This window comes from Chelonia mydas, chromosome 6, assembly GCF_015237465.2.
Source record: "Chelonia mydas isolate rCheMyd1 chromosome 6, rCheMyd1.pri.v2, whole genome shotgun sequence".
Classification (NCBI taxonomy): domain Eukaryota; kingdom Metazoa; phylum Chordata; order Testudines; family Cheloniidae; genus Chelonia; species Chelonia mydas.
The window spans coordinates 13,782,399-13,923,645 of NC_051246.2; the positions used below are offsets into that span (position 1 = coordinate 13,782,399).

General features: G+C 50.3%; 6 protein-coding genes and 1 long non-coding RNA gene across 9 annotated transcripts in view; 2 read left to right on the forward strand and 5 right to left on the reverse strand.

The window, feature by feature from the left end:
• Positions 1–1,750: 1,750 nt before the first annotated feature.
• On the reverse strand, positions 1,751–29,155 carry LOC102939897 (zinc finger protein 436). The gene is given in 6 exon segments (XM_037899192.2): positions 1,751–1,981; positions 22,118–22,203; positions 22,206–23,458; positions 27,199–27,315; positions 28,338–28,467; positions 28,991–29,155. Coding segments are annotated over 6 exon segments (1,833 nt in total). The 5' UTR covers positions 29,015–29,155; the 3' UTR covers positions 1,751–1,758.
• Positions 29,156–44,442: 15,287 nt separating this feature from the next.
• LOC114018214 lies at positions 44,443–88,305 on the reverse strand. Its single transcript, XM_043548414.1, is given in 12 exon segments — positions 44,443–45,560; positions 45,563–46,815; positions 50,859–50,975; positions 52,045–52,174; positions 52,696–52,883; positions 58,426–58,553; positions 59,755–59,899; positions 78,545–78,753; positions 78,755–79,658; positions 85,880–85,996; positions 87,510–87,639; positions 88,162–88,305. Coding segments are annotated over 12 exon segments (3,789 nt in total). The 5' UTR covers positions 88,186–88,305; the 3' UTR covers positions 44,443–45,116.
• Positions 52,798–54,650, forward strand: LOC122466322 (translational activator of cytochrome c oxidase 1-like). The gene is made up of 2 exons (XM_043549463.1): positions 52,798–53,616; positions 54,351–54,650. Exons 1-2 carry the CDS (start codon positions 53,415–53,417, stop codon positions 54,437–54,439), a joined length of 291 nt encoding a protein of 96 aa, XP_043405398.1. The 5' UTR covers positions 52,798–53,414; the 3' UTR covers positions 54,440–54,650.
• LOC122466319 (syncytin-2-like) lies at positions 71,326–75,851 on the reverse strand. 2 transcript variants are annotated; one of them, XM_043549452.1, is made up of 2 exons: positions 75,425–75,851; positions 71,326–73,414 (listed from the first exon to the last, which is right to left on the reverse strand). In XM_043549452.1, the coding sequence occupies exon 2, from the start codon at positions 72,450–72,452 to the stop codon at positions 71,346–71,348; it is 1,107 nt and encodes a 368-aa protein (XP_043405387.1). In that variant the 5' UTR covers positions 72,453–73,414; positions 75,425–75,851; the 3' UTR covers positions 71,326–71,345. The 2 variants fall into 2 exon arrangements, 1 of the variants encoding a protein (XP_043405387.1); XR_006291734.1 differs by having other exon boundaries at positions 73,395–73,648.
• A 713-nt stretch (positions 88,306–89,018) lies between the features above and the next one.
• Positions 89,019–96,879, forward strand: LOC119566378 (translational activator of cytochrome c oxidase 1-like). 2 transcript variants are annotated; one of them, XM_043549460.1, is made up of 5 exons: positions 89,019–89,351; positions 90,085–90,191; positions 92,770–92,909; positions 95,385–95,527; positions 95,679–96,879. In XM_043549460.1, exons 1-4 carry the CDS (start codon positions 89,150–89,152, stop codon positions 95,491–95,493), a joined length of 558 nt encoding a protein of 185 aa, XP_043405395.1. In that variant the 5' UTR covers positions 89,019–89,149; the 3' UTR covers positions 95,494–95,527; positions 95,679–96,879. The 2 variants fall into 2 exon arrangements, with proteins under 2 accessions (XP_043405395.1, XP_043405396.1); XM_043549461.1 differs by lacking the exons at positions 92,770–92,909; positions 95,385–95,527; positions 95,679–96,879 and adding an exon at positions 90,326–90,463.
• A 15,083-nt stretch (positions 96,880–111,962) lies between these two features.
• On the reverse strand, positions 111,963–115,067 carry LOC122466162 (protein MROH8-like). Its single transcript, XM_043548417.1, has 6 exons — positions 115,014–115,067; positions 114,532–114,654; positions 114,160–114,239; positions 113,628–113,733; positions 113,322–113,417; positions 111,963–112,067 (listed from the first exon to the last, which is right to left on the reverse strand). The coding sequence occupies exons 2-6, from the start codon at positions 114,634–114,636 to the stop codon at positions 111,963–111,965; spliced, it is 492 nt and encodes a 163-aa protein (XP_043404352.1). The 5' UTR covers positions 114,637–114,654; positions 115,014–115,067.
• A 21,653-nt stretch (positions 115,068–136,720) lies between these two features.
• The window catches only part of LOC119566379, an 8,268-nt gene continuing 3,741 nt past the window's right edge, over positions 136,721–141,247 (reverse strand). Inside the window, exons 3-5 of the long non-coding RNA XR_005225382.2 lie at positions 139,486–139,628; positions 138,301–139,334; positions 136,721–137,026 (exon numbers count right to left, since the gene is read on the reverse strand). This is a non-coding gene — a long non-coding RNA (uncharacterized LOC119566379). The remainder of the gene's footprint in view (positions 137,027–138,300; positions 139,335–139,485; positions 139,629–141,247) is intronic.

The window sequence follows — 141,247 nt, forward strand, 5'->3', positions numbered from 1 at the left end:
TAGGCCTTGCAGGTTTCTTTTCACTGCAGAATAATTGATTTTGATGGGGAAGCACTGTAATTACACCTTTTGCCCACTAGGGGCTGCTGTGGCACCAAAAGAGAGGGCAGCTGGCTCACAGCTGGAGAAGAGGGAGGGGGTTAGAGGCTGCTTTCTTCACAGCACCCTGCCCATGGGGCTAGGTGTGGAGGCAATATGAGGGGGATGGACACAGTGAGGCACATGGGGCTGCTGGGGGGTGGTGGTTACAGGAGCTAGAGGGGTGACATTGAGCCAAGTGGGGGTGCAGGGACACATGGGGACAGGATCAGAGGTGTCTGATTGAATGGGTGAGGTCAAGGTCTCCATAAGGGAGGTTCTTCAACTCTCTAACAATTCTCCCCCCCCCCCCCCGCCCAAAAAAAACAAAACCAAACCAAACCCTGTTCCATACTTCTCCCACCCACACCCAACAACTCTCAAAGTTCACTCCAGGCTCCTTCTCAGCAATTACTTCCCTCTCCCTTAGCTTCTCCATTACTCCTGGCTCCCCCAAGGCTTTGCACTGCTTCTGAGGGGTGCAGGAAATACATTTCTATATTGTAGTTTAAATGAATTATTCAAAGTTTGTGTTAATAAGTCTAGTAAGGAATCTATTTGTGAAAAATCACTTCCTGAATTTTTTTTTAGTTCTTTGTATTGTTATAGACACAGTTGCTGACAGGTATTTTGAAATAAATTACCAAAATAATTGAAATTAGCATAATTATATTATATTATTTTGACAAATAAAATATGCAGAATATTAAAATATGGTGTGCAAAATTTGGGGTTTTTTTGGCATAGAATGGGAAACTTTCTTTGTGCACCTGCCAGTCACATGGTTCAGGAGGCCTCATGTTCAGTGAGGCCTTAGAACATTTTGGTTGGTTCATCTTAAAGATTTACACTTCACCCAGGCTTTTCCCCATGACATCTGAAAGCATCAGCTTGTTTAGTAGCAAAGATACACCAGGTTAGACAGACCTTTGTTACACATTAGGTACGTAGTTCATCACATTTCTATTTAAAGTAGACGGCATGAGCAGTTCCTGAGTCTTCTTTCAATCACACGCACTGGCCTGTCCTGCCCGGCCCCTCAGCCCAATCCATGCTGAGACAGGCCTGCAAATCCCTCCCTGTATATGTCACCCAAGAGTCACCCCCAGCTGGAACCAGGGTAGGTGTGGTGAAAAGTTCCTGGCTGGGTCCCATCTAGATGGGGAGGTGGGGTATGTGTCTTGGCTGCATCCTACCTAGATATGTGTGTGTATGTTTATATGTGTATGGGACAGAGAGAGAGAGATTTGGCTGGATCCCAGCTAGATGAGGGGAGGGGATATCCTAGGTGGATCCCAGCTAGATGCAGGGGGTCCCTAATGGAGTAGGCTGTGACCATCTACTCTAAAATCCCCACACCTGTCTGCTCTTCCCCACACTGCTCAGCAAAGTCCTCTTTCCTGCCCCACACAGTCTCTCTGCTGGGCATCATGGGGACAGGACCACTCCCTGATCTGCATCTGCTGGCGCTGGGTCAGGCCTGTCGGCTGCCAGAAGCCCCTTTGGCCCTGCCAGTGATACAAGGGTGTTGGTGTGAGTGACCTGGTGCCGGGTGAGGTTGCCCAAGTGAGAAAAGCGTTTGCCACAGTCAGCACAGCTGTACGGCTGCTCCCCGGTATGAGTGCGCTGGTGTATTTTTAGGTGTGAGCTGTGTGCAAAGCTTTTGCCGCAGAGAGTGCATTAGAATGGCCGCTCCCCGGTGTGCGTGCTCTGATGTTTGGTCACGGCAGTGGCGCTGCTGAAGCTCTTGCCGCAACTGTGACAGCGGTGCGGCCACTCCCTGGTGTGCGTGCGCTGGTGCGCTCTCAGGTTTGAGCTGTATTCAAAGCCCTTGCCGCAGTCAGCACAGCGGTGTGGCCGTTCCCCGGTGTGCATGCGCTGATGTCTTCTCAGGTATGAGATTTGTGCGAACCCCTTCCCGCAGTCAGAGCAGCGGTGCGGACGCTCCCCAGTGTGCGTGCGCTGGTGTGTGTTCAGCGCACTGGCACTGATGAAACTCTTGCCACACTCATCACAGCAGTACGGCCGCTCTCCAGTGTGCGTGCGCTGGTGTATTCTCAGGTGTCCGATCTGTGCAAAGTCCTTGCCGCAGTCCATGCAGTGGTGTGGCCGCTCCCCGGTGTGCGTGCGCTGATGTATTCTCAGCTTTGAGCTCTCTGCAAAGCTCTTGCCGCAGTCAGCACAGCGGTGCGGCCGCTCCCCGGTGTGAGTGCGCTGGTGCATTTTCAGCTGTGAGATCTGTGCAAAGCTCTTGCCACAATCAGCACAGCGGTGCGGCCGCTCCCCGGTGTGAGTGCGCTGGTGCATTCTCAGCTGTGAGATCTGTGCAAAGCTCTTGCCGCAGTCAGCACAGCGGTGCGGACGCTCCCCAGTGTGTGCACGCTGGTGTATGGTGAGCGCACTGGCACTGATGAAACTCTTGCCACAATTATCACAGCAGTGTGGCCGCTCCCCAGTGTGTGTGCGCTGGTGTATTCTCAGGTGTGCAAACTGTACAAAGCTCTTGCCACAGTCGGTGCAGCGGTGTGGCCGCTCCCCGGTGTGCGTGCGCTGATGTACTCTGAGGCTTGAGCTGTGCGCAAAGCTTTTGCCACAGTCAGCACAGCAGTGTGGCCGCTCCCTAGTGTGTGTGCGCTGGTGTGTCCTCAGGTGTGAAATCTGTGCAAAGCCCTTGCCGCACTCAACACAGTGATACGGACGCTCCCCGGTGTGCGTGCGCTGATGTATTCTCAGCTTTGAGTTCTCTGCAAAGCTCTTGCCACAGTCAGCACAGCGATACCGTTGCTCTCTGGGGCGCATGCACCGATGCTGGTTCAGTGCGAGTGGGTTGCTGAACCTCTTACCACAGTCGATGCAGCGGTGGGGGCGCCAGCCCACGGGGAGTCTCTGGTGTGTAGCCACATCTGGTCTCTGGCTGAGTCCACCCCGGGGATGGACTGCGTCCTGTGCATGGATCCCCCTGTGGGCCATGGGATCCTGCGTTCCTGCTGCGCTCTCCCCACATTCAGACTGTGTCCTCGTTCCCCCCAGGATCCCGAGCCCTGCTGGAGAGAGCAGAGGCAATCCCGGTGTTAGCTCACGGTTAAGGCTACAGGTTTGTCAAGGAAGGAAAAATGTCACGAATGGAGCGATTTCCACATTTGTCCATGACTGGTTTTTGGATGGATGCCTCACTCTGCAACGGCAGCTCCTGTCGGGATCAAACACCTCGCTCTGGGAATTGACACCTGGCATGCCAGGTTACAGTGCCACTCAGATATGCCCCTCCTTCCTGTCATTATGGTGGGGGGAGGAAGCCAAACTTCAGTGAATGGCCTTGCCACTCAGATCCAGTCTAGCCCACCCCAACCCCTCTGCACCAGGCAGGGGTCAGGGTTGGAGCGCTGGGGGACCTGCTGGGCGGTTGGTGACCCCTTGGCAGGGCGAGGAGGAGGAGATGTTTTATTAAAAATTATGGAGCTGTCACAGTAAGTTTAGCGACCTGTGGCTTTTACTAAATTTACTGTAACTGCTCTGTAATGTCTGATATGAAATGCCATAACAAATCTGCAGCCTGACTCAGGGTGGTTCTACCCTATGTTGTTTGTGCAGCGCCTGGTGCCTGTTCCCACGTGTGTCATGCACCTTGTGAGTCTTGTTTTGTGCTTGAACTATAGCCTGCCCAGGCAACAGGCAACACCTGGAATAAAGGGGCCCTGATCCAGGACTTGGGCCCCTAAGTGCTAACACAGTTGAAAATGGGTCCACGGTTTATTTTCAATCTGATTTTGGTTTTATTTCTATCAGAGGTTTTTATTTTCATAGAATCATAGAAGATTAGGGTTGGAAGAGACCTCAGGAGGTCATCTAGTCCAATGGGTCTTAAACTTCTCTTTTCGTGGACCTCTTGAAAATTCCTGAGGGTCTCAGCGCACCACTTAATGATCTTTCCAAATGTTGTTTGTGCCATTAGCTAACTATTGTAAAGCACTTTGGATAAAAGCGCTGTATTAAAAAAAAACAAACCTTAATAATCATTAACTATCTCGCTTGCATGCATATTATCTGCACACATAGCTCAGCTTTAAGATGCTAAACAAATCTCGTGTCATCTAGAAATATTCATGCTCTCATTGCAAATATTAATACAATATTTTCTGATACTGAAAAGGAGAGTAAAAGCCATTCACTCAGGCTTATGCAATTTCTCTGAGATGTCAACTGTAAATTTGACTAATACATCACACACACAGAACAGTAAAAATATATAATAAAGTGACACAAACAGCAAAACAAAAGCACAAACAAGTGACAACACTGAAAATACAAAGGGCAGTAAAATATCAAGTGGTTGGTTACGGGTATTTTAAATGAGTGTTTAGGACCCACGCTGTGCAAATGCAACAGAGCCCTGTAGAAACAGGCAAAGTTCTCCTGGTTTCACATCGTGTTGTGTGTGTCACCAGCTCAAAAACTCATAGCATACTCGTTGAGTTTTTATAGGCTCTGGGGCACATTAACACATGGCTTGGAGTTTGCACACAGATCCCTGCCTCAAAGAGCTTGCAAATAAGGTCTTTATCATACAAAACACCAAGCAGTAACCCCACCAAACCTAGTGCTGCTTGCTACTTAAGAGTCAATAATGGGAGTACTGTTAGGCTTAAAGGGAACTATCTACGGACCACCTGAATGGAGCTCGCAGACCACTGATGGTCCATGGACCACAGTTTGAGAACCTCTGATCTAGTCCAACCCCCTATTCAAAGCAGGGCCAACCCCAACTAAATTTTACATGTTGCTGGTTTCTTCACTTTCTTCTCTTTTACAATATGAGGCCTGTTCACCAGTTTTTGTGCTGCTTTAACTATACTGCTTTGAAACTACTTAGTAAAGAGCTACTAAAACTAAACGCAGTGAGACCGGTTTAAAGCTGCTTAGAACATCGTAGTTTATTCCTCTGTAGGGAGTGAGTCCTTTTCTAAGAATTCCTTCTAAAGTCATTCACCTTGGGCCTGATGTTTCATTCTTTTGTACAAAACTAAAACTAAGCTAAAATCCTCAAGAAGGTGGGGGTTTTGGAGTGGTGGGAAAGGGGTTAAGGGCATGACAAGTCACTCAGGATTTGTGTGATGTAACCTGCAAAACATGTCTGTATTGTTTCACAACCCAATCAGTGACACTGCTGAGCTGGAAGGAGTGAACGGCTGCCACCCAGCAGGCCTCTGATCTACAGACAGTCACAGATCATGTTAAGGCTGAGGGGTGTCTAAACATTGACACTGAAGCAATGTAAGTGGCAAAGATTTTGTGCCACTGAGAGAGCACGAGGAGAGGGGATGTGACAAAGGCCATTCCACCACCCTCTCTTTCACACCCAGCCCATACACTATGGTACTCCAAGTGGTGGACCGCAGGACGATTTTGTCTGGCCCCCAAATATGTTCACTGTCCCAACAGCAGCTGTCTGGAACGCGGGACAGTTTTAGAACATTACAGTGAAATGCTCATACCTACTATACGGAAAAACCTACAATACATCACCTTTCCATACCTACTATAGGGAACCCTACTATCAGGTGGTTGCACAACTGGTTGGAAAACTGCACTCAGAGTAATTGTTATGGTTCACAAATGAGCTGAAAGGGCATATCGAGTGGGATCCTGCAGGGATCTGTTCTGGGTCTGGTTCTATTCCATATCTTCAGAAATTATCTGGACAATGACACAGAGAATACACTCAAAGTTACGGAAGATACCAAACTGGGAGGGGTTGCAAGCCCTTTGGAGCACAGGATTAGAATTCAAAATGATCCTGACAAACTGGAAAAATGGTCAGAATGAAATAGGATGAAATTCAATAAGATCATACACAAAGTACTACACTTAGGTAGGAATAGAAAATTACACAAATACAGAATGGGAAGTAACTGCCTAGGAAGGAGTACTGCAGAAAACCATCTGGGGTTATAGTGGATCACAAACTAAATATGGGTCAACAATGGAATATCTATAAGGGGAAAAAAAAGCAAATATCGTTGTTGGATGTATTAGCAGGAGTGTTGCAAGCAATATGCGAGAAGTAATTCTTCCACTCTACTCAGCACTGGTAAGGCCTCAACTGGAGTACTGTGTCCAGTCAGGGCCTCACACTTCGGGAAGGATGTGAATAAATTGGAAATGTTCACAGGAATTATTACACATCTAGAAAACATGACCTATGAGGAAAGGTTGAAAAAAATTGGGTTTGTTTAGTCTGAAGAAGAGAAGATTTGGGGCGGGGGGGGAGGGGGGGTTGCTGATAACCGTCTTCGAGTACGTAAAAGCTTGTTACAAAGAGGAGGGTGATAAATTGTTCTTTATCCACTGAAGTCAGAACAAGCAGCAATGGTCTTAAATTGCAGCAAGGGAGATTTACATTTAGAGATTAAGAATAACTTCCTAAGTGTAAGGGAAGATGTGGAATCTCCATCATTGAAGGTTACTAATAGGTTAGACCAGGGGTGGGCAAACTACAGCCCACAGGCCAGATCCTCCCCCTCGGGGCTTTGGATCGCCGGCCACATGCCACTCCAGGAAACGGCCGGCACCACGTCCCTGCGGCCCGAGGGGTTGGGGGCAGAGGGCTCCGAGCGCCACTCTTGCCCGTGGGTTCCTCCCCCAAAGCTCCCACTGACCGCAGTTCCCGAACCCCTCCTGCACTCCACACCCCAACTCCCTGCCCTGAGGCCTCTGCCTGCACCTCAACCCCCGCCACACCCTGCCCCCCTCCTGCACCCCAACGCCCTGCCCTGAGCCCTGTGCCGCACCCCTCCTGCACCCCAATCCCCTGCCCTGAGCCCCCCTGCTGCACCCCATACCCCTCCTACACCCCAACCCCTTGCCGAGCCCCCTCCTGCACTGTGCACTCCCCTTCCCTGAGCTCCCTCATACACCCCGCACCCCTCCTCTGCCCCCAACCCCTTGCCGAGCCCCTTCCTGCACCCCCTCCCACATCCCGCACTCCCTCCCACACCCCAACCCCCTGCCCCAGCCCTACATTCATGGCCCTGCATGCAATTTCCCCACCCAGATATGGCCCTCAGGCCAAAAAGTTTGCCCACCTCTGGGTTAGACGGACACCTACTAAGGATGATCTGGAAAGATAACACTTACTCCTGCCTCACTTCAGGGGACCAGACTAGATGATTTACCAAGGTCCCTTCTAGGCCTACAGTTTTGTGATTCATAGATATCAAGGCCAGACAAGTTCACTGTGACTCCAAACTCCATCTTGCTGCTGTGATTTTCCACAGTAAGAACAAAGAGGTTTCCTTCCACATGGCAGAGGGTATAAAAGGCCCTGGAAACCCCTCCATTTTGTCTTCATTCCTGCTTCCAGTCCTTATCTCTGGAATAATCTCTCTACAAGTGAAGTTTTGAACAAAGGACTGAATGGCCCATCCATGCGTTGGATGTAATTCCGTCAAGCCTGAAACAAGCCTGAACCAAGAACTTTGCAATTGTTGTATGTATTTGATTCCATTTAACCAGTTTTAACTCTCATTTATATTTTTTTCTTTTTATGAATAAACCTTTAGATTTTAGATTGTAAAGGATTGGTAACAGCGTGATTTGTGGGTGAAATCTGAATTGTATATTGACCTGGGTGTCCTTGGGATCGGGAGAACCTTTTTCTTTAACTGGGGACACTGGTTTTCATAACCATTTGTTCCTATAAGGAGTGCTACGGGTGGTGATACAAGGGAACTGGGTTATCTGAGAGAATTGCTTGTATGACTTCTGGTTAGCCACTGGGGTGAAACCGAAATCCTCTCTGTTTGGCTGGTTTGATGTGCCTTAGTAGTGAGCTCGGTTTGTTGGGCTGTGACTGCCCTGCTTTAAGCAGTTCATCCTGAATTGATACTCTCAGTTGTATCACCCAAGAGCACCCCTTGTTACACTTCTACATTAAGGAGCCCTCTGCTAGCAGCTGTATAAATCAGAAGGGATTGGATTATTATGACTCACCTGAGGAAGGGCTCTCACACCTGGAGCTTTCCCTGGAGTCCTCGGCATCCCAGATCCAGAGCTCTGACTCCCTGAGCTCGATCCGGTGGATTAAGTCTGGTGTGGAATCTGAATAGCCTGTTTGGGGGGAAAGAATCAGTTTTTCACTCAAGTTTGGGGGCAGGGACGCATTTATATGTTTGTGCAGCCCAGCACAACAGGGCCCCGATCTCGATCAGGGTGTGTCTGTGCAGCACTGGGCACGACGAGACCCCAATCTCGGTCAGGGTTTGTTCGCACAGTACCTGCTACAGTGGGACACTGCTCTCAGTCGCTGCTTCAGAGGACAGCCAAAGTGATCCCAAGCAGAAGAATAATGAAATAAACCTTCCTTAGAGGAGATTTCTTCCCATCTCCCAGGAGGCAAGTTTGGTTCGTACTCTGAAGCTATGGAACCTTCTCAATTTGCTTTGGGGGCTGAGTCACATGGCACAAGGTGGCTGCATTACACAGACCTATCAGTTCTTTTGCTTAGGATGCAGCATTGTTCAACTGTACAGTTGTTAAATTTATGATGTTCATTCTTTCTGGAGGAGATGGGGAGCTGTTACAAGCAGCAGGTGAGTTTTCTTCCTGCCTTATTTGTCTAACTAGAATCAGTCCTTGAGGCAGAGTTGCTGCCCTCTGTGTCTGGGCTGGAATTCCTGGAAGAGGCTGTTGTTCGTGTGCTGTTTGCAACCACCTCTGTTGCAGGACTGAGGTACATAATGTTAGACTAAGATTAGATCCAGGCTCTGTAGCTCTGATTTCTCCTTTAACAGGAAGCCAGCCTGAAGGGAGCTGATATTTGCCACCACCTAGCAGGTGAGGCATCAAGGGAACCCGCCAGAAATTATAGCTGTGAGTAAAAGAAGGGAAATTGGTCCTTACCCAAAGAAACAAGGACCCGGTAATTCCTCAGCATCTGGTCCCGGTACAGCTGTTTCTCTGGCTGGGACAAGAGCTCCCACTCCTCCCGGCTGAAATACAGAGCCACGTCCTCAAACGCCACCCGCAGCTGCTGGCACAAGCGTTACACACTCAGCACCCTCCGCTCCAGCCCCAGCCCGGGGCCTCGCCCGGAGGAAGGGGCCGCGCCCGGCTCCGCGTGTCCGCCCGGCCCGGGGCCCCCAGCGCCGCTCCCCGGCCCCAGCGCTCCGGCTGCGGCAGCCCCCAGCCCCGGGGTCACTAGCGCGGGAGGGACCCGGTCCCGGCCCCCCTCGGCCCCAGCCGGGACCAGCCAGTGCCCGGCCGGGGAGTCCCCGCCCCGCGTCCTACCTGCGCCGGCCCCGCTGCAGCCATCGCCGGGCTCGGCTCCGGCCCCGGCCGCTTCCTCCGCCCGGGCAGCGACCTCCCGCCCCGCGGCTGGTGCCTCCCCGGGCCGCCTCCCGCCCGCTCCCCGCCCGGCCCCAGCGCCTGCGCCGCCAGCTCCAGCAGCCGGGGGAGGCCCCAGCGCAGCGACCTTCCGGCCCCTCCCCACCCGGACGCCTGGGTCCCGAGTCCGCCTCCGAGGCGCTCGCTGCACCTGGTCTCCGGGCAGCAGGAGCCCCTAAGGGGGCAGCCCGGTCCCCGCCCCTGAGCTGTGCCGTGGGGAGCTGGGAGCCCGGACTCCTGGGTTCTCTCCCGGCTCTGGGAGCGGAGGGGGAACTAGTGGGGCAGCGCGTGTGACAGAAGGACAAAGGTCGGGCTGTGTCGTGTGTGTTGCTCGGCTGTGCGGTGTTGGTGTGTGTGTCACAGGAGCTCACACCCCAGGCTGTGTGTGGTGGGTGTGTGAGCAGCGCTCGCTCTGCGTCCATGCGCGATACAGGCAAGGGGCGGGACTAGAGCCGTTTGTATTGGGGGGCTGCTGAGAGCCAGTGAGCCAAACCGTAACCCCTGTATGTACTGGAAACCACTTCAAACCAGGGGGTGTCATAGCACCCCTAATTCTAGCCCCTGTGGTTCCAGGAGCTCTCACATGGCTGTATGTGTGTGTGTGTGTTACAGGAGCTTTCACTCAGCTGTGTAATGTGTGTGTGTTTCAGCAGCTCACACCCATGTCCCTGCCCAGCACTCTTGGGAGAGCATCTGCCCCATACAGATGTTGCATTCTGGCCTCAGTGCTCAGGCCCCGGCTGGCTACCCCTGGTCCCCGCCCATCAGGCCAGACCCTGCACACCATGGATGCTACCTAGGCTGGCCACAACAAATGGTCCAAGATCAAATACATCAAGGGCCTTCCGGATGCCCAGGGCAGCTGGTTCTTCCAAAAGTTCGCCCTGCTGTGCTTCACTGTGAAAGCTACAGTGGGGAAAGAAGGGATGGACTCTGTGTGTGACACAGCCCCAGCCAGAGGGGATATTACTGAGCCCTGCCAGCCCCGCTCCAGCTAGAGGGGCTGATGCAGAGACTGCTGGGGCCCCCAGCACCCCATGGACCCAGACCCAGCCAGAGGGGGCACTATAGAGCCCTGCCAGCCCAGCCTTGACCACTAGCACTGACTCTGCTGCCCGTAACCCCAGCACCCCCTAACCTCTGTTAGCCCAAGGCCAGCATCCTCCCTGGCTGCTGGAGCAGAGGATGCTGGTCTGTGGGGTGGTGTTTCCCCTTCTCATCCTTTGTCCACTGGACCTTTCTTCTGTTTCACAGCACCTCCCCTAAAGTGGCTGGGTCTCTGCTTCCCGTAAGAGGGGGCTAGCCCAGTCCCTGTGGTTCAGGGAGCTGGAGGTAACAGCTAACAGTGGCTGAAGAGGGGAAGGGCCTTGGGACAGGTGGTTTGCGATAGGGAGGGTCACCAGGGGCCTCAGGGTTCTATCCCTGACTCTGGGAGGGCAGGGGAGGCTGGTGGGTTATAGCAGTGGGGGCTGGGAGCAAGGACTGCCCTGGAATGGGATCCCAGCTGTGTCTCCCCCGCTCTGTCCTATTTCAAAGGAGGGATCCAACCCTTATCTGAACACCAACCAAGCCAGCATCACTGAGCAGTGCTGGAGCAAGAGCATGCCCAAATAATCAACTGAGGTGGCCATCAAGGGAGGGGTAGCCGGGTTCTGCCAGCCCAACTCATGGGGCAGAGGAGCTCATGGGCTAAAGCCTTGCTGCATTCTCTGGGCCAGGCCAGACCATGCAGATGGGCATTTGGAGGCTTGAATGAGGGAGCGAGGCTGTGCTTGTAATTATGGTGGTGGGCTGGACTACAGGACTCATGGTTTCTATTCCTAGTTCTGCCATTTGGTCCCTCTCTGACCCTGGGCAAATCACTTAGGTAAGTGGTTCTCAACCAGGGGTATATGTACCACTCAGGTATGCAGAGGTCTTCCAGGGGGTACACCATCTCAACTAGAGAGTGGCCTAGTTTACAGGCTACATAAAAAGCACTTGTGAAGTCAGTACAGACTAAACTTTCATACTGACAATGACTTGTTTATACTGCTCTATATATTATCAACTGAACTGTAAGTACAATATTTATATTGCAATTGATTTTATAATTATATGGTAAAAATGAGGAAGTAAACATTTTGTCAGTACTAGTGTGCTGGGACACTTGTATTTTTATGTCTGATTTTGTAAGCAAGTGGTTTTTAAGTAAGGAGAAACTTTGACATACGCAAAAGAAATCAGAGTGCTGAAAGGGGTACAGTAGTCTGGAAAGGTTGAGAGCCACTGATGTAGTCATAGGGAATAGCCAGACTGGAGCAGACCAGAGGCCTGTCCACTCCAGTGTCCTATTTTCAGCATCAGAGACTGCAGAGGAAGTGCAAGACCCCTACAGTAACAGATTTGGGGATAATCATCCTGTGTTACGTCTCATCTTGGTCTGTAATAGTTACAGTCAGCTCAAAATCTTGGAGCAGGAGGTTTAATATTCCTGCCAGAAGTTGTATGCATTAACTATTCCAGCTCTGGAAATTCGAATGGTCCATAGAAATATCCAGTCCCTCTTTGAATCTTGCTAAGTTCTTGCCCACTATGACATCATGTGGCAGTTAGTTCCACGGGATAATCACCTATTGTGTGTGATGTTGCACCCCATAATGCTTTATGGGAATATGCTTATGAATGTTGTGACAAAGCTCTGTCCTTGCCTCTGTGGGTCCCATGTTTCCTGGCAGATTTCACTAGCCTCAGAGGCTCACTGTGACCCTCCACATAACCCTTCTCTCTCTAGAGACAAGGGTCACAGTCTTCTGAGCCATTTTCATCATAAGACAGCGAGGGAGGTGAGGAGAAGTTATCCTTCCTTGCACAGTCTCTGTTGTCTCCCAGTCTCAGTGATTAATCAGGGGGAAAGGTGGGGGGGGGAGAAGGGAACCCCGGGCCCACCCTCTACTCCAAGCTCCAGCCCAGGGACCCTAATAGTATCAGCTATGGTAGCTGACCTTTTAGAAACATGACATGTACAATTGCCTGGGCTACTTCCCCCATAGCAGCCCTCACTTCCTCAAGCTCCACTTCACCCTCACCTCAGGGCCTCCTTCCTTGTGGCTGATATGGTGTGTACTACTCAGTCTCTCCAACAGCGCAACTTCCTCCCACAGCTCCAGACATTCACACCCACCTGACTAACTGGGAGGCTTTTAACTAGTTCAGCCAGCCCCTGATTGGCTTCAGGTGTCCCAATCAACCTAGCCTTCTCCCTGCCTTCTGGAAAGTTCTTAATTGACCTGGAGCAGCTGCCATTTCACTTATCTGGTACCAGGGATTTATTTAGCCTGGAGCTAATATATCTATCTCCCACTACTTTTCTATAGCCATATGGCCTTGCCCCGTCACATATCGCCCCCCGCTCAACACCATAGAGTTGCGCAACTTGGGACGCCAGGCAGTACGCTCATGACAGACCATCAGCGTTGCCATGGTGGCATCCAGCCCTGTGCCGTATGTGGAACTGGAACGGTTGGAGGGATAAGAACCACCTGGTGACTCTTACATTCTTTTCCTTATTCCGCTGCATCCACTGGAGGAGTGCATGGTCCGTCATAGGAGTAAATCACCGGCCTAAGAGGTAATAACGCAGTATCTCCATAGCCCATTTGACAGCAAGGCATTCTCTCTTGACTACTGCATATTTCTGTTCTCTTGGAAGAAGCTTTCTGCTTAGGTAGAGGATCAGGTGTTCCTCTTCTCCCACCATTTGCAACAGAACTGCCCCCAACCCCACCTCGGAAGCGTCTGTTTGTAAAATAAATTCCCTGTTAAAGTCCGGGGCTATGAGTACAGGGTCATTACAGAGGGCTGTCCGAAGGTCTGTGAATGCCCCCTCTGCTGCATCGGTCCACTTTACCATGTCAGAGGAATCTGCCAGTACCCTTTTGTCAGATCCAGTGTAGTCAAGAATCGGGCACTACCCAGTCGGTCAACCAGTTCATCGATGCGTGGTATGGAGTATGCATCAAACTGGGATATTTCATTCAGTCGGCGAAAGTCATTACAGAATCTCGTGGTACCATCAGGTTTAGGCACTAGAACAATTGGACTGGACCACTGACTGTAAGATTCTTCAATAACTCCTAATTCTAACATTTTCTTTACTTCGGCCCTGATTTCTTCTCTTTTGGCTGCTGGGATTCGGTAGGGTCTCAATGTTACCTTGGCTCCAGGGATCGTGTGGATATGGTGATAGGTTTCAGTCGGCCACCCTGGTTTTGTAGAGGACACATCTCGGTTGCGATTAATCATGTCGGCTACCTCGATCTTTTGGATCAGCATTAAGTCGGATGATATCCTCACTTGCTTGTGTAAGTTATCGTCCTGGGGAAGGGTCTCCTGCATGACTAAGCATGCCTCTCGATCGTGCCAAGATTTTAGAAGATTGATGTGGTAAATTTGCTCTGATTTCCGGCAGCCTGGCTGCCGCACCTTATAGTTCACCTCTCCCACAGCTTTCATTACTTCATAGGGTCCCTGCCACTGGGCCAAGTTTACTTTCTGCTGTGGGCACCAGTACCATCACCCGATCCCCTGGTTGGAACCGTCGAAGCTTCGCTTGGTGGTTATAATGGGTTCGTTGGGTCTCCTGTGCTCTCTCCGTACAATGGGCGTAACTCGGGCTATCCAATTTCTCATCTGCAGTACATGCTCAACTATGTTCCTTCCGGGATTTGGCTCCTCTTCCCAGGCTTCTCTGGCTATATCCAATATATCCCGAGGGTGGTTCCCATATAGTAGTTTGAATGGAGAGAAACCCGTGGAGGCTTGCGGAACCTCCCGGATGGCGAACATGAGGTAAGGCAATAGGGTATCCCAATCTTTCCCATCCTTGCTCACCACTTTCCTGATCATGGCCTTGAGGGTCCTATTGAACCTTTCCACAAGGCCATCTGTTTGCGGGTGGTATACAGAGGTCCGTAGGGCTTGTACATGGAGAAATGAACAGAGAGCTTTCTTCAACTTGGACACAAAGTTGACCTGATCAGTCAATATCTCCTTGGGTAGCCCAACCCGGGCAAAGATCTGTACTAGCTCCTTAGCTATGGTCTTGGAAGCTGTGTTGCGCAGGGGAACAGCTTCCGGGTACCGGGTTGCATAGTCTAGTTGAAATCTGCACCTAGATCTGATCTTCCTCGTGTTTCTGTTGGGTGGCGCAGCCTGGTCACTCTGCTGGGCAAAACTGGCATGGACCAATCAGGAAATGACCTGTGGTCATGGCAAAATCTTGCAACATCCCACCAGGATAGGAGTTGTCTCCACTCTCATTGTCCAATGAGGCAATGAGGCTATCACAATCCAGAGTGTAATCCAGGCCAGTGCAGGGCACTGTCAGTTCCACTCCATAGCTGTCTGCAGAAATGTCCATCTGGAAGTTAGAATAGAGTCTCTATGGAAAGTTTCTTCCCACCCCTGGATGGCCCTGCCCTTGGGTAGTAGTTCATCACAGAGTCATGTACAATGATTTGACTCATTTGTGTGGTCCGTGGCTATGGTTGCCAGGTGTCCCATTTTCAACTGCAAAGTCCAGTCAAAAGGGGACCTGTACAGTGTCTTGTCAGATGTACTGACCACACACCAAAAGTCTGATTACCATAGGAAGGGGTAGGGGTAGGTGGAAAAGGGTGAGTAACCTGTGCCAGCATCTGCACAGCCAGGGAGGCCTCCTACCTGCAACTCGTGGGCAGACAGTCTCTGTGTCAGGAGCTGTAACTCCCATCCCCGAAGGAGAGAGAGCCCAGCTGGGGAGGTGGGGGAGGTGGAGAGGATTGAGCAATGAGAAATGCAGTGGGGGGAGGAGGTGAGCAAGCGGGGGGCTATGGGAAGAGATGGAGAAGGGGCAGGGCATCAAGGGAAGAGGCGGAGCAGGGGCAGGATTCCAATGCTCCTGCTGTAGTGTCCTGTTTTCAGAAATTAGAAAGTTGGTTGGCAACCCTATCCATCGCCAACAGGGGAGAACACTTAATGGAAGAACACTAACAGCTCTATGCACCTCTGTACCAGCATTTGATTATTTCCTACACTTCAATGATAATATCAGTACTGACGCGTCACATGCGATACTCCTGGAGGAATTCCATGCTACTGCGCAAGCGCAGAATTCATGTGACCCAGCTTTCTTTCCATTGCAGAATAATTTATTATGATGGGGAAGCCCTGTAATTGCACCTTTTGCCCACAAGGGGCTGCTGTGATACCAGAACAGAGAGATGCTGTCTTATGGCTGCAGCAGCCAGTCACAGGGAGGGAGGGGGTTAGGGGCTGCTTTCTTCATAGCACCCTGCCCGTGGGGCCAGGTCTGGAGGCAATGGATGCGGGGGGATGGACAGAATGGGGCACCCAGGGCTGCTGGTGGGGTCACAGGAGCTAGTGGGGTGACACTGAGCCAGAGGCTGAATGCAGGGGGGGTGCAGGGCACATGGGGATGGGGTGTGTGTGCAGCGAGACACGGGGACAGGGCAGATGCAGAGCAGGGTAAGGCTGGCTCCCAGAGTCAAGGATTGGAGTGGCCTAGCAGATCACCAGTCCAGATAACACCAAGGGGAACATCACAACAGTATCTGCCTGCTCCCCCATCCCATAGGGAGGACCCTGGTGCAGGTCTAACATTTGATGGAGAATTGCAGAGGGGTGGGAGGGAAGATATTGAGGAGTGCCGGATTTCGAGACGGGGGTCTTACAGTGTTGGGGGAGTCCTTATTTAAATTGAATAGCAGTTAATCCGTATTTGTGGGGAAAAAACCATGTGGAGAGATACCGTGCGGAGAACTAATTGCCGCAAGTGTAAGTGAGTAAGAGTGTGTGGGGAGATACCATGGGGTCTTGTTGTAACAATGTTTAAAACACAGTTTAAGGAAAAAAAAAAAAGTGGTGGAGGAAGAGGCACCCCAGTGGAATAAAGTTAAATCCCTTTCTCTGTTAGAGAAGGAGATTATTGCATTTGGGACATCCCCTTGGATGGGAGGTGTGGTTGAACCCGATGTAACAGGTGACACCTTAGAAAACATGTTTGAGAAATATGGACAGTTGTACAACCCTAATGCCAGTAAAAAGCAGACAGCCAGAGTGTGGCTGTTGTGGCAGGCTGTAAAAAAGATAATTGCATGTAAGGGGGAAATCTGTGCGGAGTTCCAGACATTACAAGAGAATTTTAAAACTTGCCAGAAAAATTTGGAGAGGGAAGTGAGGCAGGCACAGATAATGCAAACTCAGTTAGAAGAAATGGAAAAACAAAATAGGGAATAAAAAAAGAAAATGGTGGATTGGGAAGAAAATAAATTAAAAAATCAAGCAGTAGGGATGAAACAATTAATTCAAAAATTAATGACTAAGGAAACAGAAATTGCAAGCGTTTCTCATAGTTGGTACAAGAAAACTATAGCAGCATTATAAAAGCAAGTAAAAATACCGGAGCTGCAGGTTGCAGCTCTTTGTCAAAAAGAGAGATTTGGATTCCAATGATATCTGGTATGGAGGATTCGGAGGATGCATGTGGGGGTCAAGAGAAAAGGGAACTTGATCGGCCTCGAGGGGGGCTTTATACTAAATTGAGAAAAGAAATAAAAAACTGTCCGGAAAAGCCGAAGTCAGGAAAGTCCATAGCAGGAACAGAACATAGATCAACTGTCAAAGATGCAGCCAGAGAGGTACCCTCAGAACAAACAGAAATAATTCCTGCAAGTTCATCAACTTACAGTTGATGACAAAGTCATTATGCCCAGTAAATATAAAAAATCTAGCTACATGGCTAGTACTGTGGGCAGAGTCAGGAGGAACGGAAAATTTAAGTATGGGTAAATGTTACAGGTTGATCAGGACAGCTACCACTGGAGAGATGAGACAGGCCATAGATCGAGCGAAAAATGCTTTGGAGAGGCAGCCAGAAGCACACCGGCCGGTACTGCGATTTATTATGCTGTTAGGAAAAAAAAACAGGTCAAAGACCCATGAAGTTTTATCCAGTGCAAATTACATGAAGCCTGGGGATTCGCCCAGGAATTAGTTGTTAAGAATAACAACATTGGGGTTATTGGCTGGAGAAATACAACTAGCGACAAACCCCAGGGCCAAAGGCGCTGACTTCCCCGCTGCCCAGTGGGTGCTTGATCCCCCCGGCCCCTGGCCTGCCTCTTCCCACCCCTGCACTGCCTTTGCCCCACCCCAATTTCACCCCTTCCCCGAAGTCCCTGCCCCACCCCGCCTTTTCCCACCCCAGTGGGGACGCGGCGCATTGTGGGGGGGAGAAGGAGGCGAAGAGGAGGGACCTTGGCTGCCGGTGGGTGTGGAGCACCAGCTAATTTATCCCCGTGGGTGCTCCAGCCTCCTGCCGGCCTAGGTGAACAGAACCCCAGGCCGGCAACGGGCTGAGTGCGCCGGCAGCGTAAGATCAGAATTTTAATTCAATTTTAAATGAAGCTTCTTAAACATTTTGAAAACCTTGTTTACTTTACATACGACAATAGTTTAGTTATATAATATATAGACTTATAGAGAGAGACCTTCTAAGAAACATTAAAATGTATTACTGTTACGCGAAACCTTAAATTGAAGTGAATCAATGAAGACTTGGCACACCACTGCTGAAAGGTTGCCGACCCCTGACATTACTGAAGTATGCTTTATGCTAAATGCCCCATGTGACATATCATTAGAAAGGTTATAATCTACTAAGCCTGTTCATTCTATTTGTTTGCACGTATTATTTGTATGTCTGGAGTTAGGAAAACGAGGTATAAACTTGTGCTACGGATGTAGTCATATTAAGTGGAGACTATAAGGGTGCTTCAGAAACAATGAGTTGTGAATGGCTTTGTTTACCTGCAAGCCTTCCTGTGCAGTGTGGGCTAACCCAGGAAGAATGGAGATTGGGGTCTTACAGAGACATGTGACCCCATCACCTGATACTGAAATCCATCTTGAAGCTGGTACTTTTCCAGAGGGGGGTGGGATTTCAAACAAAGGTTTCCTGCCTTAGGGACACTCTATATAAGGCGGGGGAAGTAAACAATGAGGGTCTTCAGCTGGCTTAAGAGATGGCCTATCCTCCCCAAAGAGATACCTGAAAGCACCTGGAAACAAAAGGATTGTAACCACATAGGTGGGAGAGAACAGGCTGGACCCAAGTCAGAAAAGGCAACTGACTTGAGAAAGACTGTACCTGAAATAACATCGAGGGTGAGAAGTTAGCATTTGTAACCAGTTTCTTAGTGTATTAAGCTTAGCCTTGCGTTTTTTGTTTTATTTTGCTTTGTGACTTACTTTGTTCTGTCTGTTATTACTTGAAACTACTTAAATCCTACTTTTTATACTTAATAAAATCACTTTTGTTTATTAATAAACCTAGTGTAAGTAATTGTTACCTGGGGGGAGCAAACATTCTGTGCACATCTCTCTATCAGTGATATAGAGGGCGAATACTAATGAGTTTACCCTGTATAAGCTTTATACAGAGTAAAACAGATTTATCTGGGGTCAGGCTCCCAGAAAGGCTGTACACTGGGTGCTGGGGGCAAGTCCCTTTTAACTGAGAAGCTCCAGGACTGAGTGAATCTCAGTGTCTGAACTGCAGAGGGGTGTGGCCCTAACTCTGGGTCTGTGCTGGAGCTGGAGTGTCTAGCTCAGCAAGACAGAGGTGACAGATGCCCGTTCTGGCAGAGGAGTCATTCTCAGTGGTATCCCAGCATAGGAAGTGGCAGTCTCAAGGGTGTCTCTTTGACCGAACCCATCACACCCCTGTCCCCAGGATTGGATGTTAGTGGCCAAATTACAGCCCCACGTAACTGGTAGATCTGAGGGGGAAGTGGGGAGAGAAGGAAACATATAATGGTTGCTGGCATTAATTAGTACAGGAGCGGAGGAAACTTTAATTAAGCCAGTGCAGGAGAACGTGCAGAGAGGGTAAATCATTCCTTTGTTTCAATTTCACAACAAAGAAGTAAAAGGAACTTTATTGGAACATCTGCCATAGGTAGTAGCTCAACCTCAATTGTAAACAGGTGCAGTGATGTGTCACAGCATGACTGAGGAAGCTATCTTGGAAGTAGTTGTGGATCCACAGGAAAAGCGGATAATTGATTTGGCAGGAGGCTGGTTGCGGGGAAAAAAAGAGAGAGGGACTGTGAATGAGCAGGTTATTTCAGAAGGATTAAGAAAGCGGGACTATAAGGCTACGGCGGCTGTGGGACTGCCAGACAATAAGTGGATAGGGGAATTTCCCATGATTTGGGAAATGTGAAGGCATGGAAGCTGTAAGGCATAGTCTTACCAGTTAACGGCCTTAAATGTTAACCCCCGTGCCAGTTGGAGCGGGCCCAGCTGTGCCGCCCGGCTGCAGCAGTGCCCCCAGCTGGAGCAGCCCCGGACACGGCACCCGGCCGGAGCAGCGCTGCCCAGCTGGAGCAGGCCCAGCCGGAACAGCACCATCCAGACAGACCTGGCCCCAGCCCGTCAGATGGACCCCAACCGCTTAAACAGTTAACTGTTTAAATGACATATTTTACTTGCTTAAACGGTTAACTTTTAAAACAGTATTTACATCCCTAGCAGAAATTTCCATCTAGAAGTTTGAACAATCTCTATGGAAAGTCTCTTTCCACTCCTGGATGGCTCCGTCCTTGAAGAGTAGTTCATCCCAGAGACATATACAGGGATTTGACTCATTTGCGTAGTCTGTGGGCATGGCTAACAGGAGAGAACAGTTGAGGAAAGAACACTAACAGCTCTACGCACCTCTGTGCCAGGGCTTGATTTTTCCCTGCACATCAATGATTACATCAGATATGTCACTTCATATGCGATACTCACGGAGGAATTCTGCACCACCTGCGCAAGCACAAACTTCATGTGCTCCACATATTATTTTTCACCCCAGAATAATTGATTTTGATGGAGCAGCACTGCAATTACACCTTTTCCCCCCTCTGGGGGCTGCTGTGGCACCAGAAGAGAGGGCAGCTGGCTTACGGCTGGAGCAGCCAGCCACAGAGGGAGGGGGTCAGAGGATACTTCACAGTTCTCTGCCCATGGGGTCAGGTATGGAGGCAAGGAATATGGGGGAGATGGACAAAATGGGGCATATAGGGGTTCTTGGAAGGGTCACAGGAGCTAGTGAGGTAACATTGAGCCAGGGGTGGAATGCAAGTGGGGATGCAGGGACACATGGGGGAAAAAGGAGGGCAGGAATACACAGGGATGGGGGGGATGCAGGGACACATGGGGACAGAGGGCAGATGTGCCTGACTGAATGGGAGAGACCAAGGGTGAGCCAGGGTTTCATATGGGAGGCTCCCCAAGTCTCTAACAATCACTCTTCCCCTCCCCCCACAAAACCCCCTCTTGCATACGTCTCCCACCCACACCCAACAATTCTCAAAGTTCACTCCAGGCTCCTTCCCAGGAATTACTTCCCTCTCCCTCAGCTTCTCCATTACCCCTGGCTCCCCCAAGTCTTTGCACTACTTCTGAGGGGTGCAGGAAATACGTTTCTATATTGTAGTTTAAATGAATTATTACTCAAAGTTCTGTGTTAAAATGACTAGTAAGGAATCTATCTGTGAAAAATCACTTCCTGAATCTTTTTTGTTTGTAGTGTTACAAACATAGTTGCTGATATTTTGATAGTTTGAAATAAATTAACTGAAACTAGTGTGATTCTATTGTGTTATTTTGACAAGAAAAATATGCAGAATTTTAAAATATGGTGTGCAGAATTTTTATTTTGGCATAGAATTCCCCAAGGAGTAATGCAAAACTCTCTGTGCGCACCCGCCAGTCACACAGTTCATCAGGCCTCATGGTCAGTTAGGCCTTAGGACATTTGGACTGGTTTCTTAAAGATTTACATGTCATATTGGTTTCTCCACACACCATTCGAATGCATCAACTTCTTTAATAGCAAAGAAAGAACTGGTTAGACCTTTGCTACACATTAGGCACGTAGTTTTTCTTCATCACATTTCTATTTAGAATAGACGGTTTGAGCAGTTCCTGAGTCTTCTTTCAATCTGACACACCGTGCTGTCCTGCCCCCCCGCCCTCCTTGGACCAATCCATGCTGAGACAGGACTGCAAATCCCACCTCTAGATGTCACCTAAGAGTCACCCCCTGGCTGAAATCAAGGTGGCTCTGGGGGAGGGATGCAGGGGGAGGAAGGGGGATTGTCCTGGCTGCCTGACAGCTATATGTGTTGGGGGGAGTTTGACAGAAAGAGAGAGACCTGGCTGGACCCCACCTAGATGGAGGGAGTCCCAAATGGAGAAGGTTGTGACCATCTGCTCTAAAATCTCCTCGCCTGTCTCCTCTTCCCCACACTGCTCAGCCAAGTCCCATTCGCTGCCCCACACATCTCTGCTGGGCATCATGGGGACAGGACCACTCCCTGGTCTGATTCTGCTGGCACTGTGCCAGGCCCGACAGCTGCCAGAAGCCCCTTGGGCCCTGGCGTTGGCAGAAGGGCGAGTCAACTGGTGCCAGGTGAGGTTGCCCAAGTGAGCAAAGCATTTGCCACAGTCAGCACACCTGTACAGCCGCTCCCCGCTGTGAATGCGTTGGTGTATTCTCAGGTATTAGCTCTGTGCAAAGTTCTTTCTGCAGACAGCGCAGTGGTCCGGCTGCTCTCTGGTGCGCATGCGCTGAAGCTGGGTCAACTTGTTGGCATTGCTGAACCTCTTACCACAGTTGGCACAGCGGTAGAGCTGCTCCCCGGTGTGTGTGTGCGCTGATGTCTGGTCAGCGTACTGGCATTGCTGAAGCTTTTCTTGCAATCGTCACAGTGGTAGGGCCGCTCCCCGGTGTGCGTGCGCTGGTGTATTCTCAGGGTTGAGCTCTGTGCAAAACCCTTGCCGCAGTCGGTGCAGCGGTGAGGCCGCTCCCCGGTGTGTGTGCGCTGGTGTGTTCTCAGCCTTGAGCTCTGGGCAAAGCCCTTGCCGCAGTCGGTACAGTTGTATGGCTGTTCCCCAGTGTGCGTGCGCTGGTGTCTTTGCAGGTGTGCAAACTGTGCAAAGCCCTTGCCACAGTCAGCACAGCGATATGGCCGCTCCCCCGTGTGTGTGCGCCGGTGTACTCTCAGCTTTGAGCTCTCTGCAAAGCTCTTGCCACAGTCAGTGCAGCGATATGGCCGCTCCCCAGTGTGTGCGCGCTGGTGTATTCTCAGCTTTGAGTTCTCTGCAAAGCTCTTGCCACAGTCACTGCAGTGGTAAGGCTGCTCCCCGGTGTGCGTGCGCTGATGTTTTCTCAGAGTTGAGCTATGTGCAAAGCCCTTGCCGCAGTCAGTGCAGCGATAAGGCCGCTCCCCGGTGTGCATACGCTGGTGTATTCTCAGCGTTGAGCTCTCTGCAAAGGTCTTGCCGCAGTCAGCGCAGCAGTACGGCCGCTCCCCGGTGTGTGCGCACTGATGTGTTCTCAGGCTTGAGCTCTGGGCAAAGCCCTTGCCGCAGATGGTACAGTTGTATGGCAGTTCCCCAGTGTGCGTGCGCCGGTGTCTTTTCAGGTGTGCAAACTGTGCAAACCCCTTTCCGCAGTCAGCACAGCGGTGCGGCCGCTCCCCAGTGTGTGTGCGCTGATGTATCCTCAGATTTGAGCTCTCTGCAAAGCTCTTGCCACAGTGTGTGCAGCGATACGGCCGTTCCCCGGTGTGCCTGCGCTGGTGTGTTCTCAGGGCTGAGCTCTTTGCAAAGCTCTTGCCACAGTCAGTGCAGCAGTACGGCCGCTCCCCAGTGTGCGTGCGCCGGTGCTGTGTCAGTGCGAAGGGGTTCCTGAACCTCTTGCTGCAGTCGATGCACTGATGGAGACACCAGCCCATGGGGAGTCTCTGGTGTGTAGTCAGATTTGGTCTCTGGCTGAGTTTATCCCGGGGATGGACTGCGTCCTGTGCATGGATCCCTCTGTGGGATGTGGGATCCCGTGTTCCTACCGTGCTCTCCCCACATTCAGACTGTGTCCGCGTTCCCCCCAGGATCCCGTACCCTGCTGGAGAGAGCAGAGGCAATCCTGGAGTTAGCTCATGCTTAGGGCTGCAGGTTTGTCAAGGACGGAAAATGTCACGGATGGAGTGATTGGCCCATTTGTCTGTGACTGTTTTTGGGATGGGTGTCTCACCCTGCAATGGCAACTCCTGTCTGGGCATTGAGACCTGGCCTGCAGGGTTACAGTTCCACTCAGATTTGCCCCCGCCCACGCTCATGATGGTGAGGGAAGCAGGTCAAATTTCAGTGAATGGCCTTAACACCCACATGTTCTACACCCCTGGGGTTCTCAACCTTTTTCTTTCCGAGACCCCCCACAACATGCTATAAAAACACCATAGCCCACCTGTGCCACAATAATTGGTTTTCTGCATATCAAAGCTGGGGATGGCGTTAGGCGGTAGCAAGCAGGGCACCCATGCTACAGGGACCCCCATGAAGCTACATGGCTCAGGCTTCAGCTTCAGCCCTGAGTGGCAGGGCTTGGGGACCTGGGCTTCAGCCCGATGTCGGGGGGGCTTCGGCTTTTTACCCTGAGCCCAGCAAGTCTAATGCTGGCCCTGCTTGGAGGCCCCCCCAAAACCTGCTCAAGGCCCCTACTAGGGGTCCCCAGACCCCTGGTTGAGAACCACTGCTGTACCCCACACCAACCCCTCTGCACCAGGCTGGGGTTAGGGTTGCAGTGCTGGGAGAAGAGTACTTCTTTGGGCAGAAAGTTCCCCCTGGGCAGGGCAAGGAGGAGGGCAGGTGTTGTAAATGGGGGGCAGGGCGGGGTAGTACACCAAGCCAGGCACAGGTTCTACCCTATGGTGTTTCCGCAGCACCCAGTGCCTGCTCCCACAGGGGCTATGCATGTCTTGGGTCTCGTTTTAAGCTGAAATTGAAGCCTGCCCAGGATACAGGCAGCACCTGTCAGAGCAGAGCCTGGTTTTGTTTTCAAACTGATTTTGTCTTTATTTCAATCAGAGGGGTTTATTTATGTGGTATTGGTTCTTCACTTTCTCCTGTTTTATAGCATGAAGCCTGTTCCTCAGCATTTTTGCTGTTGTAGTTATATTAGTTTGAAACTAGTTTAGTTGAGGGGCTACAATCCCTTCATGTGGGTGCAGTGAGACCAGTTTAAAGCTGTTTAGAACAATGTAGCTTATTTCTGGGGGGGGGGGGGGGGTGAGTCCTTTTCTAGGAATTCCTTTTGAAGAAATCATTTACTCTCGGCCTGAGGTTTCAGTCTTTGTGCGAAACTAAAACTAAACTAAAATCCTCAAGAAGGTGAGGGTTTTGAGAGGTAGGGAGTGTGGGTCTGTGTGTGGGCTTTGAGGGGATGACCAGTCACTCAGGGTTTGTTTGATGTAACCTGGAAAACATGTCTGTATTGTGTCACAACCCGCTCCCTGGCACTGCTGAGCTGGAAGGGGTGAATGGCTGCCACCCAGCCTTTGGTCTACAGACAGTCACAGACACGTTAGGGCTGAGGGCTGTGCTAAGCACTGACACTGAAGCAATGTAAGTGACAACAATTTCATGCCACAAAGAGCAGGAGAAGAAGGGATGGGACAAAGGCCATACCACCACCCTCTCTCTCACAGCCAGCCCATACACCAGGGTACTCCAAGTCATGGTCTGCAGGTCGATTTAATCTGGCCCCCAAATTTGTCCACTCCCCCCACAGCAGCCGCCTGGCCGTGGGGCAGTTTTAGAGCATTACAGCGAAGTGCTGCAGGTGCTAGAGATCTGTTCTACACAATGGCGCCTCTGCATGGCGTCACCTTACACTAGTCGTATGTGACTGACCCTGCCCGGCGTCATTCCCAGCTTTCTCCTTGCTCGCTGGGGACAGGTTTCTCCAGTCTGAGAGGTCACATGCGAAGTGAAGCAGCAGAGAGGGGGTGGGGTGGGAACCTGGAGAGGACAGCGCCTTCTCTGCCAAGGACCAGTGACTCTGGGATGCTCTTGCAGGGGGCAGAGGCATGAAAAGCCTTTTGAAAAATCTCTAGGGCACCCCTTACCTTGGTATGACTTTCTGAGGTGTGGGAAGCCTAGGTGTTTTGGTGCATGGCCAGACAGGCTTGTCTTTCTACCCAGGTGCTTGTTTACCCCCAGCAGCCAGCTCACACAGTCTCTCTATCTCCCCTCCTCCCCACCACCCATGTACCCATCTCCTCAGAGTGAGGGCAGGGGAGACAGGGCTCAGGAGAGCTTTCAGTGAATGTCTTAGAGGCAGCACCCAGCATCTCTCAGAAACTTCCCCAGCTCACACACTGACTCTGTGTGGTACAAACCCACACGGTCTCTGGCTCTTTCACACTCACCTCCGAACACATAGTTGTAGTACTGTTGCTACTTCTTGGTACTTCCTATAATGCACATATCATCTCTGCAATTTTATGCCTCCTAAGTGTGTTACTTTAGTGTTTTGACTGGTCTATGCATTTCATGATTTTTATTTCTCTTCTACTTAAATTTAATTTAGTGAGTTCTGAAATACCTAATGTCTCCTGGCTGGAGTAATTATTCCTATGGTAACTTTAAAAAATATTATATCAAGGTTTTTTGTTTCTATTGGTGGCGCACAGACCTCAGTGCACATAACAAAATTTATTCTGCAGATGGATTGAAAAAAAATGAGAGGGAACATTGCTCACAGCCCCAGTGCCCTTTTCATTAAACAGCTGGGGAAGCTGAGGCATGGTGGAGCTGTAGTGACTCTTGAAAAAAGAGTCGTACGAGAAACGGAAAGCAGGTCAAATTAAAAAATGAGTCTTAAAAAACAACACAAGCATGTAGGGGGAAAATTAGAAAGGCAAAAAGCAAAACTAAACTAGCATTATAAAGGGAAAAAACAAAGCATTTTACAAATGCATGGGAAAGCAGAGGAAAACGAGGACAGGCTAGGCCCACTACTGTGTCCACTTCTGGGCCCCATACTTCAGGAAGTATGTGGACAAATTGGGGAAGGTCAGAGGAGAACAACAATACTGATTACATGTCTCGAAAACATGACTTATGAAGTAAGTGAAAAAACTGGGTTTGTTTAGTCAGAAGAAGGGAGGTGGCGGGGATAACCCCTGATAACAGTCCTCCTGGACATAAAAGGTTGTTACAAAGTGGAGAGTGATAAATTGTTCTCTTTATTGACTGAGAATAGGTCAAGATTTTATGGGCTTCAATTGCAGCAAGAGAGATAGAGGTTAGATATTTGGAAAAACTTCCAACCTCTGAGGGTAGGTAAGCACTGGAACAAAATGATCTTGCCAGGTTGTGGAATCTCCACCATGGGAGGTTTCTAAGAACAGGTTAGACAGACACCTGTCACGGATGGACTAGGTAATACTTAGAAATCATCTCTGCACTGAGACAGGACTAAGATTCATAGATATCAAGGCCAGACAGGCTGATTGTGCCCATCCAGCCTGGCTTCCTGCCTATCCCAGCCAGAGAAGCTCCCCCAGTCATTCCTGACTCTGGCCCAGTAACTGCTGGTGGAACAAGAGTGACGCTTTGAGAGAGAGCCACCCCATCTCCACGGACAGACTCCCAGTGAGGGAGAATCCATCACGTCCTAAGGGGAGCTCTCCCAATGGTTTATTCCCCCTCCCAGATAAACATTGGCCCCTAATTCCCAGCTTCAATTTGTCTCTCTTCAGCTCCCAGCCTGTGAATCTCGCTCTGCCTTTGCCTTCTATATCAAGGAGTTCTCTACTAGCAGGTGTGTAAATCAGAAAGGACTGGATTATTAGGACTCACCTGAGGAGGGGCTCTCAGGCCTAGAGTGTACCCTGGAGCCCTCGGCATCCCGGATCCAGAGCTCTGCCTCCCCTAGCTCGATCCGGTGGATTAAGTCCGGTTTGGAACCTGAAGAGCCTGTTTGGGGGAAGTTTTATTACTAAATTTTTGGAGGCAGGGACTCGTTTATATGTTTGTGCAGCACCTGGCACAACAGGACATCAGTCTCACAGGCTGCTTCAGAGGAAAGCGCAAGAGATCCAAAGCAGGCGAATATAGAAATAAACCTTCCTTAGCAATAAGCCTTCTTCCCGTCTCCCACCAGGCAAGTTCAGTTCGTACCCGGCAACATCTACAACCCTTCTCTCTTTGCAGTGGGGCCGAGTTTAAAGCCTTGCTGGGGTAACTTTAGATGTTCCCTTGAACTATCCCATTCTGCTAACATCTTGGCCTCTATGCTATCTTGTGGCACTACGTTCCATAGGACAAGTGTGTGACATGGATTTCTTTTAACCCACAAAAAGACCAGTGAACACCCATTAGTTTCAGATTAAGAGACAGGGCGAATAGAAAATCTGCAACCACCTTCTTTCTGGTCATTATTTCACTTACCCAACTGTCTCCTGAAACATGGATCATGGTGAAGACTTTGGAAGAAGGGAACTTTGTTCCTTGCCGACTTATAGCTGTTGAAACGTTTCAGGCATGTCACTAAGGCAAATCGGCCACAATGTGTCATGGCAGATGTCACCCGGTGTCACCGTTACACAGACATTCCAGTTCTTTTGCACTGTTCAGTTGTACAGTTGTTAAATTTACGATGTTCATTCTTTTGGGGAAGGTGGGGAGCTGTTGCAGCAGCAGTGTTTTCCCCCTGCCTTATTTGTCTGACTAGAATGAGTTCCTGAGGCAGAGTTGCTGCCCTTAACCTCTGGCTGGGATTCCGGGAAGAGATGGTTGCTCATGGGCTCTTTGCTACCATCAGGGATGTGCCACGACTGAGGCAGGTAATGCAAATAAACCAGTTACACCAAGATTAGCCCCAGGCTCTGTAGCCCTGAGTTCTCCTCCAACAGCGAGCTGACCTGAAAGGGGCTGGCATTTGCCACCACTCAGTGACAGGGTGGCACATGGGGAACCCAAATTAAATTGGTCCTTACCCAAAGAAACGAGAGCCTGGTAATTCCTCAGCATCTGGTCCCGGTACAGCTGCTTCTCTGGCCGGGATAAGAGCTCCCACTCCTCCCGGCTGAAATACAGAGCCACGTCCTCAAACGCCACCCGCAGCTGCTGGCACAAGCGTTACACACTCAGCACCCTCCGCTCCAGCCCCAGCCCGGGCTCTCAGCAGGGGACGCGGGTTCTAGGGCAGCGGCTCCCGGGGAACCCCCAGCCCAGCAGCTGTGACCCAGAGAGACCCCCCCCGCACAGCCCCCCGGGGACTCGGGCCCTGCTGGCCGGGGACAGGAGTCGCCCTCGGCTCCCCACGGGGCTCTGGGGCGGGGCGCTGGGAAGGGCCCGAATCCCAGGGCAGGGACCAGGCTCCTTCCCCGGCCGGAGTCCCCGCCTCCGCCCCAGGCCTGTGCTCGGCCCCGCTCCCGGCCCCGGCTCGGCCGCCTCGGGGCTCCTCGGCCCGGCTCCGCGTGTCCGCCCGGCCCGGGGCCCCCAGCGCCGCTCCCCGGCCCCAGCGCTCCGGCTGCGGCAGCCCCCAGCCCCGGGGTCACTAGCGCGGGAGGGACCCGGCCCCGGCCCCCCTCGGCCCCAGCCGGGACCAGCCAGTGCCCGGCCGGGGAGTCCCCGCCCCGCGTCCTACCTGCGCCGGCCCCGCTGCAGCCATCGCCGGGCTCGGCTCCGGCCGCTTCCTCCGCCCGGGCGGCGACTTCCCGCCCCGCGGCTGGTGCCTCCCCGGGGCCGCCTCCCTGCGCACGGGCTGGGTTGGGACCCAGGTGTCCGGGACGGCCCCGCCCTGCTGCGCTCCCCACCCGCCCCCGACTCAAGGACCCCCCGCCTGCGCCGCCATCTTTAGCTGCCGGGGGAAGCCCAAGCGCAGGGACCTTCCGGCCCCGCCCCGCCCCTCCCGGACGCCTGGGTCCCGAGTCCGGCCGCTAGGGGCGCTCGCGGCACCTGTTCCCCGGGCGGCAGAGCCCGTAACGGGGCAGCCCGGTCCCTGCCCCTGGGCTGTGCTGTGGGGAGCTGGGAGCCCGGACTCCTGGGTTCTCTTCCGGCTCTGGGAGCGGAGGGGGAACTAGTGGGGCAGCGCGTGTGACAGAAGGACAAAGGTCGGGCTGTGTCGTGTGTGTTGCTCGGCTGTGCGGTGTTGGTGTGTGTGTCACAGGAGCTCACACCCCAGGCTGTGTGTGGTGGGTGTGTGAGCAGCGCTCGCTCTGTGTCCACGCGCGATACAGGCAAGGGGCGGGACTGGAGCCGTTTGTATTGGGGGGCTGCTGAGAGCCAGTGAACCAAACCGTAACCCCTGTATGTACTGGAAACCACTTCAATTAGGGGTGCTATGACGCATAGCACCTCTAATTCTAGCCCCTGTGGTTCCAGGAGCTCTCACATGGCTCTGTGTGTGTGTGTGTGTTTGTTTCAAGAGGGTTGTGCTGTGCTCTGTGTGTGTGTGTTACAGGAGCTTTCACTCAGCTGTGTAATGTGTGTGTGTTTCAGGAGCTCACACCCATGTCCCTGCCCAGCACCCTTGGGAGGGCATCTGCCCCATACAGATGTTGCATTCTGGCCTCAGTGCTCAGGCCCCGGCTGGCTACCCCTGGTCCCCGCCCATCAGGCCAGACCCTGCACACCATGGATGCTACCTAGGCTGGCCACAACAAATGGTCCAAGATCAAATACATCAAGGGCCTTCCGGATGCCCAGGGCAGCTGGTTCTTCCAAAAGTTCGCCCTGCTGTGCTTCACTGTGAAAGCTACAGTGGGGAAAGAAGGGATGGACTCTGTGGGTGACACAGCCCCAGCCAGAGGGGATATTACTGAGCCCTGCCAGCCCCGCTCCAGCTAGAGGGGCTGATGCAGAGACTGCTGGGGGCCCCCAGCACCCCATGGACCCAGACCCAGCCAGAGGGGGCACTATAGAGCCCTGCCAGCCCAGCCTTGACCACTAGCACTGACTCTGCTGCCCCTAACCCCAGCACCCCCTAACCTCTGTTAGCCCAAGGCCAGCATCCTCCCTGGCTGCTGGAGCACTAGACAGAGTTTTATCTTTATTATTCTTGTAACCATTTCTGACTGTTATGCCTCGTTGCTCGTACTCAAAATCTATCTTTGTTATTAATAAACTTGATTCATCGTTTCATCTAACCCAGTGTGTTTAAGTAAAGTGTCGGAGTAACTTTGTCTATGGAAATAAGCTGCTGTATATATTTCTTTAAAGGAATAACAAATTTAGTATTTCTGGACTCTCTCGGTAGGGTTGGACTTGGCAGAACGTACATTTCTGAGGGAAAATCTGGGACTGGGAGTGCATTAGGGTCACCCTGAGATAATCCAGGCTGGTGAGAAAAGCAAGGTGTGCCTGGCTGACTGCAGAAGGAAGCTCAGGGCAATTCAGGAAGCGGGGGTTAGCAGAGGGACTCAGAGGGACTCAGGGAAGCTGGACAGGCCAGGGGCAATGGGATGATGGCTGGGAAGCCTGGGGGAGTCATTGGAGGTCAGGGGGATGGCTGGGTAGACTGGGGGAGACAGCAGGGAACCAGGATGATGGGGATGTGCATGACGAGCCTGGGGAACACAGAAGGCTAAGAGGGGATGGCCAGGGCTGTGGGAAGGCAGCAGGGCCAAGGCAATGGGGAGGTGGGTGAGGAGCCTGGGGAGGCAGCGGGAACCTGGGGAAATGGAAAGGTGAGGGGAATATAAGTGCAGGTCCCCTGAAACTGACAATATTTTATTTCATTTTTTTCTTAAGGCCCTCACACGACAGAGTACTTCAGTGTGCTTAAGTCCAAGCACTTTGAGCAGTTCCATTGATTTCAGTGCGACTACTTACATGCTTATCGTTGAGCATAAGTTTAAGATTTTTCTGGATTGGGACCTTAAAGTCGGAATACATTATAATGAGTAATAACTAAGAACTGGAAAGTCACACTATTAACTCTGTAACACTAATAGCAAAAATGGGTCAGTTGTGAAGCTTTGATCTAAATTCAAGTTCCTAAACTTCAGCTCCAAACCCAAGTCACTTCACAAGAGTGTTGGATTTGAGTTCTGAAGTGGGCCCATCATAAAAATAAACATGAGCTGTTCAGTTGAAATCTGCACCTAGATCTGATCTTCCTCGTGTTTGTGCTGGGTGGCGCAGCCTGGTCACTCTGCTGGGCAAAACTGGTGTGGACCAATGAGGAAATGACCCGTGGTCATGGCAAAATCTTGGAACATCCAACCAGGATATGAGTTGTCTCCACTCTCATTGTCCAATGAGGCAATCACAATCCAGAGCGTAATCCAGACCAGTGCAGGGCAGTGTCACCACCTGCCCTGTAACCAGGGGGACCCAGTAACGCTTTGCTGCTGTCACTCCCAACCCGGCCCACTCACAAACAGCCTCCAGCATTCCGGTCGTACCCCGAGTGTCTGTGTCTAGCTGCTGCCTGCCCGCCACACTCAGCTCACACTCTGGCTTTCACAGCCTTGGTTATTACTGCAGGGTGATCCCAATACATACACAGTCCCAGATTTCCCCCCAGAAATGTTTGGCCTGAATTGTCCAGCCCTCTCCTGGACAGTCCTGATAGAATAGGTCCATTGCCCCGCTAAGGGGATCAATATGCAACAGTTTGTCACCCCAAAGGGAGTTACCCACACATCACAACACTGGCTTTGTTTCAATTAAGGAAGAAAACAAATTTATTTAACCACAAAGGTAGATTTCAAGTGACTACAAGTGATGAGACATCAAAGTGAGAAATGGTTACAAGAAAAAGAAATATAAAAACACTTCCTAGTATTAAACTGAACAAATTAGACTTAGTTCAAAGTGAAACCCTTACGACAGGTTTCCAGGAGCATTGCTGACCAAGTTGTTAGCTCAGGATCAGTTCCTGAGGTCCAAGACCTGTTTTTCTTTTCTTTATTGTGCTCTTAGATGTAGAGGGAGAGATAACAAGGTGTGTGTTTGGCCCTTTCTTTTATAGTTCAATCACCTGTGAAATGGATTTTTCTCAGAGTGACTCCTAGATAAAGGTCTCCTCAGCTGAGTGGGGAGACATGAACTTTTTGGTGGGAAAGGGGTTTCATGCTGCTGTTTGCATCTCTTTGTTCCTGCCCACCTTCCTTTTCAAAGAATGGCGACTTGACAATTGATGGCCCATCAGCTTTGATGGCACCATGGCTAGAGGCACTAACTTCTCCTTTGTTTTTGAAAAAGTTTTACTCACTCCCCAGGTGTGTCTGGTAAACACACTTCAGTCGTGATTTCAGCTTATGTTCATAATTGTATATACAAAGTTGCTGCATACGTTTCACTATGATAATACTGGCCAGCAAGATTGAAATTATACCTTATAAGGCATATTTTGTACAAATATTAGAGTAGTGTGTAGGGTGTGAATAGTGGTGTATTCCATCACAGCAACCTCTTGCAACTTTGGAAAACTCTGGTATCCCTGTGTAAAACACTTTGTACTGTCCCAGTTGGTGTCAAACCTGTGGGGTCATGCACTGAAGATCCAGATCCAGTCAGTAACCTACCTCCACAAGTTGCGTTCCTTGGACTCTCTGCCATGTGCTCGTTTGTCCAGCTGTGCATGACTCCATGCTCTTTCCATAGCTGTCTTTCCATAGCTGTCACTTCCACTCCATAGCTGTCTGCAGAAATGTCCATCTGGAAGTTAGAATAGAGTCTCTCTGGAAAGTCTCTTCCCACACCTGGATGGCCCTGCCCTTGGGTAGTAGTTCATCACAGAGTCATGTAGAATGATTTGACTCATTTGTGTGGTCCGTGGCTATGGTTGCCAGGTGTCCCATTTTCAACTGCAACGTCCAGTCAAAAGGGGACCTGTACAGTGTCTTGTCAGATGTACTGACCACACACCAAAAGTACGATTACCGTAGGAGGGGGTGGGGGTAGATGGAAAAGGGTCAGCAACCTGCGCCAGCATCTGCACAGCCGGGGAGGCCTCCTACCTGCAACTCGTGGGCAGACAGTCTCTGTGTCAGGAGCTGCAGCTCCCCTCCCCGAAGGAGAGGGAGCCCAGCTGGGGAGGTGGGGGAGGTGGAGAGGACTGAGCGATGAGAAATGCAGTGGGGGGAGGAGGTGAGCAAGCGGGGGCTATGGGAAGAGATGGAGAAGGGGCAGGGCCTCAGGGGGAAGAGGTGGGGCAGGGGCAGGATTCCAATGCTCCTGCTGTAATGTCCTGTTTTCAGAAATTAGGAAGTTGGTTGGCAACCCTATCCGTCGCCAACAGGGGAGAACAGTTAATGGAAGAACACTAACAGCTCTATGCACCTCTGTATGGAAGGTATGGTTGAACCCAATGTAACAGCTGACACTTTAGAAAACATGTTTGAGAAATATGGACAGTTGTACAACCCTAATGCCAGTAAAAAGCAGACAGAGTGTGGCTGTTGTGGCAGGCTGTAAAGCAGGCAATCACATGTAAGGGGGAAATCTGTGCGGAGTTCCAGACATTACAAGAGAATTTTAAAACTTGCCAGAAAAATTTGGAGAGGGAAGTGAGGCAGGCACAGATAATGCAAACTCAGTTAGAAGAAATGGAAAAACAAAATAGGGAATAAAAAAAGAAAATGGTGGATCAGGAAAAAATTAAGGCAGAGAAAAATAAGCAGTAGGGATGAAACAATTAATTCAAAAACTGACTAAGGAAACAGAAATTGCAAGAGTTTCTCATAGTTGGTGCAAGAAAACTATAGCAGCATTATAAAAGCAAGTAAAAATACCGGAGCTGCAGGTTGCAGCTGTTTGTCAAAAAGAGAGAGATTTGGATTCCAATGATATCTGGTGTGGAGGATTTGGAGGACGCATGTGGGGGTCAAGAGAAAAGGGAACTTGATCGGCCTCGAGAGGAGCTTTATACTAAATTGAGAAAAGAAATAAAAAACTGTCCGGAAAAGCCGAAGTCAGGAAAGTCCATAGCAGGAATAGAACATAGATCAACTGTCAAAGATGCAGCCAGAGAGGTACCCTCAGAACAAACAGAAATAATTCCTGCAAGTTCATCAACTTACAGTTGATGACAAAGTCATTATGCCCAGTAAATATAAAAAAATCTAGCTACATGGCTAGTACTGTGGGCAGAGTCAGGAGGAACGGAAAATTTAAGTATGGGTAAATGTTACAGGTTGATCAGGACAGCTACCACTGGAGAGATGAGACAGGCCGTAGATCGAGCAAAAAATGCTTTGGAGAGGCAGCCAGAAGCACACCGGCCGGTACTGCGATTTATTATGCTGTTAGGAAAAAAAAAACAGGTCAAAGACCCATGAAGTTTTATCCAGTGCAAATTACATGAAGCCTGGGGATTCGCCCAGGAATTAGTTGTTAAGAATAACAACATTGGGGTTATTGGCTGGAGAAATACAACTAGTGACAAACCCCAGGGCCAAAGGCGCTGACTTCCCCGCTGCCCAGTGGGTGCTTGATCCCCCCGGCCCCTGGCCTGCCTCTTCCCACCCCTGCACTGCCCTTGTCCCACCCCAATTCCACCCTTTCCCCAAAGTCCCTGCCCCACCCTGCCTTTTCCCACCCCAGCGGGAATGCGGCGCACTGGGTGGGGGAGAAGGAGGTATTTGAAATTGAGGAAGTAAATATGAATATGTAGAATGGGAGACACACGGATAAATTAATTAAAAAATGCAAAGGATGAAAGAGGAAATGTCTAGGGAGCAGAAAAGAGTTGCCGCTGTGCAAGCTGAGGGTTCAAAAAATTCTGCTTACCAGGGAAGCCCTGATAACAAGTTGCTCCCACTGGAAATGGGTCCCCAGGAGTGGGAGACAATAACTAAATTAAGATGGGACTCGAATGGAAGACCTACGATAACCGTCATTGTGGAAAATAATGGACCCAAAAATTCCCTATTGGATAGTGGGGCTGGTGTCAATATTGTAAACAGAAGTTGTAATTTGACTCCATATGTGTCTGAAGTCATTACAGCAGCCTCCTCTATTGGGGAAGGAGTGACAGAAAAAAATGTATCATTCAGTAAAAATAGCTATACCCAGAGAGAAAATGAGGGATTTTTGTTGTAAAGAACAAATGCTTCCAATAGATCAGGTGACTGAGCCAGTGATATTAGGGACTCCTTTTTTAAAGAGAAATCGGTTGGTTCTGAATTTAACGGAGTTCTGGGGCGTGTGCCGGACTGGACAGAAGACACCCCGACAGCAGGGTACATTCCTGAATATGTACTGCAAAAGCAGTGAAGGAAATTACACTAAATCAACAAGATACGTGGGTAAAAGAGTGTCCCAATGTCTGGACAAAGAACAAAGCAGACTGTGGTAAAATCAAAGCACATGTTAAAATCGTGAGGAATAAAGCGCCACCACGGAGACAATATAAATATCCTGTGCAGGCAGAGGCAGGAATTAAGAAAACAATCAAATCACTGGAACAGGGAGTGATTAAAAAGGGAAAATCTGCATACCATAGACAATTTGACCAGTACTAAAAGCTTCAAAAGATTAGAAATTAACAGTGAATTTAAAACAAATTAATAAAGCTACCCCTGCCATGGCACCAATAGTAACAGATTTGCCTCAAGTGATCGCAAGAATACAGGGGGCCCCTAAATGGGTCTCTGTCATAGATTTGGCAAATTGTTTTTTCGCCATCCCGTTGCATCCGGATTCTTGGGCCCGCTTTGCATTTACTTTTAAGAAACAATGGTACTGCTGGATCAATTATCCAAATAAAATTGGAAAAATGTCACCTCCTATGTAGATAAGGGAGAATCCGTATTTATTAGTAATAGTAAATTATTTTCCTGGATGGATGGAGGCAATTCCCACCAGAAATCATACTGCAAAGACCACCGCCAAAAGTGTTCAGTAAATATGAAACCCCAAAAGTAATTAATTCAAATAATGGACCATATTTTGTAAAAAAAAAAAAAAAAAGTAGTTAAAAATTATTAAAAGCTTTAGAAGTAAAGCAACAACTACATATTCCCTATCATCCTCAATTGTCAGAAATAATTAAAAAAAACCCTATGAAATATGCCCTACGCAAAGAAGTGCAAAAAAATGGCAAAACCGCATTCTGCCCCGAGAGACACACCCAGGCCAGGAGAACTCCCTCGCCACCTTCCCCGGCCGCAGCCAGCCCGGGAGAGGAGGGAGAAGCAGGCGCTCATAGTGGGAAGCAGCAGCTGGCGCTTCACCTGGGGAGGCGGCGGTGGCTGGGTTGGGTGTCTCTCCCTCATGGAGTCCTTGGACACTAATCAGACATCAAGAATTGTAAGATTCAAAAACCAGTAGGAGAACACTTCAATCTCCCTGGACACTCAATAACAGACTTAAACGTGGCAATTCTTCAACAAAAACACTTCAAAAACAGACTTCAGTGAGAAACCACAGATCTGGAATTAATTTGCAAACTGGACACCATCAAATTAGGCCTGAATAAAGACTGGCTGGGTCACTACAAAAACTGATTTCCCTCTGCTGATACTCACACCTTTTTGTCAACTGTTTGAAATGGGCCACATTGATTGCATTGGCCTCATTAGCACTTCAAAAGTGATTTTCCCTCCCTTGGTATTCACCCGTTCTTGTCAACTGTTGAGAATAGGTCACTTCCACCTTAATTGAATTGGCTCGTTAGCACTGACCCCCCACTTGGTAAGGCAACTCCCATCTTTTCATGTGCTGTGTATTTATACCCGCTACTGTATTTTCCACTCCATGCATCTGATGAAGTGGATTTTAGCCAACAAAAGCTTATGCCCAAATAAATTTGTTAGTCTCTAAGGTGCCACAAGGACTCCTTGTTGTTTTTGCTGATACAGACTAACATGGCTACCCCTCTGAAACCTCTCGCCCATGGGGTGTTCCCCTCCTTGTGACGCCAGTGGACACAGCTGCTCAGGCAGGAGCGGGGGCTGGTTGCTGCACATTCAGGTTAGAAGCCCAGCTTTGGATGTCAGTGCTTCACTGCTAGAGCAACAGAGCTAAAGAATGAGCACCTGGGATCTTTCCCTGCTCTCAAGAAACAAACATGAGGTGTCACACCACAAACCTTGCTTCCATTCATAGGCGTGCGTACGGGGTGTTCCCAGGCACACCCTAATGCAGGGGACGGCACGCAAGCCAATTTTTAATGGCACGCTGCTACCTGCCGGGTCCCAGCTGCCGGCCCCGCTCAGCCCGCTGCCAAACCCAGGCCGGCAGCGGGCTGAGCGGGGCCAGCAGCCGGGACCCGGCAGGCAGCAGCGTGCTATTAAAAATCCCACCCGCCCCGGCCTGCTCTTCTCCACACGCCGCCCCCCCCGCCCCCCCCATGGGGGGGGCAGGGTGAAGAAGCTTGATCCTGCTGGCTGCTGCTGCAGGACAGGCAAGTTCTCCCTCCCCTGCCTCTTCCCGCAGCGCGCTGGGTTCCTGCCCCTCCCCCTCTCCCCTCCCTGACACCGATCAGCTGATAGCCCTTGCGGGGGAGGAGGGAAAGTGGAGCCACAGCGCGCTCGCGGCTCGGGGAAGGAGGTGGAGAAGAGGTGGGGACGGGACCATGGGGACAGGGGGTGGAATCAGGGCATATCCCCTCCAGCCCCCTGCTGTGAGCCGCTCTGGGCAAGGGGCTGGGAGCACCCCCACGACCCCAGCCCACCCCCCAAGCCCTGACTCCTGCACCCCCCTCACACACCTCCAGCCCTCTGCCCTGACTCCTGCACCCCCCACCCGAGCCCTGTCCCCTGCACCCCCCTCACACACCTCCAACCCTCTGCCCTGACCCCTGCACCCCCCTCACACACCTCCAGCCCTCTGCCCTGACCCCTGCACCCCCCACCCCAGCCCTGACCCCTGCACCCCCCTCACACACCTCCAGCCCTCTGCCCTGACTCCTGCACCCCCCACCCGAGCCCTGACCCCTGCACCCCCCTCACACACCTCCAGCCCTCTGCCCTGACCCCTGCACCCCCCTCACACACCTCCAGCCCTCTGCCCTGACCCCTGCACCCCCCACCCCAGCCCTGACCCCTGCACTCCCCTCACACACCTCCAGCCCTCTGCCCTGACTCCTGCACCCCCCACCCGAGCCCTGTCCCCTGCACCCCCCTCACACACCTCCAACCCTCTGCCCTGACCCCTGCACCCCCTCACACACCTCCAGCCCTCTGCCCTGACCCCTGCACCCCCCACCCCAGCCCTGACCCCTGCACCCCCCTCACACACCTCCAGCCCTCTGCCCTGACTCCTGCACCCCCCACCCGAGCCCTGACCCCTGCACCCCCCTCACACACCTCCAGCCCTCTGCCCTGACCCCTGCACCCCCCATGACCCCAGCCCTGACTCCAGTCCCCCCACACCCCAACTGTGTCTACATATCTATTCAGGGGACACCATCATAGGACCTAATCACATCAGCCACACTATCAGAGGCTCGTTCACCTGCACATCTACCAATGTGATATATGCCATCATGTGCCAGCAATGCCCCTCTGCCATGTACATTGGTCAAACTGGACAGTCTCTACGTAAAAGAATAAATGGACTCAAATCAGATGTCAAGAATTATAACATTCATAAACCAGTCAGAGAACACTTCAATCTCTCTGGTCACTCGATTACAGACCTAAAAGTCGCAATATTACAACAAAAAGACTTCAAAAAACAGACTCCAACGAGACACTGCTGAATTGGAATTAATTTGCATACAATTAATTTAGGCTTGAATAGAGACTGGGAGTGGATGGGTCATTACACAAAGTAAAACTATTTCCCCATGTTTATTCCCCGACCCACCCACCCCCCCCCCGACACACTGTTCCTCAGACATTCTTGTTAACTGCTGGAAATGGCCCACCTTGATTATCACTAAAAAAGGTTTTCTCTCCCCCCCCCCCGGTTCTCCTGCTGGTATTAGCTCATCTTAAGTGATCACTCTCCTTACAGTATGTACGATAACACCCATTGTTTCATGTTCTCTGTGTATATAAATCTCCCCGCTGTATTTTCCACTGAATGCATCCGATGAAGTGAGCTGTAGCTCACAAAAGCTTATGCTCAAATAAATTTGTTAGTCTCTAAGGTGCCACAAGTCCTCCTTTTCTTTTTAATTAAGCCAGTGCAGGAGAACGTGCAGAGAGGGTAAATCATTCCTTTGTTTCAATTTCACAGCAAAGAAGTAAAAGGAACCTTATTGGAACATCTGCCATAGGTAGTAGCTCAACCTCAATTGTAAACAGGTGCAGTGATGTGTCACAGCATGACTGAGGAAGCTATCTTGGAGGTAGTTGTGGATCCACAGGAAAAGCGGATAATTGATTTGGCAGGAGGCTGGTTGTGGGGAAAAAAAGAGAGAGGGACTGTGAATGAGCAGGTTATTTCAGAAGGATTAAGAAAGCGGGACTGTAAGGCTATGGCGGCTGTGGCACTGCCAGACAATAAGTGGATAGGGGAATTTCCCATGAGTTGGGTTAAAAAAAACATCGGAATGTGAAGGCATGGAAGCCAATTCCTCAGTATTCCTTCCCAGCACAAGCTGTTCCCCACATGAGAAATCTTTACAACAACGACACAAGCCTTGGGAATTAAACAAAAGCTCCACATACTATACTGGCCTCAGTCCTCAGGCCAAGCAGAGCACATGAACCACACTATTGAGGAAGCGCCCCAGAAGGTACTAAATGACACAGGGAGAGACTGGCCGGATAAACTGCCTCTGATTTTGGCTGCCATCCGCAGCAGTAATAGACTAAAGACAAAAAATTCAACCCTTCCAAATCCTCTTTGGACATCCAATGCGCCTAATGATTGATCCTACTTACCTGGTACAGGGTCAAGAAGAGAGCTCTAATATAACCCAGCATGATTACTTTCAATGGCTCAAACAGTTACAAGAAGATAAAACCACTCTCCAGTATAGGGTTAATCAGGCCATCGAACACATGAGCAACAAAATTCAGAAACAAAGGCCCACAAAGGCAGCCCTGTGGGAAACAGGGGACCAAGTCCTGTACCTTAAAATGGAAAAAAGGGACCACTCATTGGAATCAAAATGGATAGGCCCTTATCCATAGTGGACGGCTTTAGCCCATTGGTATACTGTATTGAAAAAGATGGAAAACTGAAATTGGTACATGCTTTCAGGTTTCCCAGACCTATTTGTACCAAATCCACAGTAGTATCTGCCTGCTTGTGAATGAGACTATCTTGCAGTTGTGACAAAAAACTCAACTTATTCTTAATTACCTCCAGGTCTATAATATTCATAATTCCTGCTCCAAATCCACCTCCTCCTAATATGGTGTCTACTACCTCTCGTTTTGCTTGGCCATTGGAGTGTTGATGTGTTTTTATCCAGGCCGTTATAATAGGAAGGGAATAGAGTGAACATTTGGGTTCCAATTTAGACACGTTCAACTGAGTCCAATCCATACCAATTTTTATTTTTACTAATAGTGGGTTTAACAAAACTTTTACTGGATCGCTTTGAGTCACAAACAATTTTGGTTTCTTCATCTTAATTGGGCTACTTCTTTTGAATGCATAGTCTCTGATCCTGGTTCTGGTTCATGTGTCCGGGAACCATAGATTCAATTTACTATGGGGTATGGGACAGTAACCTACAATCACTGTTAATATTGTTCCTGTCTTAACAGGCTCATCCCACTGGTATGGTAATTGTGGGCAGCTGGAACTCCAGGTGGTAGCCCCATAGGGACCTTCTATTTTAACCCCTATTTCCCAGTGGTTTGGTATTCCTGTGGTGTTTATAAGGTGAACCTTAAGTCCCACTTCCCCTTCCCAGGCATACATACTGGTATTTCCTAAGAGTTTTAAGAGTTGGCTAATATTTTTATCATACCATTCCATGAAGATTACTGGATCACGGGTAGGAATCCATGATTGGCTGGTGGGGAATGAATTATTCCTTAAATATTGGCTTATAAAGAGGGCTGCAACTTCTCCCATGATTGCTCTAATTATCTGGGCACTAAAAGTTCCCAGAAGCAGGTAAAGCCAGACCTTATACTGGAACCTCATTTTCTGTGGATTAAAATTGTGGAGGTTAAGCAGCGCTTCGTGCTCACGTTCCGGGATGTCCTTTTCTGCAAAGAATTCAAACATCGTTATTTATGTAAACAATCCAGGATGTAATCCAGACACGGGGGGGCAGTGTCACTGCCTGCCCTGTAACCTGGGGGGCCCAGTAATGCTTTGCTGCTGTAGCTCCCAACCCAGACCACCCACAAACAGCCTCCAGCATCCGGTCTTACCCCAAATGTCTGTGTGTAGCTGCTGCCTGCCAGCCACGCTCAGCTCACACTCTGGCTTTCACAGCCTTGGTTATTACTGCAGGGTGACCCCAATACACACAAAGTCCCAGATTTCCCCCCAGAAATGTGTGGCCTGAACTGTCCAGCCCTCTTCTGGACAGTCCTGATAGAATAGGTCCATTGCCCCTCTAAGGGGATCAATATACAGACATTTTTCCCATCCCAAATGGAGTTACCCACACAGTTCACTTCATTTCAATTAAAGAAGAAAACAAATGTATTTAATCACAAAGGTAGATTTCAAGTGAGTACAAGTGATGAGGCATCAAAGTCAGAAATGGTTTCAAGAAAAAAAAAGATAAAAACACTTCCTAGTACTAAACCAAACAGTTCAGGATCAGTTCCTTAGGTCCAAGGGCTGCTTTTCTTTTTCTTTTCGGTCCTCTTAGGTGATAAGGAGAGATGAACAGGGAGAAATAACAAGAGGTGTTTTTGCCCCTCTCTTTTATAATTCAGTCACCCTTTGAAATGCAGAATTTTCGCAAAGCGACCCCTAGATAAAGTTCTCAGCTGAGTGGGGAGACATGAACTTTGGTGGGGAAGAAGTTTCATGCTGTTGTTTGCTAAAATGCAGATCAGTTTGTTCCTGATTGCCTTCCTTTCCAAAGAATGGCTACTTGATAGGTGATGGCTCATCAGCTCTGAGGACACCTTGGCTAGAGGGGTTAACTTCTCCTTTGTTTCTGAGAAACAGTTTTACCCACTCCCAAGACGTGTCTGGTCAACATGCTTCAGTTGCAATTTCAGCTTCTGTTCATAAGTTTTTATACAAAGTTGCTGCATACATTTCACTATGATCATACTGGCCAGTAAGATATTAGTTTTCAAATGATACCTACCTTATAAGGCATAATTTGTACAAAGATTATGATAGCAGTGTGTAGGGTTTGAATACAGGGGTATATTCCATCCCAGAGACCTCTTGAGACTTTGGAAAACTCCAGTTTCCCCGTGTAAAACACTTTGTGCCGTCCCAGTTGGTGTCAGACCTGTGGGGTCGTGGAGTGAACCTCAGCTCCAGTCAGTAACCTACCTCCACAAGCTACTTTCCACGGGCTCCCTGCCCTGTGCTCCTTTGGCCAGCTTTGCGTGACTCCATGCTCCTTCCATCAGCACTCTGAGCTGTGTGCGGAAATTAGGGATGTAAAAGGTAAATAGTTAACCGGTAAGCATAGTCTTACCAGTTAACCGCCTTAACTGTTAACCCCCGCGCCAGTTGGAGCGGGCCCAGCTATGCTGCCTGGCTGCAGCAGTGCCCCCAGCTGGAGCAGGCCCGGACACGGCACCCGGCCGGAGCAGCGCTGCCCAGCTGGAGCAGGCCCAGCCGGAACAGCACCATCCAGACAGACCCGGCCCCAGCCCCAGTCAGATGGGCCCCAACCGCTTAAACAGTTAACTTTTTAAATGACATATTTTACTTTAAACGGTTAACTTTTAAAACAGTATTTACATCCCTAGCAGAAATTTCCATCTAGAAGTTCGAACAATCTCTATGGAAAGTCTCTTTCCACTCCTGGATGGCTCCGTCCTTGGAGAGTAGTTCATCCCAGAGACATATACAGGGATTTGACTCATTTGCGTAGTCTGTGGGCGTGGCTAACAGGAGAGAACAGTTGAGGAAAGAACAGTAACAGCTCTACGCACCTCCGTGCCAGGGCTTGATTTTTCCCTACCCGTCAATGATTACATCAGATATGTCACTTCATATGCGATACTCACGGAGGAATTCTGCGCCACCTGCGAAAGCACAAACTTCATGTGCTCCACATATTATTTTTCACCCCAGATTAATTGATTTTGATGGAGCAGCACTGCAATTACACCTTTTCCCCCCTCTGGGGGCTGCTGTGGCACCAGAAGAGAGGGCAGCTGGCTTACGGCTGGAGCAGCCAGCCACTGAGGGAGGGGGTCAGAGGATACTTCACAGTTCTCTGCCCATGGGGTCAGGTGTGGAGGCAAGGAATATGGGGGAGATGGACAAAATGGGGCATATAGGGGTCCTTGGGAGGGTCACAGGAGCTAGTAAGGTAACATTGAGCCAGGGGTGGAATGCAAGTGGGGATGCAGGGACACATGGGGGTGAAAGGGGGCAGGAATACACGGGGATGGGGGGGATGCAGGGACACATGGGGATAGAGGGCAGATGTGCCTGACTGAATGGGAGAGACCAAGGGTGAGCCAGGGTTTCATATGGGAGGCTCCCCAAGTCTCTAACAATCACTCTTCCCCTCCCCCCACAAAACCCCCTCTTGCATACGTCTCCCACCAACACCCAACAATTCTCAAAGTTCACTCCAGGCTCCCTCCCAGCAATTACTTCCCTCTCCCTCAGCTTCTCCATTACCCCTGGCTCCCCCAAGCCTTTGCACTACTTCTGAGGGGTGCAGGAAATACATTTCTATATTGCAGTTTAAATGAATTATTACTCAAAGTTCTGTGTTAAAATGACTAGTAAGGAATCTATTTGTGAAAAATCCCTTCCTGAATCTTTTTTGTTTGTAGTGCTACAAACATAGTTGCTGATAATTTATTTCAAACTACCTATCAAAATAATTGAAACTTATTGGGTGAGAAGGGATAGCTCAGTGGTTTGAGCTTTGGCCTGCTAAACCCAGGGTCATGAGGTCAATCCTTGAGGGGGTCATTTAGGGATATGGGGCAAAAATTGAGGATTGGTCCTGCTTTGAGCAGGGGGTTGGACAAGATGACCTCCTGAGGTCCCTTCCAACCCTGATATTCTATGAAACTACTGTGATTATATTGTGTTATTTTGACAAATAAAATATACAGAATTTTAAAATATGGTGTGCAGAATTTTTATTTTTTTTGGCATAGAATTCCCCAAGGAGTAATGCAAAACTCTCTGTGCGCACCCGCCAGTCACACAGTTCATCAGGCCTCATGGTCAGTTAGGCCTTAGGACATTTGGACTGGTTTATCTTAAAGATTTACACTTCATATTGGTTTCTCCATACACCATTTGAATGCATCAGCTTCTTTAATAGCAAAGAAACAACTGGTTAGATCTTTGCTACACATTAGGCACGTAGTTTTTCTTCATCACATTTCTATTTAGAATAGACGGTTTGAGCAGTTCCTGAATCTTCTTTCAATCTGACACACCGCACTGTCCTCCTTCCCCCCCCCGCCCTCCTTGGACCAATCCATGCTGAGACAGGACTGCAAATCCCACCTCTAGATGTCACCTAAGAGTCACCCCCTGGCTGAAATCAAGGTAGCTCTGGGGGAGGGATGCAGGGGGAGGAAGGGGGATTGTCCTGGCTGCCTGACAGCTATATGTGTTGGGGGGAGTTTGACAGAAAGAGAGAGACCTGGCTGGACCCCACCTAGATGGAAGGGGTCCCAAATGGAGAAGGTTGTGACCATCTGATCTAAAATCCCCTCACCTGTCTCCTCTTCCCCACACTGCTCAGCCAAGTCCCATTCTCTGCCCCACACAGTCTCTGCTGGGCATCATGGGGACAGGACCACTCCCTGGTCTGAATCTGCTGGCACTGTGCCAGGCCCACCAGAAGCCCTTTGGGCCCTGGTGGTGGCAGAAGGGCGAGTCAACTGGTGAGTCAACTGGTGCCAGGTGAGGTTGCCCAAGTGAGCAAAGCATTTGCCACAGTCAGCACACCTGTACAGCCGCTCCCCGCTGTGAATGCGTTGGTGTATTCTCAGGTATTAGCTCTGTGCAAAGTTCTTTCTGCAGACAGTGCATTGGAATGGCCGTTCCCTGGTGTGTGTGTGCTGATGTATTCAGAGGTTTGAGCTGTGTGCAAAGCCCTTGCCGCAGACAGCGCAGTGGTCCGGCTGTTTTCTGGTGTGCATGCGCTGAAGCTGGGTCAACTTGTTGGCATTGCTGAACCTCTTACCACAGTTGGCACAGCGGTACAGCTGCTCCCCGGTGTGTGTGTGCGCTGATGTCTGGTCAGCGTACTGGCATTGCTGAAGCTTTTCTTGCAATCGTCACAGTGGTAGGGCCGCTCCCCGGTGTGCGTGCGCTGGTGTATTCTCAGGGTTGAGCTCTGTGCAAAACCCTTGCCGCAGTCGGTGCAGCGGTGAGGCCGCTCCCCGGTGTGTGTGCGCTGGTGTGTTCTCAGCCTTGAGCTCTGGGCAAAGCCCTTGCCGCAGTCGGTACAGTTGTATGGCTGTTCCCCAGTGTGCGTGCGCTGGTGTCTTTGCAGGTGTGCAAACTGTGCAAAGCCCTTGCCACAGTCAGCACAGCAATATGGCCGCTCCCCCGTGTGTGTGCGCCGGTGTACTCTCAGCTTTGAGCTCTCTGCAAAGCTCTTGCCACAGTCAGTGCAGCGATATGGCCGCTCCCCAGTGTGTGCGCGCTGGTGTATTCTCAGCTTTGAGCTCTCTGCAAAGCTCTTGCCACAGTCACTGCAGTGGTAAGGCTGCTCCCCGGTGTGCGTGCGCTGATGTTTTCTCAGAGTTGAGCTATGTGCAAAGCCCTTGCCGCAGTCGCTGCAGAGATAAGGCCGCTCCCCGGTGTGCATACGCTTGTGTATTCTCAGCGTTGAGCTCTCTGCAAAGGTCTTGCCGCAGTCAGCGCAGCAGTACGGCCGCTCCCCGGTGTGTGCGCACTGATGTGTTCTCAGGCTTGAGCTCTGGGCAAAGCCCTTGCCGCAGATGGTACAGTTGTATGGCAGTTCCCCAGTGTGCGTGCGCCGGTGTCTTTTCAGGTGTGCAAACTGTGCAAACCCCTTTCCGCAGTCAGCACAGCGGTGCGGCCGCTCCCCAGTGTGTGTGCGCTGATGTATTCTCAGCTTTGAGCTCTCTGCAAAGCTCTTGCCACAGTGTGTGCAGCGATACGGCCGTTCCCCGGTGTGCCTGCGCTGGTGTGTTCTCAGGGCTGAGCTCTTTGCAAAGCTCTTGCCACAGTCAGTGCAGCAGTACGGCCGCTCCCCAGTGTGCGTGCGCCGGTGCTGTGTCAGTGCGAAGGGGTTCCTGAACCTCTTGCTGCAGTCGATGCACTGATGGGGACACCAGCCCATGGGGAGTCTCTGGTGTGTAGTCAGATTTGGTCTCTGGCTGAGTTTACCCCGGGGATGGACTGCGTCCTGTGCATGGATCCCTCTGTGGGATGTGGGATCCTGTGTTCCTACCGTGCTCTCCCCACATTCAGACTGTGTCCGCGTTCCCCCCACGATCCCGATCCCTGCTGGAGAGAGCAGAGGCAATCCTGGCATTAGCTCACGCTTAGGGCTGCAGGTTTGTCAAGGATGGAAAATGTCACGGATGGAGTGATTGGCCCATTTGTCTGTGACTGTTTTTGGGATGGGTGTCTCACCCTGCAGTGGCAACTCCTGTCTGGGCATTGAGACCTGGCCTGCAGGGTTACAGTTCCACTCAGATTTGCCCCCGCCCACGCTCATGATGGTGAGGGAAGCAGGTCAAATTTCAGTGAATGGCCTTAACACCCACATGTTCTACACCCCAAGGGTTCTCAACCTTTTTCTTTCCAAGACCCCCCACAACATGCTATAAAAACACCATAGCCCACCTGTGCCACAATAATTGGTTTTCTGCATATCAAAGCCAGGGATGGCGTTAGGCGGTAGGCACCCATGCTACAGGGACCCCCATGAAGCTACATGGCTCACGCTTCAGCTTCAGCCCTGAGTGGCAGGGCTTGGGGACCTGGGCTTCAGCCCCATGTAGGGGGGGCTTCGGCTTTCTGCCCTGGGCCCCAGCAAGTCTAATGCTGGCCCTGCTTGGAGGCCCCCCCGAAACCTGCTCAAGGCCCCTCTAGGGGCCCCCAGACCCCTGGTTGAGAACCACTGCTGTACCCCACACCAACCCCTCTGCACCAGGCTGGGGTTAGGGTTGCAGTGCTGGGAGAAGAGTGCTTCCTTGGGTAGCAAGTTCCCCCTGGGCAGGGCAAGGAGGAGGGCAGGTGTTGTAAATGGTGGTGGTGGTGGGAGGGGGGGAGTAGTACACCCAGCCAGTCAGCTATGAAAATTCTTAGTAGCTGTTCCCTTTGCTTTACCTGTAAAGGGTTAAGGAGTCTCACCGCTATGCTTAGGTAAGAGGAAGTGAGTGGGCACCTGGCCAAAAGAGCCAATGGGAAGGCTAGAACTTTTTAAAATAGAGAAAAACCTTCCCCTTTGTCTCTCTGTTGTTCTCTGGCTGGAGAGACAGGGCAGCAGCTGGGCTGTAAGAAGCTTGGGGCCAGGTATGAAAATCATCTGTAGCCATACCGAGACTCTCTCATTTGGAACTACGGCTACGTACGTAGAACAGGAATGTTTAGACAGACGTGATCAGGTTTCTCTCTTTACTTTCGGCTTGTGGATTCGACTGTGCTAACACAGGTGCTTTCGTTTTGTTTTTGTAACCTTTAAGCTGGACCCCAAGAAAGCCAGTCCTGGTGTTTAATCCTTGCAGTTACTTTTTTATTTAATATCTAACAGCAGCCTAATTTTCCAGATGTGTTTTCTTGCCCCCCCCCCCTTTTTTTTTTTTAAAGAAGAGGATGGGATTTCTGTGTCTTAAGAGGTCCATGCCCATGTTTTTCAATTAGCTGGTGGCAACAGCTGATTTCTTTTTCTTTTCCTTTTCTCAGCTCTTCCCCATAGGGAGGCTGAAAGAATCTGGGGGTGCCCCAGAGGAAGGAATTCCCAAGTGCGCCATCCTGGGCTCTCAGAGGGGTTCTGCACTTGGGGGGTGGCAGCATTTACCAACTTAACACAAGGAGGATCTCTAACCTTGGGAGTTTAACACAAGCCTGGAGTGGCAAGTATTACGTTTTAAAGTCCTTGCGGGCCCCCACGTTCTGCACTCGAAGTACCAGAGCAGGGAATCAGCCTTGACAGCAGGGTTTATTAAAAATCCTGGAGTAGTCACAGTAAATTTACAGACCTGTGATTTTACTAAAGTTACTGTAACCACTCCGTAATTTCTGATACAAAACGCTGTGACAAATCTGCAACCTGACTCAGGGTGGTTCTACCCTATGGTGTTTCCGCAGCACCTAGCGCCTGCTCCCACAGGGGCTATGCATGTCTTGGGTCTTGGTTTAAGCTTAAATTGTAGCCTGCCCAGGATACAGGCAGCGCCTGGCACAGCAGGGCCTGGTTTTGTTTTCAAACTGATTTTGTCTTTATTTCAATCAGAGGGGTTTATTTATGTGGTATTGGTTCTTCACTTTCTCCTGTTTTATAGCATGAGGCCTGTTCCTCAGTATTTTTGCTGTTGTAAATATATTGGTTTGAAACAAGCTTAGTTGAGGGGCTACAATCCCTTCATGTGGATGCAGTGAGACCAGTTTAAAACTGCTTCGAACAATGTAGCTTATTCTTGCGGGGCAGTGAGTCCTTTTCTAGGAATTCCTTTTGAAGAAATCATTTACTCTCGGCCTGAGGTTTCAGTCTTTGTGCAAAACTAAAAAGAAACTAAAAGGCACGAAAGCCTTTTGAAAAATCTCTAGGGCGCCCCTTACCTTGGTATGACTTTCTGAGGTGTGGGAAGCCTAGAAGATGTTGTGGTGTATGGCCAGACAGGCTTGTCTTTCTACCCAGGTGCTTGTTTCCCCCCAGCAGCCAGCTCACACAGTCTCTCTCTCTCCTCCTCCCCACCACTAGTCCATGTACCCATCTCCTCAGAGTGAGGGCAGGGGAGACAGGGCTCAGGAGAGCTTTCCGTGAATGTCTTAGAGACAGCACACAGCATCTCTCAGAAACTTCCCCAGCACACACACTGACTCTGTGTGGTACAAACCCACACGGTCTCTGGCTCTTTCACACTCACCTCCGAACACATAGCTGTAGTATTGTTGCTACTTCTTGGTACTTCCTACAATGCAGATATCATCTCAGCAATTTTATGCCTCCTAAGTGTGTTACTTTAGTGTGTTGACTGGTCTATGCATTTCATGATTTTTATTTCTCTTCTACTTAAATTTAATTTAATTAGTGAGTTCTGAAATACCTAATGTCTCCTGGCTGGAGTAATTATTCCTATGGTAACTTTAAAAAATATTATATCAAGGTTTTTTGTTTCTATTGGTGGTGCACAGACCTCAGTGCACATAACAAAATTTATTCTGCAGATGGATTGAAAAAAAATGAGAGGGAACATTGCTCACAGCCCCAGTGCCCTTTTCATTAAACAGCTGGGGAAGCTGAGGCATGGTGGAGCTGTAGCGACTCTTGAAAAAAGAGTCGTACGAGAAACGGAAAGCAGGTCAAATTACAAAAATGAGTCTTAAAAAACAACACAAGCACGTAGGGGGAAAATTAGAAAGGCAAAAAGCAAAACTAAACTAGCATTATAAAGGGAAAAAACAAAGCATTTTACAAATACACGGGAAAGCAGAGGAAAACAAGGACAGGCTAGGCCCACTACTGTGTCCACTTCTGGGCCCCACACTTCAGGAAGTATGTGGACCAATTGGGGAGGGTCAGAGGAGAACAACAATACTGATTAAATGTCTCGAAAACATGACTTATGAAGTAAGTGAAAAAACTGGGTTTGTTTAGTCTGGAGAAGCGAAGGTGGAGAAGGGGGGGGGCAGGGGATAAGCCCTGATAACAGTCCTCATGGACATAAAAGGTTGTTACAAAGTGGAGGGTGATAAATTGTTCTTTTTATTGACTGAGAATAGGTCAAGATTTTTTGGGCTTCAATTGCAGCAAGAGAGATAGAGGTTAGATATTTGGAAAAACTTCCAACCTCTGAGGGTAGGTAAGCACTGGAACAAAATGATCTTGGCAGGTTGTGGAATCTCCACCATGGGAGGTTTCTAAAAACAGGTTAGACAGACACCTCTCAGGGATGGACTAGGTAATACTTAGAAATCATCTCTGCACTGAGACAGGACTAAGATTCATAGATATCAAGACCAGACAGGCTGACTGTGCCCATCCAGCCTGGCTTCCTGCCGATCCCAGCCAGAGAAGCTCCCCCAGTCATTCCTGACTCTGGCCCAGTAACTGCTGGTGGAACAAGAGTGAAGCTTTGAGAGAGAGCCACCCCATCTCTACGGACAGACTCCCAGTGAGGGAGAATCCATTGCGTCCTAAGGGGAGCTCTCCCAATGGTTTATTCCCCCTCCCAGATAAACACTGGCCCCTAATTCCCAGCTTCAATTTGTCTCTCTTCAGCTCCCAGCCAGTGAATCTCGCTCTGCCTTTGCCTTCTATATCAAGGAGTTATCTACTAGCAGGTGTGTAAATCAGAAAGGACTGGATTATTAGGACTCACCTGAGGAGGGGCTCTCAGGCCTAGAGTGTACCCTGGAGCCCTCGGCATCCCGGATCCAGAGCTCTGCCTCCCCTAGCTCGATCCGGTGGATTAAGTCTGGTTTGGAACCTGAAGAGCCTGTTTGGGGGAAGGTTTATTACTAAATTTTTGGAGGCAGGGACTCGTTTATATGTTTGTGCAGCACCTGGCACAATAGGACACCAATCTCACAGGCTGTTCAGAGGAAAGCACAAGAGATCCAAAGCAGACGAATATAGAAATAAACCTTCCTTAGCAATAAGCCTTCTTCCCGTCTCCCACCAGGCAAGTTCAGTTCGTACCCTGAATCAGCAACATCTGCAACCCTTCTCTCTTTGCAGTGGGGGTCGAGTTTAAAGCCTTGGTGGGGTAACTTTAGATGTTCCCCTGAAATATCCCATTCTGCTAACACCTTGGCCTCTATGCTATCTTGTGGCACTACGTTCCATAGGACAAGTGTGTGACATGGATTTCTTTTAACCCACAAAAAGACCAGTGAACACGCATTAGTTTCAGATTAAGAGACAGGGTGAATAGAAAATCTGCAACCACCTTCTTTCTGGTCATTATTTCACTTACCCAACTGTCTCCTGAAACATGGATCATGGGGAAGACTTTGGAAGAAGGGAACTTTGCTCCTTGCCGACTAAAAGCTGTTGAAATGTTTCAGGCATGTAATTAAGGCAAATCAGCCACAACGTGTCATGGCAGGTGTGACCCAGTGTCACTGTTACACAGACATTCCAGTTCTTTTGCATTGTTCAGTTGTACGGTTGTTAAGTTTACGATGCTCATTCTTTTGGGGGAGTTGGGGAGCTGCTGCAGAAGCAGTGTTTTCCCCCGCCTTATTTGTCTGACTAGAGTCAGTTCTTGAGGCAGAGTTGCTGCCCTCAGCCTCTGGCTGGGATTCCGGGAAGAGATGGTTGCTCATGGGCTCTTTGCTACCATCAGGGATGTGCCACGACTGAGGCAGGTAATGCAAATAAACCAGTTACACCAAGATTAGCCCCAGGCTCTGTAGCCCTGAGTTCTCCTCCAACAGCGAGCTGACCTGAAAGGGGCTGGCATTTGCCACCACTCAGTGACAGGGTGCCACATGGCAGCCAAAGGCTCGAGGGAACCCAAATGTTTTACAGATGTGAATAAATGAAGGGAAACTGGTCCTTACCCAAGGAAACAAGGGTCCGGTAATTCCTCAGCATCTGGTCCCGGTACAGCTGCTTCTCTGGCCGGGATAAGAGCTCCCACTCCTCCCGGCTGAAATACAGAGCCACGTCCTCAAACGCCACCCGCAGCTGCTGGCACAAGCGTTACACACTCAGCACCCTCCGCTCCAGCCCCAGCCCGGGCTCTCAGCAGGGGACGCGGGTTCTAGGGCAGCGGCCCCCGGGGAACCCCCAGCCCAGCAGCTGTGACCCAGGGAGACCCCCCCGCACAGCCCCCCGGGGACTCGGGCCCTGCTGGCCGGGGACAGGAGTCGCCCTCGGCTCCCCACCGGGCTCTGGGGCGGGGCGCTGGGAAGGGCCCGAATCCCAGGGCAGGGACCAGGCTCCTCCCCCGGCCGGAGTCCCCGCCTCCGCCCCAGGCCTGTGCTCGGCCCCGCTCCCGGCCCCAGCTCGGCCGCCTCGGGGCTCCTCGGCCCGGCTCCGCGTGTCCGTCCGGCCCGGGGCCCCCAGCGCCGCTCCCCGGCCCCAGCGCTCCGGCTGCGGCAGCCCCCAGCCCCGGGGTCACAAGCGCGGGAGGGACCCGGTCCCGGCCCCCTCGGCCCCAGCCGGGACCAGCCAGTGCCCGGCCGGGGAGCCCCCGCCCCGCGTCCTACCTGCGCCGGCCCCGCTGCAGCCATCGCCGGGCTCGGCTCCGGCTCCGGCTCCGGCCCCGGCCGCTTCCTCCGCCCGGGCAGCGACCTCCCGCCCAGGCCGCCTCCTTGCGCACGGGCTGGGCTGGGCTGGGCTGGGACCCAGGTGTCCGGGACGGCCCCGCCCCGCTGCGCTCCCCACCCGCCCCCGACTCAAGAGCCCCGCACCGGCGCCGCCATCTTCAGCAGCCGGGGGAAGGCCCAGCGCAGGGACCTTCCGACCCCGCCCCTCCCCTCCCCTCCCGGACGCCTGGGTCCCGAGTCCGGCCTCTGGGGGCGCTCGCTGCACCTGGTCCCCGGCCGGCAGGAGCCCGTAAGGGGGCAGCCCGGTCCCCGCCCCTGGGCTGTGCGTGGGGATCCGCTGTGCCGTGGGGAGCTGGGAGCAGGGCAGGTGGGTGGTGACTGTTGCTAGGCTGTGTGAGGTTGGTGTGTGTATTTGAGGAGATCCCCCCCAGGCTGGGTCTGGGGTGTGGGTCTGAGTGGTACAGGAAGGCTGTGTGATGTGAGTGGTTTACAGATCACAACGTGACTGTGGAGTGTGTGTGTGTCACAGTAAGACAAGGGTCTGGCTGTGTGATGTTGGTGTGTGTGTTACTTCCAGGGGATCACAGCCTGGGGTGTGTTTCAGGCGCTCACACCCATGTCCCTTCCCAGCGCCCCGGGGAGGGCAGGTGCCCCATAAGATGCCATGTTCTGGCCTCGGTGCTGGCACTGAAGCAGCTGCCCCTGCCCCCCGTTCATTGGGCCGGGCCCTGCACACCTCAGGTGCCCCCCCAGCCGGTCACAACAAATGGTCCAAGGAGAAGCACATCAAGGGCCTGCGGGACGCCGAGCGCAGCCGGCTCTTCCAGAAGCTCGCCATGCTGCTGCACTTTACCCGCAAAGGTATCGCGTGGGGGAGGAAGGGATGGATCTTGTGCGTGACACAGCCCCAGCCAGAGGGAGTGCTACGGAGCCCTGCCAGCTTCCCTGTGCCCCACAGGCCCCGCTGCAGCCAGAGGGGGCATTACAGAGACTTCCCAGCCTCCCAGGACTTGACAGGGCCCAGCCAGAGGCTGTGGCTACAGAGCCCTGCCAGCCCAGCCTTGCCCACTAGCACTGACCCTGTTGCCCCTAACCACAGCACCCCCTAACCTCTGTTAACCCAAGGCCAGCATCCTTCTTGGCTGCTGGAGGAGAGGATGCTGGTCTGAGGGGTAGAGTCTCCCCTTCTCATCCTTTCTCCACTGGACCTTTCTTCTGTTTCACAGCATCTCCCCTACGGTGGCTGAGTCTCTCCCCATCTCTCGCAGATGTTTCGCATAAGAGGGGGCAGCCCAGTCTCTGTGGTTCAGGCGGCCTAAGATAACAGCTAACGGTGGCTGAAGAGGGGAAGGGCCCTGGAACAGGTAGTTTGGGGCAGGGAGGGTCACCAGGAGCCCCAGGACTCCTGGGTCTCATCGCCACCTCTGCAATTGGATAGTGGGTTACAGCAGGGGGGGCACCTTATTTCTATTCCTGGCTCTGGGAGGGTAGTGGATCGTGGTGGGTTAAAGCAGTGGGGGCTGGGAGTCAGGACTGCTCTCAAGTGGGGTCCCAGCTGTGCCTCCCTTGTGACGCTCCATCTCTGTCCACTGCAGCAGGGGGACCCAACCCTGATTTCAACACCAACCTGGCCAACCTCACTGAGCAGTGCCGGAGCATGGGCTCATGGCTGCAGCCTTTTTGAATTCTCTGGGTCAGACCAGACCATGCCGAGGTGTTACAGGGAAAAATGAAAACCATCGTAAACCTATATGTTCCCCCTTCACAGGACGCAGGATCTTGTACCTGGTATCAGCGTCTATCGCTGTGGAAGCAGCTGGTGATGTTGGTCTCATCCTCCTTCCAGTGTAGTGCAAGGAAAGAGGACAGAGACAGATAGGTGTTCCAAAACAATATAATAACATTTAACATTCCTGTGATGGGAAGAACACGTCAACAGCCCAACACTATAGCATTTAATTTCAGAAAGGGGAACTATACAAAAATGAGGGAGTTAGTTAAACAGAAATTAAAAGGTACAGTGAATAGAGTGAAATCCCCGCAAGCTGCATGGACACTTTTCAAACACACCATAATAGAGGCCCAACTTAAATGTATACCCCAAATTAAAAAACACAGTAAAAGAACGAAAAAAGAGCATTAAGAAGCAGTGAGAGATAAAAAGGCATCTTTTAAAAAGCAGAAGTCAAATCCTTTTGTGGTAAATAGAAGGGAGCATAAACATTGCCAAATTAAGTGTAAAAATGTAATAAGGAAAGCCAAAAAGGAGTTTGAAGAGAAGCCAGCCAAAAACTCAATAGGTAATAACAAAATGTTTTGTAAGTCCATCTGTCATAAATATAAAGGGAAGGGTAAACCCCTTTAAAATCCCTCCTGGCCAGAGGAAATCTCCTCTCACCTGTAAAGGGTTAAGAAGCTAAAGATAACCTCGCTAGCACCTGACCAAAATGACCAATGGGGAGACAAGATACTTTCAAAAGCTGGGAGGAGGGAGAGAAACAAAAGGGGTATGTGTGTCTGTCTATATTCTGTCTTTGCCGGGGATAGACCAGGGACGGAGTCTTAGAACTTTTAGTAAGTAATCTAGCTAGGTACGTGTTAGATTATGATTTCTTTAAATGGCTGAGAAAAGAATTGTGCTGAATAGAATAACTATTTCTGTCTGTGTATCTTTTTGTAACTTAAGGTTTTGCCTAGAGGGGTTCTCTATGTTTTGAGTCTAATTACCCTGTAAGGTATCTACCATCCTGATTTTACAGGGGGGATTTCTTATTTCTAATTACTTCTATTTTTATTAAAAGTCTTCTTGTAAGAAAACTGAATGCTTTTTCATTGTTCTCAGATCCAAGGGTTTGGGTCTGTAGTCACCTAGGCAAATTGGTGAGGCTTTTTTACCAAACCTTGTCCAGGAAGTGGGGTGCAGGGTTTTGGGAAGTATTTTGGGGGGAAAGACGTGTCCAAACAGCTCTTCCCCAGTAACCAGTATTTGTTTGGTGGTGGTAGCGGCCAATCCAAGGACAAGAGGGTGGAATATTTTGTACCTCGGGGAAGTTTTGACCTAAGCTGGTAAAGATAAGCTTAGGAGGTTTTTTCATGCAGGTCCCCACATCTGTACCCTAGAGTTCAGAGTGGGGGAGGAACCTTGACACCATCAGAAGCAGGAAGCCTGCTAAACAACCAGTGGGGCCCCTTGGACGATCGAGATACAAAAGGAGCACTTAAAGACGATAAAGTCATTGAGGAGAAACTAAATGAATTCTTTGCTTCAGTCTTCACGGCTGAGGACATTAGGGAGATTCCCAAACCTGATCCGTCTTTTGTAGGTGACAAATCTGAGGAATTGTCACAGATTGAAGTGTCACTAGAGGAGTTTTTGGAATTAATTGTGTCAAAGTTTGACTCAGACTCACAATTTATCAGACCACTCTGTTTTAGTAGCAAAGCTGCTCTGCTAATACATTTAGAAGTGAGCCCCCCGAGTGGGGCTTGTGTCTCTTAATTTATACAGCTTGCTGGAGAACAAGGTACAGAGAAGTTACAGACAAAAGAAGAAAAAGATTTTAGTCACCACCCTTCGAGATCCCTGAGACCAGTCACGTATCTTCAATTACCTGCCACCCTTAACAATCTCCTTTAACAACTTCCAGTTAACTTAACTAATTGCCCTTCACACCTTCCATTCTGATGCCTGCTTCTTAGACGTGCTGGCTCTATCTTAATTGCGTCTCCATTCAAAAGCTAACTGTCCCTACGTGTGCTCCCTCAGATACTTTGTAACATGTTTTGGCATGCCCTCTCATATACAATGTATCCAGCATGTCCCCTTATACAACGTTATACTTATACAATGTTATACTTCCACAATCCCCCCTTTTGGTCAAGGCTACGCCCATAACCAATGACTTACTGGATTCCATACATCAATCGTTCTTTTTCATTACTTTCACTGGTGACATTTAACAACATTAGATTAGCACTCTGGTTAGGGGTAACCTGATGGATGGTGTGTCTTGTGCAGTTTTGGATACAACAAGAAATCAATTGAAAACACACAAAGATTATTAGAATTCCAAATAGGATAGTCAGGATTCCTTGAAACAACCAGTTTCCCAGACTAGAGAAATTGAATAAGTTACTTATCCATTTCCACAAGGAACTTGGTTCTTCGTGGGGAAGGTATGCAATTTGCTCCAGATGGCTAGCACGATTTATTACCTCATTAGTATTATCAGGTATGTATACACAGCATTCTGTTCCAATTAGAGCACAGGTCTCTCCTTTGGCTGCCAGTATTATATCTAATGCCCGACGGTTTTGGAGGGCCACTTGTCGGACCGCTCTTGCTTCTTTGGCTAGAGCTTTTAAGCTCTCTCCTGTTTCATTGGCCATGATCTCAACCACCGCTTGTAACCTTAAAAGCCTTTTTGCATGGTGGATTACCCCCCCTACTGGGACTAAAGAAATACCAACAGCTTCTTCCCAAGTTAGGGGGCTTATGTTATCCACATACCATTTAGCATCTGGCAAGTCCCTCCTTTTTCGCCTGAAATTACGGAGGCGATTTCGTGGGAGGGATTGAAGCACCCGGAATTGTGGGAAAAGCTGAGCAGGATAACAGATACCTGACCAATTTGCTGGTAACACAGTGTAAGCATTTTCCCCACAAACCCAATGATGTCCCATTAAAGCTGGGAAGGGTTGACTGCAACCCTTTGACATGTAAGAATTTACAAAGGAGGAATAGTATCCCCCAAAGGGCACAGGATGATTTTCACTGGGAGAAGAGGTAGCATTCACATGACATTTGTAGATGGTGCTGTTTTTCTCAGGGAGGCTGTAGGGGGAGCAAGAGATTGAATCTTTGGTTTGGTCCCAGGTTGAGAGGAAGTTTATCTTTCCATACCCGGTTCGCCATTCTCCAACCTTGTTTGAATAGTCCCATACACCATGGGACACGATGTATTGGAGACAGCTGCTCCTCCCTAGATTCAGCCCTGTCCCATTACACACCCAGCACCAGTGGCCCTTTCCTTTCACCACACTTATAAGTTTAGGAACATATGTTTTTCCCAGCCCCCAAGTGTCATTTTCCTTCCATGTCCTTTTAAGTGGATAGGGTTCTCCAGCAAGCTCTGAGGAATTCAAAGGGATTGCCATGGTGGGGATACTAGCTTGTGAGTGAGCTGGGATGTGGCTGCAGACCCAGCAACTAGAAATATTCAGGATCTGGGCTATCTGCTCCTGTTGTTGGATGAAAGAATTGTCACTGTCACTCTGGATTCCCCAGACCCTCAGCACACAGTAGCTGAGGATTAAGCTTCTCAAAGGACACATGTTGGAAGTAGGACCCTTTCTGGTTCCGACAACCCCTTTCGAGGGAACCACAGTCACGGTTTTACGTCCACCAGGCAGCAGGCGCTAGGCTCACTACTGCTTCTTGTTTGTTGGGTCCTGCTGTCTGCTTACCCTCTGCTTCTGGCAACCCTTACGAGAGCGCAGATTGTAAGGTATTGCAGGCTGTTCCTCTTTGTCTTCTGGGGTTGGAGCTGGTTCTGCGTGGTCTTGCAGAGGTGCTTGGTCCCCTTGAGGTGGCGCTGGCTTACACTGTGAGGCGTGGATCCATGCAGCGATGCCGGATAATTTCACTGCCGTCTGGGTGGTGAGCAGTACCTGGTATGGACCCTTCCACCGGGGTTCCAGGCATGCTTCCGAAGGTGGTGCCGCAGGTAGACCCAATCACCAGGCTCAAGAGTGTGACAGGCAGCAGAGGTGGGCTCCGTCGGCCAAGCTGCTCGCACCTGCGAATGGAAGGAGCTCACAGCTTGCATTAGCCCTTTGCAGTACTGGAGGAGCGTGCTGTGAGTTAGGTTTAGGTCTGCGGCTGGGGTAATAGTAGCCATTGTTCACATAGGGCGGCCCATGATGATTTCAAATGGACTCAATTTGTGTCTCTGGGATGGGGATGACCGAATTTCCATAAGGGCCAGTGGTAAAGCAGCTGGCCAGTTTAACCCTGTGGAACTACAGATTTTTGCCAGCTTATTTTTAAGCACGCCATTTCGCCTTTCAACTGCCCCTGCACTCTGTGGATGGTAAGGGCAGTGCAACAGGTGGGTGACATGTAATACCTGGTTTAGATGTTGAACAATTTTTCCAGTAAAATGTGTTCCCCGGTCACTAGACAAAGTGGCAGGAATTCCCTTGGTAGGGATAATGTGGTTTAACAGACATTTTGCAACGGACAATGAATCAGCTTTGCGACAGGGAAAGGCTTCAATCCAACCCGAAAACAGACATATTATAACTAAAATGAATTAATATTTCTGACATTTTGGCATTTGTACAAAATCAAGTTGTCAGTGTAGGAAAGGTGCTTGAGGCAAACCCCGGAACCCTTGTGTTACTTTTACAGATTTGCCTACATTGTGGCTTTGACAAGTAACACAAGCGGCACAGTAGCGGGTTGCAAAGGAGCTGAAATGGGGAGCCCACCACCCCACCTTACTCATAGCAGAGACCATCCCCTCCTTGCCGACATGCGAAACACCATGTAGCAGGACGGCTAGAGACGGGTAGAGTGAGAGGGGGGCTACAAAGGTACCGGTGGGCGATCGCCAAAGGGAATCAGAATGCAAAGAGCAACCCAAAGCACTCCAGGAGTCTTTCTCTGTTTCTGGGGCAGAATCCTGGAGCTGAGCGAGATGAGACAGGGATGGTGGCGTTACAGAGACAGAGAGGGGACCAAGAAACGCTTTTGGTGAAGGTTTTATAGTGGTGGCATGTTTTGCAGCAGCATCAGCAAGTGCATTACCTTTTGCCACCTCGGTGTCTGCCGCTGAGTGGCCAGTACACTTAACAATTGCCAAGGCAGACGGTAGTAAAACTGCATACAGGAGGGCGGCAATGTAGGGGCCATTCTTGATAGGGGTACCAGCAGAGGTAAGAAAACCTCGAGCCTGCCAGAGGGTGCCAAAGTCATGCACAACCCCAAAGGCATACCGAGAATCAGTAAAAATAGTGGCAGAGAGCCCCTCGGCTGGAAAGCAGGCACGGGTTAGAGCAATCAGTTCAGCCACCTGGGCAGAGGTCACAGAGGGTAAGGGCGCAGCTTCTGTGGTCTCAGAGAGAGAGACCACAGTGTACCCTGCAAGAAGCAAAAAGAAAAGGAGGACTTGTGGCACCTTAGAGACTAACCAATTTATTTGAGCATGAGCATGAGCTTTCATGAGCTACAGCTCACTTCATCGGATGCAAGAAGGTGGCCTTGGTCATTTCTATAACAGGACCCATCAGTGAATAATACCAGGTCAGAGTTAGGGAGAGGTACATCTGAAAGGTGATAGCGGAGACAGTTGCAAGGCAGTCATGGGGTTCACCATCACTAGGTAAAGGAAGGAGGGTAGCAGGGTTTAACCGGGAGCAGCGCTTAATAGTGATATGTGAGGCTGAAAGCAGCAAAAGTTCATACCTAGTGAGGCGAGCAGAGGAGAGGTGAGCAGTGTTGCGTTGCAGAAGGAGAGTTTCCACAGAATGGGGAACCATGAGAGTGAGAGGAGAGCGGAGGACAAGGAACTCAGACAGCTTGACCAGGCGCGCTGCAGCAGGGGGGGTAAACCCTGGGCTACAGGGTCCAAGGTTGCAGAAAAATAAGCCACCGGGCGATTTCTGTCACCGTGCTCCTGAGTAAGAACCCCGAGGGCACAAGCAGATTGTTCGTGACAGAAAAGGGTCAAAGGCTTGTCATAGTTAGGTAACCCTAAGGCAGGGGCAGAGGCTAAATTCTGGTTAAGGGAGATGAAAGCAGCATTTGCTTCAAGTGGCCATGGCATGGCGTTAGGTACAGAGGATCGAGTGAGTTCTTGGAGTGGTTTAGCCAGAGAAGCGTATTGGGGAATCCATTGCCTACAGAACCCTGTCATGCCTAAGAATTTTCTGACCTGGCGTGGAGAGCAAGGCTGGGGAAAGCTAAGGATGGCTTGTACCCGGGCTGGAGAGAGTGTACGGGAGCCCTGGGAGAGAAGGAAGCCTAGGTATGTGACAGAGGTTTGGCAGAGCTGCAATTTTGTGCGAGAAGCCTTATGACCCTTGTTCACTAAAGCTGTGAGAAGTGTTAGTGAATCAGTTTCTGAGGCAGACAGAGAGGGGGAGCACAGGAGTAAGTCGTCCACATATTGGATCAGTGTGGATCCTGATGGGAAAACCAGATCAGCGAGATCCCTGTCTAGGGCTTGAGAAAAATAGGATGGACTCTCTGTATACCCCTGGGGAAGGGTAGTCCATGTATATTGCTGACCCTTGTAGGAGAAGGCAAAGAGATACTGGGATTCAGAGTGAACTGGGACAGAGAAGAAAGCGGAGCACAAATCTACAACAGTAAAGTGGGTTGCATTTGGAGGAATAGACGCTAGTATTGTAGCAGGGTTAGGAACCACTGGAAAAGAAGGTATGACAATACGGTTAACAGCTGGAAGGTCTTGAACAAATCGCCACGATTTGCCATCAGCCTTTTGAACTGGGAGGATAGGGGTGTTACAGGGGCTGGAACAAGGGACAATAATTCCTTGTTCTTTTAATGCAGATATAACTGGGGCAATCCCAGCCTCTGCCTCAGGATTCAAAGGATACTGAGACAGGCGAGGCAGAGGTTTGGAATTGTCTACAGTAATCCGAACTGGGTCAGTATTTAATCGGCCCACTTCAGATGGGTGAGATGGCCATAGGGAGGAAGGAACCTGAGAGATTAGGTGCTCTAGGGACGGAGTTAAGGGACAGCAAGGGACCGGAGTGGAGAGGGAAGTTTCAGACAGCAGGGAGGCTACAGAATCACATAAGGAAGACTGAGGGATTTGCAGATAGACACCATCTGGGGAGCAGTAAATAGAACAGCCAAGTTTGCATAGCAAGTCCCGTCCCAGAAGGTTTGCAGGGGTGGAATCAGAGAGGAGGAATGCATGCTCCTCAGAGAGGGGACCGACCTGAACAGACAAAGGTTTTGAGAGGGGAAAAGAGGTAGGGATCCCTGTAATGCCAACAGCAGACACAGATTTTCCAGATCGGGGAACCTCAGGCAAGTCAGTGGTGCGGACTGTAGAAAGAGAAGCTCCAGTATCATCAAGGAAAGGGAGAGAGAGATCATTTACAGTCAGGACACATTCTCCAGTAGGGGACAGAGGTAATAAGGGAGCTAAAACTTTGTGGGGTTCCCCAGCATCCCGTCATTGTTGGGGTGAAAAATAGGGTTGGGGATCAGCTGGAGGAACCAGCGGGGGGTTCACTTGATTTCCCATACAATTATTAGGTCATCTTGGACACTCTTTTTTCCAGTGTCCAGGCTGTTTACAGTAGTTACAAACCCCAGTTAATCCAGCCCCCCGCCCCCTTCCGCAACCCCGTCCCTGTCCCCGATGTGGTCTGCTTAGTCCTGAATAATGCTGTATCTGCAGAGCCATTAACTTTTGGGAGGACTGTTCCTCCTTTCCTTTTAAAGTGCGGTGGCAATGCTCTGCTACTGCCAGCAATTTGTCCATGGTTTCAGTCTCCCATCCCACACTTATTTGTTTTAACATGCTGCCTGTGGCAGGGAGAAGACCATCAAAAAATGCATGTGCCAAGGCCCCCTGCCCATTTACATCGGGCTCTTGTATTCCTGAATGTTGTAGGAAAATATCAGTTAGCCGGGACCTATAGTCGCCTGGGCTTTCTCCTTGCCCTTGCTTACAGCAACGTATTGCTGTCCAGTTTGTTTTAGGAGACCACACTTTGGGAATGGCTTGATGCAGGCGCTTCCAAAGAGCCATACACCGGTCTCTGTATGTCCAATCTGGGCCGGTACTTTTTATGGTTGAGTGGCTTGCCTCAGCTGGCCAGTCTGCGGCAGCCAACCATTTTTCATAATTGGCAGGAGCTAACAATTTACACAGTTGGAGGAGATCTGTCTCAGAGGGTTCATAGGTTTCACAGATTAACAGAAACTCCTCAGCAAATTTGACAGCTTTTTCCTGTGGTTTGGGAAAACTTTTAACTATAGATAAAAGTTCCGTACGAGTCCAGGGCTTATAATCCCATATGGACTCACTTTCTCCCATCTTAAGGACTCGTAAGGGTGCCACAACAGTTTGATCAGAGTCTCTCATTAACCTCCCATCAGGTTCTCTTTTCCAAGAAGAGATGTCAAGAGAATCTTTGCAGTCTGCTTTGGATTTCTTCTTCATAATATTTTGCAGAGCTGCGAGGCCAATGAGGGTATCTTCTTCACTTTCATTATCTGTAGTCACTGAAGATTTTTCCTTTTCTGATTTCTTATTTGCGCAGGAGTATGGTGGGGGTCGGGTTTGATCCGGATCATTGCACAGGACTGGGCAAAGGGGAGCGCTCGGACTAGTGGTGGGAGAGACTGCATCCAATTGAACTGTTAGTTTTTTGATAGAATTTTTAAGAGAGGTGAGTTTTGACTCAGTCCATCTACGATTTGCCTCTTCCCACCACTGCATGAAGCAGTCTACTTCTCCTCTCTCCAATTTGGTTTTTGGGAGGACGAGTTTGCTTTTTAAAGCGTCCACTCGATCCTTGTCCCAAGAACCTAACAGTGGCCACTGTAATTTGGGGTTCTCTAGAGCTAATTTGGACCATTTTTCAAGAAACCTACAAGAGTCCGGACCCCTCCTAAAATACATAAAATAAGCTGGAGTTCCCTTAGGGAACTGTTCTACCTTAGACTTCTGATTACCCATCCAGGAGGACTTCACACAGCACTCACACAAGAAGGAAATTCGGGCTCAGCAGAGCGGTACCTGGTGCAACACACAGAAAGGAGCCCACAGGCTACTGCCTCAACTGCCCCTGCTTTCACACCAGGGGTTATACCCAAGGTGTGGTGTGGCTGCAGCTGTGCAGATTCCACTTATTCAGACCGTGGGGATGGGGACCCCTTGTTCAGCCAGTCTCCGGACAGAGATGGCTCCCAGATTCACACACACACCACGGGGAAGACAGATAGACACAAAGAAAAGACAGTCCTCAAACCGGTTAAAGCACAAAAATAATAATTACCTGAGACATCTGATTCCAGAAGCTGGATCCAAAGACCCCTACCCGAACAGAGTGGGAACCAACAAGTTCAATGGCGTAGACTGCGCTGCTGCTGTGTACCTTTCTGTCTTGTGGAGGATCGCTTGGATTAAGCGTCCAGGCGCCGGCTGCCACGATCGTCCTGCAAGGCAGTCAGGGATCACACAGCCTCAGTGAAGCCGCTTGCCATCTCGGTGGGACCTCCAAATTGTCAAAGTTTGACTCAGACTCACAATTTATCAGACCACTCTGTTTTAGTAGCAAAGCTGCTCTGCTAATACATTTAGAAGTGAGCCCCCCGAGTGAGGCTTGTGTCTCTTAATTTATACAGCTTGCTGGAGAACAAGTTACAGAGAAGTTACAGACAAAAGAAGAAAAAGATTTTAGTCACCACCCTTCGAGATCCCTCAGACCAGTCACGTATCTTCAATTACCTGCCACCCTTGACAATCTCCTTTAACAACTTCCAGTTAACTTAACTAATTGTCCTTCACACCTTCCATTCTGATGCCTGCTTCTTAGACGTGCTGGCTCTATCTTAATTGCTTCTCCATTCAAAAGCTAACTGTCCCTACGTGTGCTCCCTCAGATACTTTGTAACATGTTTTGGCATGCCCTCTCATATACAATGTATCCAGCATGTCCCCTTATACAACGTTATACTTATACAATGTTATACTTCCACAATTGATAAACTGAACAGTAACAAGTCACCGGGACCAAATGTCATTCACCCAAGAGTTCTGAAAGGACTCAAATGTGAAATTGGGGAACTATTAACTATGGTTTGTAACCTGTCCTTTAAATGAGATTCTGTACCCAATGACTGGAAGATAGCTAATGTAATACCAATATTTAAAAAGGGCTCTAGAGGTGATTCCGGCAATTACAGACCGGTAAGTCTAACGTCAGTACTGGGCAAATTAGTTGAAACAATAATAAAAAGAAAATTGTCAGACATGTAGAAGAACATAAATTGTTGGGCAAAAGTCAACATGGTTTCTGTAAAGGGAAATCAGGTCTTACTAATCTATTAGAGTTCTTGGAAGGGGTCAACAAACATGTGGACAAGGGCGATCCAGTGGACATAGTGACTTTAGGTTTCCAGAAAGCCTTTGACAAGGTCCCTCACCAAAGGCTCTTGTGTAAATTAAGTTGCCATGGGATAAGAGGGAAGATCCTTTCATGGACTGAGAACTGGTTAAAAGACAGGGAACAAAGGATAGGAATTAAAGGTAAATTTTCAGAATGGAGAGGGGTAACTAGTGGTGTTCCCCAAGGATCAGTCCTAGGACCAATCCTATTCAACTTATTCATAAATGATCTGGAGAAAGGGGTAAACAGTGAGGGGGCAAAGTTTACAGATGATACTAAGCCGCTCAAGACAGTTAAGACTAAAGCAGACTGTGAAGAACTTCAAAAAGATCTCACAAAACTAAGTGATTGGGCAACAAAATGGCAAATGGAATTTCATGTGGATAAATGTAAAGTAATGCACACTGGAATAAATAACCCCAACTATACATATGATACGATGGGGGCTAATTTCTTTACAACTAAGCAGGAAAAAGATCTTGGAGTCATCGTGGATAGTTCTCTGAAGACGTCCACGTAGTGTGTAGCGACAGTCAAAAAAGCACACAGGATGTTAGGAATCATTACAAAAGGGACAGAGAATAAGACGGAGAATATCTTATTGCCCTTATATAAATCCATGGTACGCCCACATCTTCAATACTGCGTACAGATGTGGTCTCCTCATCTCAAAAAAGATATACTGGCATTAGAAAAGTTCAGAGAAGGTCAACTAAGACGGAGACTAAGGGGGTATATGCTTGAGGTATATAAAATTATGAATGGTGTAGAGAAAGTGAATAAGAAAAAGTTATTCACTTCTTCCCATAATATAAAAACTAGGGGCAACCAAGTGAAATTAATGGGCAGCAAGTTTAAAACAAAGAAAAGTAAGTTTTTCACACAGCGCGCAGTCAACCTGTGGAACTCCTTGCCCGAGGAGATTATGAAGGCTAGGACTATAACAGGATTTAAAAGAGAACTGGATACATTCATGGAAATTAAGTCCATTAATGGCTATTAGCCAGGATGGATAAGGAATGGTCTCCCTAGCCTCTGTTTGTCAGAGGGTGGAGATGGATGGCCAGAGAGAGATCACTTGATCACCTGTTAGGTTCACTCCCTCTGGGGCACCTGGCATTGGCCACTGTCGGTAGACGGGATACTGGGCTGGATGGACCTTTGGTCTGACCCAGTATGGCCATACTTATGTTAACAAAAGGTAAGTATATGAAGGTTGGTTTACAATAACTGGGGAAAAGGGGAAAAGGAAACACAACTGTCATAAAACCTAAGCAAACTGGGATCACAATACAAGGAGCTTGAAGCAAACGAAAATGATAAAATCCCCTAAAGTCCTGCTGCTGTCAGATGCTTTCTCTGGACAGGCTGGGTGTTGGAGTGCGTCGGACCCAGGACCTACTGCCCCCAGACCTGGTGATGGCCCGAAGGGAGGAACGCTGGATCGTGCTGTAGCTGGACTTGGAGCCAACGGCAGGGGTCCGGCAGGAACCCTGGATGCAGCAGGTACGTGGATGGGATGGATGAGGATGAGTTGTCTCTCAGGATTCGCTGATCCGTGATCTGAGGACCGTGCGAACGCCACTGCGCTTGGCTGCCTCTGTGACAGAGAGCATTGTGGTGATGTCACACAGTTCCTTTTAACGGTTCTGTGACAGGAAAACCTGAGGTAGACTGTCAGTTACAGAACCAATTCATTGTGGCCTGTTAGCTGCCCTTTCCCACCAAAGTTCAAAAAGGTGCAAAACCACCACCACCCAGCTGAAACAAGATGGAGTCGTTTGTGGCAAAGAGACACCATATTAAGTGTCCGACTTCATATTGGATAATCACCATTTTAGTGATTATGAGGGTATAACATCATAAAACCTCATTAAAAACGCTATAAAATCACAAGATACAAATATATTAAAACGGGGCGTTCGCAGCCTTGAATGAGGGAGCGAGGCTGGGCTTGTAATTATGGTGCTGGCCTGGACTACAGGACTCATGGTTTCTATTCCTAGTTCTGCCACTTGGTCCCTCTCTGACCTTGGGCATATCACTCAGTCAGTGGTTCTCAACCAGGGGTACAGATACCCCTGGGGGTATGCTGAGGGGGTACAACAGGGGGTACACCATCTCATCTAGAGAGTGGCCTAGTTTTACAACAGCTAACAAAAAACACTCGCAAAGTCAGTACAAAGTAAACTTTCATACTGACAATGACTTGTTTATACCACTCTATATACTATACACTGAAATACAAGTACAATATTTATATTGCAATTGATTTATTTTATAATTATATGGAAAAAAGGAGGAAGTCAGCATTTTGTCCGTACTAGTGTGCTGGGAGACTTTGGTATTTTTATGTCTGATTTTGTAAGCAAGTGGTTTTTAAGTAGGGAGAAACTTTGGCATACGCAAAAGAAATCAGAGTGCTGAAAGGGGTACAGTATTCCGGAAAGGTGGAGAGCTACTGATTTACGTCATAGGGAATAGCCAGACTGGATCAGAGCGGAGGCCTAATTTGTTTGGTCAGTAATCTAATCTAAGAGTACTTGTGGCACCTTAGAGACTAACAAATTTGTTAGAGCATAAGTTTTCTTGAGCTACAGCTCACTTCATCGGCTGCATCCGATGAAGTGAGCTGTAGCTCACGAAAGCTTATGCTCTAATAAATTTGTTAGTCTCTAAGGTGCCACAAGTCCTCCTTTTCTTTTTGCGACTATTCAACTTTGTAACGTTAATAGCACAAGTGGGTCAGTTGTGAAGCTTTGATCCAAATTCAAACTCCTAATCTTCAGATCCAAACTCAAGTCACTTCACAAGAGTGTTGGGATTTGAGTTCTGAAATGAGCCATCATAAAAAGAAACCTGAGCTGTGAAGTTGAAATCTGCACCTAGATCTGATTTTCCTCATGTTTCTGAGCGGTCTGGATTCTGTGTCCTAGTTTGGGGTCTATCTCTAGTTAAAAGTGAACTGTAAAGAGAAAATGGAATTGAAGGCAAGCTCAGATAGGTGACTGGAACGTCCCTGCACACTGGACTGGGCACAGGAGATTGAGCACAGAAATCTGTTTTAATTAACGTTCCAAAAATTCTTTCAAACCCTTCTCCTCCTAGCACGATACCTCTTTTTCCAGCTTTGCTACTGACGCCCCACGTTCAGCATTCTGTGATACTATAGATACCAGGAGAGAGACGTCATAGTCCCCAGAAGGGTTAGCATGAGATTTCTGATACTTGTGATGCCCAGGAGAGCCAAGCTTTCCTTGTAAATACAGCAGAGAGAGCGGATTCAAATGCAGAGGGGAAATAATTGTATATGGTTAAATTAGAACTGATTCCTGACATAATTATTGGGTGCTGATATTATCACAAGAGCCCCAAAAGATCATATCAAAAGTTCAGTTTGCAAATATCTCTGTTCTTCAAATTGATACAGTACATTAGTGCAACCCAGAGCTGCTTCATGTGTGCTATGGCATAGTTTCGTAAAACATGACTGTGACACTGCGCTCCGTATTCTTCATAGCATAACTGAGATGTATTTTATGCAAGATGGGTTATGTGAGGTCTCACTGGAAAGGTTATGATTACTGGATGTGATTATCCTATTTGTAACCATGTTTCATTTTGGTATCTGTAGTTAGGAGTATTGATTATGAATCAATTACAAGTGGGTTTTCACCGGGGAACGCCCACCAGACAATGCAATCAGTCTGGATGGGCTACGAGGAAAAACAATACGTCTTTTAAGATTCCAATATCCCACCTTCCGGGAAAGCCTTCCAGTGGACCCAGCAAACAGACTTTGAGTTGTGGCTGCAGGGTCATATGATCACGTCGCCAGATACTGAACTCCATGATAAAATTAATACTTTTCCACTGACTGGGGATAGAATCACCCTGGAAAACAAGGGATTCTGGCCATATGTGAAACCTATTTAAGGCAGGGGAGCGACATAATCAGTGTTTGGTTTTCAGTGAATCCCTGCCCAAGATGCTGTGAGAAATTGATGCTGATAACTGGTTTCTTTAGCGTATTGAGTTTATCTTGCATGTTTGTTTTAGTTGATCGGTAATCTGTTTTGATCTCTTTGCTCTCTCTTATAGTCACTAACATCGATCTTTTGTAGTTAATAAACTTGGGTTCGTTTTCGCTAAAACCACACTTCTTCCTCCACGCTGAGGAAGGGGACGAATTTCATGAGCTTATGCCGTAGAGTTCTCTATGCAGTGCACGACGATGTAAGTTTGGGTTTACACTCCAGAGGGGTTGTGCACTTGAGTGCTGAGCAATTCCTTAGTTGAAGCCTTCCCCTCCAGTGCTGATTTCAGTGTCGGTGTCTCTCTGCAGCTGGGTGCGGCCCTACCTGTGTGCGTGCTGAAAGAGGCTGGAGGGCCTGGCTCAGCAGGACAGGGTAAGGGAGCCCAGGCTGGTGGAGCAGGCAGGCTCAGTGGTACCCAAAGTGTATCAGGTGGCATCCTGAAGGGTGGGGGCGGCAACCCGACCCAATGACATCAAAAGTAGGTCTAGAAATGAAAACTCCTTTGTCGCTTGAGTACCTGCCCTGAACCTGCAGCACACCACCAGAGCCTTTATATTGTCCTCCCCGCACTGCCAGCCGTTACCAGTCACCTCTGCACATCAGACATTTTAGGCGCCCAGAGGGTGTTAACTCAGATATGAAGCAGTTCACTTAACACAACCACGCTGTCAATTCATTAACCAGTGTGTAAATATGGTTCATTAACCAATATACAGCAAAATGACTTTTTTTTTTTTTTTTTCTACATATCCATTGGAGCTGGCATGGAGGTGACTTCTCTAGCTCAGCTTCACCGTTGCAGTGGCTGGTTCTAGAGACGGAGAGGGAGTTCATTCCGGCGATTCACTCAATGTGCTGTGCCAGCCAGACGCCTGTTCTCTGGGTGGATTTCTCAGCGGTTGCCCAAGATCAGACTTTACAGGAGGGAGTTAGTAGGGTGCTTGTCAGCAACCAGAATAAAATTGTTACCCAGCAGGCGGTGTCCTCTATGGCCAGGCGATGCTGGTCCCACTCACGTCTCCTTCGTACAGACATTTTGACTTGAGGAAGCGACGTGCTGAACAACATGGGACACTTTATACCATTTCTGTTGGATGGTGCAGCCTGGTCACGCTGCTGGGCAAAGCTGGCCTGGGCCAATCAGGAAATGACCCATACTCATGGCAGAATCCTGGAACATCCAACCAGGATATGAGCTGTGTCCATTCTCACTGTCCAATGAGACAATCACAATCCAGGGTGTAATCCAAACTAGTAAGGAGAGGTGGGGGGGCATGTCACCGCCTGCCCGGTAACCTGGGGTGCCCAGTAATGATGTGCTGCTGTAGCTCCCAATGAGAGCCCTCGGCATCCCGGATCCGGAGTTCTGCCTCCCCTAGCTCGATCCAGTGGATTAAGTCCGGTTTGGAACCTGAAGAGCCTGTTTGGGGGGAAAGCTTTATTACTAAAGTTTTGGGCGCAGGGACTCATTAATGTGTTGGCACAGCATCTGGAATGACAGGACACCAATCTGTCCAATCTGAAACTGTTACGAATTACACCTGATAGGACACGCACACATGTGCTACGAATTACACCTGGTAGGACACGCACACAAGTGCTACGAATTACACCTGGTAGGACACGCACACAAGTGCTACGAATTACACCTGATAGGACACGCACACATGTGCTACGAATTACACCTGGTAGGACACGCACACAAGTGCTACGAATTACACCTGATAGGACACGCACACATGTGCTACGAATTACACCTGATAGGACACGCACACGTGCTACGAATTACACCTGGTAGGACACGCACAGTTCGAATCTAGGCTGAGGCACAGAAATAAAGTCCACAACTGCAGAGTTCCCAAAAGACACTAAGTTTATTACGCTCGAGCGTGGTGCCCCCCTGCTAGCCAGGAGGGGACCCTGAATACAGATTATACAAAGGTTATATACTTTTTAGCAAAGCATGTTGCCCTCGTGCATCGGAAACCTTAGCCAATAAACAAACCCTTGTCTTATCTACCACCTATCCCTGCTTGGTGCATTCCTCGTGCTATACCAGTATGTTAATTACACAGCATGGTCCTAAAGCCATGCATCAGTAACTTTTATTATCAGGATGGGAGGCCTCACATCAAGGCCAAGAGACAGGGAGTTAGAGACTGACAAAAACCAGATACTGCAAATCAAGGCAGGCTGGAGACAAGGAGGAGGATTTTCACACGGATTCGGTATCTAAGGATTACTCCTCCTGGTGTATGATGTGCTGGCATTTAGACAATGGTGGGCCCCAAACCAAAATGGAGTCACATGTGCTAACTTTTCCTTAACAGTCCTCCCTTTCTTTTTGTACGTCAGTAAGCTATATCGGGGCTGAGTAACCGCGCTGCAGGGTTAGCAACTGCCGACAGCACATATTGCAGGCATACAAAAAATAACACAAAAACAATAACAGTCAAAAAAAAGTAAATACAAAATACGCCGTCCCCAAGTCCCCACATCCGGGAGCCATGCGGTGAGCCAGTCCCAGACCTCCTGGAATCCGGCGCTCGTAGTGTCGAGGTTGATGCGGTGGAATAGGGCTGCCTGTTGCTTGAGGATGTGGATGTCAGTTTCCACCCTATGGTGCTGATTTACAAATACACAACAGCTTGAGTTGACCAGAGCACAAACCCCACCCTGATTTGCAAGGAGATAATCCAGGGCTAGGCGGTTTTGCAATGTAGTTTGGGATAGCTGGGTGACTTCAATTTGAAGGGCAGATAGAGCATCTGCAGTAGCATTTGCCATTAGTTCCAAAGCAGCTGAAATATTAACTATAGCTTTTTCCAGCTCGCTTACTTTCAACCATGGCAGAAACCAACGCACAAAGGAGTGAAAGCCTTTGGACTGTTGAGGAAGGGGGTTTAAAGGAATACTTCGTCGGTCCCTCCATACTAGATTGCGGATCTCTCCCCGGGTCAGGTTCTGGTGTACTGTCACGGTGGGTACTATAGCCCCTAAGGTACATGTACCACACCATCCTGCTGGGAGAACCTTATAGGCTGTGTGATTGCATAACCAATACCAGCCAGACCCCTCGGGGACTGGCCACGGGGCTCTGGAGTAGGTAGAGGGGCCTCCTGCACCAGAGCTGATTTGGGTGGTGTCCTTGCACCCCACAAAATTCCCTACAAAAACTGTATTTTCTATGCCCTTACGTCGTGACACACATAAAGCATAATTACCCTGAGCCACCATATTAATAGACCATATTTGGATTGTAACATTCCAGTTAAATGTAGTGTTTGCCCATAGCTTAGCTTGGAGTGTTCGATTAAGGGGGATAGGTACCCCTACCAACAGGACCCCCTGACCTAAATATGTGGGGGTATGAATACCAATCCAACACTGCATTTGATTTACACCCTGTTTGATAGCACGGGTTAAATTCAAGAAGCTATTGCCCTCCCATCCTTGTACTGGACTTGGGAATAGGGAGAGGACCCCCAGGCAAACCATACCAATGTCGACATCCTCCCCTGTACCATACAAAAAACACTACCCCCAATGTAAGTCCAATAAACAGGAACACAAAAAGTCCTGGTGGGCTGTGAAGGTCCCAGTAGCTGGAAAGCTCAGTCCATGGGTTGGTTGTAGTGTTCATTTGTGAAGTGGCTCGTCCAATGGCTTGTCAGGGTCAGGTGGGGGTCCCAGTGCCAACTTAACGTAGCTATGATGGATTCAGGAACCTTTACCTGCAAAGGAGTGGTGGCAGATGGTGGGAGTAATGTTTGTGGCTGTAAGGCTTTTTTGGTATTTATACTTGCCTACAAGCACAGGTTCCAGCCTCTGGAATAAACCCACCCCCCCACTTCACTTCACATTCCCAAAAATACATTCCACAACTTCCTCCCTGCCAATGTACAATGCTCCGTTTTTGCCATTAAGGCCAATTTTCAGTGTCTCTTGCAGTCAGGAATCCTTGGATTTTGGTGGTTTTAGCAGAGCAGGTGTTTTTTCTTTTTTCTTGGAACAGTCATGGTTTTGCATTATACAGGGGAGAGGTTACTAGCACGTCACCCTGTAGTGCTTTGGTTTCTTTAGCAAATACTGAATGCAGGTTAGCTTTGTCAGTGGACAAGGGAGAGGTTACTAGCACTTCACCTTGTGTTTTTTTTTTTTTTTTTTTTGCTGTTTAAAAGGAGGAAAGAAAAAAAAACCCAGAAGGAGGGACAGGCTGATCAGTAGTCGAAGTGAAGTCATCTCGAGATGGAGGGGTCTTTTTGCAGTAAGAAGCATGGGTCCAGGAAGTCAGTCTTTGGCACTTCACAGCGGTGTTGTTAGTTAGCAGGACTTAATAAGGGCCTTTCCAGCATGGGGCCAGAGTAGTCTTTTGTTGATGGACCTTTATTTAGACCCAGTCACCTGGTTTTAACAAATGGCAGGTTTGCTCAGGATTCTTGAAGCAGGACTTCTTTTACCTGTAAATACAGAGACCTAACACATTTCATTAATGTCTGGCAGTGTGTTGCAGATCTCACAGCTGCTTGGGCACATTCAAGCCCCCCTCTTTCTTGGCTATTAGCCAAATCCTAGCTGTGAGTAGTGTCCTTGGGCAGGCTAGTGTCTTATCTTTGTACCGAGCCTGCCAGCTGCAGCGTTGAATTAGCTCGTCCTCCGTTTTATTTCTTTTCCCCTTCTTGGCTTTTATTAACCTGCAAAGGAAACTTTCACTTTTTACTTATACACCTTTGTTTAAAAAGGAACACATGTACATTGCCCATTATACAGCACTTTAGTTCTTATTGTTTAATGTATGCCACATACACCCTTCTAGGAAAATGACTTTTTTACAGAGCTTTGGAGCAACAAGCCAGGACAAGCACACCCACTTTTGAGGAGTCCACTTGGTACAACCTCTGGTGTCCAATAGCTTTTCTCCCTCTCCAGCCCTCTGGCTAGAAATGTGAGGTAGCCAGAAGGATCTCATGTATAATATGGGGAGTGGGTTAACCTTTCATGTCCTTGCTTCCAAAGACTGTTGGTGTGCAAATTTTAACAACAATTTTTTTTAATTAAAAGATCTGGCCAATGAATTTTTTTTTTTTTTTTTTTAACTTAAGCAAATGTATTAAACTTTAGTATATCACATTTTTTTGATATTATCCAAACACTTTGTATTCCAAGTTGAATAAAACAAGTATCTGCATTTTGATTTAACCCTTTTATTTAGTTTTAAACTAAACTGTCCTATGAAAAATTAAACACAGCAATTCTGGCCACAAGACAAACACCACAAGACAGGACATAGAACACAGAACAGAATTCCTATTGTGCCAGTAAATTCATGAGATGTTGAATTGCTTTTCAGCTGGCATTAGTTTTTTTCTGATTTTCTGAAAGACAAAAATAAAACACAGATCTACCCCTTTTGGGCAGTCAGTCATTGCTTAAAATATTTTCTTTTTATACAAATACCCTTGTTAATTGCAGGCAAAACAGAGGAATTACCCATATTTTCTTGTATTTGTTTTATAGGCAGCCCAGGTTTCAGTGGCCTCTACCTTATTAGTTAGGTAATTTACATTAAAACAAATGCTTTCCGGCTTGCTTTTGGATCCACAGGTTAAAGATTCTTACTTTAAAAAGGGCACAATAAACTTTACCAGACTTTTGATTGCCTTTTACTTTTAACTCCTGCTGTCAAACACACAGAGACCTGAAAAGGAAGACATCGCCTATTGTAGCCCCTTGGAGCCTAATAAGATATTAATTAAGTAGCACTGTATAATTGCATTTCTTTGGAAAAGGGCCCATTTTTTTTCAAAATGGCTGCAAAGAAACCAAGAATTTTGTTCTTTCCAGTATTTCACAAAGTTCAACTGCTTAATTCTTTCCAGCAACTAAAGAGTTAACTTTTTTACTTTCCTTTCTTAAATCACTTGCTTATTTCCCAAAACGACACCTAATTAACTTAGATTTTACCATTTCAAGTATTATTCCGGGATTTACGTTTTCCATTCCTGTAATTCTTTACTCCTCTTTTTTCACTATGACCTTCAAGTTTTCAACCTGTTTTCCAATCTCTCTATCTGTTGCCTGCCCGCTTGGGCCCGATCCTGTTTTGTTTTTTTTTTTTCCTCTGAACTGTTTTTTCCGTGAGCAGCAGCTTTGTTTCACTACCAAATTAACAAGGAGGGTGGGCTTCTTAACCAGCCCCCAGCCCTCCTGGTCTCTTTTCTTAAATATTTTTACTTACAAGGGCTACCCGAGTCCTCCCCCCATGAGGCTTGTCACCTGGACAGAAAGCACGGCTAATTGGCAAGCAAGGAGGTGACGGGCATAAGTCAGAAAGCCGAGGGTAAGCCGGAGGAGGGGCAGAAGCAGGCACAGCACAGAGCGGGTCTGAAGACCCCTGAGATGAATAAGAAAAGGAGGAGGAAAGAGGACGTCCTTTCGGATGCGCATAAGCCCAGTTGTTCCATACACACCAATAATCCATCTGGGCTGGAGCTTTGTTTTCCAGCCTCTTCCTAAGCGCTGTTAATTTTCCCCAGCAAAGGAACCATCCGGTGGCCAGTCAAAAGGTGTTTGAGTTGTTAGTGCTGGCCACTCAACCTTACATAAAATAACAGCTTTTTTCCTACCTAACCCATGGGTGCCAGAAATATTTCCCCAATTCTCGAGAATTTTAGCCAAAGGGGTCCCCTTACTTACACTCTGCCCAGAACCCATAATGGGCTACCAAAAGAACACAAAATGTGCCACCTTATCGCCTAAGCGACGGCTCGCACCCCCCCTCCTCGGAGTTCTCAAAGGTGAACTCACCCTGTGCCGGCTGGAGCTGTCCGAGAGGAGGAGTGTAGTCTCGCTTGTTGGGGCGAGCCTAGAGTCCCTTCGTGGTCGCCAAAACTGTTACGAATTACACCTGATAGGACACGCACACATGTGCTACGAATTACACCTGGTAGGACACGCACACAAGTGCTACGAATTACACCTGATAGGACACGCACACATGTGCAACGAATTACACCTGATAGGACACGCACACATGTGCTACGAATTACACCTGGTAGGACACGCACACAAGTGCTACGAATTACACCTGATAGGACACGCACACATGTGCTACGAATTACACCTGATAGGACACGCACACGTGCTACGAATTACACCTGGTAGGACACGCACAGTTCGAATCTAGGCTGAGGCACAGAAATAAAGTCCACAACTGCAGAGTTCCCAAAAGACACTAAGTTTATTACGCTCGAGCGTGGTGCCCCCCTGCTAGCCAGGAGGGGACCCTGAATACAGATTATACAAAGGTTATATACTTTTTAGCAAAGCATGTTGCCCTCGTGCATCGGAAACCTTAGCCAATAAACAAACCCTTGTCTTATCTACCACCTATCCCTGCTTGGTGCATTCCTCGTGCTATACCAGTATGTTAATTACACAGCATGGTCCTAAAGCCATGCATCAGTAACTTTTATTATCAGGATGGGAGGCCTCACATCAAGGCCAAGAGACAGGGAGTTAGAGACTGACAAAAACCAGATACTGCAAATCAAGGCAGGCTGGAGACAAGGAGGAGGATTTTCACACGGATTCGGTATCTAAGGATTACTCCTCCTGGTGTATGATGTGCTGGCATTTAGACAATGGTGGGCCCCAAACCAAAATGGAGTCACATGTGCTAACTTTTCCTTAACAAAACAGAGGAAAGTACAAGCGATCCCAAGAAGGAGAGTAATGAAATTAATTTTCCTTATTGGAGATTTCTTCCTGTCTCTCACTTGTACTCTGAATCGGCAGCTTTTACAACCCTTCTCACTTTGCAGTGGGGGCCGAGTTTAAAGCCTTGCTGAGGTTAACTCTAGATGTTCCATAAAAATATCCCATTCTGCTGACACAGGGCTGGGCAAACTTTTTGGCCAGAGGGCCACATTGGGGTTGCAAAATTGTATGGAGAATCATGGGGAAGACTTTGGAAGAAGGGAACTTTGCTCCTTTGCCATCTTACAATGGTTGAAATGTTTCAGGTATGTCATTAAGGCAAATCAGCCACAACGTATCATGGCAGGTGTCACCGTGACACAGACATTCCAGTTCTTTTGCATTGTTCAGTTGTACAGTTGTTAAATTTACGATGTTCATTCTTTTGGGGGAGCTGTTGCAGCAGCAGTGTTTTCCCCCTGCCTTATTTGTCTGACTAGAGTCAGTTTTTGGGGCAGAGTTGCCTCAAGAACTGACTCTAGTCAGACAAATAAGGCAGGGGGAAAACAAATAAATGGGAAACTCTCTCTGTGCACCTGCCAGTCACACAGTTCATCAGGCCTCATGGGCAGTTGGGCCCGAGAACATTTTGATTGGTTACACTGTTTACATTGACTTCTCCACATGCTGTGTGAATGCATCAGCTTCTTTAATAGGAAAGAAACACTGGGTTAGACAGACCTCTGTTACAGATTAGGTACATAATTCTTCTTTGTTTCTTTCTATTTAGAATAGACGGCATGAGCAGTTCCTGAGTCTTTTTTCAATCACACACACTCGGTCAGAAGTGGGCAAACTACAGCCTGTGGGCCACATCTGGCCCGCGGGACCGTCCTGCCCGGCCCTTGAGCCCCCGGTCAGGGAAGCTAGCCCCCGGCCCCTCCCCCGCTGTCCCCCTTCCCCCGCAGCTGCATGGGCAGCATGGCTGGCTCCGGCGGGGCGGGGCGGCTGCTAGTCCTGCTGCTCTGAGCGGCATGGTAAGGGGGCAGGGAGCAGGGGGGTTGGATGGGGCAGAGGTTCTGGGAGCGGTCAGGGGACGGGGAACGGGGAGGGGGGGTTGGACAGGCATGGGAGTCCTGGGGAGCCTGTGAGGGACTGGGGGAGTGGATGGGGTCAGTGCAGTCAGGGGAAAGGGAGCAGCTGGGGTTGGATGGGGGTGGAGTCCCGGGGAGGGCGGTTGGGGTGGGGGGTCCTGGGAGGAGGCGGTCAAGGGACAAGAAGCAGGGGGCACTGGATGGGCTGGGGGTTCTGAGAGGGGCCCTCAGGGACGGGGGCCCGGATGTTTAGGGAGGCACAGACTTCCCTACCCAGCCCTCCATACAGCTTTGCACCCCGATGTGGCCCTCGGGCCAAAAAGTTTGCCCACCCCTGCACTAGGTTGTCCTGCCCCTCAGCCCAATCCATGCTGAGACAGGACTGCAAATCCCACCTCTAGATGTCATCCAAGAGTAATCTTCTGGCTGGAACCAAGGTAGACGTGTGGGGGAAGTTCCTAGCTTTGTCCCATTGAGACGGGGGGAGGGGGAGAGGGTGAGTGAGTGTGGGATGGAAAGAGAGAGACCGGGTTAGATCCCATCTAATGCAGAAGGCTGTGACCATCTGCTCTAAATACACTCCACCTGTCTGCTCTTCCACACACTGCTAAGCCAAGTCCCCTTCCCTGTCCCCCTCCCCCCCATCTCTCTGCTGGGCATCCTGGGGACAGGACTATGTCCTGACCTGCATCTGCTGGAGCTGTGTCAGGCCCACTGACTGCCAGAAGCCCTTGAGGCCCTGCAGGTGGCAGAAGGGCATTGGGGTGCATGACCGGGTGCTGAGAGGTTGGCCAATCTAGCAAAGTGCTTGCCCCAGCCAGCACAGCTGTATGGCCGCTCTCGGCTGTGAATGAACCGATGTGATAGCAAGGAGGAGGCCCGTGCAAAGTTCCTGCTTCAGCCAATGCATCGGAATGTCCTCCCCGGCAGTGTGCGTGCACTGGTGCTTGATCAGTGCATTGGTTCTGTTGAAGTTCTTACTAGACTCGTTACAATGGTGCGGCTGCTCCCTGATGCGTGCGCTGGTGTATTCTCAGGCTTGAGCTCTCTGCAAAGCCCTTCCCGCAGTCAGCGCAGCGGTGCGGTCGCTCCCCGGTGTGCGTGCTCTGGTGTCTTCTCAGGTGTGAGCTCCGTGAAAACCTCTTCCCGCAGTCAGCACAGCGGTGCGGTCGCTCCCCGGTGTGCGTGCTCTGGTGTCTTCTCAGGTGTGAGCTCCGTGAAAACCTCTTCCCGCAGTCAGCACAGCGGTACGGTCGCTCCCTGGTGTGCGTGCACTGGTGTGCTCTCAGGCTCGAATTCCGTGCAAAGCCCTTCCCGCAGTCAGCACAGCAGTGCGGTCGCTCCCCGGTGTGCGTGCGCTGGTGTGTTCTCAGGTTTGAGCTCCGGAAAAACCTCTTCCCACAGTCAGCACAGTGGTGCGGTCGCTCCCCGGTGTGCGTGCGCTGGTGTCTTCTCAGGTGTGAGCTCCAGAAAAACCTCTTCCCGCAGTCAGTACAGCGGTACGGTCGCTCCCCGGTGTGCGTGCGCTGGTGTGCTCTCAGGGTTGAGCTCTCTGCAAAGCTCTTCCCGCAGTCAGCACAGCGGTGCGGTCGCTCCCCAGTGTGCGTGCGCTGGTGCGTTCTCAGGTGTGAGCTCTGTGCAAAGCTCTTCCCGCAGTCAGAGCAGTGGTGCGGCCGCTCCCCAGTGTGCGTAAACCAGTGTAGTCTCAGGATTGAGGGATGTCTGAAGCTCTTGCCACAGTCAGAGCAGCGATAGGGACACCGGCCCATGGGGAGTCTCTGGCTGAGTTTATTCGGGGGACGGACTGCGTCCTGTGCATGGATCCTTTTGTGGGCTGTGGGATCCTGCGTTCCTGCCGCGCTCTCCCCACACTCAGACGGTGTCCTCAGTACCCCCAGTATCCCGAGCCCTGCTGGAGAGAGCAGAGGCAATCCCAGTGTTAGCTCATAGTTAAGGCTACAGGTTTGTCAAGGAAGGAAAAATTTCAAGGATGGAGCGATTTCCCCATTTGTCTGTGACTGTTTTTCGGATGGGTGCCTCACCCAGCAATGGTGGCTCCTCTCCCACAGGGCTGGACCCAAAGCCTCGCTCTGGGTACTGAGACCTGGCCTGCAGGCTTACAGTGCCGCTCAGATTTGCCCCCGCCCCCAGTCATGATGGTGGGGGAGGTGGGGCAAACTTCAGTGAATGGACTTGCCACTCATATCTTCTCCAGCCTGCCTCAACGCCTCTGCATCAGCCTGCGGTTAGGGTTGCAGTATTGGAGGGTTCCTGGGCAGGGCGAGGAGGAGGGCAGGTTTTGTGAAAAATCATGGAGCGGTCACAGTAAATTTAGTGACCTAAATTTTACTAAATTTACTACAACTGCTCCGTAACTTCTGATAGGAAATGCTGACACAAATCTGCAGCCTGACTCAGGGTGGTTCTACCCTATGCTGTTTGTGCAGCACCTAGCACCTGCTCCCACGTGCGCCATGCACCTCTTGGGTCTTGTTCGATGCTTAAATTGTGGCCTGCCCAGGATACAGGCAGCGTCTGGCACAACGGAGCCCTCATCCAGAACTAAGTGCTAACACACAGGATCCGGGTTTTGTTTTCACTGATTTTGGTTTTATTTCCATCAGAGGGGTTTATTTACATGTTGCTGGTTCTGTACTGTCTCCTGTTTTACAGTACGTCTCTCGTTCCCCAGTATTTGCTCTGTTTAAACTATATTAGTTTGAAACCAGTTTAGGATCTACAATCCCCTCGTGGACACATTGAGACTGGTATAAAGCTGCTTACATCAGCGTAGCTTATTCCTGTGCAGGAGTGAGTCCTTTTCAAGGAATTTCTTCTAAAGATGTCATCTACCCTGAGCCTGTTTCACTCTTTGTGCAAAACTAAACTAAAACCTCAAGAGGGTTGGGGGGAGGTTTGAGGGGATGACCACTCAGTCAGGGTTTGTGTGATGTAACCTGAAAAACAGGTCTGTATTGTGTCACAAGACAATCAGTGACACTGCTGAGCTGGAAGGGGTGAATGGCTGCCACCCAGCAGGCCTTTGATCTACAGACTGTCACAGACCATGTTAAGGCTGAGGGCTGTGCTAAGCATTGACACTGAAGCAATGTAAGTGACAATGATTTTGTGCCACTGAGAGAGCAGGAGGAAAGGGGGATGTGACAAAGGCCATCCCACCCCCTCTCCCTCACACCCAGCCCATACACCAGGATACTCCAAGTCGTGCTACACAGGATAATTTCCTCTGGCTCCCATGTGCGTTCGTGCCCCCAGCAGCAGCTGCCTGGCACGTGGGGCAGTTTTAGAGCATTACAGTGAAACGCTGCAAATACTGGAGACCTGCTCTACAAAATGGCGTCCTCCGCACTCATCGTACATGACTGATCCTGCCCTGAGTCATTCCCAGCTTTCTCCTTGCTCGCCGGGGACATGTTTCTCCAGTCTGAGAGGTCACGTGTGATGTGAAGTGGCAGAGAGGGGGTGGGGTGGGAACCTGGAGAGGACAGCGCCTTCTCTGCCAAGGGCCAGTGACTCGGGGATGTTCTCCCAGGCTGCAAGCAGGTTTTTGCCTGTCTGAGCTATGTCTGGATCCAGGTGCCCAGAGAACACCAGCGCATACAACTTGAGTCAGGAGGGGCAGAGGCACGAAGCCCATCTGAAAAATGTCTAGGATGCCCCCGGCTCGGTATGATTTTCTGAGGTGCGGAAAGCCTAGAAGAAGGTGTTGTGGTCTATGGACCAGTAGGAGTGTCTTTCTACCCAGGTGCTTGTCTGCCCCCCAGTGCCAGATCCACTGACACACACATATTTTATCCTCACAGCCCCAGTGCCCTCTCCATTACACAGGTGGGGTAACTGAGGCATGTGGGAGTTACAGTGACTCACTTCTAGAACCGAAACAAGATGTTTTGAATCCTGCTGCAAAGTCCTACCCACTAGGGAAATGCAGTCCCCATATGCTCCCCCACCACAGAGACCTCTCTCTTTCCCTCAGCATCTCTCAAATCCACTGTGACATTGCACTCTATATGATTTTATAAAAATATGCTAATGAGTGTGACTATAATGTAACTGAGGCATGCTTCATGCAAAAGGTCTCATTACAAAGCTTATAATCTACTGAATGTGTTTATCCTATTTGTATGAATGTCTCATTCTTGCATCTGAAACTAGAAATATAATATATAACTCTGAGGGCCTATTGTAATTATGCAAAGTGTGGACCATTAATGGTGGTATGGACTCTTGACAGGAACACTTCTTAAGCTGCTTTCAGTTTAAGCCTAGAGCTGTTAGGGGGCGTGGTTCAGACCTGGGTCTGGGTTTGCAGCAGGCTAGCGGGTCTGGCTCAAACCAGGCAGGGCACTGAAGTCCCAAGCTGCCAGGGCAGGGAAAGCAGGTTCAGAAGTAGCCTTGGCACATCAGTTGGCAACCCCAAGGGGGTTTCTGTGATCCAACCCATCACATCCACCACCCCACATCTCTTCCAAGTTCATCACTGTTAGGATATAGATATTCAGGCCTGTCTGTAAAGGCCTATACTCTAAGAATTTAGGTGTATTTTTACCACTTGGCTAGTTAGAGGTATAAAAGAAAGAATCAAAATCACTGTCTGTCAGTGTAAGGGCCTTCTCTTACAGTGACAGTCTGAGGCCCTGTTCTTAGGCTAAGGCCTTTGGCTAAGCAGCAGAGGCAGCCATAAGCTGGGAAGCGACCGGTCACATCCTCCCATTCCAAACTAGTCACATTGAAAGAAGGTGTTATTGGGCTGTTAGGAATACAATCCTGTCCTGATAATGCCTGTCACCTCCAGAGAAAGGGAAGTGCCTAGAAGATGTAAAAGGAAACTTAGTTTGGTAGCATCCTGTCTGGCAAGAACTCACTTATCAATAGCTGGGATGTGAAATCCTCACTTCTGTATTGTTTTGTCATTATAGTTCCCACTTTGCTATTGTTTGTCTGTATAATCTCTGTCTGGTTCTGTGATTGTTCCTGTCTGCTGTATAAGGAATTTTGCTGGGTGTAAACTAATTAAGGTGGTGGGATATAATTGGTTACATAATCATGTTACAATATGTTAGGATTGGTGAGTTAAATTTCAGGAAAATGATTGGTTTAGGTATAGCTAAGCAGAACTCAAGTTTTACTGTATAGTCTGCAGTCAATCAGGAAGTGGGTGGGGGGAAACGGGAACAGGGAATGGGGGTAAGAAATTGAAATAATGTTTTGCTAAAGGGGGAAATGGGAACAAGGAATGGGGATGGGGAAACTGGAATCATGTTTGGCTAAGGGCAGGAATGGGAACAGGGACACAGGTGTAAGGCTCTGTGGTGTCAGAGCTGGGAAGGGGGACACTAAGGAAGGAAACTGGAATCATGCTTGCTGGAAGTTCACCCCAATAAACATCGAATTGTTTGCACCTTTGGACTTCGGGTATTGCTGCTCTCTGTTCATGCGAGAAGGACCAGGAAAGTAAGTGGGTGAAGGAATAAGCCCCCTAATAATCACCTCCCCATCTCTGATCCATTTCTGTCACAGCTTTGAGGCCCCATCATTTTTAGGTCCCATCGTAGGTCACAGATATCCAATGAGTAGGAAAGATGGGAAGTATGATAGTAAGACCCCCTGGCTGAACCAGGAGATCTTCAATGACCGGAAACTCAAAAAAAGAGTCATACAAGAAGTGGAAACTAGGTCAAATTACAAAGGGTGAATATTAAAAAAAAAAAAAAACAAAAAAAACCCAAACAAACCCACAAGCATGTAGGAACAAAATTAGAAAGGCCAAGGCAAAAAGGCGAATTAAACTAGGCAGTAATATAAAGGGAAAAAACAAAGCATTTTACAAATACATGGGAAGGCAGAGGAAAACAAGGACAGCCTAGGCCCATTCCTAAATGGAGGGAAAGAGAATAAGAGAAAACGCAGCAATGGCCGAACAGTTAAATGCCTCTTTTGTTTCAGTTTTCACCAAAAAAGTTAGCTGTGATCAGCTGACTAACATAGTCAACATCAGTGTCAATGGGGTAGGATCTGCGCCTAAAATAGGCAAGGAAAATAGTTATGAATTACTTAGACAAGTTAGAGGTCTTCAAGTTGGCAGGGACTGATGAAATACATCCTAGAATACTTAAGGAACTGGATGAAGAGATCTCTGAGCCATTAGTGATTATCTCTAAGAATGTGTGGAGGATGGTTGAGAGACCTGAGGATGGGAAAAGGGCAAATATAGTACCTAGGTACAGAAACGGGATAAGGACAACTCAGGGAGTTATAGACCAAGTAATCAAACATTCTATTTGTGAGCACCTAGAAGGACATAAAGTAATAACTAGCAGTCAGCATGGATTTGTCAATAACAAATTATGTCAAACTAACCTAACATCCTTCTTTGACGGGTAACAAGCTTTGGACTGGGCGGACGCAGTAGATGTCACATCTCAAATTTAGTGAGGCTTTTGATACTGTCTTACATGACCTTCCCATAAATAAACTAGAGAAATATAGCCGAGGCAAAGCTACTGTAAGGTGGGTTCGCAACTGGTTGGAAAACTGCACTGAGAGAGTGGTTCTTATCGTTCTCTTATGAGCTGAAAGGGTATCTTGAGTGGGATCCCAAAGGGATCTGTCCTGGGTCCGGTTCTATTCCGTATCTTCATTAATGATTTAGACAATGGCATGGAAAGTGCACTCATAAAGTTTATGGATGATTCAAAGCTGGGGAGGGGTTGCAAGCCTTTTAGAGGACAGGACTAGAATTTAAAATGATCTTGACAAAATGGAGAAATGGTCGGATTTGAAATGATTGCCTAGGAAGGAGTACTGCAGAAAACCATCGGAGGTTATAGTGGATCACAAACTAAGTGAGTCAACAAAGTGAATCCTCAACTGGAATACTGTGTCCAGTTCTGGGCCTCACACTTCAGAAACGATGTAGATAAGCTGGACAGGATCAGAGGAGAGCAACAAGAATTACTAAAGGTCTAGAAAACATGACCTACGAGGTAAGATTGAAAAAAATTGGGTTTGTTTAGTCTGGAGAAGGGAAGACGGCCGGGGGCGGGGGAGGGGGAGAAAGGGTTTGATAACAATCTTCAAGAACGTAAAAGGTTGTTACAAAGAGGAGGGTGATAAATTGTTGTTCTTATCCACTGTGGCCAGGACAAGAAGTAATGGGCTTAAACTGCAGCAAGGGAGATTTAGGTTGGACATTAGGAAAAACTTCCAAACTGTAAGGGTAGTTAAGCACTGGAACAAATTACCTGGAGAGGTTGTGAAATCTCCATCATGGGAAGTTTTTAAGACCATGTCAGGCATGGACTCGATAATACTTAGTCCTGCTTCAGTGCAGGGGACTGACTGGACTAGATGACTTACTGAGGTGCCTTCTAATTCTATGTTTCTAAGATTTCCAGGATTCAGATATCAAGGCCAGACAGGCTCATTGTGCCCATCCAGCCTGGCTTCCTGCCTATCCCAGCCAAAGAATCTCCTCCCTGTGATTCCTACCTCCTGGCTCAACAAGAACAAAGCTTTGAGAAAGTCACACCCCATTTCCACTGACAGACTTCCAGTGAGGAGCTCTCCCAGTGGTTCATTCCCCTCCCAGATAAACACTGGCCCCTAATTCCCAGTCTCCATTTGTTCCCTTCTGCTCCCAGCCAGTGCATCTCACTTGGCCTTTGCCTTCTACATGAAGGAGCCCTCCACTAGCAGGTATGTAAATCAGAAGGGACTGGGTATAGGATACATACAAGGTTCATATGCTTGGCAACATTCAGGGCACACCCGGAGTGTTGTGCTGGACCTGTGCACACACAGCTCCTCTCAAGGGCATCAACCTTGGAATCTCGCCCAAATGACATGAACCGTGGGAAGCCTCTCAGGACTGGGCTCAAGGCCCGAGAGCAAGGAATGCGGTAGATAGAAATTGGTAAATAAGAATGTTAAACAAAGCCAGTGTATTCCTTTTATCTGTTGGAGAATGTAATGCGCGGGGGGAGAGAGAGAATAAAGGGGAAGGTGGAAAGCTGACAGGCAGAAGCCTGTTAGCAGACCAGCCGCTTGCTTGCTAAAAGCTGTGTCCCGTCTTGTCATTGAACCGCCACAGACTGGGTTATGATGACTCACCTTGGGAGGGGCTCTCAGGCCCCGAGATTTCCCTGGAGTCCTCGGCATCCCGGATCCAGAGCTCTGCCTCCTCTACCTCAATTCTGTGGATTAAATCTGGTGTGGAACCTGAATAGCCTGTTTGGGGGGAAAGAATCAGTTTTATTACTGAAGTTTTGGGGACAGGGACTCATTTATATGTTGGTGCAGACCAAACAATGGCCCTACTGGGTCAGACCAAAGGTCCATCTAGCCCAGTATCCTGGCTTCTGACAGTGGCCAGTGCCAGGTGCCCCAGAAGGAATGAACAGAACAGGTAATCATCAAGTGATCCATTTCCTGGATTCACATTCACAGCTTCTGGCAAACAGAGGCGAGGGACACCATCCCTGCCCATCCTGGCTAATAGCCATTGATGGACCTATCCTCCATGAATGTATCTGCTTCTTTTTTGAACCCCATTATAGTCTTGGCCTCCACAACAGTCTCTGACAAGGACTTCCACAGGTTGACTGTGCATTGTGTGAAGAAATACTTCCTTTTATTTGTTTTAAACCTGCTGCCTACTCATTTGATTTCGTGACCCCTAGTTCTTGTGTTATGAGAAGTAGTAAACAACACTTCCTTACCTACTTTCTCTACCAGTCATGATTTTATAGACCTCAGTCTCCCCTTAGCTGTCTCTTTTCCAAGCTGAAAAGTCCCAGTCTTATTAATCTCTGCTCATACGGAAGCCGTTCCATACCCCTAATCATTTTTGTTGCCTTTTTCTGATCCTTTTCCAATACTAATATATCTTTTTTGAGATGGGGCGACCACATCTGCATATAGTATTGAAGATATGGGCGTCCCATGGATTTATAGAGCGGTAAAATGATATTTTCTGTCTTATTATCTATCCCTTTCTTAATGATTCCCAACATTCTGTTTGCTTTTTTGACTGCCACTGCACATTGAGTGGATGTTTTCAGAGAACTATCCACCATGACTCCGAGTTCTCTTTCTTGAGTGCTAACAGCTAAACAGCACAACAGGACCCCGATCTCAGTCAAGGTGTGTCTGCACAGCACCTGGCATGATGGGGCCCCAATCTCGGATGCTGCTTGAGAGGAAAGCGCAGGAGATCCCAAGCAGGAGAGTAATGAAATAAACCTTCCTTAGAGGAAATTTCTTCCTGTCTCCCAACAGGCAAGTTCAGTTCATACTCTGAAGCAGCAATATCTATGACCCGTCTCAATTTGCTTTGGGGACTTAGACATGGGAGGTGTCACCGTTACACAGACTTATCAGTTCTTTTGCTTAGGATGCAAGTATTGGTCAACTGCACGGTTGTTAAGTTTATGATGTTCATTCTTTTTGGGGAGGTAGGGAGCTGTAACAAGCAGAAGAAGAGTTTTCTTCCTCCCTTATTTGCTCATGTGCTGTGTGGAACCAGCCCTGTACCACGACTGAGGTGTGGTAGGTAATGCAAGTAAACAAGTTACAACTAAGATTAGCCCCAGGCTCTGTAGCCCTGAGTTCTTCAACAGGAAGCCGAACTGAAAGAGGCTGTCATTTGACACTTCTCAGCCATCGGGTGGCACATGCCAGGGGTGGCATCAAGGGAACACAGACATTTGACAGCTATGAGTAGAGATAAATTGGTCCTTACCCAAGGAAACGAGGGCCTGGTAATTCCTCAGCATCTGGTCCCGGTACAGCTGCTTCTCTGGCCGGGATAAGAGCTCCCACTCCTCCCGGCTGAAATACAGAGCCACGTCCTCAAACGCCACCCGCAGCTGCTGGCACAAGCGTTACACACTCAGCTCCCTCCGCTCCAGCCCCAGCCCGGGCTCTCAGCAGGGGACGCGGGTTCTAGGGCAGCGGCTCCCGGGGAACCCCCAGCCCAGCAGCTGTGACCCAGGGAGACCCCCCCGCACAGCCCCCCGGGGACTCGGGCCCTGCTGGCCGGGGACAGGAGTCGCCCTCGGCTCCCCACGGGGCTCTGGGGCGGGGCGCTGGGAAGGGCCCGAATCCCAGGGCAGGGACCAGGCTCCTCCCCCGGCCGGAGTCCCCGCCTCCGCCCCAGGCCTGTGCTCGGCCCCGCTCCCGGCCCCGGCTCGGCCGCCTCGGGGCTCCTCGGCCCGGCTCCGCGTGTCCGCCCGGCCCGGGGCCCCCAGCGCCGCTCCCCGGCCCCAGCGCTCCGGCTGCGGCAGCCCCCAGCCCCGGGGTCACTAGCGCGGGAGGGACCCGGCCCCGGCCCCCCTCGGCCCCAGCCGGGACCAGCCAGTGCCCGGCCGGGGAGTCCCCGCCCCGCGTCCTACCTGCGCCGGCCCCGCTGCAGCCATCGCCGGGCTCGGCTCCAGCCCCGGCCGCTTCCTCCGCCCGGGGAGCGACCTCCTGCCCCGCGGCTGATGCCTCCCCGGGGCCGCCTCCCGCCCGCTCCCCGCCCGGCCCCAGCGCCTGCGCCGCCAGGTCCAGCAGCCGGGGGAGGCCCCAGCGCAGCGACCCTCCGGCCCAGCCCCCCGCCCCCGGACGCCTGGGTCCCGAGTCCCGCCGCTGGGGGCGCTCGCGGCACCTGGTCCCCGGGCGGCAGGAGCCCGTAACGGGGCAGCCCGGTCCGCGCCCCTGGGCTGTGCGCGGGGCCCCGCTGTGCCGTGAGGAGCTGGGAGCAGGGCAGGTGGGTGGTGGTTGTTGCTAGATTTCCGAGTAACAGCCCTGTTAGTCTGTATTCGCAAAAAGAAAAGGAGGACTTGTGACACCTTAGAGACTAACCGATTTATTTCAGCATAAGCTTTCCTGAGCTACAGCTCACTTCATCGGATGCATACTGTGGAAAGTGTAGAACATCTTTTAAAACACAGAAAGCATAAAAAATACCTCCCCCCACCCCACTCTCCTGCTGGTAATAGCTTATCTAAAGTGATCACTCTCCTTACAATGTGTATGATAATCAAGTTAGGCCATTTCCAGCACAAATCCAGGTTTTCTCTTCACCTCCCCTCCGCCCCCCGCAAACCCACTCTCCTGTTGCTAGGCTGTGTGAGGTTGGTGTGTGTATTTGAGGAGATCCCCCCCCCCCAGGCTGGGTCTGGGGTGTGGGTCTGAGTGGTACAGGAAGGCTGTGTGATGTGAGTGGTTTACAGATCACAATGTGACTGTGGAGTGTGTGTGTGTCACAGTAAGACAAGGGTCTGGCTGTGTGATGTTGGTGTGTGTGTTAATTCCAGGGGATCACAGCCTGGGGTGTGTTTCAGGCGCTCACACCCATGTCCCTTCCCAGCGCCCCGGGGCGGGCAGGTGCCCCATAAGATGCCGTGTTCTGGCCTCGGTGCTGGCACTGAAGCAGCTGCCCCTGCCCCCGTTCATTGGGCCGGGCCCTGCACACCTCAGGTGCCCCCCCCCGCTGGTCACAACAAATGGTCCAAGGAGAAGCACATCAAGGGCCTGCGGGACGCCGAGCGCAGCCGGCTCTTCCAGAAGCTCGCCATGCTGCTGCGCTTTGCCCGCAAAGGTATCGTGGGGGGGAGGAAGGGAAGGATCTTGTGCGTGACACAGCCCCAGCCAGAGGGAGTGCTACGGAGCCCTGCCAGCTTCCCCGTGCCCCACAGGCCCCGCTGCAGCCAGAGGGGGCATTACAGAGACTTCCCAGCCTCCCAGGACTTGACAGGGCCCAGCCAGAGGCTGTGGCTACAGAGCCCTGCCAGCCCAGCCTTGACCACTAGCACTGACCCTGTTGCCCCTAACCACAGCACCCCCTAACCTCTGTTAACCCAAGGCCAGCATCCTTCTTGGCTGCTGGAGGAGAAGATGCTGGTCTGAGGGGTAGAGTCTCCCCTTCTCATCCTTTCTCCACTGGACCTTTCTTCTGTTTCACAGCACCTCCCCTACGGTGGCTGAGTCTCTCCCCATCTCTCGCAGATGTTTCGCATAAGAGGGGGCAGCCCAGTCTCTGCGGTTCAGGCGGCCTAAGATAACAGCTAACGGTGGCTGAAGAGGGGAAGGGCCCTGGAACAGGTAATTTGGGGCAGGGAGGGTCACCAGGAGCCCCAGGACTCCTGGGTCTCATCGCTACCTCTGCAATTGGATAGTGGGTTACAGCAGGGGGGCACCTTGTTTCTATTCCTGGCTGTAGGAGGGTAGTGGATCGTGGTGGGTTAAAGCAGTGGGGGCTGGGAGTCAGGACTGCCCTCAAGTGGGGTCCCAGCTGTGCCTCCCTTGTGACGCTCCATCTCTGTCCTTTGCAGCAGGGGGACCCAACCCTGATTTCAACACCAACCTGGCCAACCTCACTGAGCAGTGCCGGAGCATGGTCTTGACCAAAGCATCCACTGAGGTGGCCATCAAGGGAAGGGTACGTAGCTGCGTCCTGCCAGCTGGGCTCATGGGCTGCAGCCTTTTTGAATTCTCTGGGTCAGACCAGACCATGCCGAGGTGTTACAGGGAAAAATGAAAACCATCGTAAACCTATATGTTCCCCCTTCACAGGACGCAGGATCTTGTACCTGGTATCAGCGTCTATCGCTGTGGAAGCAGCTGGTGATGTTGGTCTCATCCTCCTTCCAGTGTAGTGCAAGGAAAGAGGACAGAGACAGATAGGTGTTCCAAAATAATATAACAACATTTAACAATCCTGTGATGGGAAGAACACGTCAACAGCCCAACACTATAGCATTTAATTTCAGAAAGGGGAACTATACAAAAATGAGGGGGTTAGTTAATTAGAAATTAAAAGGTACAGTGAATAGAGTGAAATCCCCGCAAGCTGCATGGACACTTTTCAAAGACACCATAATAGAGGCCCAACTTAAATGTATACCCCAAATTAAAAAACACAGTAAAAGAACTAAAAAAGAGCCTTAAGAAACAGTGAGAGATAAAAAGGCATCTTTTAAAAAGCGGACGTCAAATCCTTGTGTGGTAAATAGAAGGGAGCATAAACACTGCCAAATTAAGTGTAAAAATGTAATAGGAAAAGCCAAAAACTCAATAGGTAATAACAAAATGTTTTTTAAGTCCATCAGAAGCAGGAAGCCTGCTAAACAACCAGTGGGACCCCTTGGACGATCGAGATACAAAAGGAGCACTTAAAGACGATAAAGTCATTGAGGAGAAACTAAATGGATTCTTTGCTTCAGTCTTCACGGCTGAGGACGTTAGGGAGATTCCCAAACCTGAGCTGTCTTTTGTAGGTGACAAATCTGAGGAATTGTCACAGATTGAAGTGTCACTAGAGGAGGTTTTGGAATTAATTGATAAACTGAACAGTAACAAGTCACCGGGACCAAATGCCATTCACCCAAGAGTTCTGAAAGAACTCAAATGTGAAATTGCGGAACTATTAACTATGGTTTGTAACCTGTCCTTTAAATGAGCTTCTGTACCCAATGACTGGAAGATAGCTAATGTAACACCAATATTTAAAAAGGGCTCTAGAGGTGATCCCGGCAATTACAGACCGGTAAGTCTAACGTCAGTACTGGGCAAATTAGTTGAAACAATAATAAAAAGAAAATTGTCAGACATGTAGAAGAACATAAATTGTTGGGCAAAAGTCAACATGGTTTCTGTAAAGGGAAATCAGGCCTTACTAATCTATTAGAGTTCTTGGAAGGGGTCAACAAACATGTGGACAAGGGCGATCCAGTGGACATAGTGACCTTAGATTTCCAGAAAGCCTTTGACAAGGTCCCTCACCAAAGGCTCTTATGTAAATTAAGTTGCCATGGGATAAGAGGTGAAGATCCTTTCATAGATTGAGAACTGGTTAAAAGACAGGGAACAAAGGATAGGAATTAATGGTAAATTTTCAGAATGGAGAGGGGTAACTAGTGGTGTTCCCCAAGGATCAGTCCTAGGACCAATCCTATTCAACTTATTCATAAATCATCTGGAGAAAGGGGTAAACAGTGAGGGGGCAACAAAATGGCAAATGGAATTTCATGTGGATAAATGTAAAGTAACGCACACTGGAATAAATAACCCCAACTATACATATGATACGATGGGGGCTAATTTCTTTACAACTAAGGAGGAAAAAGATCTTGGAGTCATCGTGGATAGTTCTCTGAAGACGTCCATGTAGTGTGTAGCGACAGTCAAAAAAGCACACAGGATGTTAGGAATCATTACAAAAGGGATAGAGAATAAGACAGAGAATATCTTATTGCCCTTATATAAATCCATGGTATGCCCACATCTTCAATACTGCGTACAGATGTGGTCTCGTCATCTCAAAAAAGATATACTGGCATTAGAAAAGTTCAGAGAAGGTCAACTAAGACTGAGACTAAGGGGGTATATGCTCGAGGTGTATAAAATTATGAGTGGTGTAGAGAAAGTGAATAAGGAAAAGCTATTTACTTCTTCCCATAATATAAAAACTAGGGGCAACCAAGTGAAATTAATGGGCAGCAAGTTTAAAACAAAGAAAAGTAAGTTTTTCACACAGCGCGCAGTCAACCTGTGGAACTCCTTGCCTGAGGAGATTATGAAGGCTAGGACTATAACAGGGTTTAAAAGAGAACTGGATACGTTCATGGAAATTAAGTCCATTAATGGCTATTAGCCAGGAAGGATAAGGAATGGTCTCCCTAGCCTCTGTTTGTCAGAGGGTGGAGATGGATGGCCGGAGAGAGATCACTTGATCACCTGTTAGGTTCACTCCCTCTGGGGCACCTGGCATTGGCCACTGTCGGTAGACGGGATACTGGGCTGGATGGACCTTTGGTCTGACCCAGTATGGCCATTCTTATGTTAAAAAAAGGTAAGTGTATGAAGGTTGGTTTACAATAACTGGGGAAAAGGGGAAAAGGAAACACAACTGTCATAAAACCTAAGCAAGCTGGGATCACAATACAAGGAGCTTGAAGCAAACGAAAATGATAAAATCCCCTAAAGTCCTGCTGCTGTCAGATGCTTTCTCTGGACAGGCTGGGTGTTGGAGTGCGTCGGACCCAGGACCTACTGCCCCCAGACCTGGTGATGGCCCGAAGGGAGGAACGCTGGATCGTGCTGTAGCTGGACTTGGAGCCAACGGCAGGGGTACGGCCAGGAACCCTGGATGCGACAGGTACGCGGATGGGATGGATGAGGATGAGTTGTCTCTCAGGATTCGCTGATCCGTGATCTGAGGACCACGCGAACGCCACTGTGCTTGGCTGCCTCTGTGATGGACAGCATTGTGGTGACGTCACGCAGTTCCTTTTAACGGTTCTGTGACAGGAAAACCTGAGGTAGACTGAGGTAGTCAGTTACAGAACCAGTTCATTGTGGCCTGTTAGCTGCCCCTTCCCACCAAAGTTCAAAACGGCGCAAAACCACCACCACCCAGCTGAAACAAGATGGAGTCTTGTTGTTCGTGGCAAAGAGACACCATATTAAGTGTCCGACTCCATATTGGATAATTGCCATTTTAGTGATTATGAGGGGATAACATCATAAAACCTCATTAAAAACGCTATAAAATCACAAGATACAAATATATTAAAATGGGGCGTTTGGAGCCTTGAATGAGGGAGCGAGGCTGGGCTTGTAATTATGGTGCTGGGCTGGACTACAGGACTCATGGTTTCTATTCCTAGTTCTGCCACTTGGTCCCTCTCTGACCTTGGGCAAATCACTCAGTCAGTGGTTCTCAACCAGGGGTAGAGATACCCCTGGCGGTATGCTTAGGGGGTACACCAGGCAGTACACCATCTCATCTAGATAGTGGTCTAGTTTTACAACAGGATACAAAAAAAGCACTCGCAAAGTCAGTACAAACTAAACTTTCATACTGACAATGACTTGTTTATACCACTCTATATACTATACACTGAAATATAAGTACAATATTTATATTGCAATTGATTTATTTTATAATTATGTGGAAAAAAGGAGTAAGTCAGCATTTTGTCAGTACTAGTGTGCTGGGCGACTGGTATTTTTATGTCTTATTTTGTAAGCAATGGGGAGGTGGGTGAGGAGGCAGCGGGGGCCAGGGCAATGGGAAGATGAGGGGAATACAAGTGCAGTTCCCCTGAAACTGACAATATTTTATTTCATTTTTTCTTAAGACCCTCATCCGGCAGAGTACATGAATGAACTTAAATCCAAGCACTTGAGCAGTTCCATTGATTTCAGTGGGACTACTCACATGCTTATAGTTGACCATATGCTTAAGAGCTTGCTGGATTAGGCCTTAATGCTAGAATATATTATAAGAATATATTATTAAGAACTGGAAAGTCACACAATTCAACTTTGTAAGGTTAATAGCATAAGTGGGTCAGTTGTGAAGCTTTGATCCAAATTCAAGCTCCTAATCTTCAGATCCAAACCCAAGTCACTTCACAAGAGTGTTGGGATTTGAGTTCTGAAATGGGCCACCATAAAAAGAAACCTGAGCTGTGAAGTTGAAATCTGTACCTGGATCTGACTTTCCTCATGTTTCTGAGCGGTCTGGATTCTGTGTCCTAGTTTGGGGCCCATCTCTAGTTAAAAGTGAACTGTAAAGAGAAAATGGAATTGTAGGCAGGCTCAGATAGGTGACTGGAACGTCTCTGCTCACTGGGCTGGGCACAGGAGATTGAGCACAGAAATCTGTTTTAATTTACGTTCCAAAAATTCTTTCAAACCACTCCCCTCCTGCCACGATACCTGTTTTTCCAGCTTTGCTATTGATGCCCCATGTTCAGAATTCTGTGATACTCTTTACAGTGTGTATGGTAACACCCATTCACGTTCTCTATGTACATAAATCTCCCCACTGTATTTTCCACTGAATGCATCCGATGAAGTGAGCTGTAGCTCACGAAAGCTTCTGCTTAAATAAATTTGTTAGTCTCTAAGGTGCCACAAGTCCTCCTTTTCTTTTTGTGATGCTATAGATACCAGGAGAGAGACATCATAGTCCTCAGGAGGGTTAGCATGAGATTTCTGATACTTATGATGCCCAAGAGTACCAAGCTTTCCTTGTAAATCCAGCAGAGAGAGCGGGTTCAAATGCAGAGGGGAAATAATTGTATATGGTTAAATTAGAACTGATTCCTGACATAATGATTGGGTGCTGATATTATCACAAGAGCCCCAAAACACCATATTAAAGGTTTAGTTTGCAAATATCTCTGTTCTTCAAATCGATACAGTACATCAGTGCAACCCAGAGCTGCTTCATGTGTAGCTCTCCTTTAGAACAGTCTCCGTTCTGCTATTGCATAGCTTCGTAAAACATGACATGGGGAGGGCCAACACTCACATCCAGGTAGATCATCAACCTACTCCTCTGTGCCAGGAGCAGGAAGGCCTCTGGTTCTTGCTCTCTTGGTAGCTGGAGCTGCTAAGTTGGGGGTGCAGTGGGCCCTTGGGCCACCCGTGGTCAGGGCAGTCAGTGCAGAGCAGTGTTTACCAGTTACCAATCCATGAGAGGACCGTATGATGTACCTGTATGGCACAATAATTCTTCAATGAATCAGTTGATTCAAATGCTTATTCTCTGGGGTTCAGACCCTCTGTTCTCCCCCTGAGTTGAGAGAACCCTACCCTGATTGTCACATCTGTCTTTCAGGCTCTGTCCCAGTCTCTCACACAGATATATCCCTCAGCCAGCCCAGCTCAGGGAGCAGTGGGAACAGGTCATCTCATCCTGTCAAACCAAGCAACATGGGTCCCATTGAGGCTCAGATGGAAGATCCCATGCACCTCCTGGAGGTAAGAACCGTTCACTTGTCCTGCCACTTGGGGCCCTTGCAACAAACGGAGCTCCTGCTACATAACCTGGTTGGGAGCTTTCCCTGTCCCTGGATCCTGGCCCTGGTACAGAGACCTATTTCTTATCATGATATCCTCATTTGATTCTCAGAGGATGTGTCCAGGATCCTGGAGACTGTTTCCTGCTGCTGGAGGTTTGAGCAGGGAGAGATCACTCACTGTCACGACCCAGGGGCCTTCAACCCGGGTCTGCAGGGTTCATGGGAGCAGCCACACTCCAACCCTCCACCCAGAAGCCTGCTGAAAATTGCTTACCTAGGACCCATGAAGTTCAGCCCCAGTTTGAGGCTCCACTCCTGAGGTCATATTGGGGAGTCCCAGAAAAGCTAATTGGCCCCCTGGCCCTGCTTAAGACAGCAGCGGGAACAGGAAGCTGACTGAACACCAGGGCTGCTCCCTGTTCTGGACCGTGTGGTGCCTGTTTCTGCTGCCGCTCCCCTGGCTTGGTTTCCTGGCATCTGATTTGTGGTTGTGATCGCAAGTTTGTCTTTTGCTGCTGATCTTCCAGTACCCTGACCCAGCTGACTCTTGACTCCTGTCATGGGAGTTTGGACCCTGGCTCTGACCAGTAGACCTGGCTGCCCTTGACCCAGCTGTGACCTTGACCTTTGTACAATTTCTCCAATGCCCTTTTCTGCTCTCCAGCAAGATACACCAGTCCCTTGGCTCCCAAAGTCCTAGTTGCCCGCTATTCAAGGGCTGAGGAGTAGTGCTTGTATTACCCCCACCCCCACCTCAGCTACTTTTCCGATGGGAATCTCCCTAGAGCAGAGGAGAAATCTGCCCTTCTCCTAGGATCAGTCCCAGCAGTAATTCCACCCACCCTGGCCTCAGCTCAGCTACTTTGTTCACCTGGGGTCAGGGACCACTTTTGAAGCCCTTAGCGTGTGGGTGGAGGTGGGAGCAGAGGTTGAAGCTCGAGCAGTTTCCACCAAAGAGCACCACCCTCTCTTTCTATGGTCTGGCTTGGGCTCACCATCCATCTTGGAGCTGAACACCAGATGGGAGCTGATAGATTGTCCTTGGCGGGCAGTGTTCTGTGTGTGATGGAGCTGTGTGCCAGAGAGGGCCAGGAGCAGATGCACCACGCCTGGCAGGACCGGGCTAAACAGCCTGTAATGCTAGGTGAGTCAAACCACGGCCACAATACAGACACCCTGGGCATCCATGGAATCTGGGCCCTTCACTACCAAGAGCACAACTCATTCCAACTTGAGTCACGACAGGGGTGACCCCTGCCAGCCCCTCTGAGGTGGGTCAGTATTATCCCTGTTAGCTGGGGCATAGGGATAGAAAGCAACTGGCTGCAAGGCAGAGGTGAAAGTAAGCCGGTATGCCACGGTACGGCGTACCGGCAAGAGCCGGTGCACCGTAATGGGGCAGCCCGGCTTCCCCAGGGGGCAGTTTAATGGGCCTGGAGCTCCCAGCAGTGGCTGGAGCCCCAGGCCCTTTAAATTGCCTCCAGAGCCCCACTGCTGGAGCCCTGGGACAGTGGCTGCAGGGCTCCGGGAGCTATTTAAAGGGCCTGGGGCTCCTCTGCTTCCACCGCCCAGGCCCTTTAAATAGCCACTGGAGCCCCGCCATCGCTACTCCAGGGCTCCGGCGGCTATTTAAAGGACTGGGGCAGTAGAAGCAGGGGAGCCGTGGGCCCTTTAAATAGCTCCCGGAGCCCTGGGGTAGCGGGGGCTCCAAGGGCTATTTAAAGGGCCGGGGCTCCAGCTGCCTCTGCCGCCCCGGTCCTTTAAATAGCCGCTGGAGCCCCGCCGCTTCCCCAGGGCTCTGGCGGCTATTTAAAGGGCCAGGGCGGTAGAAGAGGGGAGCCCCGGGCCCTTTAAATAGCCCCCGGAGCCCCGGGCTGCTGCTGCTACCCCGGTGGAGGGGGCACTTACCTTACAGGGTGGGCTGTGGCTGGCTCTGACCCCCTCAACCCCGCTCCTTCTGCCCTAGGCCCCGCCCCTTCCAGGGGACAGAGCTGGACCCAAAGTACCGGTAAGTCACTCAACTTACTTTCACCCCTGCTGCAAGGTCACACACAGCGTCACTGACAGAGGCAGGAAGGAAGCGTGGTTCTGATACCAGTCCAGCTCCAACCACTAGACTCCTCCACCCACTTCCAAAGTCAGAGAACCCAGGAGCCCTGACTCTGACAGCTAGGCCTTAAATGACAAGACCAACCTCCCTCCCACTCAGGAAGCCGTAGAAGGGATCATCTGCTGAGCTCCCCTTTGCAATGCCACTGTGAGAGACCATTGCTAGTGGGTGCCAAGTGACTGAGCAGGGAACTCCTTGAGAGCCTCCTAGAGACTCGCAGGGGTTTCATTGGGACCCTCTGGGAGCCGTGGAAAGAGTGCTGCATTGAAGAGACTCTCCTGCTCTAATGAAGGATTTCTGTTCTCCTAGACAGTCAGCCAGTGAGGCCAGTTTGCAGAATGTGGAAGAGCCCTTTGGCGATGGGTTGGGGGATTCACCATGGAGGTGTCAGCAGCTGCAGTGCCTGGGGTCCCCATGGGCCAAGCCTCCACTCCTGACACTCCAGGCTAATCTCCCACTGCTCTCAGTGGGGCTTGGCTTTCGCTGCTGGGCCTGCGTGCCTAGACAGAGGACTCAGGTATTTCCATCAGGCTGCTCAATGGCACTCACTCTCCTCCTGGTAATAGCTCACCTTAAGTGATCACTTTCCTTACAGTGTGTACGATAACACCCATTGTTTCATGTTCTCTGTGTATATAAATCTCCCCACTGTATTTTCCACTGAATGCATCCGATGAAGTGAGCTGTAGCTCACGAAAGCTTATGCTCAAATACATTTGTTAGTCTCTAAGGTGCCACAAGTCCTCCTTTTCTTTTCTGGACTAGCCACCAGAAAAAGGACACGGTACATGTGGCCAAGGAAATAGAGAGGCAGTGTTGCCTGTTAATATGGCTCTTGTGGGGGAGCACGGCAGGTTACTTTGGACTAGGTAGGAGCCACATGTCTCCAAACCTGCACATCTCGAGGCTCCAGAGACCTCTCTCCAGATCCCAGAGCTCCCTCAGAGTCCTAAAGAGCCAGATGGAATCTGGCCTCTCTCCCCCCACCTTAGCAGTCCAGAAAAAATTATTTGTAGACATATTATGTGTCCTCTCCTGCCACACTCACCTGTTGGTGACTAATGCAGTCACAGAGTCCAGGATCGGTGTCATGCATTTCTCTGGGCTGTGACAAGCTGGAGGACGTGAGCTGCAATGGATCCTCCTGTGCGTGGGCTGAGTGGGCAACCTCTCTACTGCCATATCTGGTTTCCAGCCCACACGCACTAAGGAGGAGGTGATGGACTTACCCCAAAGGTGGGGATGGGAAGAAGCAGAGTGAAGAGGTGATCAGAGAGCCATCCCCTAGCATTCCTCCTGGAGTCACTCCAACAACCACCTGGCTCCTTCCTGCCGTAGGCCACAGACCCTAGGTTCCACAGGGAATTTCTGAATTAACGCTCTAGAAAGCTGCCTCTGGCTTTCTACAAGCTCTCATGCAGCCCTGTCACGAGAGGTAAGGAATAAGGTCCTGCCTCCCCCAACTGCTCAGGGGGAATTCTCTCAGAGAATCAGTGCAGGGCTTTATGCATCTCTACAAACAGATCACTTTGCGTGGTGGCAGCGGAATCTGGGCAATAAGGAAGAGGAGTTGGAAATTCTCCATGGGGAGGGGAAATGGGGAAACCCGGTGGGACGACGCCTCTGACTGGAATGTTCGTGTCGCTGGTTACAACCCATTGAGGTAGGGGAGAGAGGGTAAAAAAAGTGGTGGGCAGGGAGGCACTTTCCATTAGACCAGCAGTTCTCCAACTGTGGGTCAGGACCCCAAAGTGGGTTGCAACCCCATTTTAATGGGGTCCCCAGGGCTGGCTTAGACTTGCTGGGGCCTGGGGCCAAAGCTGAAGCCCAGGCCCCACTGCCTGAGGCCGAAGCCAAAGCCTGAGGGCCTCAGCCCTGGGCAGTCAGGCTCAGGTTGCAGGCCCCTTGTCTGGGGCTGAAGCCCTTGGGCTTCGATTTTGGCCTCCCCACGCAGGGTGGGGGGGACTCAGGCTTTGGCTTTCCCCCAGACCCGGAGCAGTGGGGCTCGGGAGGGCTCAGGCTTCTGTTCCCCCTCCTGGGGTCGTGTAGTAAGTGTTGTGAGAAGGGGGTGGGAGTGCAGTGAAGTTTGAGAACCCCTGCATTAGACACATCATTACCTGTTTTCCGTTCTTGGTTCTTGAGAACCCCAGGACCTCGAATGGATAGGGATCAATCTGCTAACTAACACAGCCCAGCAGATGAACCGTTGCAGGGCTGGCACAGTTCACTGAATCCAAACCAGAGAGCAGGAAATGTTTCTCCTTTTGCAACTGTCTGTGACTTGTGGGAAGAAATTAGGTTAGCACGGGGGACTTCCTACTGGGAGACAAGACGGTGGAGGTCTCAAGTAGCCAGGAGTAAATCGTCCTTGGAGATTTTGAAAAATTATAGATACTTTTCTAATACGAAGTTTTGTACCCAACTAAGGGTGACTCTTGTGGGCCTGCTTGTGGAGGATAAAGAGGAACTGATCACTGGACTGGATGTCCATGGTTGTTCTGGGGCCAGTGATCATGACTTGACTATTCAGTAAGGACCAGTAAGAAGGTTTTGGAACAAATCGTTAAATTAAACAGCAATAAGTCACCAGAATCAGATGGTATTCACCCAAGAGATCTGAAGAAACTCAAATGTGAAATTGCAGTACTAATAAATAACTGTGGTATGTAACCTGTTGTCAGGGTTCCCTCCCCACTCTGAACTCTAGGATACAGATGTGGCAACCCGCATGAAAGCCCCCCTAAGCTTATTTCTACCAGCTTAGGTTAAAAACTTCCCCAAGGCACAAATCCTTTGTCCTTGGACAGTAAGCTGCCACCACCAAGTGATTTAGACAAAGAATCAGGGAAAGGACTACTTGGAGTTCCTATTGCCCCAAAATATCCCCCCAAGCCCTTACACCCCCTTTCCTGGGGAGGCTTGAGAATAATATCCTAACCAATTGGTTACAAAGTGAGCACAGATCAACCCCCGTGGGTCTTAGAACACTAAAAATCAATTAGGTTCTTAAAAGAAAAATTTTATTTAAAAAGAAAAAAAAGGTAAAAGAATCACCTGTGCAAAATCAGGATGGAAAATAACTTTACAGGGTAACAAAAGATTCAGAAACACAGCAGAACTCCCTCTAGGCTTTGTTTCAAAGTTACAAAACCCAGGAATAAACCTCCTTCTAGCAAAGGGAAAATTCACAAGCTAAAACAAAAGATAATCTAACACGCCTTGCCTTATTTACTTACTCTTTTTGCAATATTGAGACTCATTTTAGGATGGTTTATAGGAGAAGGAGTTTTCTGACTTGATGCTTCTCTGCTTCCCAAGAAAACACTCAAACAAAGCCTCCCCCTCCCACCCCCCCACGATTTGAAAGTATCTTCTTTCCCATTGGTCCTTTTGGTCAGGTGCCAACCAGGTTATTTGAGCTTCTTAACCGCTTACAGGTAAGGAGGAATTCTAGGCTACCCTTAGCTGTATGGTTAGGACACTTGTCCTTTAAATCAGCTTCTGTACCAGCTGCCTGGAGGATAGCTAATATGATACCAATGTAGAAAAAGGGCTCCAGAGACGCTCCCGGCAATTACAGGCCACTAAGGCTAATTTCAGTACCAGGCAAATTGGGTAAAATTATAGTAAAGAGCACAATTATTAGACACAAAGATAAACACAATTTGTTGTGGAAGAGTGAACATGGTTTTTGTAAAGGGAAATCATGCCTCACGAATCTACTAGAATTCTTTGCGGGAGTCAACAAGCATGTGGATAAAGGTCATCCCGTGGATATCGTGTACTTAGATTTTCAGAAAACCTTTGACAAGCTCCCTCCCCAAAGGCTCTGAAGCAAAATGGGATAAGAGGGAAGGTCCTCTCTGGGATAGGGAACTGGTTCAAAGGCAAGAAAGAAAGGGTCTGACTAAGCGGTCAGTTTTCAGAATGGAGAGAGGTAAATAGCGGTGTCCCCCTGGGGTCTGTCCTGCGGGGACCAGTTCTGTTCAACATACTCCTAAGTGATCTGGAAAAAGGGGTAAACAGTGAGGTGGCAACATCTGCAGATGATACAAACCAACTCAAGTTAGTTAAGTCCAAAAGAGAGTGCAAAGTGAGAGTGTAAAGGGATCTCACCAAACGGAGTGACTGGGCAACAAAAAGGCAGATGAAATTCATTGTTGATAAATGCAAAGTAATGCACATTGAAAAACATGATCCCAACTCTACATCTAAAATGATGGGGTCTAAGTGAGCTCTTACAACTTAAGAAAGGGATCTTGGTGTCATTGTGGATAGTTGTCTGAAAACGTCCACCCAATGTGCATCGGCAGTCAAAAAAGCGAACAAAATGTTGGGAAGTGATTAGGAAAGGGATAGATAGCAAGACAGAAATGTAATATTGCCTCTCTATAAATCCATGGCATGCCCACATCTTGAATACTGGAGCTGGTCCCCGCATCTCAAAAAGATATATTGGAATTGGAAAAGGTACAGAAAAGGGCAACCAAAATGATTAGGGGTATAGAACAGCTGCCGTATGAGGTGAAATTAATAAGACTGGGGGGAGTTTTCAGCTTGGAAAAGAGATGACTAAGGGGGATAGGATAGAGGTCTATAAAATGATGACGGGTATGGAGAAAGTAAATCAGGAAGTGTTATTTACTCCTTCTCATAACACAGGAACTAGGGGTCACCAAATGAAATGAATAGGCAGCAGTCTTAAAACAAACAAAAGGAAGTATTTCTTCACACAACGCACAGTCAACCTGGGGAAACTCTTTGCCAGAGGATGTTGTGAGGGCCAAGACTATAACAGAGTTCAACAAAGAACTAGATAAGTTCATGGAGAATAGGTCCATCATTGGCTATTAGCCAGGATGGGCAGGGATAAAAAACCATGCTCTTAAAGTGTCCCTAGCCTCTGTTTGCCGGAAGCTGGTAATGGGCGACAGGGGATGGATCGCTTGATTTTTACCTGTTCTGACGATTCCCTCTGGGGCACCTGGCATTGGCCACTGTGGGAGGATAGGATTCTGGGCTGGCTGGACCATTGGTCTGATCCAGTATGGCTGTTCTTATGACCAATAGAGGGCAGTCCCAACCAGCAATATTTATATTGGGTGCACTGAAAGGGCTAACTTTCCAAAGCTGACCAAAATGATTAGTGAAAGTGGAGAAAAAAACTAAACAGAACAATGTGAATTAAAATTGGGAGCTATTCTTTAAGGAGCTTGTTAGATTGGGCATAAGCCACATTGTATAATTAGCTGAGCTTGCAATGGCCTTCCACTCAACTCGCTGACGTTTCTCCGTGTGCAAATGTGGTAACCATTTTAAAATCTAGACCCAATCAATTACAAAACGTCAGGGAAGATTCTAGGCATCAATGGTCTGATCATTGTGTTGATGGCAGTAAACAAGAGATTCCCATAGGGCTCCCTCCCTCCCTCTTCCCAAGAGCCACCCTCATCCTCTCTCCCCTTTCTGCTCCCGCATCCTCTGCGAACTTTCAAAGATGGATGCCTCGTCATGGCCTTCGCTCATAGGGATGTTGCCTAGTGGTCAGGGTTTCGGCCCTTCAGGGGGGAAGGGTGCGGCAGATGGTGGGGGAGCCCAGGGCCTCCCACTGGGCTCTGACCCAGGCCACTCTGAGGGCAACACAAGGGGGTGACACTTCCTAACACCCCGCTATTGTCCAAGTTCACAGTTTATCACAGGAAGCTCTGAAGGGTGTCAATTCACTGCTTGGCACCTCTTCACGGCCAGGCGTGGCATGGCAGCTCTCTCCTTGGGGTGACAGTTGCCTCTGTTACGCTGACAGACCCCGGTCGTCGGTGGGCGGGATCGAACCGGGGACCTCTGGAGCTTAGTGAATGGGCCTCTACAGCATGAACTAAAAGCCCCCTGGCTGTTAGCGAAGGCTGTAGAGAAGATTCGTTTTATCTCTCCCTCTAAGTGGTCTTGGTGCCACTAGCTGGGACACACCACCGCACCCAGAAGGTGTGTGGGATACATACTTCCCCTAGCTGAGGAAGCGCGTCCTGACCTTCAGAGACTTCCCAGTTGTAATCCCGGACGACCCCTGTAACAATGCGGCCTCTGGCGGGACACTACTGAGAGTCTCAATTCAGGACAAATTGCTTGGAGCAGGGCAGTCACAGCCCAAGGCTGGGGTTTTTCTACCTCTAAGACAAACCAAACCGGCCAAACAGAGGAGACTTCAGTTTTACCCCACTAGCCCACCACAAGTCACACAAGCAATTTCCCTTGGGCACTGCAGTTTCCCAGAATCACTGCCAGTGCCACTCGTTTTGGGGATGAATAATTATGAAAACCAATACCCCAATAAAAGAAAAAGGGTTCTCTCAAAGGACCAAGCCCCAGACCCAGGTCAATATACTGTGACGGGGCAAGGCCAGAGGGCTATAGAAAAGTAGTGGGAGATAGATATATTAGCTCCAGGCTAAACAAATCCCTGGTACCAGGTTAAGTGAACTGGCAGCTGCTCCAGGTCAATTAAGACACCGGGGACCAATTAAGAACTTTCCAGAAGGCAGGGAGAATGCTAGGTTGATTGGGACACCTGAAGCCAATGTTAAAAGCCTCCCAGTTAGTCAGGTGGGTGTGCATGTCAGGAGCTGTGGGAGGAAGTTGCGCTGTTGGAGAGACTGAGTAGTACACACCATATCAGCCACAAGGAAGGAGGCCCTGAGGTGAGGGTGAAGTGGAGCTTGAGGAAGTGAGGGCTGCTGTGGGGGAAGTAGCCCAGGGAATTGTACACGTCATGTTTCTAAAAGGTCAGCTACCATAGCTGATACTATTAGGGTCCCTGGGCTGGAGCCTGGAGTAGAGGGTGGGCCCGGGCTCCCCCCCACCTTTTCCCCCTGATCAATCACTGAGACTGGGAGACAACAGAGACTATGCAAGGAAGGATAACTTCTCCTCACCTCCCTTGCTGGCTTATGATGAAAATGGCTCAGTAGACAGTGACCCTTGTCTCTAGAGAAAGAAGGGTTATGTGGAGGGTCACAGTGGGCCTCTGAGGCTAGCGAAATCCGCCAGGAAACGCGGGACCCACGGAGGCAAGGACACAGCTTTGTCACAATACAAATCAGATCTTACCCACAAATCACGCTGTTGCCAATCCTTTAGAATCTAAAATCTAAAGGTTTAGTCATGAAGGGAAAAAGATATAGATGAGAGCTAGAATTGGTTAAATGGAATCAATTACAGACAGTAATGGCAAAGTTCTTGGTTCAGGCTTGTAGCAGTGATAGAATAAACTGCAGGTTCAAATCAAGTCTCTGGAGAACATCCACAGCTGGGATGGGTCATTCAGTCCTTTGTATAGAGCTTCAGTTTCTAGCAAAGTACTTCCAGAGGTCTGAAGCAGGACTGAAGAAAAGATGGAGGCGAGGCAGCAGCCTTTTCTAGTCTTTTGCCATGTGGTCTTTGCTTTCTTTGTCCCAAGGACACTCTATCCAGCACGTGGCATAGAAAAACCTTAGAGTTCTGTCCAGAGGCAGATCCCTGCATACCTTGCTGAGTCACAAGGTGTATCTGCCTTCTCTCAATGGGTCGATTGTATAGCTGATGGTCCTTAGTGGGCCATCAAGCAGGCTAGGCAGAGCTGACACCAAATTGTCTGGGGTGTTCCCCGGAAGCAGAGCACAAGTTTGAAATACAGACAGTATAGAGCCAATAGTCATAACTTCAACTACAAAAATGATACATATACACAGATAGCATAATTATAATCAGCCCATCATAACCGCTCCATAGACCCCTTACACGACAACCTTTATACAATATTGCCTGCAAATATATAACAGTGGTCGCAACAGTGATCTATAGAGTTACAGATTATGTCAATAATGTCACGGGAGGTGACACGGCATCAGTGGACTGACATTGGAATACGGCCTCCAGCTTTGGTGTCCTCATTTGAAAAAGATGTTGTGAAATTGGAGCTGGGGCAGCAAAGAGCCACCAAATGTTCTGCGGGCTGGAGAAAAACGCCTTCTCGGGAGCGACTGAAAGAGCTCGACCTGGTCAGCTTATCAAAAGGAGATTGAAAGGGGACTTCATTGAAGTGTTGAAGTGTCTCAATGGAGAGAAGCTATTGGGTATGAAAGGGCTCTTTAATCTAGCAGAGAAAGGCATAACAAGACCCAATGGCTGGACGGTGAAAAGAGACAAATTCATATGCCAAATAAGGCACAAATATTCAACAGCGAGGATGATTCACCACAGGAACAAGCTACCAAGGAAAGTGGTGGATTCGCCATCTCTTGATGTCATTTAATGAAGACTAGATCCTTTCTGGAATGTGTTTGCCCCAAAAGTAGCTGTTGTGTCATACAGGAGGCCTGTGATACGCAGGGGGTCAGATTAGATGCTCTAATGGTCTCTTCTGGCCACAAAGTCTACCAATTTCTGAAAAACTGAGTGGAGCATTGGGAGCAGCGTCTGATGTTTTACGGTCTAGCCGGCTTGCTTCCAAGAATGAACACTCCTTGAGTGGGGTGATCCACAGGGAGTAGCTCAAACCTCCAAAGTGCCTGGCCAGCGGCAGGACATTAGCACAGCAAGGGAGGGGTGTGGCAGTGACATCACAAAGGCCTTTTGCAGGACCTCAGACTATTGGTCCAAGGTGATGGGGAGGTGGTGACCTCACAGAGAGATGCTGACATCAGCCAGGCAGGACAGGGGCGAGGGGCCAGGGAAACCTCGCAGACCCCTGTGGCTTTGCTTCAGCAAGTCTTCTTCTCGAGGTCTCTCTTTGAGAGAGTATTAGGGTTCACGTACGTGAGCGCGAGGAGGAACCTCTTTCAAGTTTTCTCCTTTCCTTTTACTGATTTGAGTAGAAAACAGTCGTCCCCTGTTAAGAAGGTAAGAGCCTCCTAGAGGTTTGAAACTTGTTCAGTCTGATCCATCTGGTGACAGCTGAATTCTAGGTGTGGAAAACACGAGCTTAAGGAGGCAGAATTTTATTCCGCACCTAGAATTTTGTCCCTTAGAATCACTGGGGACATTAGGGTTTGTCCTTTTTGTTTCACCTTTTCCTCCATCCCTCCCTCCTTTCTCTTCTTCTCTTGCTTCTTTTGTCCTTTTTCCTGTTCCCCTCCCAACACCAGGAGGGGTGTGTGTGTGTGTGTGTGTGTGTGTGTGTGAGTGAGTGTCTGTGTCACGGGGGAGAGCTCTGCAGCTCCCACTGTGAGAGGTCCCCCCAAAAATGTGGGTCTGAAATTGCGCTCGGGCAGTGATCCCCACCAGGCCATCCTTTGGGCTCTCTGGTGAGAACCCTCAGCCTCCCAGCCTCAGTCTCTACCCTGATTGCCTGAGCAGGGGGTTATTGACAGGGAGGAGACTCAGGTCCTTGTTGTTCTCTTTTAAGACCAAGTAAATAAGTCATAACCAGTCATATGTTTGACGAATTTTGCTGCTTCTCTGCATTAATTGTCTCTGAGCAGTTCATGATTCTCTCTAACATTCCAGTTCTCCTAAAATACTTGCTGAATAATTCCTGTGCGCTGTTGTTGGTCTGGAGCTCATTTGAGAGCACTTTATTCAGGTCATTCAATGTATGAAATTCAAGATCCGATGGTAAGTTTGAAAATCAGGGCTCTTGGGTCCTATTCCCCACTCTGCCACTGACTGGCTGTGTGACCTAGGACAAGTCAATTCTCCTTTCTCAGCCTTAGCTTCTCCATCTTTCAAGTAGGGATAATAATGATCCGCTCCTACCTACCTCTCGGTGGGTGGAGGATGGGGATCCATTGGAGAGTGTCACTAGGAGTAGTGCATAATATGAGGTGTCCTATCACATGTACTCAGATCAGATTATGACATCATAGAATAGCTGAAATATTCTATTTTATTGGTATGTTTTTATTTTGAAATTGTTAAGAGCAGCAACTACTTAGCTCAGACTGAAGCATCTCATCTAATTTTCGAGATCTAAGTGCTTCCTCTTTGCATGCGATGAGACAATTTAACACACTGTGACAAACAGGAGATGCTTTTGTTTTGCAACAAAATATTTGTGCAAAGAACTTTCATCCCACTTGTTATGATTTCAAGAAACAAACTGGTGTAGTCTGAATGGGATTTTCTGACAGAAACGGGGGTTTCAATGAAATTCCCCACCATCTCAATTCCTGGGCTCTATCCCTGCCCCGGGGGGGGGGTTGTGGTCTGTTAGAACGGGAGTCAGGACTGATGGCTTTTCTTTCTGGCTCTGCCACCGCCTTGCTGTGTAGGCCCTTGGGTAGGTCACTTCCCTTCTCTGTACCTCAGGCTCCTCCCCATCTGTCCAATGGGAACAGGGACAATTCTCAAACTCTGGGCAGTCGTGAGCCTGAGTGAGAGAAGGGGCGCTAAAGCCCTCTGTGAAGGAGACAGGGGAATTTCACAGTGTTTAGCACCAAGGAATTTTAAAGTTTGCTAAAACGTCTAGTCTGCGGAAACAAGAAATGGTTGGGGCCAAATTTTGTAACCACTGCCTTTTTTAAAGCCCATTCAGGGATGTGAGTCCCTGTCTTTTAGGTACCTGGGGTTCTTTACCAGCAGGAGAGAAGAGGTTCCTGCCTCCATTTTTGTGGCCTTAACAAACCAGGTGCTGTGCCCCAGTTCTCGTCTGAGATCCCTGAAAAAGAACATCTTCCCATCCATTCCCAAGACAGGACCTATCTTTAAAAGGGGAACAAGGAGAACCCTGGGACTTTCAGACGAGCTAGCCTCACTTCCATAGCTGGAAAGATACTGGAATATATTCTTAAACAATCAGTTTGTCAGCACCTGCAGGATAATTTGCTTCTTAAGACTAGTGAGCATGGATTTGTCAAGAACAAATCATTCCAAACCAATCCTATTTCCTTCTTTGGCAGGGTTAGGTCTTTGGCCTCATGGACGGTCAGGCCTGGGAAAGAGAGAATGACATTTGTCATTCTGGCTGCAGTGCTTGTGTCCTTCCAATCCCATTGGTGGCTGCAGAGTGGGCAGAGTCCTCGCTGTGTGCCTGGTCCAACCCAATTGCAGGGGGTGGTGTAGAAGACAGAAAGAGAGAGAGAGAGACTCATCCTCCAGCCGGGGTCAGTCTGAGAGAAATTGGCTGGTGTCCCAGTCACACTCTTCTCTCAGGTGCCATTTCCCAGCTGTCCCCGATAATGTCACGGCTAACCAGGTGGCTGAACTTTGTGACTTTGTCCTTACCCATAACTATTTTACATTTGGGGACAATGTATACCTTCAAATCAGCGGCACTGCTGTGGGTACCCGCATGGCCCCACAGTATGCCAACATTTTTATGGCTGACTTAGAACAACGCTTCCTCAGCTCTCATCCCCTAACGCCCCTACTCTACTTGCGCTATATTGATGACATCTTCATCATCTGGACCCATGGAAAAGAAGCCCTTGAGGAATTCCACCATGATTTCAACAATTTCCATCCCACCATCAACCTCAGCCTGGTCCAGTCCACACAAGAGATCCACTTCCTGGACACTACAGTGCTAATAAACGATGGTCACATAAACACCACCCTATACCGGAAACCTACTGACCGCTTTTCCTACCTACATGCCTCCAGCTTTCACCCTGACCACGATCCATTGTCTACAGCCGAGCTCAGCGATACAACCGCATTTGCTCCAACCCCTCAGACAGAGACAAACACCTACAAAATCTCTATCAAGCATTCTTACAACTACAATATCCACCTGTGGAAGTGAAGAAACAGATTGATAGAGTCAGAAGAGTTCCCAGAAGTCACCTACTACAGGACAGGCCTAACAAATGTAACCCTTCTGCCCATCAGAGTTGGCAGCAACAAGGGCCGCATTCAATATCTAGGGGATTCATTCCAATAACACAAGGCAAACCGGCTCGAGCCTCCACCCAGTGACCTGGGACAAATATATACCACCCCCGCTGGGTGCCTCCAAGAGGCAATACTTCCCCTCTCGCAAGCACAGAGTCTGAGTGTAGCAAAAGCCTTTTAATAACAGAGAGAAACAATGTGGCATTATGTTGGGAAACACCACGAACGGGATTCGTAACACAACCTATGAGTAAAAACCCACCCCAAGCAAATTGGGGCATGCCCTTTCCCTTTGGTTCTTGAGTCCAACAACCCCAAATCACCCAAAGTCTCTTTTCCTGGTCAGGGCAGCCCCAGAGTTCGAAAGTTTATCTGCAGAGCTTTACCTCCCAACCTGGGTGGAGATGTGGGGGGTGGGGAAGAGAGGTAAGGGGCACCTTACATGACCTGAAGCTGACCACCCCACAGCTCCATAGGCCTTCACTCCGCTCCACCAGCCGCCCCACGAACTGCTTCACTCGGCTTCGCTCCGCTCCACTGCCCACAAGCAGCTCCTGCCGTCCCACAAACTGCTCCACCAGCCGGTCCACGAACTGCTCCGCTCCACGTCCCACAAGCAGCTCCTGCCGTCCCACAAACTGCTCCACCAGCTGGTCCACGAACTGCTCCACTCCACGTCCCACAAGCAGCTCCCGCCATCCCGCAAACTGCTCCACAATATATCTTCAGGCTCCCCCCACTACTTAACACAACACTCAGTGATTTCAGCTCTTAGGTGAATTCAGCTTGTAGTAGGGGAGTCTCAGGGCTGGTGCACCATTAGCCCAAAGTGAGCTCAGCAGCCTGTAACTAGACTCCTAATGGAATCAAAATTAGCTCTGATATTCCACAGTGGAGAGAGGAGGAAGTACAATTAACATATAAGGCCCTCACCCAGGGGCCCATGCCACCATTAATACTTGTCCCCAGCCTCTCTCAATTCACAGAGTTTTGGAACCCATGACCCTTGCCTAGCGAGTGCTACTTAGTTCATGGTGAATCCCTCCATCATAACAAAAAGCCAAGTACAGTTCCAAGCACAGTTCCCATAATCAGGGTAATAACAATTTATTCTTCCTGCCCCAAAAACAGAGACACTGGGGATCCCACAGCAGCCAAAGTGACCATTTGGGCAGCTATGGCCTCATTCTAGGTGGCACCGCCTCATTCTAGGTGGGGTGGGTGTGCCTATGCAAATGAGATCAGCCCCTGAAGTTCTTTTCCACGACTTGCCACACCTCATCACCAGATGTCAGGGTGGAGCTCATCCTGACACTGCTTACACAAAGAAAATAACAGAACACCACTAGCCGTCACCTTCAGCCCCCAACTAAAACCCCTCCAACGCATTATTAAGGATCTACAACCTATCCTGAAGGATGACCCAACACTCTCACAAATCTTGGGAGACAGGCCAGTCCTTGCCTACAGACAGGCCCCCAACCTGAAGCAAATACTCACCAGCAATCACATACCACATAACAGAACCACTAACCCTGGAACCTATCCTTGCAACAAAGCCCGTTGCCAACTGTGTCCACATATCTATTCAGGGGACACCATCACAGGGCCTAATAACATCAGCCACACTATCAGAGGCTCGTTCACCTGCACATCCACCAATGTGATATATGCCATCATGCGCCAGCAATGCCCCTCTGCCATGTACATTGGTCAAATGGACAGTCTCTACGTAAAAGAATAAATGGACACAAATCAGATGTCAAGAATTATAACATTCATAAACCAGTCGGAGAACACTTCAGTCGCTCTGGTCACGCGATTACAGAGATGAAAGTTGCAATATTACAACAAAAAAACTTCAAAACCAGACTCCAGCGAGAGACTGTTGAATTGGAATTCATTTGCAAATTGGATACAATTAACTTAGGCTTGAATAGAGACTGGGAGTAGCTAAGTCATTATGCAAGGTAACCTATTTCCCCTTGTTTTTTCCTACACCCCCCCCCACCCCGACGTTCTTGTTAAACCCTGGATTTGTGCTGGAAATGGCCCACTTTGATTATCATACACATTGTAAGGAGAGTGATCACTTTAGATAAGCTATTACCAACAGGAGAGTGGGTTTGTGGGGGGAGGAGGGGGGAGAGAAAACCTGGATTTGTGCTGGAAATGGCCCACTTTGATTATCATACACATTGTAAGGAGAGCGATCACTTTAGATAAGCTATTACCAGCAGGAGAGTGGGGTGGAGGGAGAGAAAACCTTTTGTAGTGGTAAACACCCATTTTTTCATGCTTTGTGTGTATAAAAAGATCTTCTATAGTTTCCACAGTATGGATCCGATGAAGTGAGCTGTAGCTCACGAAAGCTTATGCTCAAATAAATTGGTTAGTCTCTAGGGTGCCACAAGTCCTCCTTTTCCATTTCCCAGCTGGGTTCCTTACCCCTCTGGCGCAGCAGCAGTTGGTAGAGCCCCTAAACCGCCTCCTTGGCCTGCCAGGTGATGTCCTTGGCTGGGTCACCGATGAACAGAGCCAGCTGTGCCACATAGTGACCCATCCTGGGGAATTTGACTGAGTTCTAATCGAAAGGAGAGGGAGCGGGAACTTCATCAGCATTTTCCTGTCAGCTCCCAGTCCCCACCTGGGCCAGGACTCTCCTTCCCCTCAGCCCCTCAGCAGGAGATGCTAGAGGATAGGAGCTAGAGCGAGATCCTTAATTGTCTCTGCCCGCAAGGGAGCCTGGAGCCCAGGGCTGCAGGCAGGGCTCTACATGAGGATTTGCTTCCCCAGCTGCTCCAGGATGACAGGAAGGCATGAATCTGGAGCATGGTCCCCTTAAAAGCGAGAGTCGCCAGGTAACCAGGACAAGAAGAACTTGACTCAAGCTGGGCACATTCTCTGCTTCGACTCTGCCTCCCCAGGAGGAGCACTCCTAACCCACAGCCCCTGCAGCAGCAGATCCTACAGCCCGTTGGAGCCGGCCCACCTACGCCCGGAGTCAGGAAGCTGGGGTCAGAGGCCACTTATGTCAAAGTCAGGGAAGGTGATGGTGGATCTGAGCAGGACCGTGCTGCTCCTAATGGCCCTGGCACTCTCTCGCGACAGCCTGGAAATGATCCAGTAGTTAATGTGCTGTGGGGAAAGGAGGCAGCTCAGGGTCAATGGGCAGGTGCATGCGTTGTGCTAATGAGCCCCTCCCCATCCCCAGGGGGCTGAGACATTGTATGCAGGGTGGAATACCTGATTCATTGATATCAGAGCTTTAGAAGGGATTGTTGTGCCCAGGACGATGCTTGTAGGTCACAACTTGTCATTGTCTCTCTACATTGGGACAATACTCGGTGTCGGGGCTGGTCCCAACCTCCCTGAACTCCTGATTCCTGAACAGCTCACCAGGAAGGAGACAGACCCCTCACCCCTCCCTTCCTCAAGTCCTTGGTTGGGTGAACGGACTGAGTATGAGCACAATTCCCCCAGGAATCTTGGGCCCGTCAGAGACAAGGGCTCATTCTCTGGAGTCCTCCTATTTCTCGAGGAACAAGCGTGTGACTCTTCTCTGAGGACCACCTTCTGGATCTCCCAGGAGGGGTTCAGACTCTCACTCCCCAAGCCAGCCAGGGGCCCCATGGTTAGTGCTCAACAGAACCAGGCAGAGCACTGGCTTGAAGTCCCAGCTCCTTCCTCTGTCCTTCAAGGAGGAAGGGCCTGACACTGCATTGCACTGACTGGCCTGACCAAGGACGGCGCACTGAGGGCCCAGCTAGGAGGACAGACTGGAAAAGGGATCTAAGAGTTAAGGGAAAATTGCCCCCACCCCTCTCATGGGGCTCACCTCCAAGATGTAGTGGAGCCTGTTGGTGTCTGGGGACTCTGCCAGCGGGTTCCCCAGCATGGCATCCAGGAGGTCTGGCAAGACCCTATGCAGATCCTGCAAAGCAAGGGAGAGTCATGGGTCAGAGTTAGGGAAACTGGAGCTACACCTGCCACAGGATGGGAAGAGGGGGTCTCTGGGAAGCACTGGTGAGACCCCCAAACACATATCCTGGCCTCTCTCATTCACATCCCACTGCAGGCAATTCGCAAGGATTCGTGGCAGGATGACAGCTGGCTCTTCAATCCGGGATTTAGCACGATCTACCTGGACTTGGGTGGTGTCCTTCTCTGTGCCCAGAGTGAAGACTGCATGCAGGGCAGCTCGAAGGAGGTGGGTCTCCAGCTCTGGCTCAAGGGCAGGTGTCATGGTGCTGGCAAGAGAGAGGAGCCGGTATTAGACTGTGCAGTGCAGGGGTGGGACTGGCACCAACACGGGCGTGAAACTGCAGGGAAAGAGGCAGAGGCGGGTGAGAACGGAAACTGAGGCACCAAGCCAGGGACTGATAAGGCCAAGGTCTCCCACACAGACAGTGGCAGGGCAGGAATGGTGCCTGTTCCCTGGACCCTGCTGCCCCTCCTGTATCTGATCCTAGGAGTCAGCCTCTCCCCAAACCCATTGCAATGTTACTGGAGGGGAAAAAAAACAGAGCATCCAGGAGAGAGAGTGAACCTTCCCGCCACCTCTGCCAGAGGAGACACCCTTGGGACGTGACCTGGGAGTGGGAGGGGCAGTGACTCCCAGCCATGGGCCTGAGGAGCACCAGGGTTAGGGGAACCGGGCAAGAGGGTCTTGGTACCTGAGGTTGCCCACAGCAATCAGGGAGTTGGCCAGGACGGCGCTGGGTGGAGAATCATCAGGAAGCTCCTCAATGAGCTCCTGTGAGACGCAAAGGAGCGTGTGAGCTTTGGGCCTCACTGACACTTCCCAATGAGGAGATTACACAGCCAGCACCTCACGCAGCCAGTAGGATCCCTCCACCTCCCTCCCGCTCCTCCGATTCCTGCCCACTATTTCTCCTGTCTCTTCTCCCCAATCTTCAGCCCCAGCAATCCCTGCCCTCAGCTGCCCCTCCAGCACCAGCCATCCCCCGACCATAGGCGCGGAGAGACCCTTGCCCCTCCCATAGCTCTGTCCACCCTCTAGCTGCCAGGCGCCCTGTTTCGCTCACCAGAATCCTCTCCACCACAGCCGCCTTGCAGCAGTGCGGCTCCAGTGTGTCCTGCCCTCTCTGCTGTGCAGCGAGACACGCGGGGTGGATGGTGTGCAGGAACATGAGCTGCTGGGCCTCATCCTGCACCCACCAGGAGTGGGGTTAGGGGAGATAGAGCCAGTTAGCCAGGGACCTCCCTGCCCCAGCCACACCAGCTCCAGGACTTAGGCCTGAATGGGGGATAGTGGGGACCCGCCCATTGTCCAAATCCCCCACGACTCCTACACAAGCAGGGTCAGGAACTGGGACAGTGCCTGTGGGGGAGGAGACCCCGGGTGGTGTGGGACAAACACCCCTATATTGGGGGTCCTAGATCATGGAGAAGAAAGGTCCCCATTAGGGGTGGTGGCGCATGAGGGCCAAGACCCTCTGCAGGGGGTTGGGATGCTGGGAAGGAGCGGGACAATCTTGGTTCCAGCACAGCTGGGGAATGTTTGTGCCTATTCTTGGCCCTGGAGCTGCTCTAGGATGTTTTTGAGAGCAGCCTCCTCTGTCCACCCTTTCCTCCTCCTCCTCATCCTCTAAGTCCCTGGCGGTCCCTGCACAAGAGAGAGAAGGGGACAGGGTGACTCCTGCTGCCACTCAGGGGAAGGACAGGGCATGGTGGGGCAATGTGCCCCCTTCCCACCTCCGGGACCTAGGGCAGATCGGGCCCCACCCTTCCCCCTCTCAGTGATGCCTTCAGCCCCCAACTCCTTCAGGAGCCCATAGCAAAGAGACACCACCCCACACACACTCTCCTGGACTCCCTGGGAGGTGCCTCTCCACCTGCCCTCCTGCCTCCCTGCCCAATGGAGCACCAAGGACCAAAGTGGCAGCATCTAGTGTCAGTGGGGTTCACGTGGCTCAGGCCAGACACCTGGGCTGGGGACCCACCCCCATAGCACTGGTCGAGGGGCTGGGCCCAGGGGTTTCACAGCCCCCTCCTCACCCCTCCCTGAGCCCAGCCTGGCTCCTCACCTGGAACAAAGCAGAAGCGTCCATCGGCCTCGCTGCTGCCCGAGTCCCACTCACTGCTGCTATCCCATGGGGCGAGAGCCGAGCTTGCTGGTGCTGATACAGGGATCCTCCACCTCCTGCCCTGGGAAGGCTGGAAGGTCCTCAGGGACCGGGCAGGGCGATGCCTCCTGCTGGAAATGAGGGCTGGGCTCCTGGGGCCGCTGCTGCCCCAGTGCCACCCTGCCCGGTTCCGCTCCTGGGCTGGGTCCTGCCTGCCCAGCCGCATCCTGGCCCAGCTCCATTTTGGCCTGGCCACCGCCTCTCCCACCTCGGTGCCTGCACCAGGAGCGGGTTTCCTCTGCCAGAAGGCTGGGCACTTCCACCTCCTGGCCCGGCCAGGAGCTCCTTCCCCACCAGCGGGGACGGAGGGAACGCTCTGCTCCTGGGGAAGATGGCAGCTGCTTCCCTCAGGCTCTGGGGCCACCTGCAGAGCCTTCTTCCTGAACATCCTCAGGAGCCTGGCCATCCTGGAACCAAGCGGGGAGTAGGCGTGAGTCTGGGGTCAAGGGAGCCTCTCACTAACCAGCCTTATTCATCCCTCCCCATCCCTGCCCCAGCCAGAGCAGCTCCTCCTCCCCCCACAGGGGTGCAGGGAGTGCAAGCAGGAGTTCATTGCATGGTCTGCTCCCAGCGTTCCCCCTCGTCATCCCTGGTGCTGCAATAACTGGGGAGTCTCATCCTTTTCGAGCACTGGGGTCAGTCACAAAGACCATCGGTCACTTTGGACAAGCAGCTCCCTCCTGCCATCCCAGGCCACGCTCCCCCGCCCAGGCTAGAGAAGGAACAGAACCCAGGAGTCCGGACTTCTCCTGGGAAACCATTCCCCACTTCAAAGTCCCTAGGCTGAGCAAGGCCAGGGCCCCCTCGTTTCCCATTGATTTCCATGCTCAGCAGCTCACAGCGTCTGGCCCAGCTCAGAGACTCTCAGCCTGGGGAACGGTCTCCCACAAGGGAAGGGCTGGGAGCCCCATTGCTGGGACCTTTCCAAACACACAGGAGATGGCTCTGGAGAAGCCCCTCCCCGGTCTGAGAGTGAGGGGCTCCTGGGGGCTGTTTGTAAATCCAATCTCCTTTGGGAGAGATTCTCTCCCCCTCTTTCTGCCTCTCCCCAGACAGACAGGGAACGCCACAGAGGAACTCTAATGCCACTCACTTGCTGTAGGTGATGGAGCGTTGGATGGAGGATGTTCAGTGTCGTCCCTCGCCCTTCTCCTCACTCTCCAAGCCAAGGCAGGAGTTACCCAGCCCAGCCAGCAGGCAGGGTGATGACACTGAGCGATCGACTGGCTGTGAAAACAAGAGTCTGTCTTATTGGCAAGGGACGGAGAAACTCGGTCAGCCCCAGGGGGTACAGATCACTGCTGTAGTGCGGGGGTGACAGCGCCTCCAGGATCCTGACATCCCAGCACTTTACACACCTTTCTGGAGCCTCCCAAGCCCCCTGGGCTGTAGGGACTGTGACCCCAACCCAATGGATGAGAAACAGGCCTGGGGAGGGGAAGCTACTGGCTCAGGGTCACACCAAGTGTCAGAGCACTTTCCAATAGCGGGAAAGTATTAAATCCCCATTTGACTGCTGGGGACAGAGCCATAGAGCAGGGAGCAACTTGCCCAAAGTCCCACAGGAAAAGGAAAACAACCAGCAATGGATCAAGTAGGAAACCCAGCAATGGAACTCAGGAGTCCTGACTCCCAATCCCCTGGTCCAGTCACTCCAGCGGAGCACACTCCCTCTCAAAGGCAGGGGGAGCAGCCATGAGGGCCTGGTGGTAATTGCCAGCTGTGGGAGGGAGTGTGCAGGAGTGGTTAGCGAAGGGGCCTGGAAATAAGGACTGCTGGGTCCCATCCATGGCTCTGACACTTGGAAGTGCCCAGCCTTCTGGCAGAGGAAACCCGCTCCTGGCGCAGGCACCGAGATGGGAGAGGCGGTGGCCAGGCCAAAATGGAGCTGGGCCAGGATGCGGCTGGGCAGGCAGGACCCAGCCCAGGAGCGGAACCGGGCAGGGAGGCACTGGGGCAGCAGCGGCCCCAGGAGCCCAGCCCTCATTTCCAGCAGGAGGCATCGCCCTGCCCGGTCCCTGAGGACCTTCCAGCCTTCCCAGGGCAGGAGGTGGAGGATCCCTGTATCAGCACCAGCAAGCTCGGCTCTCGCCCCATGGGACAGCAGCAGTGAGTGGGACTCGGGCAGCAGCGAGGCCGATGGACGCTTCTGCTTTGTTCCAGGTGAGGAGCCAGGCTGGGCTCAGGGAGGGGTGAGGAGGGGGCTGTGAACCCCCTGGGCCCAGCCCCTCGACCAGTGCTATGGGGGGTGGGTCCCCAGCCCAGGTGTCTGGCCTGAGCCACGTGAACCCCACTGACACTAGATGCTGCCACTTTGGTCCTTGGTGCTCCATTGGGCAGGGAGGCAGGAGGGCAGGTGGAGAGGCACCTACCAGGGAGTCCAGGAGAGTGTGTGTGGGGGGGTGTCTCTTTGCTATGGGCTCCTGAAGGAGTTGGGGGCTGAAGGCATCACTGAGAGTGGGAAGGATGGGGCCCGATCTGCCCTAGGTCCCGGAGGTGGGAAGGGGGCACATTGCCCCACCATGCCCTGTCCTTCCCCTGAGTGGCAGCAGGAGTCACCCTGTCCCCTACTCTCCCTGGTGCAGGGACCGCCAAGGACTCAGAGGACGAGGAGGAGGAGGAAAGGGTGGACGTGCTCACAGAGGAGGCTGCTCTCAAAAACATCCTAGAGCAGCTCCTGAGCCAAGAGAAAGTACAAACGTTCCCCAGCAGTGCTGGAACCGAGATTGTCCTGCTCCTTCCCAGCATCCCAACCTCCTGCAGAGGGTCTTGGCCCTCATGCGCCACCACCCCTAATGGGGACCTTTCTTCTCCATGATCTGGGACCCCCAATATAGGGGTGTTTGTCCCACACCACCCGGGGTCTCCTCCCCCACAAGCACTGTCCCAGTTCCTGACCCTGCTTGTGTAGGAGTCGTGGGGGATTTGGACAATGGGCGGGTCCCCACTATCCCGCGTTCAGGCCTAAGTCCTGGAGCTGGTGTGGCTGGGGCAGGGAGGTCCCTGGCTAACTGGCTCTATCTCCCCTAACCCCACTCCTGGTGGGTGCAGGATGAGGCCCAGCAGCTCATGTTCCTGCACACCATCCACCCCGCGTGTCTCGCTGCACAGCAGAGAGGGCAGGACACACTGGAGCTGCACTGCTGCAAGGCGGCTGTGGTGGAGAGGATTCTGGTGAGCGAGACAGAGCACCTGGCAGCTAGAGGGTGGACAGAGCCATGGGAGGGGCAGGGGTCTCCCCGGGCTGATGGTCGGGGGATGGCTGGTGCTGGAGAGGCAGCTGTGGGCAGGGATTGCTGGGGCTGAAGCTTGGGAAGAAGAGACGGGAGAAATAGTGGGCAGGAATCGGAGGAGCGGGAGGGAGGTGGGGGGATCCTGCTGGCTGCGTGGGGTGCTGGCTGTGTAATCTCCCCATTGGGAAGCGTGAGTGAGGCCCAAAGCTCACACGCTCCTTTGTCTCCTTTGGGTCTCACAGGAGCTCATTGAGGAGCTTCCTGATGATTCTCCACCCAGCGCCGTCCTGGCCAACTCCCTGATTGCTGTGGGCAACCTCAGGTACCAAGACCCTCTTGCCCGGTTCCCCTAACCCTGGTGCTGCTCAGGCCCATGGCTGGGAGTCACTGCCCCTCCCACTCCCAGGTCACGTCCCAAGGGTGTCTCCTCTGGCAGAGGTGGTGGGAAGGTTCACTCTTTCCTGGATGCTCTGTTTTTTTCCCTCCAGTAACATTGCAATGGGTTTGGGGAGAGGCTGACTCCTAGGATCAGATACAGGAGGGGCAGCAGGGTCCAGGGAACAGGCACCATTCCTGCCCTGCCACTGTCTGTGTGGGAGACCTTGGCCTTATCAGTCCCTGGCTTGGTGCCTCAGTTTCCGTTCTCGCCCGCCTCTGCCTCTTTCCCTGCAGTTTCACGCCCGTGTTGGTGCCAGTCCCACCCCTGCACTGCACAGTCTAATACCGGCTCCTCTCTCTTGCCAGCACCATGACACCTGCCCTTGAGCCAGAGCTGGAGACCCACCTCCTTCGAGCTGCCCTGCATGCAGTCTTCACTCTGGGCACAGAGAAGGACACCACCCAAGTCCAGGTAGATCGTGCTAAATCCCGGATTGAAGAGCCAGCTGTCATCCTGCCACGAATCCTTGCAAATTGCCTGCAGTGGGATGTGAATGAGAGAGGCCAGGATATGTGTTTGGGGGTCTCACCAGTGCTTCCCAGAGACCCCCTCTTCCCATCCTGTGGCAGGTGTAGCCCCAGTTTCCCTAACTCTGACCCATGACTCTCCCTTGCTTTGCAGGATCTGCATAGCGTCTTGCCAGACCTCCTGGATGCCATGCTGGGGAACCCGCTGGCAGAGTCCCCAGACACCAACAGGCTCCACTACATCTTGGAGGTGAGCCCCATGAGAGGGGTGGGGGCAATTTTCCCTTAACCCTTAGATCCCTTTTCCAGTCTGTCCTCCTAGCTGGGCCCTCAGTGGGCCGTCCTTGGGTCGGGGCAGTCAGTACAATGCAGTGTCAGGCCCTTCCTCCTTGAAGGACAGAGGAAGGAGCTGGGACTTCAAGCCAGAGCTCTGCCCGGTTCTGTTGAGCACTAACCATGGGGTCCCTGGCTGGCTTGGGGAGTGAGAGTCTGAACCGCTCCTGGGAGATCCAGAAGATGGTCCTCAGAGAAGAGTCACACACTTGTTCCTCGAGAAACAGGAGGACCCAGAGAATGAGCCCTTGTCTCTGACGGGCCCGAGATGCCTGGGGGAATTGTGCTCATACTCAGTCCGTTCACCCAACCAAGGACTTGAGGAAGGGAGGGGTGAGGGGTCTGTCTCCTTCCTGGTGAGCTGTTCAGGAATCAGGAGTTCAGGGAGGATGGGACCAGCCCGGACACCGAGCATTGTCCCAATGTAGGGAGACAATGACAAGTTGTGACCTACAAGCATCATCCTGGGGGCAACAATCCTCTTTTAAAGCTCTGCGATCAATGAATTATCAGGTATTCCACCCTGCATACAATGTCTCAGCCCCCTGGGGATTCGGAGGGGCTCATTAGCACAACACATGCACCTGCCCATTGATCCTGAGCTGCCGCCTTTCCCCACAGCACATTAACTACTGGATCGTGTCCAGGGTGTCGCGAGAGAGAGCCTGGGCCATTAGGAGCAGCACGGTCCTGCTCAGATCCACCATCACCCTCCCTGACTTTGACATAAGTGGCCTCTGACCCCAGCTTCCTGACTCCGGGCGTAGGTGGGCTGGCTCCAACGGGCTGTAGGATCTGCTGCTGCAGGGGCTGTGGGTTAGGAGTGCTCCTCCTGGGGAGGCAGAGTCGAAGCAGAGAATGTGCCCAGCTTGAGTCAAGTTCTTCTTGTCCTGGTTACCTGGCGACTCTCACTTTTAAGGGGACCATGCTCCAGATTCATGCCTTCCTGTCATCCTGGAGCAGCTGGGGCAGCAAATCCTCATGGAGAGCCCTGCCCACATCCCTGGGCTCCAGGCTCCCTTGCGGGCAGAGACAATTAAGGATCTTGCTCTAGCTCCTATCCTCTAGCATCTCCTGCAGAGGGGCTGAGGGGAAGGAGAGTCCTGGCCCAGCCGGGGACTGGGAGCTGACAGGAAAATGCTGATGAAGTCCCCTCTCCCTCTCCCTCCCATTAGAACTCATCCGAATTCCCTAGGATGGGTCACCACGTGGCATAGCTGGCTCTGTTCGTCGGTGACCCAGCCAAGGACATCACCCGGCAGGCCAGGGAGGCAGTTTACCGGCTCTACCAGCTGCTGCTGCACCAGAGGGGTAAGGAACCCAGCTGGGAAATGGCACCCGAGAGGAGTGAGACTGGGACCCCAGCCAATTTCTCTCAGACTGACCCCGGCTGGCGGATGAGTCTCTCTCTCTCTCTTTCTGTCTTCTACACCACCCCCTGCAATTGTGTCGGGCCAGGCACACCGCGAGGACTCTGCCCACTGCCTCGGGCGCCAAGATGTGGAGGTGCCAAAAAACGGTGACCCCTGTTTTTTTTATGTTTTAACTTGTCTTATCTTCGACGAGCAGGGGCGCTGGCTGGCTGCCCCGCCGCGCACGGTGCCGGGGGACGGAACGGCTGGGGCGGGGCCCGGGCCGGGCCCAGCTGTCACCGCGGCGGGCGGGGCAGCACCGCGGGCAGTAGCTGATGCACCATGGCGCCAGCTATGGCACCGGGCCCACACCCCGAAGGGGCCCCGGCGGCCGCTCTTCTCCCTCCCCCGCTCTCCCCTGAGGGGACAGAAGCTTGGTGCTGTGGCTCCTGGGGCTCTGTCCTGCTTCAACAGGGCAGGCTGTGCCGGCCGCCAAGCTCCCCACTCCTCCGCCTCTTCCCCCAGCGGGCGGTTCCTGCCTCCCCCTCTCCCTCCCTGCCACTGACCAACTGCTGCCAGGGAGAGGAGAGGGAGAGGGAGGAAGCAGAGAAGAGGCAGGAGCGGGGCCTTGGCGAAAGGGGTGGAATCGGGGCATATCCCTTCCAGCCCCCTGACATGAGCTGCTCGGGGCAGGGGTTGGGAGCATCCGCACGACCCCAGCCCACCCCCCCAGCCCTCTGCCCTGACTCCTACACCCCCCACACCTCCTAGCCCTGACTCCTACACCCCCCCACACACCATGACCCCAGCCCTGACTCCTGCACCCCCTCACACACACTCAGCCCCCTGCCCTGACTCCTGCACCCCCCTCACACACACCCAGCCCCCTGCCCTGACTCCTGCACCCCCCCACACACCATGACCCCAGCCCTGACTCCTGCACCCCCTCACACACACCCAGCCCCCTGCCCTGACTCCTGCACCCCCACACACACCCAGCCCCCTGCCCTGACTCCTGCACCCCCCACACCTCCTAGCCCTGACTCCTGCACCCCCTCCCACACCATGACCTCAGCCCTGACTCCTGCACCCCCTCACACACACCCAGCCCCCTGCCCTGACTCCTGCACCCCCCTCACACACACCCAGCCCCCTGCCCTGACTCCTGCACCCCCCAAGACCTCCACATGACCCCATTCCTGAATCCTGCACCCTCTCACACACCCCCAGCCCTCTGCCCTGACTCCTACACCCCCCACACCTCCTAGCCCTGACTCCTGCACCCCCACACACACCGCCTTGATCCCAGCCCTGGTTCCTGCACCCCCTCACATGCCCCCAGCCCTCTGCCCTGACTCCTGCACCCCCCACACCTCCTAGCCCTGACTCCTGCACCCCCTCACTCATCCCCAGCCCTCTGCCCTGACTCCTGCACCCCCACACACACCGCCATGACCCCAGCCCTGACTCCTGTACCCCTCACTCATCCCCAGCCCTCAGCCCTAACTCCTGCACCCCCCTCACACACACCCAGCCCTCTGCCCTGACCCCTGCACCCCCCTCACACACACCCAGCCCTCTGCCCTGACCCCTGCACCCCCTCACACACACCCAGCCTGCTGCCCTGACTCCTACACCCCCCACACCTCCTAGCCCTGACTCCTGCACCCCCTCACACACCATGACCCCAGCCCTGACTCCTGCACCCCCTCACACACCGCCATGACCCCAGCCCTGACTCCTGCACCCCCTCACTCATCCCCAGCCCTCTGCCCTGACTCCTGCACCCCCCAACACCTCCACATGACCCCATTCCTGAATCCTGCACCCTCTCACACACCCCCAGCCCTCTGCCCTGAACCCTGCACCCCTTCACACACCCCCAGCCCTCTGCCCTGAACCCTGCACCCCTTCACACACCCCCAGCCCTCTGCCCTGACTCCTGCACCCCCCACACCTCCTAGCCCTGACTCCTGCACCCCCTCACACACCATGACCCCAGCCCTGACTCCTGCACCCCCTCACACACACCCAGCCCTCAGCCCTAACTCCTGCACCCCCCTCACACACACCCAGCCCCCTGCCCTGACTCCTGCACCCCCCTCACACACACCCAGCCCCCTGCCCTGACTCCTGCACCCCCCAACACCTCCTAGCCCTGACTCCTGCACCCCCTCACACACCATGACCCCAGCCCTAACTCCTGCACCCCCCTCACACACACCCAGCCCCCTGCCCTGACTCCTGCACCCCCACACACACCGCCATGACCCCAGCCCTGACTCCTGCACCCCCTCACCCCCCCCCAGAACCCTGCCCTGACTCCTGCACCCCCACATATACCCAGCCCCTCCACCTCATGCCCTGACTCCTGCACATCCCCACCCCCACCCTGAGCACTAAACGGGAGCTCCTGCACCCCCCCATACACATACTCACCTGCACCCCTCGCACCAAATGGGAGCTCCCCCAGATAAGCGCTCCACACCTAACCCCCCTGCCCCAACCCTGAGCCCCCTCCCTCATTCTAGCTCCTGGCCAGACCCTGCACCCACAACCCCCAGCCTGCTTCTGCACCCTAACTCCCTCCCAGACCCTGCACCCCCACCCTCAGCTCGGTGCAGAGAGAGACGAAGGGAATGGGTTAGAACCAGGGAGAAGGTAGGTACCTGCTCCATGTGGGCAGGGGTGAGAGGGGATCCTGTTTACCCCCTCCCCAGCCCTGCTGTGCTTGCAGTTTACTCCCGGCCGCTCCCTTGCTCCAAGGACCAGCCCTAGCTCCTGCCCTGCTGTACTTTTGCCCCCAGCCCCTGCCTTGCTCCAGTCAGCAGGGACTAATCCTCCCCCCATGACCCACTGTGTTCATCTTGCCCCGGCTCCTGCCGTGCTCCAGGTGAGGACCAATCCTTCCCCCCGACCATACCCAGCTGTCAGGGTGGATAAAAATCAATGACTCAAAAAAAAATCAAAAAATTGAATTTAAATCGGATTTTTGAGGGAAAAAACTATTTAAAGATTAATTAATTAAGATACATTATATCACGGAATAGGGATTATAAATTCTAATTCTATAGTATGAGACAACATATTCATGTAATGTTTAAGAAAAGTTTTGTAAATGAGTTCCAATAGTTCATGGATTAGGGACCCAATCTTATGGGGTTCCAGGGGCTTCTGTATAGATTATTTAGGTTAATTTTTCTATCTACCCAATGGGATTCAGTGCTCAGTCTAGAATGCCCCCATCAAGATGCTTAATTTTGCAGTTCTCAAACTGTGGATTTGTGTCTCCAGAAGTAACATGCTTGTTAACAGCAAAAATGTTTTTAAATAAATACTGTATAGAGGTGAGAAATAACAGACCTCAACCCTATTGTCCCTCTGCAAATTTGTGTACACAGGGTCAACCCGTTACCTCTCTTCAAAAGAGAAAAGTTTCAAAAAGTTCAATGAATAGAAGATTGTTGGGGGTCGAATAGATCTGGACAAGGAGAAGAAGCCTGGAGATAAATGTGAGAAGTGAGGGACATATGCTTTTTTGTTAAAATATAATGTTTGCTGTTGAAGAAAAAAATCCAGAATACTTAACGTTGTTGTTTTAGTTAAGTAAAACAATTTAAATGTCTGTCAGGTGGTGTTCTCCTCCTAATACAGCCTGGCAAGAAAATCCTCCAAATATTAATGATTAACCTCTTGAATTGGAGATAGTTCACCTCTCAATGACTTCATAAATATCTGCTTCAATTATCTTTGATAAAGGAAATAACCAAACAATCATTCATTTTCTGATATAGCTGTAAAACTCATCCGAAAAGTTTTCAAAATAAATCATGGTTTAAAAATGTATAGTGTGTACCTTGTAAAAATGAAACCTATGTCTATCTCTGAGTTGTGAAGAATATGTATTAAGGTTATAACAACCAACAAGAATGCACTTTTATGTAGAAACCCATGATTAAATCAAGACTTCCTAACTAGTGATTTAAGTAATGATTTAAATCAAATCCACCCTGCCCACTGTGCTCTTACCCCTGGCCTCTTCATTCCCCAGGGGGGCCCACAAATATGTTTGGCGCCAGGCCCACAAAAAGTTAATCTGGCCCTGTGGGGAGCCAGGTCAGCCCCCTCTGGGGCGGGGAGCACAGGGCCTGGCCTGCTCTGGGGCAGAGCACAGCCCCTGCGGGCCCACAAGGTGTGCCAGGCTTGTCCCCCTAAGGCGGGACCCTTCGCTGAGCAGGGCCTCAACGAGACCAGATGGGAGCTGCAGGCGGGCGCTAGCGGGATGGAGCGGGACTCCTTGCCCAAAGCCTGAGGGTACCTGGGTACCTGCCGCTGCCTCCCCATGTGCCCCCCGCAGCCTTCCCGCTGGTGCCCCAGCTCCCCATAGCGAGCAGCCTCAGAGACCCCTGCCTGCCCCCCTCATTCTACATTTGGCCCAGGACATTTTTAAATTTCTTGGGGCAGTTTAACCATCTCAGGATTTCTATTGGAAGTGCTCACCTGGAGCCACAGCTGGTCAATGCAGAGACAAGCGGGCACCATGAGGCATTATAGTTACCAACCATGGAAACCTCCCCCTCTGGGTACCCAGATTTTGTGTGTGTGTCTGTGTGTGTGAGAGAGAGAGACGTCATTTTCCCCATTGCACGCGGCCGTCACCCCGTTCAGACAGGCTGTTTATCGTGCTAAGTTGACTAGTTTTCAGAGGTTGTCAACTGAGGCTAACTATTTTTGTGGAGTTGTTTCAGATCTCAGACTCTGGCAAGTGCTGCTGTATCATTTCACGAATACTTCGTGTCAATTGTGTGGGTATGTTCAGTATTTGAGTGTATATGTTTATGTGCGACTATGCGTGTGTAGGTTTTTGACATTTGTCATATTGATGTTGTCATTGCCACTTTGTACCGTAGTGAAGCAGTACGAGGGGAGGGGAAAGAAGGGGGGGAATGGGGGGGTCAAGGTGGAAGTTTCGCCTAGGGCACAAAACATCCTTGCACTGGCCCTGCATAACGCTGCCAAAGAAGGAAATAGGATTGGTTTGGAATGATTTGTTCTTGACAAATCCATGCTCACTAGTCCTAAAAACCAAATTATACTGTAGGTACTGACAAACTGATTGTTTAAGAATATATTCCAATATCTTTCCAGCTATGGAAGTGAGGCTAGCTAGTCTGTAAGTCTCAGGGTTCTCTTTGTTCCCCTTTTAAAGATAGGTCCTGTCTTGGGAATGGATGGGAAGATGTTCTTTTTCAGGGATCTCAGACGAGAACTGGGGCACAGCACCTGGTTTGTTAAGGCCACAAAAATGGAGGCAGGAACCTCTTCTCTCCTGCTGGTAAAGAACCCCAGGTACCTAAAAGACAGGGACTCACATCCCTGAATGGGCTTTAAAAAAGGCAGTGGTTACAAAATTTGGCCCCGACCATTTCTTGTTTCCGCAGACTAGACGTTTTAGCAAACTTTAAAATTCCTTGGTGCTAAACACCGTGAAATTCCCCTGTCTCCTTCACAGAGGGCTTTAGCACCCCTTCTCTCACTCAGGCTCACGACTGCCCAGAGTTCGAGAATTGTCCCTGTTCCCATTGGACAGATGGGGAGGAGCCTGAGGTACAGAGAAGGGAAGTGACCTACCCAAGGGCCTACACAGCAAGGCGGTGGCAGAGCCAGAAAGAAAAGCCACCAGTCCTGACTCCCGTTCTAACAGACCACAACCCCCCCCCGGGGCAGGGATAGAGCCCAGGAATTGAGATGGTGGGGAATTTCATTGAAACCCCCGTTTCTGTCAGAAAATCCCATTCAGACTACACCAGTTTGTTTCTTGAAATCATAACAAGTGGGATGAAAGTTCTTTGCACAAATATTTTGTTGCAAAACAAAAGCATCTCCTGTTTGTCACAGTGTGTTAAATTGTCTCGTCGCATGCAAAGAGGAAACACTTTAGATCTCGAAAATTAGATAAGCTGCTTCAGTCTGAGCTAAGTAGTTGATGCTCTTAACAATTTCAAAATAAAAAAATACCAATAAAATAGAATATTTCAGCTATTCTATGATGTCATAATCTGATCTGAGTACACGTGATAGGACACCTCATATTATGCACTACTCCTAGTGACACTCCAATGGATCCCCATCCTCCACCCACCGAGAGGTAGGTAGGAGCGGATCATTATTATCCCTACTTGAAAGAGGGAGAAGCTAAGGCTGAGAAAGGAGAATTGACTTGTCTTAGGTCACACAATCAGTCAGTGGCAGAGTTGGGAATAGGACCCAAGAGCCCTGATTTTCAAACTTACCATCGGATCTTGAATTTCATACATTGAATGACCTGAATAAAGTGTTCTCAAATGAGCTCCAGACCAAAAACACTAGATAGGAATTATTCAGGAAGTATTTTAGGAGAACTGGAATGTTAGAGAGAATCATGAACTGCTCAGAGACAATTAATGCAGAGAAGCAGCAAAATTCGTCAAACATATGACTGGTTATGACTTATTTACTTGGTCTTAAAAGAGAACAACAAGGACCTGAGTCTCCTCCCTGTCAATAACCCCCTGCTCAGGCAATCAGGGTAGAGACTGAGGACGGGAGGCTGAGGGTTCTCACCAGAGAGCCCAAAGGATGGCCTGGTGGGGATCACTGCCCGAGCGCAATTTCAGCCCCACATTTTTTGGGGGACTTCTCACAGTGGGAGCTGCAGAGCTCTCCCCCGTGACACAGACACTCACTCACTCACTCACACACACACACACACACATACCCCTCCTGGTGTTGGGAGGGGAACAGGAAAAAGGACAAAAGAAGCAAGAGAAGAAGAGAAAGGAGGGAGGGATGGAGGAAAAGGTGAAACAAAAAGGACAAACCCTAATGTCCCCAGTGATTCTAAGGGACAAAATTCTAGGTGCAGAATAAAATTCTGCCTCCTTAAGCTCGTGTTTTCCACGCCTAGAATTCAGCTGTCACCAGATGGATCAGACTGAACAAGTTTCAAACCTCGAGGAGGCTCTTACCTTCTTAACAGGGGACGACTGTTTTCTACTCAAATCAGTAAAAGGAAAGGAGAAAACTTGAAAGAGGTTCCTCCTCGCGCTCACGTACGTGAACCCTAATACTCTCTCAGAGAGAGACCTCGAGAAGAAGACTTGCTGAAGCAAAGCCACAGGGGTCTGCGAGGTTTCCCTGGCCCCTCGCCCCTGTCCTGCCTGGCTGATGTCAGCATCTCTCTGTGAGGTCACCACCTCCCCATCACCTTGGACCAATAGTCTGAGGTCCTGCAAAAGGCCTTTGTGATGTCACTGCCACACCCCTCCCTTGCTGTGCTAATGTCCTGCCGCTGGCCAGGCACTTTGGAGGTTTGAGCTACTCCCTGTGGATCACCCCACTCAAGGAGTGTTCATTCTCGGAAGCAAGCCGGCTAGACCGTAAAACATCAGACGCTGCTCCCAATGCTCCACTCAGTTTTTCAGAAATTGGTAGACTTTGTGGCCAGAAGAGACCATTAGAGCATCTAATCTGACCCCCTGCATATCACTGGCCCCCTGTATGACACAACAGCTACTTTTGGGGCAAACACATTCCAGAAAGGATCTAGTCTTCATTAAATGACATCAAGAGATGGCGAATCCACCACTTTCCTTGGTAGCTTGTTCCTGTGGTGAATCATCCTCGCTGTTGAATATTTGTGCCTTATTTGTCATATGAATTTGTCTCTTTTCACCTTCCAGCCATTGGGTCTTGTTTTGCCTTTCTCTGCTAGATTAAAGAGCCCTTTCATACCCAATAGCTTCTCTCCATTAAGGCACTTCAACACTTCAATGAAGTCCCCTTTCAATCTCCTTTTGATAAGCTGACCAGGTCGAGCTCTTTCAGTCGCTCCCGAGAAGGCGTTTTTCTCCAGCCCGCAGAACATTTAGTGGCTCTTTGCTGCCCCAGCTCCAATTTCACAACATCTTTTTGAAATGAGGACACAAAGCTGGAGGCCGTATTCCAATATCAGTCCACTGATGCCGTGTCACCTCCTGTGATGTTATTGACATAATCTGTAACTCTATAGATCACTGTTGCGACCACTGTTATATATTTGCAGGCAATATTGTATAAAGGTTGTCGTGTAAGGGGTCTAGGGAGCGGTTATGATGGGCTGATTATAATTATGCTATCTGTGTATATGTATCATTTTTGTAGTTGAAGTTATGACTATTGGCTCTATACTGTCTGTATTTCAAACTTGTGCTCTGCTTCCAGGGAACACCCTCAGACAATTTGGTGTCAGCTCTGCCTAGCCTGCTTGATGGCCCATTAAGGACCATCAGCTATACAATCGACCCATTGAGAGAAGGCAGATACACCTTGTGACTCAGCAAGGTATGCAGGGACCTGCCTCTGGACAGAACTCTAAGGTTTTTCTATGCCACGTGCTGGATAGAGTGTCCTTGGGACAAAGAAAGCAAAGACCACATGGCAAGAGACTAGAAAAGGCTGCTGCCTCACCTCCATCTTGTCTTCAATCCTGCTTCATACCTCCGGAGGGACTTTACTACAAACTGAAGCTCTATAAAAAGGACTGAATGACCCATCCCAGCTGTGGATGTTCTCCAGAGACTTGATTTGAACCTGCAGTTTATTCTATCACTGCTACAAGCCTGAACCAAGAACTTTGCCATTACTGTATGTAATTGATTTCATTTAACCAATTCTAGCTCTCATCTATATCTTTTTCCCTTCATGACTAAACCTTTAGATTTTAGATTCTAAAGGATTGGCAACAGCGTGATTTGTGGGTAAGATCTGATTTGTATTGTGACAAAGCTCTGTCCTTGCCTCCGTGGGTCCCGCGTTTCCTGGCGGATTTCGCTAGCCTCAGAGGCCCACTGTGACCCTCCACATAACCCTTCTTTCTCTAGAGACAAGGGTCACTGTCTACTGAGCCATTTTCATCATAAGCCAGCAAGGGAGGTGAGGAGAAGTTATCCTTCCTTGCATAGTCTCTGTTGTCTCCCAGTCTCAGTGATTAATCAGGGGGAAAAGGTGGGGGGGAGCCCGGGCCCACCCTCTACTCCAGGCTCCAGCCCAGGGACCCTAATAGTATCAGCTATGGTAGCTGACCTTTTAGAAACATGACGTGTACAATTCCCTGGGCTACTTCCCCCACAGCAGCCCTCACTTCCTCAAGCTCCACTTCACCCTCACCTCAGGGCCTCCTTCCTTGTGGCTGATATGGTGTGTACTACTCAGTCTCTCCAACAGCGCAACTTCCTCCCACAGCTTCTGACATGCACACCCACCTGACTAACTGGGAGGCTTTTAACATTGGCTTCAGGTGTCCCAAACAACCTAGCATTCTCCCTGCCTTCTGGAAAGTTCTTAATTGGCCCCCGGTGTCTTAATTGACCTGGAGCAGCTGCCATTTCACTTATCCTGGTACCAGGGATTTCTTTAGCCTGGAGCTAATATATCTATCTCCCACTACTTTTCTATAGCCATCTGGCCTTGCCCCGTCACAGTATATTGACCTGGGTCTGGGGCTTGGTCCTTTGAGAGAACCCTTTTTCTTTTATTGGGGTATTGGTTTTCATAACCATTCATCCCCAAAACGAGTGGCACTGGCAGTGATTCTGGGAAACTGCAGTGCCCAAGGGAAATTGCTTGTGTGACTTGTGGTGGGCTAGTGGGGTAAAACTGAAGTCTTCTCTGTTTGGCCGGTTTGGTTTGTCTTAGAGGTAGAAAAACCCCAGCCTTGGGCTGTGACTGCCCTGCTCCAAGCAATTTGTCCTGAATTGAGACTCTCAGTAGTGTCCCGCCAGAGGCCGCATTGTTACAGGGGTCATCCGGGATTACAACTGGGAAGTCTCTGAAGGTCAGGACGCGCTTCGTCAGCTAGGGGAAGTATGTAACCCACACACCTTCTGGGTGCGGTGGTGTGTCCCAGCTAGTGGCACCAAGACCACTTAGAGGGAGAGATAAAACGAATCTTCTCTACAGCCTTCGCTAACAGCCAGGGGGCTTTTAGTTCATGCTGTAGAGGCCCATTCACTAAGCTCCAGAGGTCCCCGGTTCGATCCCGCCCACCGACGACCGGGATCTGTCAGCGTAACAGAGGCAACTGTCACCCCAAGAAGGAGAGAGCTGCCATGCCACGCCTGGCCGTGAAGAGGTGCCAAGCAGTGAGTTGACACCCTTCAGAGCTTCCTGTGATAAACTGTGAACTTGGACAATAGCGGGGTGTTAGGAAGTGTCACCCCCTTGTGTTGCCCTCAGAGTGGCCTGGGTCAGAGCCCAGTGGGAGGCCCTGGGCTCCCCCACCATCTGCCGCACCCTTCCCCCCTGAAGGGCCGAAACCCTGACCACTAGGCAACATCCCTATGAGCGAAGGCCATGACGAGGCATCCATCTTTGAAAGTTCGCAGAGGATGCGGGAGCAGAAAGGGAAGAGAGGATGAGGGTGGCTCTTGGGAAGAGGGAGGGAGGGAGCCCTATGGGAATCTCTTGTTTACTGCCATCAACACAATGATCAGACCACTGATGCCTAGAATCTTCCCTGACGTTTTGTAATTGATTGGGTCTAGATTTTAAAATGGTTACCACATTTGCAGACGGAGAAACGTCAGCGAGTTGAGTGGAAGGCCATTGCAAGCTTAGCTAATTATACAATGTGGCTTATGCCCACTCTAACAAGCTCCTTAAAGAATAGCTCCCAATTTTAATTCACATTGTTCTGTTTAGCTTTTTCTCCACTTTCACTAATCATTTTGGTCAGCTTTGGAAAGTTAGCCCTTTCAGTGCACCCAATATAAATATTGCTGGTTGGGACTGCCCTCTATTGGTCATAAGAACAGCCATACTGGATCAGACCAATGGTCCAGCCAGCCCAGAATCCTATCCTCCCACAGTGGCCAATGCCAGGTGCCCCAGAGGGAATCGTCAGAACAGGTAAAAATCAAGCGATCCATCCCCTGTCGCCCATTACCAGCTTCCGGCAAACAGAGGCTAGGGACACTTTAAGAGCATGGTTTTTTATCCCTGCCCATCCTGGCTAATAGCCAATGATGGACCTATTCTCCATGAACTTATCTAGTTCTTTGTTGAACTCTGTTATAGTCTTGGCCCTCACAACATCCTCTGGCAAAGAGTTTCCCCAGGTTGACTGTGCGTTGTGTGAAGAAATACTTCCTTTTGTTTGTTTTAAGACTGCTGCCTATTCATTTCATTTGGTGACCCCTAGTTCCTGTGTTATGAGAAGGAGTAAACACTTCCTGATTTACTTTCGCCATACCCGTCATCATTTTATAGACCTCTATCCTATCCCCCTTAGTCATCTCTTTTCCAAGCTGAAAACTCCCCCCAGTCTTATTAATTTCACCTCATACGGCAGCTGTTCTATACCCCTAATCATTTTGGTTGCCCTTTTCTGTACCTTTTCCAATTCCAATATATCTTTTTGAGATGCGGGGACCAGCTCCAGTATTCAAGATGTGGGCATGCCATGGATTTATAGAGAGGCAATATTACATTTCTGTCTTGCTATCTATCCCTTTCCTAATCACTTCCCAACATTTTGTTCGCTTTTTTGACTGCCGATGCACATTGAGTGGACGTTTTCAGACAACTATCCACAATGACACCAAGATCCCTTTCTTAAGTTGTAAGAGCTCACTTAGACCCCATCATTTTAGATGTAGAGTTGGGATCATGTTTTTCAGTGTGCATTACTTTGCATTTATCAACAATGAATTTCATCTGCCTTTTTGTTGCCCAGTCACTCCGTTTGGTGAGATCCCTTTACACTCTCACTTTGCACTCTCTTTTGGACTTAACTAACTTGAGTTGGTTTGTATCATCTGCAGATGTTGCCACCTCACTGTTTACCCTTTTTTCCAGATCACTTAGGAGTATGTTGAACAGAACTGGTCCCCGCAGTACAGACCCCAGGGGGACACCGCTATTTACCTCTCTCCATTCTGAAAACTGACCGCTTAGTCAGACCCTTTCTTTCTTGCCTTTGAACCAGTTCCCTATCCCAGAGAGGACCTTCCCTCTTATCCCATTTTGCTTCAGAGCCTTTGGGGAGGGAGCTTGTCAAAGGTTTTCTGAAAATCTAAGTATACGATATCCACGGGATGACCTTTATCCACATGCTTGTTGACTCCCTCAAAGAATTCTAGTAGATTCGTGAGGCATGATTTCCCTTTACAAAAACCATGTTCACTCTTCCACAACAAATTGTGTTTATCTTTGTGTCTAATAATTGTGCTCTTTACTATAATTTTACCCAATTTGCCTGGTACTGAAATTAGCCTTAGTGGCCTGTAATTGCCGGGAGCGTCTCTGGAGCCCTTTTTCTACATTGGTATCATATTAGCTATCCTCCAGGCAGCTGGTACAGAAGCTGATTTAAAGGACAAGTGTCCTAACTATACAGCTAAGGGTAGCCTAGAATTCCTCCTTACCTGTAAGCGGTTAAGAAGCTCAAATAACCTGGTTGGCACCTGACCAAAAGGACCAATGGGAAAGAAGATACTTTCAAATCGTGGGGGGGTGGGAGGGGGAGGCTTTGTTTGAGTGTTTTCTTGGGAAGCAGAGAAGCATCAAGTCAGAAAACTCCTTCTCCTATAAACCATCCTAAAATGAGTCTCAATATTGCAAAAAGAGTAAGTAAATAAGGCAAGGCGTGTTAGATTATCTTTTGTTTTAGCTTGTGAATTTTCCCTTTGCTAGAAGGAGGTTTATTCCTGGGTTTTGTAACTTTGAAACAAAGCCTAGAGGGAGTTCTGCTGTGTTTCTGAATCTTTTGTTACCCTGTAAAGTTATCTTCCATCCTGATTTTGCACAGGTGATTCTTTTACCTTTTTTTTCTTTTTAAATAAAATTTTTCTTTTAAGAACCTAATTGATTTTTAGTGTTCTAAGACCCAGGGGGGTTGATCTGTGCTCACTTTGTAACCAATTGGTTAGGATATTATTCTCAAGCCTCCCCAGGAAAGGGGGTGTAAGGGCTTGGGGGGATATTTTGGGGCAATAGGAACTCCAAGTAGTCCTTTCCCTGATTCTTTGTCTAAATCACTTGGTGGTGGCAGCTTACTGTCCAAGGACAAAGGATTTGTGCCTTGGAGAAGTTTTTAACCTAAGCTGGTAGAAATAAGCTTAGGGGGGCTTTCATGCGGGTTGCCACATCTGTATCCTAGAGTTCAGAGTGGGGAGGGAACCCTGACAACAGGTTACATACCACAGTTATTTATTAGTACTGCAATTTCACATTTGAGTTTCTTCAGATCTCTTGGGTGAATACCATCTGATTCTGGTGACTTATTGCTGTTTAATTTAACGATTTGTTCCAAAACCTTCTTACTGGTCCTTACTGAATAGTCAAGTCATGATCACTGGCCCCAGAACAACCATGGACATCCAATCCAGTGATCAGTTCATCTTTATCCTCCACAAGCAGGCCCACAAGAGTCACCCTTAGTTGGGTACAAAACTTTGTATTAGAAAAGTATCTATAATTTTTCAAAATCTCCAAGGACGATTTACTCCTGGCTACTTGAGACCTCCACCGTCTGTCTCCCAGTAGGAAGTCCCCCGTGCTAACCTAATTTCTTCCCACAAGTCACAGACAGTTGCAAAAGGAGAAACATTTCCTGCTCTCTGGTTTGGATTCAGTGAACTGTGCCAGCCCCGCAACGGTTCATCTGCTGGGCTGTGTTAGTTAGCAGATTGATCCCTATCCATTCGAGGTCCTGGGGTTCTCAAGAACCAAGAACAGAAAACAGGTAATGATGTGTCTAATGCAGGGGTTCTCAAACTTCACTGCACTCCCACCCCCTTCTCACAACACTTACTACACGACCCCAGGAGGGGGAACAGAAGCCTGAGCCCTCCCGAGCCCCACTGCTCCGGGTCTGGGGGAAAGCCAAAGCCTGAGTCCCCCCCACCCTGCGTGGGGAGGCCAAAATCGAAGCCCAAGGGCTTCAGCCCCAGACAAGGGGCCTGCAACCTGAGCCTGACTGCCCAGGGCTGAGGCCCTCAGGCTTTGGCTTCGGCCTCAGGCAGTGGGGCCTGGGCTTCAGCTTTGGCCCCAGGCCCCAGCAAGTCTAAGCCAGCCCTGGGGACCCCATTAAAATGGGGTTGCAACCCACTTTGGGGTCCTGACCCACAGTTGGAGAACTGCTGGTCTAATGGAAAGTGTCACCCTGCCCACCACTTTTTTTACCCTCTCTCCCCTACCTCAATGGGTTGTAACCAGCGACACGAACATTCCAGTCAGAGGCGTCGTCCCACCGGGTTTCCCCATTTCCCCTCCCCATGGAGAATTTCCAACTCCTCTCCCTTACTGCCCAGATTCCGCTGCCACCACGCAAAGTGATCTGTTTGTAGAGATGCATAAAGCCCTGCACTGATTCTCTGAGAGAATTCCCCCTGAGCACTTGGGGGAGGCAGGACCTTATTCCTTACCTCTCGTGACAGGGCTGCATGAGAGCTTGTAGAAAGCCAGAGGCAGCTTTCTAGAGCGTTAATTCAGAAATTCCCTGTGGAACCTAGGGTCTGTGGCCTACGGCAGGAAGGAGCCAGGTGGTTGTTGGAGTGACTCCAGGAGGAATGCTAGGGGATGGCTCTCTGATCACCTCTTCACTCTGCTTCTTCCCATCCCCACCTTAGGGGTAAGTCCATCACCTCCTCCTTAGTGCGTGTGGGCTGGAAACCAGATATGGCAGTAGAGAGGTTGCCCACTCAGCCCACGCACAGGAGGATCCATTGCAGCTCACGTCCTCCAGCTTGTCACAGCCCAGAGAAATGCATGACACCGATCCTGGACTCTGTGACTGCATTAGTCACCAACAGGTGAGTGTGGCAGGAGAGGACACATAATATGTCTACAAATAATTTTTTCTGGACTGCTAAGGTGGGGGGAGAGAGGCCAGATTCCACCTGGCTCTTTAGGACTCTGAGGAAGCTCTGGGATCTGGAGAGAGGTCTCTGGAGCCTCGAGATGTGCAGGTTTGGAGACATGTGGCTCCTACCTAGTCCAAAGTAACCTGCCGTGCTCCCCCACAAGAGCCATATTAACAGGGAACACTGCCTCTCTATTTCCTTGGCCACATGTACCGTGTCCTTTTTCTGGTGGCTAGTCCAGAAAAGAAAAGGAGGACTTGTGGCACCTTAGAGACTAACAAATGTATTTGAGCATAAGCTTTCGTGAGCTACAGCTCACTTCATCGGATGCATTCAGTGGAAAATATAATGGGGAGATTTATATACACAGAGAACATGAAACAATGGGTGTTACCGTACACACTGTAAGGAAAGTGATCACTTAAGGTGAGCTATTACCAGGAGGAGAGTGAGTGCCATTGAGCAGCCTGATGGAAATACCTGAGTCCTCTGTCTAGGCACGCAGGCCCAGCAGCTAAAGCCAAGCCCCACTGAGAGCAGTGGGAGATTAGCCTGGAGTGTCAGGAGTGGAGGCTTGGCCCATGGGGACCCCAGGCACTGCAGCTGCTGACACCTCCATGGTGAATCCCCCAAACCATCGCCAAAGGGCTCTTCCGCATTCTGCAAACTGGCCTCACTGGCTGACTGTCTAGGAGAACAGAAATCCTTCATTAGAGCAGGAGAGTCTCTTCAATGCAGCACTCTTTCCACGGCTCCCAGAGGGTCCCAATGAAACCCCTGCGAGTCTCTAGGAGGCTCTCAAGGAGTTCCCTGCTCAGTCACTTGGCACCCACTAGCAATGGTCTCTCACAGTGGCATTGCAAACGGGAGCTCAGCAGATGGTCCCTTCTACGGCTTCCTGAGTGGGAGGGAGGTTGGTCTTGTCATTTAAGGCCTAGCTGTCAGAGTCAGGGCTCCTGGGTTCTCTGACTTTGGAAGTGGGTGGAGGAGTCTAGTGGCTGGCGCTGGACTGGTATCAGTACCACGCTTCCTTCCTGCCTCTGTCAGTGATGTTGTGTGTGACCTTGCAGCAGGGGTGAAAGAAAGTTGAGTGACTTACCGGTACTTTGGGTTCAGCTCTGTCCCCTGGAAGGGGCGGGGCCTAGGGCAGAAGGAGCGGGGTTAAGGGGGTCAGAGCCAGCCACAGCCCACCCTGTAAGGTAAGTGCCCCCTCCACCGGGGTAGCAGCAGGAGCCCAGGGCTCCGGGGGCTATTTAAAGGGCCCGGGGCTCCCCTCTTCTACCGCCCTGGCCCTTTAAATAGCCGCCAGAGCCCTGGGGAAGCGGCGGGGCTCCAGCGGCTATTTAAAGGACCGGGGCGGCAGAGGCAGCTGGAGCCCCGGCCCTTTAAATAGCCCTTGGAGCCCCCGCTACCCCAGGGCTCCGGGAGCTATTTAAAGGGCCCACGGCTCCCCTGCTTCTACTGCCCCAGTCCTTTAAATAGCCGCCGGAGCCCTGGAGTAGCGATGGCGGGGCTCCAGTGGCTATTTAAAGGGCCTGGGCGGTGGAAGCAGAGGAGCCCCAGGCCTTTAAATAGCTCCCAGAGCCCTGCAGCCTCTGTCCCAGGGCTCCAGCAGTGGGGCTCTGGAGGCAATTTAAAGGGCCTGGGGCTCCAGCCACTGCTGGGAGCTCCAGACCCATTAAACTGCCCCCTGGGGAAGCCGGGCTGCCCCATTACGGTGCACCGGCTCTTGCCGGTACGCCGTACCGTGGCATACCGGCTTACTTTCACCTCTGCCTTGCAGCCAGTTGCTTTCTATCCCTATGCCCCAGCTAACAGGGATAATACTGACCCACCTCAGAGGGGCTGGCAGGGGTCACCACTGTCATGACTCAAGTTGGAATGAGTTGTGCTCTTGGTAGTGAAGGGCCCAGATTCCATGGATGCCCAGGGTGTCTGTATTGTGGCCGTGGTTTGACTCACCTAGCATTACAGGCTGTTTAGCCCGGTCCTGGCCAGGCGTGGTGCATCTGCTCCTGGCCCTCTCTGGCACACAGCTCCGTCACACACAGAACACTGCCCGCCAAGGACAATCTATCAGCTCCCATCTGGTGTTCAGCTCCAAGATGGATGGTGAGCCCTAGCCAGACCACAGAAAGAGAGGGTGGTGCTCTTTGGTGGAAACTGCTCGAGCTTCAGCCTCTGCTCCCACCTCCACCCACACGCTAAGGGCTTCAAAAGTGGTCCCTGACCCCAGGTGAACAAAGTAGCTGAGCTGAGGCCAGCGTGGGTGGAATTACTGCTGGGACTGATCCTAGGAGAAGGGCAGATTTCTCCTCTGCTCTAGGGAAATTCCCATCGGAAAAGTAGCTGAGGTGGGGGTGGGGGTAATACAAGCACTACCCCTCAGCCCTTGAATAGCGGGCAACTAGGACTTTGGGAGCCAAGGGACTGGTGTATCTTGCTGGAGAGCAGAAAAGGGCATTGGAGAAATTGTACAAAAGTCAAGGTCAGGCTGGGTCAAGGGCAGCCAGGTCTACTGGTCAGAGCCAGGGTCCAAACTCCCATGACAGGAGTCGAGAGTCAGCTGGGTCAGGGTACTGGAAGATCAGCAGCAAAAGACAAACTTGCGATCAGAACCACAAATCAGATGCCAGGAAACCAAGCCAGGGGAGCGGCAGCAGAAACAGGCACCACACGGTCCAGAACAGGGAGCAGCCCTGGTGTTCAGTCAGCTTCCTGTTCCCGCTGCTGTCTTAAGCAGGGCCAGGGGGCCAATTAGCTTTTCTGGGACTCCCCAATAGGACCTCAGGAGTGGAGCCTCAAACTGGGGCTGAACTTCATGGGTCCTAGGTAAGCAATTTTCAGCAGGCTTCTGGGTGGAGGGTTGGAGTGTGGCTGCTCCCATGAACCCTGCAGACCCGGGTTGAAGGCCCCTGGGTCGTGACAGTGAGTGATCTCTCCCTGCTCAAACCTCCAGCAGCAGGAAACAGTCTCCAGGATCCTGGACACATCCTCTGAGAATCAAATGAGGATATCATGATAAGAAATAGGTCTCTGTACCAGGGCCAGGATCCAGGGACAGGGAAAGCTCCCAACCAGGTTATGTAGCAGGAGCTCCGTTTGTTGCAAGGGCCCCAAGTGGCAGGACAAGTGAACGGTTCTTACCTCCAGGAGGTGCATGGGATCTTCCATCTGAGCCTCAATGGGACCCATGTTGCTTGGTTTGACAGGATGAGATGACCTGTTCCCACTGCTCCCTGAGCTGGGCTGGCTGAGGGATATATCTGTGTGAGAGACTGGGACAGAGCCTGAAAGACAGATGTGACAATCAGGGTAGGGTTCTCTCAACTCAGGGGGAGAACAGAGGGTCTGAACCCCAGAGAATAAGCATTTGAATCAACTGATTCATTGAAGAATTATTGTGCCATACAGGTACATCATACGGTCCTCTCATGGATTGGTAACTGGTAAACACTGCTCTGCACTGACTGCCCTGACCACGGGTGGCCCAAGGGCCCACTGCACCCCCAACTTAGCAGCTCCAGCTACCAAGAGAGCAAGAACCAGAGGCCTTCCTGCTCCTGGCACAGAGGAGTAGGTTGATGATCTACCTGGATGTGAGTGTTGGCCCTCCCCATGTCATGTTTTACGAAGCTATGCAATAGCAGAACGGAGACTGTTCTAAAGGAGAGCTACACATGAAGCAGCTCTGGGTTGCACTGATGTACTGTATCGATTTGAAGAACAGAGATATTTGCAAACTAAACCTTTAATATGGTGTTTTGGGGCTCTTGTGATAATATCAGCACCCAATCATTATGTCAGGAATCAGTTTCTAATTTAACCATATACAATTATTTCCCCTCTGCATTTGAACCCGCTCTCTCTGCTGGATTTACAAGGAAAGCTTGGTACTCTTGGGCATCATAAGTATCAGAAATCTCATGCTAACCCTCCTGAGGACTATGACGTCTCTCTCCTGGTATCTATAGCATCACAAAAAGAAAAGGAGGACTTGTGGCACCTTAGAGACTAACAAATTTATTTAAGCATAAGCTTTCATGAGCTACAGCTCACTTCATCGGATGCATTCAGTGGAAAATACAGTGGGGAGATTTATGTACATAGAGAACATGAATGGGTGTTAGCATACACACTGTAAAGAGTATCACAGAATTCTGAACATGGGGCATCAATAGCAAAGCTGGAAAAACAGGTATTGTGGCAGGAGGGGAGTGGTTTGAAAGAATTTTTGGAACGTAAATTAAAACAGATTTCTGTGCTCAATCTCCTGTGCCCAGCCCAGTGAGCAGAGACGTTCCAGTCACCTATCTGAGCCTGCCTACAATTCCATTTTCTCTTTACAGTTCACTTTTAACTAGAGATGGGCCCCAAACTAGGACACAGAATCCAGACCACTCAGAAACATGAGGAAAGTCAGATCTAGGTGCAGATTTCAACTTCACAGCTCAGGTTTCTTTTTATGGTGGCCCATTTCAGAACTCAAATCCCAACACTATTGTGAAGTGACTTGCGTTTGGATCTGAAGATTAGGAGCCTGAATTTGGATCAAAGCTTCACAACTGACCCACTTATGCTATTAACGTTACAAAGTTGAATTGTGTGACTTTCCAGTTCTTAATAATATATTCTTATAATATATTCTAGCATTAAGGCCTAATCCAGCAAGCTCTTAAGCATATGGTCAACTATAAGCATGTGAGTAGTCCCACTGAAATCAATGGAACTGCTCAAGTGCTTGGATTTAAGTTCATTCATGTACTCTGCCGGATGAGGGTCTTAAGAAAAAATGAAATAAAATATTGTCAGTTTCAGGGGAACTGCACTTGTATTCCCCTCATCTTCCCATTGCCCTGGCCCCCGCTGCCTCCTCACCCACCTCCCCATTGCTTACAAAATAAGACAT

What these genes read in the sequence shown, in the direction of transcription:
- LOC122466322 (XM_043549463.1), top strand. Translation starts at nt 53,415, where the DNA reads ATGCCATGTTCTGGCCTCGGTGCTGGCACTGAAGCAGCTGCCCCTGCC. An exon ending in GCTGCACTTTACCCGCAAAG is followed by an intron (nt 53,617 to 54,350) that starts GTATCGCGTGGG and finishes TGTCCACTGCAG; the next exon opens with CAGGGGGACCCAACCCTGAT.
- LOC122466319 (XM_043549452.1), bottom strand. Translation starts at nt 72,452, where the DNA reads ATGGTTTGCCTGGGGGTCCTCTCCCTATTCCCAAGTCCAGTACAAGGA.
- LOC119566378 (XM_043549460.1), top strand. Translation starts at nt 89,150, where the DNA reads ATGCCGTGTTCTGGCCTCGGTGCTGGCACTGAAGCAGCTGCCCCTGCC. An exon ending in AGGTGGCCATCAAGGGAAGG is followed by an intron (nt 90,192 to 92,769) that starts GTACGTAGCTGC and finishes TTCTCTGGACAG; the next exon opens with GCTGGGTGTTGGAGTGCGTC. An exon ending in AGGAACCCTGGATGCGACAG is followed by an intron (nt 92,910 to 95,384) that starts GTACGCGGATGG and finishes TCTGTCTTTCAG; the next exon opens with GCTCTGTCCCAGTCTCTCAC.
- LOC122466162 (XM_043548417.1), bottom strand. Translation starts at nt 114,636, where the DNA reads ATGTTCCTGCACACCATCCACCCCGCGTGTCTCGCTGCACAGCAGAGA. An exon ending in CTGTGGTGGAGAGGATTCTG is followed by an intron (nt 114,240 to 114,531) that starts GTGAGCGAAACA and finishes TGCGTCTCACAG; the next exon opens with GAGCTCATTGAGGAGCTTCC. An exon ending in GGCTCCACTACATCTTGGAG is followed by an intron (nt 112,068 to 113,321) that starts GTGAGCCCCATG and finishes CCTTTCGATTAG; the next exon opens with AACTCAGTCAAATTCCCCAG.